At 33.6% G+C, this 144179-nt stretch overlaps 2 protein-coding genes across 3 annotated transcripts; both read right to left on the bottom strand.

Moving 5' to 3' along the window:
- Positions 1-46082: 46082 nt before the first annotated feature.
- Positions 46083-52534, bottom strand: LOC139853603 (glutathione S-transferase zeta class-like). The gene is made up of 10 exons (XM_071842984.1): positions 52499-52534; positions 52034-52130; positions 51844-51900; positions 51603-51688; positions 48162-48236; positions 48026-48079; positions 47846-47921; positions 47452-47513; positions 47271-47330; positions 46083-46344 (listed from the first exon to the last, which is right to left on the bottom strand). The coding sequence occupies exons 1-10, from the start codon at positions 52532-52534 to the stop codon at positions 46243-46245; spliced, it is 705 nt and encodes a 234-aa protein (XP_071699085.1). The 3' UTR covers positions 46083-46242.
- Positions 52535-53484: 950 nt separating this feature from the next.
- LOC139851632 (glutathione S-transferase 2-like) lies at positions 53485-107774 on the bottom strand. Of its 2 annotated transcripts, none has more exons than XM_071840724.1 (11): positions 107529-107774; positions 107346-107424; positions 107180-107236; positions 105276-105361; positions 105075-105146; positions 104845-104898; positions 104641-104743; positions 103757-103818; positions 103601-103657; positions 103209-103486; positions 53485-53578 (listed from the first exon to the last, which is right to left on the bottom strand). In XM_071840724.1, the coding sequence occupies exons 1-10, from the start codon at positions 107529-107531 to the stop codon at positions 103376-103378; spliced, it is 684 nt and encodes a 227-aa protein (XP_071696825.1). In that variant the 5' UTR covers positions 107532-107774; the 3' UTR covers positions 53485-53578; positions 103209-103375. The 2 variants fall into 2 exon arrangements, with proteins under 2 accessions (XP_071696825.1, XP_071696826.1); XM_071840725.1 differs by having other exon boundaries at positions 104668-104743.
- Positions 107775-144179: the final 36405 nt, after the last annotated feature.

Below are 144179 nucleotides of genomic sequence, written 5' to 3'. Positions count from 1 at the left end.
AAAACTCTAGATTTCTCTAAATTCGTGTTTTTGACTTGAAATGGTGTTAGTTAGTGTCTATGGCTCATTGTGATGTCGTGTGTGTAATTTATATGCTCGATCTCGTTGTTTTAGTGTAACTAGCATGAACTTGACTTTTGGTGTGTTGTTCTTGAATTTTGGATGATCATATGTTGTTAGATGTTAAAAGTTCATGTTCTAATTGTGTTCCTTGTATCACTAGCTTCAATTTGATGTGTAGGTTGCCTTAGAAAACTTCATGAACTTGATTATTGATTTTGGTGAATTTGGGTTAGGGTTTGATGAACTTGAAATGGACTTTTGATGCATTGAATGCCATGGATTATTATTGTTAAGTGTTTTGTTGCAATGTGTGTTTGATTACCTTCGAAACGGCATAACATACATGTAAATTGGTTGCCCGAATCATAAAATGCGTTTTTGGAACTTGAACTTTGATTATGAATGTTTAATTGTGGCTTTTTGGTTGTTATAAGTGGAAGTTTGATTGATGATATGTGTTTAGTTGCATTCCTCGTCAAAATACCTTTCCAACGATGTATGATAGGCGTTATAAGTGTTTGCGGGTCAAGAGTTGTGTTAGAATTGGTTTTGGCTCGTGCATAGTTTGAAAGACAGAAAAATAGCTGAACTACAGGTCGCGCGGCGCGCACCCTACCCCGCGCGGCGCGCCAAATGGCCTGGACAGATTCTGACCTCCATGTCCCTTTTAACGTGAAATGTTTGACTAGCTACCGACCTCCGATTCACATGAAACTTGTTTTAATATACTTGTATATGAATAATTAGCATGGAAAATTTGTCCGGGACCCGACCCGAACATGTTGACTTTTTCGTTGACTTTGACCCGACCAAGTTTGACTTTTTGTCAAACTTAACCAATTAATTACGCAATCTTCCTAACATGCTTTTATACTTGTATCTTGCATGAAACTTGACAATTTGCTTCACATGCTATATTAATCGAGTCGAATTGAGCCATAGGACTAATTGAACATCTTTGACCCTTCGTGACTATCGTTATTGATACAACCTAATTGTTTAGGTCGAGACTAGCATTGTTCTTTGCACGTTTACTTTTTGAAGTACTATTTCACTCTTGCAATCAAAGGTGAGATCATAGTCCCACTTTTACTCTTTTAAACTTACTTTTGGGATGAGAAAACATAAACGTTTCTTTTGAACTAAGTGAACACAAGAACGGGAAAACAAACATTCTACATACGAGTTTAGAACGAAAATCCTCAATCCGATTATCATTAGTTACATCAGATGGTGTAAGCGAGAACTTATGTTATATGGCCATATGGGTTGACAACCCTCATCTTTGACGGTTCGCTACCGTCTACGGATGAAATATATTTTCGGGAAACAGTGTTGTTCTAGCACTAATTTATGGGGTATTCAACGGACGGAATGTTAAGCTTTGATAATTGGGTGCTCGTGAATATTAACTTTTAGAATGTACTATGACTTTATCAATATTGCAACTCTTGTGGTTCAGCTTGCTTTTACTCATTTACTTATTTAAACCTATGATTTCACCAACGTTTTCGTTGACAGATTCTCTATGTTTTTCTCAGGTCCTTGAACTTAGGTGATACATGCTTCCGCACATACTTTTTGATACTTGCATTGGATGTCGAGTATACTTGCATACATGGAGCGTCTTTTTGGCTATTTTAAACTATGTCGCACGTGTTTCATATGAACAATAACTTTTGTTATGTACTTGTCTTGGGAATTACTTTTGTAAACATTGAAACATCCTTTATGAAATGTATGCGACATATTTTCGGTCAAACTTTGTTATAAATACTTATAACCATGTAATGGGACCGTACGTAGACGACGCCGTCACTTGACGATTTGTCGGGGTCGCTACATCAGTTTCGGTTTTCTTCATAATAGAACCACCAGCTGCTATATCGATGTCTTTCCTTGTAGTGATGTCGCATCCTTGGTAGAATATTTGTACTATTTGACAGGTGTCTAAACCATATTGCGGACATCCTCTTAATAACTTTCCAAATCTTGTCCAGGCCTCATATAGAGTTTCGTTTGGTTTCTGTGTGAACGTAACAATTTCTCCTTGAAGTCTTACGGCTTTAGATGCCGGAAAGAATTGTTTAAGAAATTTTTCAACTAAAACGTCCCATGTATCAATCGCCCCTTCAGGTAACGATTCCAACCAATCTTTGGCTTCTCCCTTTAAAGTCCAGGGAAATAACATGAGATATATCTGTTCGTCCTCCACTTCTCTTAGTTTAAATAGTGTGCAGATCCTATTAAAGGTACGAAGATGTTCATTTGGATCTTCCTTCGACGCACCACTAAATTGGCATTGATTAGTCACCATGTGTAGAATTTGTCCTTTGATTTCATAATCTGGCGCATTAATGTCTGGATGAGTAATTGCGTGACCTTGGCCAGTATGTTTAGCTCTCATTCGGTCTTCCATACTTAAAGGTTCTAGATTCTCTATAATTGAATTTGTTGAATCGGAATCACTAGAGGATTCTGATTTAATGGTTCGTTCCTCAACAATCTCTGTTTGAATGATTGGTGGTTCCGGAGGAAAATTTAATGGTTCAGGATCTATGAATCGTCCCTGAATATTCTCCGGATTCTCAATTGTGAGGTCGGGTTCAAAAAATGGATTATCGGAAATTTGAATTGGAGTACTTGGTCGACTGGATGACGATTCCAAAGAAAAATCAACGGCGGTAATATTTGCTAAATGTCTTGATCTAGTTACAGGTGGTGAACGTACAAAAGGTGGTGAACATCTTGCTCGGTGCATTCACTGAATATCCGATTAGTTTTTAAAAAGGAAAGAAAAATTATATAAGTTATCCAATTAATAGACTTTTCTGATTTTGCCCACGTTTCGAATAGCCAAAAGATGCATCAGAGGGGCAGGATTCGTTTGGTCTCAATATAATTGAGGACTGTTTGGCTCCAATAACCCGGTCCACGTACAAATCCAACTATTACTACGAACCAGAAAATTTTGATGTCTATCAATTTAACCACTTAAAATAAATTTTCGTAATTTTAAGAAATTTAGATAAGAAGTAGAAAAAAAAATCTATGTCCTAAAACTAGAATAGCGAGAAATAAGAAAGAAAAAGAGCGCGTCGAAAAAGGAAAGGAAAAGGGTTGAAAAATAAAAGGCGTCGGAAAATAAAAAATAAAAAGAAATGACTTATAGAACTTAAAAACACTCGACTAACCCAACCTTATTACTATCACTAACTTAAAATTATAATCACAAATTGAGATTACTAATTGGAATGATAATTGATACATAGGTAAAAGGTGTCTAAAAATATTAAAGCTTATAAGTAAAACTATATCCCAAATGGCAATAACCTAAAAAAAAAAAAGCACTAAAATTTAAAAAGGCGTCGCAAAATTCTAAAGCACCTAGATCTTAGTCTAAAGAAAAAGCACTCAAGGGATTTTACGACAAAGCCTAAAAATCTATAAATAAAAATAACTATGGCAAAAATTAAGTTTAAAACTAAAAACTAGCGAAAAACACAAAAATTACGCTAAAACAATTAAAAAGGGACAAAATATAAAAATATACTAAAAGTTGTAAAAAGTACAATTTTTATAAAAATATTATTTTTATATTATTTATTTTATAAAAGTGTTAATTTTATAATTTATTTAAATTAATTAAACTAAATATACAAATTAAATAAATAAACTAAACTTAATTAATTAAAAATTAAAACCTAATTAGGGTTTTTAATTAATAATAATAATAATAATAATAATAATTACGTAATGATGCAGATTAGGGTTTCTGGTCACGTGTCAGAGAGAACTCCACGAGTCGCGGTTCTCGAAGCTGGAAAACTCCGCAAGTCGCGGGGTTTCAAATTTCAGATCAGGTGCAGGACAAAAATCGTTCGTTTCAGTTTTTTTTTTTTTAAATTTCTGTTTTATATTTTCTGTTTAAATAAAAATATTTATATAATAAAAACTTATATTTAAAAACTAAAATAAAAATAGAAATACTTATAATTTTATAAATAAAAATCTTAAAACTAGATTTATATATATATATATTTTTTTCGGTTTTTTAATTTTATGTTTTAAATAAACACAAAATATTTAAATAAAACTTATATTTTTATAAAATAGAAATAAAGAAACTTTATAAAACTTAAATATTTAACAAACTCTTAAAAATATTTATATTTTTGTTTTTCTTTTTATATTTTTGAATATTTAAAACGTATTTTTACAAAAGCGTAATTTTTTATATTAGTAAAAAAAATAATTTTTTTTTTATATTAGCGTTGCGCTTCCGGCTTTTAAGCTAGATGTTCCCCGGCAGCGGCGCCAAAAATACTTGATGGTTAAAGCTAAGGGGTATAAAATACTATTAAATTTTACAAGGAAATACTATTAAATACGATACAATTTTACTCAAGATATTTATTTATTTATTGAATGGATATACCTAAACCTTGCTACAACACTATAGGCAGTGTACCTAATCGTAGAGTAGTGTAGTTTTTAGTAAGTCCGGTTCGTTCCACAGGGAAAATCTTTTTCACAAAGCTTAACGCTATATTAGCTTAAATTTATAAAAATACAAATATATATATAAGTAATATTATTATTATAAAGGGGGGTTTTTACCGTTTAATGACCGGTTTGTCGATTTTAAAACTTTAGTCGCAGTTAAAACAAAATGTAAAATATTAAATAAATAAAAGACTTAATTTAAAGCGTAAAGTAAATAACGATAATGAAATTGCGATAAATAAAAGTGCGATAAAATAAACTTGCGATAATTAAAAAGTACGATAATTAAAAGTGCAATTAAATACAATAACAATAAATAAAAGTGCGATAATTAGAAGTGCAATTAAATATAAAATAAAGGAAATTAAATATGAAATAAAAGAATTATGCTTATTTAAACTTCCGTAATCATGATGTTTGACGTGTTGATTTTAGTTTTATGCCCATGGGTTAATTGTCCTTTGTCCTGGATTATTTAATATGTCCGTCTGGTTTTTGTCCATAACAGTCCATCAGTCATAAATATAAAGTGCGAGTGTCCTCGTCAAATTATCCTTATACCCGAAGTTAAATATTCCAACTAATTGGGGATTTAAACTGTAACAAGATTTTAATACTTTGTTTAATAATTACACCAGGATGTCGACTGAGTGTAACCCAAGGTTTTAATACTTTGTTATCAATTATGCCAAGTGTCCTTGTACATGATTTCACCCCTGTTTTAATAATTCTGGTGGCTATTAATCCATTCCCATGTCCGGTTAAATGAACGATTATTCGTACATATAAATACCCCGCCCATCGTGTCCGATCGAGTGTATATGGTTATTTATAGGGACGCCCAATTGTAAATCTTTATATTAAAATTAACAAACTATCATTTAGTTAAACAAATATAAAGCCCATTAATAGCCCATAGTCTAATTTTCACAAGTGTCGTTCTTTTGTCCAAACCCCAATTATGGTACAAAGCCCAATTACCCAATTTTAGTAATTAGCCCAACATCATGATTACTTCGGATTAAATAAGCATAATAATAACTTAGCTACGAGACATTAATGTAAAAAGGTTGAACATAACTTACAATGATTAAAAATAGCGTAGCGTTACACGGACAGAATTTTGACTTACACCCTTACAACATTCGCTAACATACCCTTATTATTAGAATTAAAATTAAAATTAAAATTAAAATATAAATATAAATATATGCTACGTATATAGATAGAGAGATTGATATTATGTTATATTTTTACGTCGAACTGCGCTGGCTTTTATAGGGAATTGAGTCCAGGTAATCTCCGCGAGTCGCGGCCCATTTTCACTACAAACTCCGCAACTCGCGGAGTTTGTAAAACCAGCTCACACATTTTGGATTTTTTCTTGCCGACGATTTTTAATATATTATATAATATATAAATAATTATAAGAATTATTTAAATATTATATTATATTTATGTGCATAGTTGACTCGTAATTTTTAGTCCGTTGCGTCGAGCGTTGAGAGTTTACTCATGTCCTGGTTCCGGAATTTCGAACGTCCTTGCGTACAATTTAATATCTTGTACTTTGCGATTTGAATCTTGTACTCTTGTAATTTCGAGATGTTTCTTATCAATAATTGGAACCTCTTTGATTGTATTTTGTACTTTTGAGCTTTTTGGTCGTTTGGGTCTTCAATTCGTCGAATCTGTCTTTTGTCTTCACCTTTTATTATTTAAACGAATATCACTTGTAAATAGAACAATTGCAACTAAAAGCTTGTCTTTCTTGAGGAATAATGCTATGAAATATATGTTCATTTTTAACATTATCAATGGTACTGTTGGTGTTGCTGATGGTGGTACAGTTGCTGTCGGTGCTGCTGCTGGTGCTTGTAACCTTTGTACCATGTTCTCCAAAGCCACTACCCGGGCGCGAAGCTCGTTGACTTCTTTTATTACACTGGGATGATTGTCGGTTCGGAAGAGCGGGTGAATGAGATTCAGAATTTGTGATAGTATATTATCGTGACGAGATACTCTGGAGATGAGAGAGAAAATGGTGTCTCGAACAGGTTCGCCGGTAAGTGCTTCAGGTTCTTCGCCAAGAGGGCAATGTGGTGGATGGAAGGGATCGCCTTCTTCTTGTCTCCAATGACTAAGCAGGCTACGAAACCATCCCTAATTCATCCAGAATAGGTGATGGCTGATTGGTTGATTCATTCCGGTTACACTGTCTTTGGAGTTCGGGTGAATATCCATATCGGAATAGCTGTCGGAGTTAAAGGAATTTGAACTAGATACGGGATCCATCTTGTATAATTAGGGAGATGATTTTTGATATGAATTAGATTATAGAATTTTGTTTGGTATTCTTCAATACATAATTTACATATGTATAGATAATACCAAATTCCATAAATCACGGAGAAATTTTCGGAAGATGTCAGGAAAAGTTTACAGTAACAGATACGCTAAGATATGAATTTTTGTCTATACACTATTTATGCAATAAATGCAGAAAAACGTATCTAGACTTAAGAATGATAAGCATGTAATTTTCGACAAGAAATGATAAGCAAAACTTTTAACATGCAGACACGGTCGAAGTCCAGACTTACTAATGCATCTTAACAACTATCAGTTAGACACACTCATGCAAGACCTGGTTCGCTAGGACCAACGCTCTGATACCAACTAAAATACAGTTGGGGACAACCACCGTCCCACCCAGTGCCTTCCCAGCTAACCGCCTGGTGACCACTGAGTGTACCTCAGATACTGATTTTAGGGCCTGCCTCTCGGCTACTGCCAACCCTCGTAAGGGATCGCAAGGAGTAAGAGCCAATGCTTCGTCACAGGTAACACTGTGAGAACCTCCTTTAAGACTAACCCGCCACACATGGACAGCGTTATACCAGCTCTGATACCAACTGTAACGATCGCTCCAAATCCATATGGACAATACGTCATTCATTGATTTCATTGCGAGGTATTTGACTTCTATATGATACGTTTTGTAAACATTGCATTCTTTTGAAAAGGCACACCATAAATGAATATTTAAATCAAAGGTTTTAGACATCTGATGATTTCTACATATAGACAATCACCTTAAATAATAGTTTACATTAGTACTTCCGTTGACAATGCAGTCAAAATAAGATACATGGTGATGATTTGGTGAATGCAACGTTTCCTTGAAAAATATGCCATGTACGACTCCATGCACATAGCTTATCTAACATATAAGAAAACAGAGAAAAAGACTTCTAGGAAACCTGAGAATAAACATGCTAACAAGTGTCAACACAAAGGTTGGTGAGTTCATAGTTTTATTGTTTCGTATAATATGTATGTAAAGGTGGATGACAAGATTTCAGTTGTTTCATCCTGAAACGTTTGTCAAATTATTCTATAAGATTGAGCACAATGGTAACTAAGCTTTAACGTCTATATAATAAGTACCCATGTGTTTAACATGCAACCAACATATACTATACACTCAAATAGCATACGTCTGTTTTATAGTTCAGGATAGGGTTTCTATACCTGGAACAGACGGGGATGTCAAGCCCTATGGATCCATATACTACTACTCGCGCCCACCAGTTCTTTTAACTGGCAGTTACTAGTTACCAAAGCTAAGGGATTTTCGGTTCAAACTCAGTGTAGAATTTAGTATGTACTTGTATCCATTGCATTTAAAATAAAGTGCATGTATTCTCAGCCCAAAAATGTATTGCAAAAGCAATTAAAAAGGGATCAATGAAACTCACCTTAGCAGCATATAAAGTCATTCACCAAAATGTGACTGAAACTCGGATTACCAAATAACCGTAGATCTCAACCTAGAGAACATATATTGGTCAATAAATGTCTATCAAGCTAGGTCTGGTCATAGTGTATCACAATCCTAATGCTCGAGATCGACATACAAAAGTTATCCAAAGTCGTTTCAAAAAGTTAATTTTGACAATAGTTCAACAAAACGAGACTTACCTTATATAAGGAGTCATTTACTCGGTTGGTAATATTCAAAAATCTATTTTATCAATCTCGTAAACAAGTTGTTTAAATCTTAATTGCAGATTCAAAAGCAATTTCAATTAACGTCAATCAAAATTCAGTTGATCATATCTCTTAATCCGTTCATCGAAACTATTCGATATCTAAATGAAAAGTCATTGATTTTTCGCCAGCTTTCCAAAAACATGCATATCATATACCTTTTACCAGTAACATATGTATTTAATTCGTGATTCATCATAAACTGTTTAACGACAAAATTTAGCATACAAGCATGTATAAATATATATACTCGAGCACTAGACATGGATACACAATTAATATATAAAAGATAAAATATGATTGCTTACGTATCAATATTGAGATTCAATATTGTAGGAAAGTACGTAGACGCAACGGAGATGATAAACATTAGGTTTGATTCACAAATATACCCCCGAACATTACCCATAACCTCCTTGGCAATAACCCATAATTTTCTTAGCTCTATCCCGCTTAAAAACAATTTTGAAAGTGACACGCTCATAACCTCGTCGTAGTATTTTATGTATAATACTAATTAATAATATTAATAATAATATTAATCTTAATAATAATAATAATAATAATAATAATAATAATAATAATAATAATAATAATAATAATAATAATAATAATAATAATAATAATATAAATACGAAGTATGATATATGTGTGTGTGAAGACAGAGACCAGAATGCTCGAGCTTTATAGTGTGGCCAGATTTCAGACTCCATGCGATCGCATGGTTTCTGTGTGTTATGGCCATGCGATCGAATGGCCTAGGATTCCAGCTCACATCTGATTTGTAATCTAGTTCGTCGACATATTAATTTATTATATATATAATATATTTAATTTATATAATTAATTATATATTATATTAAATTCACGTGCATAGTTGACTTGTAATTTTGTTCCGATAAGTCGTACATTGTCACTCGACTTATGTCCCAGTTCTGGTTTTTCGAACGCCCTTTCGTACGCTGAGAAAACTAGTACTTTTCGTTTCGTGACTCATACCTTTGTTAAAATATAGTCTTAAATTATCAATAAACTATATCACTCAAAGTGTATCTTAAACTTTCGAGTGTTTTGGTCATTTACTTCTATAAATCATTGTCTCGTAGTATATACATATACATATATACATTTCCATTTTGAAATAGTGTTTACTGTAGCAAAGAGGGCAATGTGGTGGATGGAAGAGATCGCCTTCTTCTTGTCTCCAATGACTAAGCAGGCTACGAATCCATCCCCAATTCATCCAGAATAGGTGATGGCTGATTGGTTGATTCATTCCGGTTACACTGTCTTCGGAGTTCAGGTGAATATCCATATCGGAATAGCTGTCGGAGTTTAAGGAATTTGAACTAGATACGGGATCCATCTTGTATAATTAGGGAGATAATTTTTGATATGAATTAGATTATAGAATTTAGTTTGGTATTCTTCAATACATAATTTACATATGTATATATAATACCAAATTCCATAAATCACGGAGAAATTTTCGGAAGATGTCAGGAAAAGTTTACAGTAACAGATACGCTAAGATATGAATTTTTGTCTATACACTATTTATGCAATAAATGCAGGAAAACGTGTCTAGACTTAAGAATGATAAGCATGTAATTTCCGACAAGAAATGATAAGCAAAACTTTTAACATGCAGACACGGTCGAAGTCCAGACTTACTAATGCATCTTAACAACTATCAATTAGACACACTCATGCAAGACCTGGTTCGCTAGGACCAACGCTCTGATACCAACTGAAATACAGTTGGGGACAACCACCGTCCCACCCAGTGCCTTCCCAGCTAACCGCCTGGTGACCACTGAGTGTACCTCAGATACTGATTTTAGGGCCTGCCTCTCGGCTACTGCCAACCCTCGTAAGGGATCGCAAGGAGTAAGAGCCAATGCTTCGTCACAGGTAACACTGTGAGAACCTCCTTTATGACTAACCCGCCACACATGGACGGCGTTATACCAGCTCTGATACCAACTGTAACGATCGCTCCAAATCCATATGGACAATACGTCATTCTTTGATTTCATTGCGATGTATTTGGCTTCTATATGATACGTATTGTAAACATTGCATTCTTTTGAAAAGGCACACCATAAATGAATATTTAAATCAAAGGTTTTAGACATCTGATGATTTCTACATATAGACAATCACCGTAAATAATAGTTTACATTAGTACTTCCGTTGACAATGCAGTCAAAATAAGATACATGGTGATGATTTGGTAAATGCAACATTTCCTTGAAAAATATGCCATGTACGACTCCATGCACATAGCTTATCTAACATATAAGCAAACAGCGGAAGACTTCTAGGAAACCTGAGAATAAACATGCTAACAAGTGTCAACACAAAGGTTGGTGAGTTCATAGTTTTATTGAGCACCCTGGTAACTAAGCTTTAACGTCTATATAATAAGTACCCCTGTGTTTAACATGCAACCAACATGTACTATACACTCAAATAGCATACGTCTATTTTATAGTTCAGGATAGGGTTTCTATACCTGGAACAGACGGGGATGTCAAGCCCTATGGATCCATATACTACTACTCGCGCCCACCAGTTCTTATAACTGGCAGTTACTAGTTACCAAAGCTAAGGGATTTTCAGTTCAAACTCAGTGTAGAATTTAGTATGTACTTGTATCCATTGCGTTTAAAATAAAGTGCATGTATTCTCAGCCCAAAAATGTATTGCAAAAGCAATTAAAAAGGGATCAATGAAACTCACCTTAGCAGCATATAAAGTCGTTCACCAAAATGTGACTGAAACTCGGATTACCAAATAACCGTAGATCTCAACCTAGAGAACATATGTTGGTCAATAAATGTCTATCAAGCTAGGTCTGGTCATAGTGTATCACAATCCTAATGCTCGAAATCGACATACAAAAGTTATCCAAAGTCGTTTCAAAAAGTCAATTTTGACAATAGTTCAACAAAATGAGACATACCTTATATAAGGAGTCATTTACTCGGTTGGTAATATTCAAAAATCCATTTTATCAATCTCGTAAACAAGTTGTTTAAATCTTAATTGCAGATTCAAAAGCAATTTCAATTAAGGTCAATCATAATTCAGTTGATCATATCTCTTAATCCGTTCATCGAAACTATTCGATATCTAAATGAAAAGTCATTGATTTTTCGCCAGCTTTCCAAAAACATGCATATCATATACCTTTTACCATTAACATATGTATTTAATTCGTGATTCATCATAAACTGTTTAACGACGAAATTTAACATACAAGCATGTATAAATATATATACTCGAGCACTAGACATGGATACACAATTAATATATAAAAGATAAAATATGAGTGCTTACGTATCAATATTGAGATTCAATATTGTAGGAAAGTACGTAGACGCAACGGAGATGATAAACACTAGGTTTGATTCACAAATATACCCCCGAACATTACCCATAACCTCCTTGGCAATAACCCATAATTTCCTTAGCTCTATCCCGCTTAAAAACCATTTTGAAAGTGACACGCTCATAACCTCGTCGTAGTATTTTATGTATAATACTAATTAATAATATTAATAATAATAAGATTAATAATAATATTAATCTTAATAATAATATTAATAATAATAATAATACTAATAATAATAATAATAATAATAATAATAATAATAATAATAATAATAATAATAATATAAATACGAAGTATGATATATGTGTGTGTGAAGACAGAGACCAGAATGCTCGAGCTTTATAGTGTGGCCAGATTTCAGACTCCATGCGATCGCATGGTTTCTGTGTGTTATGGCCATGCGATCGCATGGCCTAGGATTCCAGCTCACATCTGATTTGTAATCTAGTTCGTCGACATATTAATTTATTATATATATAATATATTTAATTTATATAATTAATTATATATTATATTAAATTCACGTGCATAGTTGACTTGTAATTTTGTTCCGATAAGTCGTACGTTGTCACTCGACTTATGTCCCGGTTCCGGTTTTTCGAACGCCCTTTCGTACGCTGAGAAAACTAGTACTTTTCATTTCATGACTCGTACCTTTGTTAAAATATAGTCTTAAATTATCAATAAACTATATCACTCAAAGTGTATCTTAAACTTTCGAGTGTTTTGGTCATTTACTTCTATAAATCATTGTCTCGTAGTATATACATATACATATATACATTTCCATTTTGAAATAGTGTTTACTGTAGCAAAGAGGGGATTTTCGAAAATACTGTAGTTTTTCGGGTACTGTAGCAATTCAAAAATACTGTAGCAAATTAGTGTTTTACTGGTTCATCTTAAACGTTTTAGTTAACTTATCTAAATATCAATCGAATCAATAATCGTATGTTACTATCGTTTACTAAATAACTTGAAATCATATATATATATATATATATATATATATATATATATATATATATATATATATGCACATTAAGTTATATATATATATATTGTTCGTGAATCTTCGAGAACAGTCAAAGAATAATTGATTACATGAATATAGTTCCAAAACTTTCGTGACTCAACATTACAGACTTTGCTTATCGTGTCGAAAACATTAAATCATTTAAAGATAAAGTTTAAATATGGTCAAAAAATTTCGGGTTGCCACACTTAATGACATGTTTACTTATAATTTAACATGATTAAACATATTGTATCAATATCTTAATTTGATTCATATGTATTTAGTAAGACGTTGTTATAACGATAATCGTTATATATATCGTTTCGAGTTTCTTAATTCAATAAACTCAATTTTATGTATATAACTCATTGTTAAAATACCTAATGAGATACTTACTTATCATAATATCATGTTAACTATATATATAATCATATATATGTCATCATATAGTTTTTACACGTTTTAACGTTCGTGAATCACCGGTCAACTTGGGTGGTCAATTGTCTAAATGAAACCCATTTCAATTAATCAAGTCTTAACAAGTTTGATTGCTTAACATGTTGGAAACACTTAATCATATAAATATCAATTTCATTTAATATATATATATAAACATGGAAAAGTTCGGGTCACTACATCACTCGATAAGTCCCATCCGGGGTACGGATGCTTTAGTACTTCGAGATTATTATTATTATATAGACAAGAGGTTCTGTTTGTGGATATTCTATGCATTAAAGTTAAGTCGATTATCAAGCGTTCACCATATGAATGATTTTTAATTCGTGGGTTACGCGTGTTATTTTGTACTCGGGTTACGGGTACAATTAAATTATGAAATCTTGTGGTCTATTAAAATGATGGAAATGAATATTTATGATAAACTAATGAACTCACCAACCTTTTGGTTGACACTTGAAAGCATGTTTATTCTCAGGTTTGAAAGAAATCTTCCGCTGTGCATTTGCTCATTTAGAGATATTACTTGGAGTAATTCACGACATATTTCAAAAGACATTGCATTCGAGTCGTTGAGTTCAACAAGATTACTATTAAGTCATTTATAGTTTGGACATATTATGAAAGGGTATGCATGCATGTCAACTTTCGATGAAATGAAAGTTTGTCTTTTAAAACGAATGCAATGTTTGTAAAATGTATCATATAGAGGTCAAATACCTCGCAATGTAATCATACATTATTGTATTCGTCCTGATGGATTGGGACGGGTCATCACATACGGTATAAAAGCGGTGGTCTTAGCGAACCAGGTCTTGCATTAGTGTGTCTAATTGATAGTTGTTTAGATGCATTAGTGAGTCTGGACTTCGACCGTTTCTGCATGTCAAAAGTTTTGCTTATCATTTAGTGTCAAAAATTATTTGCTTATCATTCTTAAAGTCTAGACACGTCTTACTGCCTCTATTACATAGACAGTGTATAGATAAATTCATATCTTAGGGTATCTGTTATTGTTACCTTTGCCTGACAGCTTCCGTAGATTCCTCCGTAACTTATGGGATTTTAGTATTATATATGCATATGTAAATTATGTATTGCAGGGTACTAATCTACATCCTATAATCTATTTCTTATCGAAAATCCTTCATCTGATCGTACGAAATGAATCCCTCAACCAGTTCGAATTCCTTGGATTCCGACAGCTATTCCAATATGGAGTTTCACATAAGCTCCGAAAGCAGTGTCACCAGAATGAATCAACCAATCACCCGTCCCCAATTTATCTGATGGGTTTGTAGTCGACTTAATCAATGGAGGCGCGCAGAAGGCGATCCCTTCCACTAACCGAATTCACCTCTTGATGAAGAACCTGAAGCACTTACCGGCGAACCTATTCGTAACACCATTTTCACCCTCATTTCCTGAATATCTCGCCATGACTATATCATAACTCAGATTCTAAACCTTATTCATTCGCCCGTTCTTACCGACAATCATCCCGGAGTAATAAGTCAACGAACTACGTGCCCGAGTTGTAGCCTTGAAAAATATGGTGCAAAACGTACCAGCTTCAGCAACATCAACGGCACCAACAGTACCACCAACATCAATACCTGTACCATCAACAACACACGCTTCAACATCACAATCTGTACCACGAGCATAATCATCGTTCTACATGACGTTTTACATCATTTATCTTCGTTCGACATGGCGATTATGTAATCTCTAATGTTTTAGAGATTATATATTCTCGTTCTAATAGTAAATCAAATGAGTTTAATATCATATTGACTCATTAAATCCATGATTACATCTGAAGAAAATATATATGTAAGTATATTTTCATAAAGATTGTAATTAAAAATTCTTTTGTACAAACTGTTAATGGTGAAAATATTTTAACGGGTAGGTAATACCCGAGGAATATTTAGATTTCACATTAATAAGTTACACTGTACATTCTTCGAATCTGATTCAACAGTCATTTACTATCCTACTTACATCCACAGATATATGAATCCGTTCACCACAGAATAACCATTTTCATTCAATTTCATATTTGAATTTTGACTTACCAGAATCCAACAAGTGGCATAATGAAGAAAACATTGGACAAAAATAAAATTTGTTAGAAACAAACAAATTAATTATGAGAAAATTTTTGTTAAGAATCCACGCTAACAAAATCCTAGCTAACTATTCCTACCTAACTGTTACTTCCTTATTACATTTAGTTATCGCAATTTATCGCAATTTTATTTATCATCATTTAATTTCTGTTATTTATTTTACGCACTTTATTTATCGTCATTTAAATACTGTTATTTACGCGTTTAAATATCGGGACACGTATACAAGGTTTTGACATATCATATCGACGCATCTATATATATTATTTGGAATAACCATAAACACTCTATATGCAGTAATGTCGGAGTTAGCTATACAGGGTTGACGTTGATTTTACAATAATATATATACTTTGAGTTGTGATCGAGTCTAAGACATGTACACGGGTCACGACACATATTAATTCATTCGAATATTATATATTGCTAACTGTGGACTATCAACTGAGGACTACCAACATTGGACAATTAAAATGAATTAAAATATTGATTATAACATATGAAACTAAACAATTCTTCAAGTTTGCCACTTGATTTCATCTTAAACCTCATTTGTATCTTGACGATTACAATCTGCGTTCAAACCTTTCATGATTCTTGAAAACAACTCAATCGAGAGGATGAACCAACCGCACTTTATCTACGAAAGAAAAGATTGATGCATATAGTTATGCACCTGAAAACACTCGAAACCTGAGTAAACGTTTAACACATGTCTGTGTTAGCTCCTTTGGCGTTGTTATTACCGAAAATAACTTTACAATCCCTTTCCAAAGTAGCCAATTTTGTCACAGCTCCAGCAAGTCAACTTCAAGTTTTCATTTGGATTAGCCTTATTATAGCCTCGATATATAAGTTTGCCTTTCGTCATCGTTACCAGAGAACCGTTTATATTCCACCACATTAGCAGTAAACTTACCAGTAACTTCATTACTCATTGGTTTAAGTCTCTCCGAAAAACCATTCTATCTGTTCATTGAAACCCTATCATATACTCATCCGCATATTGTAACAAGAATTACCATACCAATTATCGGGAATCAGCAATCAGTATTTTCAATCTCGCAACGTTTCTACATCAACGGTTATATGTATACATATAACATTTTTTTTTTTTAGAATTATGATCTTCCATTCTAAAATTCTTAAAAGCGCCCAGTCTGCGAATCAATACTCTGAATATTTAAAAGTTGAATGAAACAGCAAAAACTGTAAATGACCTTAACAGCCAAAAGTTTGATGATAAAGAATAATGTGTTGGTAAAGCTCAGAAAAAGAGAAGGTTTGGAACCGGAAAATGGAGTGAGCAAACCATGAAGGAGACTCTGAACAAATCACAAGGACTAAACTTGCACATAAAGAATACTGATGATTCCGTTTCTGATGAAATTTTTAGCGAATACCTTACTCCTTAACTGCTCTAAATCATCGTGAATGAATTTCTTCGCCACAATTTGATTCTGAAATTCTAAGATATCATCGTATCTATCATTATAAATGTCCTCAATATTTCTGAAGATATCTTCATAAATATTCTCGACCGATATTAATTATCTCTCCGCGCTATCTGTGTTACATCATAAAAGAAACTATTTTAGTTTCTAAAATTCTGAAACCTTCGCGTTCAAAATATGAATGTTTTTGAAGTAGTGTTGGAAATTGATGCATGAGTTAGTATAATATAATGACACTTGATCAACGTGATTATATTACAGTAAGTCATGCTGAGTTTTTAAATGGAATGTGATGATTCACAGATCATAACATCATCATGTGCCATGTTACATAACTCTTTCATTCTGCTTAACTTCTGAACATATCAAGAAGGTATATTCTTGATAGTTCTATTCTCAGTGATTCTGGTAAATTGACAAATCAAATCGCGCTATTACGTTATTTCTTGTTAGAAACATTAAGTTCATTCAAAACTCCATACTTACGAATTCTGGACCATTACTCGCTTTACTAGAGGTCGAGAAGAGAATAAAAAGGCAAAGAGCTCCAAAATATAAGAGAAAATATAAAGTCCAATAACAACACAGATGTAGTGACCCGAACTTTTCCATGTTTATATATATTAATTGAGATTGATATTTACATGATTAAATGTTTCCAACATGTTAAGCAATCAAACTTGTTAAGACTTGATTAATTGAAATATGTTTCATATAGACAATTGACCACCCAAGTTGACCGGCGATTCACGAACGTTAAAACTTGTAAAAATGACATGACGATATATATATGGATATACATATGGTTAACATGAGATTATGATAAGTAAGTATCTCTATCAGTATATTAACAATGAGTTATATACATATAAACAAGACTACTAACTTAAGGATTTCGAAACGATACATATATGTAACGATTATCGTTGTAACGACATTTAAATGTATATATATCATATTAAGATATATTAATATATCATAATATCATGATAATATAATAATTTAAAATCTCATTAGATATAATAAACAATGGGTTAACAACATTAATTGAGATCGTTAACTTAAAGGTTTCAAAACAACACTTACATGTAACGACTAACGATGACTTAACGACTCAGTTAAAATGTATATACATGTAGTGTATTTAGATGTATTAAAATACTTTTGGAAGACTTCAAGACATATATCAAGACACTCATACTTAACGAAAATGGTTACAGTTACTTTTCCATTCTTTTCTTTCATCAAGAATTCTAGTCGTATTCTTACCCGTATTATACACAGCTTCAAAATGTACTTACTATGGGTATATACCAATAGGAACTAGCATGGGATTCCACTCTTGATTATGTCATGTATGACTAATCAATTTTAACTTCTACCATGAGCTAGTCAACTAACTAGAACTCCTTTTAACCCCACTCACCACTCACCAATTACCACTCATCATTCACTCCATTTCACTTCCAATTCTCTTTCTAATTCTCTCTCAACACACACACACTATTATGAACGTATTTTTCTAGTAGTTAATCATTATCTTCATCAAAAATCACTTCAAGAATCAAGCTATAATCATCATAGGAAGAACACTTCAAGAACACTTCAAAAATCCCTTCAAGTTTACTAATTTACTTCCAAGCTTTCTAATCCATTCCAAGTAATCATCTAAGATCAAGAAACCTTTGTTATATATAGTAGGTTATCTTTCTTATTCAAGGTAATATTCATATTCAAACTTTGATTCAATTTCTATAACTATAAACTATCTTAATTCGAGTAAAAATCTTACTTGAACTTGTTTTTGTGTCATGATCCTACTTCAAGAACTTTCAAGCCATCCAAGATCCTTTGAAGCTAGATCATTTCTTGTCACTTCCAGTAGGTTTACCTACTAAACTTGAGGTAGTAATGATATTCATAACATCATTCGATTCATATATATAAAACTATCTTATTCGAAGGTTTAAACTCATAATCACTAGAACATAGTTTAGTTAATTCTAAACTTGTTCGCAAACAAAAGTTAATCCTATGGGATGTGTATTGAAATATGAAATCTTGTGGTCTATTGTTACGATTTGATATATATAGGTTAAACCTATAACTCACCAACATTTTTGTTGACGTTTAAAGCATGTTTATTCTCAGGTGAATATTAAGAGCTTCCGCTGTTGCATACTAAAATAAGGACAAGATTTGGAGTCCATGTTTGTATAATATTGTGTAAAAACTGCATTCAAGAAACTGATTTCGATGTAACATATTTGTATTGTAAACCATTATGTAATGGTCGTGTGTAAACAGGATATTTTAGATTATCATTATTTGATAATCTACGTAAAGCTTTTTAAACCTTTATTTATGAAATAAAGGTTATGGTTTGTTTTAAAAATGAATGCAGTCTTTGAAAAACGTCTCATATAGAGGTCAAAACCTCGCAACGAAATCAATTAATATGGAACGTTTTTAATCAATAAGAACGGGACATTTCAGTTGGTATCCGAGCGTTGGTCTTAGAGAACCAGAATTTTGCATTAGTGTGTCTTATCGAGTTTGTTAGGATGCATTAGTGAGTCTGGACTTCGACCGTGTTTACTTGAAAAATGATTGCTTAACAAATTTTGTTGGAAACTATATACTTTTAACATGTGAATATTATGTGATATATTAATATCTTAACGCGTTTGATATTATGTGATAGATGTCTACCTCTAGAACAAGTCCCATTGACTCACCTAATAATAATGAAGAGTCAAATGTAAATTGGAATGATTCGTGGACTGATTCACAAGTTCCCGAAGAGGAACCGGAAGAAGAGTCGGAACCAGAAGAAGAATCGAAACCGGAAGAAGAATCGGAACCGGATGAAGAAATAGAACCGGTGGGGGAAATAATAAAACGGTTAAGTAAAAGAAAATCCTCAACCAACCGACCAAGGTTAATTATGGTCAATGGTGTTTCCGCTAAGGAAGCAAAATATTGGGAGGATTACCAATTCTCCGATGAATCGGATTCTGACGAGAATTTCGATGATGTTATAGAAATTACCCCAACTGAATTTAAAAAGGCAAAAGAAAATAATAAGTGAAAGGGCATAAAAATAGAGAAATCTAATTCCAACCCCGATGAACTTTATATGTATCGTCAACCCTCGAAGTCCTTAAGTTGTAACAATGACCAGGGAACCTCTAAACCACCAGGTTTTTCTAAACCAATGTGGAAAACGACGGCTCGTATTAGGGGAACATCATATATCCCTAGAAATTTGGCAAAACGAACCAAAACCGAAGAAGAAGAAACAAGCGAGTCGGAATAAGATAGTTGTATTCGTGTGGTGTAATATATGTAATATAGTGTGCTTATGCTTTATAATATATGTAAAAATTGCTTGTATTAATAAGTATTTTTTTTATGAATCTAACTCTTGTCTATTTTACAGTATAAAAACACAAAATGGATAGACAACCCAATATTTTAAGAGACCTATCCGGAGACATGATTGATGAAATCTTGTCTAGAGTCGGTCAAAATTCTTCGGCACAACTATTTAAGGCGAGATCAGTTTGTAAGACATTCGAAGAACGTTCCAAGAATGCCTTGGTTTATAAAAGGCCTTCGTTCGAAAGATGGGGGATATCACATTGGGAAATCCATAAGTTACGATGTGTTTACTTTGACGCATATATTGCGGGGAACCCAAATGCTATTTTATGCAATGGGTTAAGAAATTATTTTGACTCAATATATCCGAATATTGGACTTCGTGATTTAGAAAAAGCGGCTAACATGCAACATAAAGAAGCATGTTATGCTTACGGATTAGTAATGTTCGCTTCTCACCAAAGTGAGAACAAGAACATCGGCCTACAACTATTAAACAAAACGTTCCCACAAGTGACGGAGTCGGTAATTGGGGTAAGAAATGAGGTTTTTAGATTGTTACGGGACTGTTGGACATTACGTAACCCTCGTCCCTTTGACGACGTTACAACACGTTGTCTTATCAACGGCCATAACGGTTATGTTCCACAAGACCAAGGATGGAAAGCAGTCCTAGTAAAACCAGAATGCATGACTTGTTTCTGGACGTATGAATTACGTGTCTTTATTGCCTTTACTGAACGACTTGTGTACTAGCTAGAATTATCTTCACAACTATCTTGTATCAAAGTTATGTTGTGCTATATTTCATGCTTTATGTAAAATAAGCGGTATTGTAAGTTTGTAAAATATTGTATAAAAGTTTGAACGCGAAATATTATTATAATCAGTTTTTCATATAGAATTGTAGTAGTTGAATTGTATATTAGCTACTAAGTATGAACTTAACGGGTAGGTACTACCCGAATTTAAACTTATAAAACGCTAATATGAAGAAAAAGCTTTTATAAATGAGTTCATATTATGCTACGAAATACTATTAACTACTCTTAATATTCTGTATGATTAACTTGTTCCATTTGACTATTTTGAAGGAAATGGCACCGACTACTCGACACACCGTGAATATGAATGAAGAGGAATTCCGTACTTTTCTAGCTTCAAACATAGCCGCAGTACAGGCTGCGCTACATACCAACAATAACCTTGGATCTAGCAGTACAGGAAATCGTGTAGGATGCACCTACAAAGAATTCACTGCCTGCAAACCTTTGGAATTTGATGGAACCGAAGGACCGATCAGATTGAAACGGTGGACCGAGAAGGTCGAATCGGTGTTTGCCATAAGTAAGTGTACTGAAGAGGACAAAGTAAAGTACGCTACGCATACCTTCACAGGTTCTGCGTTAACATGGTGGAATACCTATCTAGAGCAAGTGGGACAAGACGATGCGTACGCACTACCGTGGTCAGCATTCAAGCACTTGATGAACGAGAAGTACCGTCCCAGAACCGAGGTCAATAAGCTCAAGACAGAACTTAGAGGGTTACGAACCCAAGGATTTGATATTACCACGTACGAAAGACGATTCACAAAATTGTGCCTATTGTGTCCGGGAGCATTCGAAGATGAGGAAGAGAAGATCGACGCGTTTGTGAAAGGATTACCGGAAAGAATCCAAGAAGATATAAGTTCACACGAGCCCGCCTCCATACAACAGGCATGTAGAATGGCTCACAAACTAGTGAACCAGATTGAAGAAAGAATTAAAGAACAGACTGCTGAAGAGGCCAATGTGAAGCAAGTCAAAAGAAAGTGGGAGGAAAACGGTGATAAGAATCAGAAATACAACAACAACAGTAATTACAACAATAATCGCAACAATTATCCCAACAATCGCAACATCAATCGCAACAACAACAAACGGCCCAACAACAACAACAACAACAACAACAACAACAACAACAACAACAACAACAACAACAACTACAACAATCATCCCAACAACAATAATAACCGCAACAACAACAACAATCAGAAGCAGCTATGCCAAAGGTGTGAAAAGTATCACTCGGGGTTCTGCACCAAATTTTGCAACAAGTATAAAAGAAATGGTCATAGCGCGGCGAAGTGTGAGGTCTACGGACCAGGGGTTAATAGAACGAAAGGAACAAATGGTGTCGGAACGAGTAATGGCGGAGCAAGTAGTGTCGGAGCAAGTTATGCCAATGTAGTTTGTTATAAATGTGGAAAACCGGGCCACATTATTAGAAATTGCCCGAACCAGGAGAACACGAATGGACAAGGCCGCGGAAGAGTTTTCAATATTAATGCGGCAGAGGCACAGGAAGACCCGGAGCTTGTTACGGGTACATTTCTTATTGACAATAAATCTGCTTACGTTTTATTTGATTCGGGTGCGGATAGAAGCTATATGAGTAGAGATTTTTGTGCTAAATTAAGTTGTCCATTGACGCCTTTGGATAGTAAATTTTTACTCGAATTAGCAAATGGTAAATTAATTTCAGCAGATAATATATGTCGGAATCGAGAAATTAAACTGGTTAGCGAAACATTTAAGATTGACTTGATACCAGTAGAGTTAGGGAGTTTTGATGTGATAATTGGTATGGACTGGTTGAAAGAAGTGAAAGCAGAGATCGTTTGTTACAAAAATGCAATTCGCATTATACGAGAAAAAGGAAAACCCTTAATGGTGTACGGAGAAAAGGGCAACACGAAGCTACATCTTATTAGTAATTTGAAGGCACAAAAACTAATAAGAAAAGGTTGCTATGATGTTCTAGCACACGTCGAGAAAGTACAAACTGAAGAAAAGAGCATAAGTACAAACTGAAGAAAAGAGCATCAATGATGTTCCCGTCGCAAAAGAATTTCCCGATGTATTTCCGAAAGAATTACCGGGATTACCCCTACATCGATCCGTTGAATTTCAAATAGATCTTGTACCAGGATCTGCACCAATAGCTCGTGCTCCTTACAGACTCGCACCCAGCGAGATGAAAGAACTGCAAAGCCAATTACAAGAACTTTTAGAGCATGGTTTCATTCGACCAAGCACATCACCGTGGGGAGCTCCTGTTTTGTTTGTTAAGAAGAAAGATGGTACATTCAGGTTGTGTATCAACTACCGAGAGTTGAACAAACTTACCATCAAGAACCGCTACCCACTACCGAGAATCGATGACTTATTTGATCAACTACAAGGCTCGTCTGTTTATTCAAAGATTGACTTACGTTCCGGGTATCATCAAATGCGGGTGAAAGAAGATGATATTCCAAAGACTGCTTTCAGAACACGTTACGGTCATTACGAGTTTATGGTCATGCCATTTGGTTTAACTAATGCACCAGCTGTGTTCATGGACCTTATGAACCGAGTGTGTGGACCATACCTTGACAAGTTTGTCATTGTTTTCATTGATGACATACTTATTTACTCAAAGAATGACCAAGAACACGGTGAACATTTGAGAAAGGTGTTAGAAGTATTGAGGAAGGAAGAATTGTACGCTAAATTTTCAAAGTGTGCATTTTGGTTGGAAGAAGTTCAATTCCTCGGTCACATAGTGAACAAAAAAGGTATTAAGGTGGATCCGGCAAAGATAGAAACTGTTGAAAAGTGGGAAACCCCGAAAACTCCGAAACACATACGCCAGTTTTTAGGACTAGCTGGTTACTACAGAAGGTTCATCCAAGACTTTTCCAGAATAGCAAAACCCTTGACTGCATTAACGCATAAAGGGAAGAAATTTGAATGGAAGGATGAACAAGAGAAAGCGTTTCAGTTATTGAAGAAAAAGCTAACTACGGCACCTATATTGTCATTGCCTGAAGGGAATGATGATTTTGTGATTTATTGTGACGCATCAAAGCAAGGTCTCGGTTGTGTATTAATGCAACGAATGAAGGTGATTGCTTATGCGTCTAGACAATTGAAGATTCACGAGCAAAATTATACGACGCATGATTTGGAATTATACGCGGTTGTTTTTGCATTAAAGACTTGGAGGCACTACTTATATGGGGTCAAAAGTATTATATATACCGACCACAAAAGTCTTCAACACATATTTAATCAGAAACAACTGAATATGAGGCAGCGTAGGTGGATTGAATTGTTAAATGATTACGACTTTGAGATTCGTTACCACCCGGGGAAGGCAAATGTGGTAGCCGATGCCTTGAGCAGGAAGGACAGAGAACCCATTCGAGTAAAATCTATGAATATAATGATTCATAATAACCTTACTACTCAAATAAAGGAGGCGCAACAAGGAGTTTTAAAAGAAGGAAATTTAAAGGATGAAATACCCAAAGGATCGAAGTAGCATCTTAATATTCGGGAAGACGGAAACCGGTATAGGGCTGAAAGGATTTGGGTACCAAAATTTGGAGATATGAGAGAAATGGTACTTAGAGAAGCTCATAAAACCAGATACTCAATACATCCTGGAACGGGGAAGATGTACAAGGATCTCAAGAAACATTTTTGGTGGCCGGGTATGAAAGCCGATGTTGCTAAATACGTAGGAGAATGTTTGACGTGTTCTAAGGTCAAAGCTGAGCATCAGAAACCATCAGTTCTACTTCAACAACCCGAAATCCTAGAATGGAAATGGGAAAACATTACCATGGATTTCATCACTAAATTGCCAAGGACTGCAAGTGGTTTTGATACTATTTGGGTAATAGTTGATCGTCTCACCAAATCAGCACACTTCCTGCCAATAAGAGAAGATGACAAGATGGAGAAGTTAGCACGACTGTATTTGAAGGAAGTCGTCTCCAGACATGGAATACCAATCTCTATTATCTCTGATAGGGATGAGAGATTTATTTCAAGATTCTGGCAGACATTACAGCAAGCATTAAGAACTCGTCTAGACATGAGTACTGCCTATCATCCACAAACTGATGGGCAGAGCGAAAGGACGATACAAACGCTTGAAGACATGCTACGAGCATGTGTTATTGATTTCGGAAACAGTTGGGATCGACATCTACCGTTAGCAGAATTTTCCTACAACAACAGCTACCATTCAAGCATTGAGATGGCGCCGTTTGAAGCACTTTATGGTAGAAAGTGCAGGTCTCCAATTTGTTGGAGTGAAGTGGGGGATAGACAGATTACGGGTCCGGAGATTATACAAGAAACTACCGAGAAGATCATCCAAATTCAACAACGGTTGAAATGTAGCGACCCGACCAAATCATCATTGACGGCGCCGTCTACTTAGGTCCCGTTACGTGGTCATAAGTCTTTAAAACAACGTTTGACCAAAAGATATGTCGCATTCATTTCAAATGTAAAGGTTGTTCAAGTTTACAAGAATAGTCCCACCACAAGTTACTATACAAAGTTTTAAGTACAAATGAAACTTATGCGACACAATTTAAAAGTATCCAAAAGACGCTCCATGTATGCATATATACTCGACATCCAATGCAAGTATCAAAATAATGAGCGGAAGCATGTATCATGTATCGTTCAAGGACCTGAGAAAAACATAGAAATCTGTCAACGAAAACGTTGGTGAAATCATAGGTTTAAGTAAGTAAGTACAAGTGAACCACAAGATTTGCATCAAAGAAATAATAGTAATACATTCCAAAAGTTTGTTTCACGAGCACCCAATTATCAAAGCTTAACATTCCATCCATTGTATACCCCATCCATAGTGCTAGAACAAACACTGATTCTCGAAAATATATTTCATCCGTAGACGGTAGCGAACCGTCAAAGATGAGGGTTGTCAACCCATATGGCCATATAACATAAGTTCTCGCTTACACCCGGCAAGTGTAACTAATGATAATCGAATTGAGGATTTTTGTTCTAAACTCGTATGTAGAATGTTTGTTTTCCTGTACTTGTGTTCACTTAGTAAAGAAATGTTTATGTTTTCTCATCCCAAATGTAAGTTCAAAAAAAAAAAAAAAAAAAGTAAAAGTGGGACAATGATCTCACCTTGAGTGCAAGAGCTAATAAAGTACTTCAACAAGTAGACGCGTGCAAAGACAAAGCTAGTCTTGACCTAATCATATAGGTTGTATCAATAACGGTAAACACAAACGGTCAAAGATGTTCAATTAGTCCTATGGCTCGTTACGACTCAATAATGTAGCATGTGAATCAAATTGTCATCTTTCATGCAAGATACAAGTATAAAAGCATGTTAGAACGATTGCACAACCATTTGGTTAAGTTTGATTAAAAGTCAAACTTGGTCAAAGTCAAAGTCAACGGGGTCGGGTTGGGTATCCGACAATTTTTCTAAGTTATATAATCATATATGAGCATGTTGGCCAAATTTCATGTTAATCGGAGGTCCGTAGCATAGTAAACATTTTTATGTCAAATGACCAAGGTAACAGCCAGTTTTAGGCAAACGGGACGGCGTCCTGAGAAGCTAGACGGCGTCCCGGTTTTAAGGTTGGGACGGCGTCCTGAGTTTCTGGACGGCGTCCTGGTTTTAAGGTTGGGACGGCGTCCTGAGTTTCTGGACGGCGTCCTGGTTGGTTTCCAGGCCCTGTTTGCTGCAACTCTAAGTGCACGAACCAACAATCAAACCAACCCAAATTACAAACCGCAAACAATTAGAACATGTATTTTATATCACCGGAAAGGTAATTTGACGAGGAAAACACCTAGACACATTTCATCAAGCAATTCAACACTTACACACCCCAAAACCGCATTTAAATGTCCATAATCAAAGTTCAAGTTCCAAATATGCATTTCATGATTCGGGCAACCAATTTACATGTATGATATGCCGTTTCGAAGGTAATCATACACACATTGCAACAAAATTCTCATCTACAATATTTCATAGCATTTGGTGCATCAAAAGTTCATCTAAAGCTTATCAAACCCTAATCCAAGTTCACAAAATCACTAATCATGTTCTTGGAGTTTCCTTAATCAACCTATACATCAAAACGAAGCTAATGATACTAGGAACACAATTAGAACATGCACTTTTAACATCTAACAACATATGATCATCCAAAATTCAAGAACAACACACCAAAATTCAAGTTCATGCTAGTTATACTAAAACAACGAGATCGAGCATACAAATTACATACACGACATCACAATGAGCCATAGACACTAACTAACACCATTTCAAGTCAAAAACACGAATTTATAGAAATCTAGAGTTTTAGAAATGTTACCCAAACGAGATGAAGTTGGTACCAAAATGAAGAGGATGAAGAGAGGATCACGAATATGTAATTTATTTTGTTGTAAGCCTCCTAGATCGGATTTAGATGATGATTGAATGAATTTTGTAAATGGGTGTGTGTTCTTGCTAGAGAGAAAGAGAGAGATGGAGATGATAATGAATGGGTGAAAGGGGTTTGACCCTTTGACCTAGTCAAGGGTTTGATCCCTTGTCAAGTTTAGTCCCTCAACTTTCGTTCGGGTGCGTGAATTACCTAAACGAGATAATTTAAAACGCTTATCAACGGGAGATGTTATAAACATATAACGGACTTTATATTAGTATAACGGAAAAGTAAATGGAAAAAGGTGGGATGTTACATTACCTACTCCTTAAAAGAAATTTCGTCCCGAAATTTAAGTAGGCGTAGTAGTCGTTGTTTCTTCCTCGAGATCTTGCGTTTCCGAATTCACGAATAGATGAGGATACTTCCTTTGCATTTGATCTTGTCTTTCCCAAGTAAACTCGGGTCCTCTTTTGGCATTCCAACGAACCTTGACAATCGGGATTCGGCTTTGTTTCAATGTCTTGACGGAGGTGTCCACAATTTCAACCGGTTCCTCCACAAAATGAAGTTTGTCATCAATAGTAAGTTCTTCGAGAGGGATGACGATATCGGGTTCGGCAAGACACTTTTTCAAGTTAGATACATGGAAGGTAGGATGAACGGAGTTCAATTGAGGCGGAAGATATAAACGATAAGCAACGGTTCCAATACGCTCCAAGATTTCGAAAGGACCAATATACCGCGGATTTAGCTTCCCGCGTTTCCCAAAACGGATTACACCCTTCCAAGGTGCGACTTTTAACATTACTCGGTCACCGACTTGAAATTCAAGATCGTTGCGTCGTTTGTCGGTATAGCTCTTTTGACGACTTCGGGCCGTCCTAAGCCTATCTCGGATTTGAACGATTTTCTCGGTGGTTTCGTGAATGAGTTCGGGTCCGGTGATTTGCACGTCGCCTACCTCGGCCCAACAAAGAGGTGAACGACATTTGCGGCCATATAGTGCTTCAAAAGGTGCGGCTTTAATACTCGCGTGATAACTATTGTTATAAGAGAACTCGGCGAGAGGTAAGTGCTTGTCCCAAGCTTTTCCGAAATCAACCACGCAAGCTCGTAACATGTCTTCTAAGGTTTGAATTGTACGTTCGCTTTGTCCATCGGTTTGAGGATGATATGCGGTGCTCATGTCTAAACGCGTTCCCAACGCTTCTTGCAATGTACGCCAAAATCTAGAAACGAAACGGCCATCTCGGTCGGAGATAATCGATAAAGGTACACCGTGTCGGGCTACGATCTCCTTAATGTAAAGTTGTGCAAGTTTCTCCATTTTGTCCGTTTCTTTCATGGCAAGGAAGTGTGCGGATTTGGTGAGACGGTCAACAATAACCCAAATGGTATCATAACCGCCCGTCGTTTTTGGTAGCTTGGTGATAAAATCCATCGTTATCCTTTCCCACTTCCATTGCGGGATCTCGGGTTGTTGAAGTAGTCCGGACGGTCTTTGGTGTTCGGCTTTGACTTTGGAACATGTCAAACACTTGGAAACATAAGTAGCTACGTCCCTTTTGATGTTCGGCCACCAATATAGTTGTTTAAGGTCGTGGTACATCTTATTGGCACCGGGGTGAATCGAGTATCGTGATTTATGGGCTTCATCTAAAATAAGGCTTCGTAGATCCCCATAACTAGGCACCCAAATTCTTCCGGCGAAATATCGGAGTCCGGTTTCTTTAACTTCGAATCGAGAGGTGAGGACGTTCAAGTGTTCGAGAGAGATGTTTTCATCCTTGAGAGCCTCATCTTGGGCTACCCGAATTTGGCTATTAAGGTTGGTGTGAATGGTGATGTTTAAAGCTCGGACACGGAGAGGCACCGCTCTTTCTTTTCGACTTAAGGCATCGGCTACTACATTTGCCTTCCCGGGATGGTAACGAAGCTCGCAATCGTAATCGTTTAAGGTTTCAATCCACCTTCGTTGTCTCATGTTTAGTTGCTTTTGATCGAAAATGTGTTGAAGGCTTTTGTGATCAGTGAAGATAGTACTCTTGGTTCCATAAAGATAGTGTCTCCACATTTTAAGTGCAAAGACAACGGCTCCGAGTTCGAGATCATGTGTCGTATAGTTTCGTTCATGAATTTTGAGTTGTCGAGAAGCATAAGCAATGACTTTCGTTCGTTGCATCAATACACACCCAAAACCATGTTTTGAGGCATCGCAATATACAACAAAGTCATCATTGCCTTCGGGAAGTGACAAGATAGGAGCGGTGGTTAGCTTCGTTTTCAAGATTTGGAATGCGGATTCATGTTCGGTCGCCCAAATGAATTTCTTTCCCTTGTGAGTCAATGCGGTTAGAGGACGTGCAACCAAAGAGAAGTTTTCGATGAATCTACGATAGTACCCGGCGAGACCCAAAAATTGACGAATGTGAGTAGGAGTAGTAGGAGTCTCCCATTTGCTAATGGCTTCGATTTTCGTTGGATCGACTTTAATACCTTGGTCACTTACAACATGACCAAGAAATTGAACTTCCTTTAACCAAAATTCACACTTGGAGAATTTGGCATAGAGTTGTTCTTGTCTTAAAAGTTCAAGCACAAGTCGGAGATGTTGTTCGTGCTCTTCTTCATTTTTAGAATAGATCAATATGTCATCGATGAACACAATAACGAATTTATCGAGATACGGTTTGCACACGCGGTTCATAAGATCCATGAACACCGCCGGTGCGTTAGTGAGACCAAATGGCATGACAAGGAATTCATAACTACCGTAACGAGTCCGGAAAGCGGTTTTGGAGACATCTTCCCCCTTAACCCTTAATTGATGATAACCCGAGCGGAGATCGATTTTCGAATATACACAAGACCCTTGTAGTTGATCAAAGAGGTCATCGATGCGAGGAAGAGGATATCGGTTCTTAACTGTCAATTTATTTAGTTCACGATAATCAATGCACATTCGTAGGGATCCGTCTTTCTTTTTAACAAACAAAATCGGAGCGCCCCAAGGTGAATGGCTAGGTTGGATAAAACCTCGATCAAGTAGTTCTTGGATTTGACTTTGCAATTCTTGCATTTCAGATGGAGCGAGTCTATATGGTGCACGTGCTACGGGTGCGGCTCCCGGAATAAGATCGATTTGGAATTCAACCGGTCGATGAGGCGGAAGACCCGGTAATTCGTCGGGAAATACATCGGAATAGTCACTAACAATTGGCACATCATCGATGTGCTTCTCATCGGACTCGACTTTCTTAACGTGAGCAAGGATCGCAAAACAACCCTTACGGAGTAGTTTTCTAACTTTAACACACGAAACGAGGTTGAGTCCGGTGCAACTCTTATCGCCATAGACGATCAAAGGTTCACCATTCTCGATAGGAATTCGGATTGCGTTAAGATCACAAAGAATGTGAGATTTCGTTTTGACTAACCAATTCATACCGATTATTACATCAAAGCTTCCTAGTTCCATGGGTATCAAATCAATTTCAAATTCCTTACCCAAAATGTTTATCGTACACCCCCGGTAATATGTGTTGGCACTTAATAGTTTCCCGTTAGCCACTTCAATGGTATAAGTGGTATCTAATGGAAGAGGTGGAGTGCTAAAAGAATGAGTCAAAGTCTTGGATACAAAGCATTTATCGGCACCCGAATCGAATAAGCAAGAGACATAAGAATTGTTGAGAAGAAACGTACCCGTGACTAGTTCAGTGTCATCCCGGGCTTCCTCGGTGTTGATGTTGAAAGCTCGGCCGCGCGTATTGGTGTTATCTTTCCTTTTCGGGCATGCATTTCTATAATGACCCGTTTGACCACATTCGTAACAAGTGCCCGTCTTTGGTGCATTGGGCCACTTTCGAGCAACGGGTGTGGCACTTTTACAATCGTTGGCCTTATGACCAACTCCTTGGCACCGGTGGCAAATTAACTTGCCACATTCACCAAAGTGATGTTTGTTGCATTTGTTGCAAAGAGGTAGATTCCCGGCATAACCCTTCTTGCCGTCGGAGGTGAAAGATTTCTTGGCAAAGTTGTTGTTGCTTGATTGGGGAGCTTCCCATTTTCTTTTGTTGCCACCAGACTTGTCCTCGGCCTTAGGAGCCGGCACTACGATTTCGTCAACCGTTTCAATTAGTTGGCGAGCCATGTTCATAGCGGCTTGATGAGTAGTGGGTTTGGATGACATCACCCCTTGTTTGATGCTTTTTGGAAGACCGAGCATGTAGAGCTCAATCTTTTGAGATTCGGGGTTAACAAGATTAGGACACATCAAGGATAGTTCGGCGAAGCGTTGATTATAAGCTTTAAGATCGTTTCCGACCGCTTTCAAAGCTCTTAGTTCTTCCTCAAGCTTTCGGGTTTCTTCGCGCGGAAAATATTCAACAATCATCTTTTCCTTTAGATCGGCCCAAGAGAGGGCATGAGCTTCATCGGTACCCACCGATTGAACATAGGTGTTCCACCATGTTAGAGCAATTCCGGAGAAAGTGTGAGTGGAGTATTTGACCTTGTCTTGATCCCGGCAACCGCTTATGCTAAAGACGGCCTCGGTTTGTTCAAACCAACGAGTAAGCACAACCGGTCCCCCGGTTCCATCATAAGTGTGGGGTTTGCACCCCATGAAAGCTTTGTAGGAGCACCCTTCGCTAGAGTTACCGGCTCCTTGGTTGTTGTTGTTGTTGTTGTTGTTGTTGTTGTGGTTGTTATTATTATTGTTGTTGGATGAGTGACCGGCCATGGCCGCATCTACGGCGGTGGCTATCATCCGTTCGAGAGCTTGTTCGGGAGTTTCATTGCGGCGTACACGACGAGGAGCCATTGTTCCTTCAAGACACAAGAATATCATTGATTAGTATTCTCAATAATACTAACCGTGATATAGAATAAAGATAAAGAGAAGTTTTTCCTCGACTCGCCTTAAATTCTTTATGTCATAATGTCGGAACGTTCATACGAGTCACCGTAATATAATCCCGGAAATTATATTACCCTGATTCATATGTGCATTCGACATCATTTCATATAGTCAAGGTGGCGTGTCAATCAAATTAAACAACGTGAGATTAAGATGAACTAAGAGTAGATATGAGTAGAAGCGTTCGAGTATAAATGCACAAGTAGTCAAGTAATTCCTACTTCGAGTCTATATGCTGGTTGTAGTCTAGACTCACCAATGTACCCTATGACTCGGGGTTGACACTAATGAACTCTAAATCCCTACAACCAACGCTCTGATACCATCTGTAGCGACCCGACCAAATCATCATTGACGGCGACGTCTACTTAGGTCCCGTTACGTGGTCATAAGTCTTTAAAACAACGTTTGACCAAAAGATATGTCGCATTCATTTCAAATGTAAAGGTTGTTCAAGTTTACAAGAATAGTCCCACCACAAGTTACGATACAAAGTTTTAAGTACAAATGAAACTTATGCGACACAATTTAAAAGTATCCAAAAGACGCTCCATGTATGCATATATACTCGACATCCAATGCAAGTATCAAAATAATGAGCGGAAGCATGTATCATGTATCGTTCAAGGACCTGAGAAAAACATAGAAATCTGTCAACGAAAACGTTGGTGAAATCATAGGTTTAAGTAAGTAAGTACAAGTGAACCACAAGATTTGCATCAAAGAAATAATAGTAATGCATTCCAAAAGTTTATTTCACGAGCACCCAATTATCAAAGCTTAACATTCCATCCATTTTATACCCCATCCATAGTGCTAGAACAAACACTGATTCTCGAAAATATATTTCATCCGTAGACGGTAGCGAACCGTCAAAGATGAGGGTTGTCAACCCATATGGCCATATAACATAAGTTCTCGCTTACACCCGGCAAGTGTAACTAATGATAATCGAATTGAGGATTTTTGTTCTAAACTCGTATGTAGAATGTTTGTTTTCCTGTACTTGTGTTCACTTAGTAAAGAAATGTTTATGTTTTCTCATCCCAAATGTAAGTTCAAAAAAAAAAAAAAAAAAAAAGTAAAAGTGGGACTATGATCTCACCTTGAGTGCAAGAGCTAATAAAGTACTTCAACAAGTAGACGCGTGCAAAGACAAAGCTAGTCTTGACCTAATCATATAGGTTGTATCAATAACGGTAAACACAAACGGTCAAAGATGTTTAATTAGTCCTATGGCTCGTTACGACTCAATAATGTAGCATGTGAATCAAATTGTCATCTTTCATGCAAGATACAAGTATAAAAGCATGTTAGAACGATTGCACAACCATTTGGTTAAGTTTGATTAAAAGTCAAACTTGGTCAAAGTCAAAGTCAACGGGGTCGGGTTGGGTATTCGACAATTTTTCTAAGTTATATAATCATATATGAGCATGTTGGCCAAATTTCATGTTAATCGGAGGTCCGTAGCATAGTAAACATTTTTATGTCAAATGACCAAGGTAACAGCCAGTTTTAGGCAAACGGGACGGCGTCCTGAGAAGCTAGACGGCGTCCCGGTTTTAAGGTTGGGACGGCGTCCTGAGTTTCTGGACGGCGTCCTGGTTTTAAGGTTGGGACGGCGTCCTGAGTTTCTGGACGGCGTCCTGGTTGGTTTCCAGGCCCTGTTTGCTGCAACTCTAAGTGCACGAACCAACAATCAAACCAACCCAAATTACAAACCGCAAACAATTAGAACATGTATTTTATATCACCGGAAAGGTAATTTGACGAGGAAAACACCTAGACACATTTCATCAAGCAATTCAACACTTACACACCCCAAAACCGCATTTAAACGTCCATAATCAAAGTTCAAGTTCCAAATATGCATTTCATGATTCGGGCAACCAATTTACATGTATGATATGCCGTTTCGAAGGTAATCATACACACATTGCAACAAAATTCTCATCTACAATATTTCATAGCATTTGGTGCATCAAAAGTTCATCTAAAGCTTATCAAACCCTAATCCAAGTTCACAAAATCACTAATCATGTTCTTGGAGTTTCCTTAATCAACCTATACATCAAAACGAAGCTAATGATACTAGGAACACAATTAGAACATGCACTTTTAACATCTAACAACATATGATCATCCAAAATTCAAGAACAACACACCAAAATTCAAGTTCATGCTAGTTATACTAAAACAACGAGATCGAGCATACAAATTACATACACGACATCACAATGAGCCATAGACACTAACTAACACCATTTCAAGTCAAAAACACGAATTTAGAGAAATCTAGAGTTTTAGAAATGTTACCCAAACGAGATGAAGTTGGTACCAAAATGAAGAGGATGAAGAGAGGATCACGAATATGTAATTTATTTTGTTGTAAGCCTCCTAGATCGGATTTAGATGATGATTGAATGAATTTTGTAAATGGGTGTGTGTTCTTGCTAGAGAGAAAGAGAGAGATGGAGATGATAATGAATGGGTGAAAGGGGTTTGACCCTTTGACCTAGTCAAGGGTTTGATCCCTTGTCAAGTTTAGTCCCTCAACTTTCGTTCGGGTGCGTGAATTACCTAAACGAGATAATTTAAAACGCTTATCAACGGGAGATGTTATAAACATATAACGGACTTTATATTAGTATAACGGAAAAGTAAATGGAAAAAGGTGGGATGTTACATGAAAACCGCCCAAAGTCGACAAAAGAGCTACGCTGACATTAAAAGAAAAGATATAGAATTTGAAATTGGAGAGATGGTCATGCTTAAAGTTGCACCTTGGAAAGGCGTTGTTCGATTTGGTAAATGAGGGAAATTAAATCCAAGGTATATTGGACCATTCAAGATTATTGATCGTGTCGGACCAGTAGCTTACCGACTTGAGTTACCTCAACAACTCGCGGCTGTACATAACACTTTCCACGTCTCAAATTTGAAGAAATGTTTTGCTAAAGAAGATCTCACTATTCCGTTAGATGAAATCCAAATCAACTAAAAACTCCAATTCATCGAAGAACCCGTCGAAATAATGGATCGTGAGGTTAAAAGACTTAAGCAAAACAAGATACCAATTGTTAAGGTTCGATGGAATGCTCGTAGAGGACCCGAGTTCACCTGGGAGCATGAAGATCAGATGAAGAAGAAATACCCGCATCTATTTCCAGAAGATTCGTCAACACCTTCAACAGCTTAAAATTTCGGGACGAAATTTATTTAACGGGTAGGTACTGTAGTGACCCGAACTTTTCCATGTTTATATATATTAATTGAGATTGATATTTACATGATTAAATGTTTCCAACATGTTAAGCAATCAAACTTGTTAAGACTTGATTAATTGAAATATGTTTCATATAGACAATTGACCACCCAAGTTGACCGGCGATTCACGAACGTTAAAACTTGTAAAAACGACATGACGATATATATATGGATATACATATGGTTAACATGAGATTATGATAAGTAATTATCTCCATAAGTATATTAACAATGAGTTATATACATATAAACAAGACTACTAATTTAAGGATTTCGAAACGAGACATATATGTAACGATTATCGTTGTAACGACATTTAAATGTATATATATCATATTAAGATATATTAATATATCATAATATCATGATAATATAATAATTTAACATCTCATTAGATATAATAAACAATGGGTTAACAACATTAATTGAGATCGTTAACTTAAAGGTTTCAAAACAACACTTACATGTAACGACTAACGATGACTTAACGACTCAGTTAAAATGTATATACATGTAGTGTATTTAGATGTATTAAAATACTTTTGGAAGACTTCAAGACATATATCAAGACACTCATACTTAACGAAAATGGTTACAGTTACTTTCCCATTCTTTTCTTTCATCAAGAATTCTAGTCGTATTCTTACCCGTATTATACACAGCTTCAAAACGTACTTACTATGGGTATATACCAATAGGAACTAGCATGGGATTCCACTCTTGATTATGTCATGTATGACTAATCAATTTTAACTTCTACCATGAGCTAGTCAATTAACTAGAACTCCTTTTTACCCCACTCACCACTCACCAATTACCACTCATCATTCACTCCATTTCACTTCCAATTCTCTTTCTAATTCTCTCTCAACACACACATACACACTATTATGAATGTATTTTTCCAGTAGTTAATCATCATCTTCATCAAAAATCACTTCAAGAATCAAGCTATAATCATCATAGGAAGAACACTTCAAGAACACTTCAAAAATCCCTTCAAGTTTACTAATTTACTTCCAAGCTTTCTAATCCATTCCAAGTAATCATCTAAGATCAAGAAACCTTTGTTATATACAGTAGGTTATCTTTTTTATTCAAGGTAATATTCATATTCAAACTTCGATTCAATTTCTATAACTATAAACTATCTTAATTCGAGTAAAAATCTTACTTGAACTTGTTTTTGTGTCATGATCCTACTTCAAGAACTTTCAAGCCATCCAAGATCCTTTGAAGCTAGATCATTTCTTGTCACTTCCAGTAGGTTTACCTACTAAACTTGAGGTAGTAATGATGTTCATAACATCATTCGATTCATATATATAAAACTATCTTATTCGAAGGTTTAAACTCATAATCACTAGAACATAGTTTAGTTAATTCTAAACTTGTTCGCAAACAAAAGTTAATCCTTCTAACTTGACTTTTAAAATTAACTAAACACATTTTCTATATCTATATGATATGCTAACTTAATGATTTAAAACCTGGAAACACGAAAAACACTGTAAAATCGGATTTACGCCGTCGTAGTAACACCGCGGGCTGTTTTGGGTTAGTTAATTAAAAACTATGATAAACTTTGATTTAAAAGTTGTTATTCTGAGAAAATGATTTTTATTATGAACATGAAACTATATCCAAAAATTATGGTTAAACTCAAAGTGGAAGTATGTTTTCTAAAATGGTCATCTAGACGTCGTTCTTTCGACTGAAATGACTACCTTTACAAAAACGACTTGTAACTTATTTTTCCGACTATAAACCTATACTTTTTATGTTTAGATTCATAAAATAGAGTTCAATATGAAACCATAGCAATTTGATTCACTCAAAACGGATTTAAAATGAAGAAGTTATGGGTAAAACAAGATTGGATAATTTTTCTCATTTTAGCTACGTGAAAATTGGTAACAAATCTATTCCAACCATAACTTAATCAACTTGTATTGTATATTATGTAATCTTGAGATACCATAGACACGCATACAATGTTTCGACCTATCATGTCGACACATCTATATATATTTCGGAACAACCATAGACACTCTATATGTGAATGTTGGAGTTAGCTATACAGGGTTGAGGTTGATTCCAAAATATATATAGTTTGAGTTGTGATCAATACTGAGATACGTATACACTGGGTCATGGATTGATTCAAGATAATATTTATCGATTTATTTCTGTACATCTAACTGTGGACAACTAGTTGTAGGTTACTAACGAGGACAGCTGACTTAATAAACTTAAAACATCAAAATATATTAAAAGTGTTGTAAATATATTTTGAACATACTTTAATATATGTATATATTGTTATAGGTTCGTGAATCAACAGTGGCCAAGTCTTACTTCTCGACGAAGTAAAAATCTGTGAAAGTGAGTTATAGTCCCACTTTTAAAATCTAATATTTTGGGATGAGAATACATGCAGGTTTTATAAATGATTTACAAAATAGACACAAGTACGTGAAACTACATTCTATGGTTGAATTATCGAAATCGAATATGCCCCTTTTAATTAAGTCTGGTAATCTAAGAATTAGGGAACAGACACCCTAATTGACGCGAATCCTAAAGATAGATCTATTGGGCCTAACAAACCCCATCCAAAGTACCGGATGCTTTAGTACTTCGAAATTTATATCATATCCGAAGGGTGTCCCGGAATGATGGGGATATTCTTATATATGCATCTTGTTAATGTCGGTTACCAGGTGTTCACCATATGAATGATTTTTATCTCTATGTATGGGATGTGTATTGAAATATGAAATCTTGTGGTCTATTGTTACGATTTGATATATATAGGTTAAACCTATAACTCACCAACATTTTTTTGACGTTTAAAGCATGTTTATTCTCAGGTGAATATTAAGAGCTTCCGCTGTTGCATACTAAAATAAGGACAAGATTTGGAGTCCATGTTTGTATAATATTGTGTAAAAACTGCATTCAAGAAACTGATTTCGATGTAACATATTTGTATTGTAAACCATTATGTAATGGTCGTGTGTAAACAAGATATTTTAGATTATCATTATTTGATAATCTACGTAAAGCTTTTTAAACCTTTATTTATGAAATAAAGGTTATGGTTTGTTTTAAAAATGAATGCAGTCTTTGAAAAACGTCTCATATAGAGGTCAAAACCTCGCAACGAAATCAATTAATATGGAACGTTTTTAATCAATAAGAACGGGACATTTCAACAGAGGTTACAGACCGTAGATATTAATACGAATAGCAATATAAAGACACGGTATAACTAAGAATAGTATCACCCCAAGGTAATAGTAGAAGTAAACAGGTTCTTCTGGTGGAAGATTGAAAAGAAGGATGACAGAAATGATAATTAGAAAAATATCAAGGATTAAAACTCGATTAAGCATTTTCACAATCTTTTGAATTTGAGAATTTAGTATAGGAGTGGTAAAAATAATGGAACGGAAGAAGTTAATTTATAGTGAAATAACCGATAAAGAAATCAAGGCAGATTTCTGCATTTAATTAAAGAGGATCCTAATTTCCTTAAATCCCGAAGAATCAGATCTTATAGATTTCCAAGATTTTCTTTTAAATCCCTTGAATTCCGGAATTCAACCCTGACTACGTCAAAAGTTAAATATCTATCTCAATCTTTTGTGACAGCTTCACTCGTACTCTTCGATTAAACAAATTGTTTTATCTATATTACTCAATGATGATAAAATTCTATTTGTTAACCAAAATTCGTCATAAAAACATTCTTATTGTTATCCATGACCATCCCAATCAAATTTCGGGACGAAATTTCTTTAACGGGTAGGTACTGTGACGACCCGGAAATTTCCGACCAAATTTTAACTTGATCTTTATATGTTTCCGACACAATAAGCAAAGTATGTAATGTTGAGTCTCAAAAATTTTAGAATTTTATTCATGTAATCAACTACCCTTTTACCGTGTTCGACGATTCACGAACCGTTATGTGTATATAGATATGTATATATATAATAAATAGTTATAGTAATTGAAAACGTCAACAAAGTGTTAGATGTATAATACTTTACATGAACGTATTTGTATTAATATATGTTTAACATATTTATCGAAGAAATTAAAAGATAATATCAAATAATTGAATTATCAGATATATTATGATACGATTACGGGTCTTTGTTGAAAGGTCCACTGTGATTTAAGAAATATATTCTTTTAACAACATTCGGAAAATGGTAAAGTGATTTTTAAGTAAGGACAAATGTGTCAATTAACGAAAGCTAGACAGAAGTTAGTGGAGAATTTGATTTCATAATATTCGATTGATCTATTTTCAAATGTGCAGAAACGTTTTTCGATTCAATAGAATTTGATTATTAAAGTGTTTTGTTTAAATAATATAATTTGAATATATACAATAGGTTGGAATGTTAATTATTAAATATATAAATAACTTGCAACGTGTATTTAAAAACATGTTTATGAATATTTAATATATATATATATATATATATATATATATATATATATATATATATATATATATACAAAATGAATCTAGGTAAACATTAGTATGTTAATATTAACTTGTTATATTGATATTATTATTATTATTATTATTATTATTATTATTATTATTATTATTATTATTATTATTATTAAAATTACTAACTATAACTTTAGTTTTAAATATATTTCGTATATAAAATATAACTATATTTTTATGATCTTAAACTAAAAAGATATATATTATAAATTAGATACAAACTTTAAATATATAGATGTATATATAATAAGTATACTACTTTTACTAATAAAATACTTTTTGTCCATTCATGTTTTAATATAATTCGAATCTATTAAAAATATTATCATATCAAAAATTATGAGTATTTAAAAATATTAATACTAAGTAGTTATTCAAAATATTTTAATAAAATATATAATATTATTTTGATAATTTAATAAAATATATATAAAATAATTATATTTAAGTAATTATTAATATTAAATTGAATATCACAAGTATATTACTAATATCAAAATATATATTTATTTGAATATTATTATATGTGTTAATATACATACTTGATATAGTTCGTGAATTCGAGGTCAACCCTGCACTTGTTCAATGTCGTCATATGTATTTTTACTACAAAATACAGTATTGTGAGTTTCATTACTCCCTTTTTATATATATTTTTGGGACTGAGAATACATGCGCTGATTTTATTAATGTTTTATGAAATAGACACAAGTGATCAAAAACTACATTCTATGGCTGGATTATGAATATCGAATATCACCCTTTTTAGCTTGGTAACCTAATTATTAGGAAACGGGTATGGCCCCTGTAGTGACCCGAACTTTTCCATGTTTATATATATTAATTAAGATTGATATTTACATGATTAAATGTTTCCAACATGTTAAGCAATCAAACTTGTTAAGACTTGATTAATTGAAATATGTTTCATATAGACAATTGACCACCCAAGTTGACCGGTGATTCACGAACGTTAAAACTTGTAAAAACTATATGATGACATATATATGGATATATATATAGTTAACATGATACTATGATAAGTAAACATATCATTAAGTATGTTAACAATGAACTACATATGTAAAAAACAAGACTACTAACTTAATGATTTTTAAACGAGACATATATGTAACGATTATCGTTGTAAAGACATTTAATGTATATATATCATATTAAGAGATATTCATACATGATAATATCATGATAATATAATAATTTAAAATCTCATTTGATATTATAAACATTGGGTTAACAACATTTAACAAGATCGTTAACCTAAATGTTTCAAAACAACACTTACATGTAACGACTAACGATGACTTAACGACTCAGTTAAAATGTATATACATGTAGTGTTTTAATATGTATTTATACACTTTTGAAAGACTTCAATACACTTATCAAAATACTTCTACTTACCAAAAATGCTTACAATTACATCCTCGTTCAGTTTCATCAACAATTCTACTCGTATGCACCCGTATTCGTACTCGTACAATACACAGCTTTTAGATGTATGTACTATTGGTATATACACTCCAATGATCAGCTCTTAGCAGCCCATGTGAGTCACCTAACACATGTGGGAACCATCATTTGGCAACTAGCATGAAATATCTCATAAAATTACAAAAATATGAGTAATCATTCATGACTTATTTACATGAAAACAAAATTACATATCCTTTATATCTAATCCATACACCAACGACCAAAAACACCTACAAACACTTTCATTCTTCAATTTTCTTCATCTAATTGATCTCTCTCAAGTTCTATCTTCAAGTTCTAAGTGTTCTTCATAAATTCCAAAAGTTCTAGTTTCATAAAATCAAGAATACTTTCAAGTTTGCTAGCTCACTTCCAATCTTGTAAGGTGATCATCCAACTTCAAGAAATCTTTGTTTCTTACAGTAGGTTATCATTCTAATACAAGGTAATAATCATATTCAAACTTTGGTTCAATTTCTATAACTATAACAATCTTATTTCAAGTGATGATCTTACTTGAACTTGTTTTCGTGTCATGATTCTGCTTCAAGAACTTCGAGCCATCCAAGGATCCATTGAAGCTAGATCCACTTTTCTCTTTTCCGGTAGGTTTATCCAAGGAACTTAAGGTAGTAACGATGTTCATAACATCATTCGATTCATACATATAAAGCTATCTTATTCGAAGGTTTAAACTTGTAATCACTAGAACATAGTTTAGTTAATTCTAAACTTGTTCGCAAATAAAAGTTAATCCTTCTAACTTGACTTTTAAAATCAACTAAACACATGTTCTATATCTATATGATATGCTAACTTAATGATTTAAAACCTGGAAACACGAAAAACACCGTAAAACCGGATTTACGCCGTCGTAGTAACACCGCGGGCTGTTTTGGGTTAGTTAATTAAAAACTATGATAAACTTTGATTTAAAAGTTGTTATTCTGAGAAAATGATTTTTATTATGAACATGAAACTATATCCAAAAATTATGGTTAAACTCAAAGTGGAAGTATGTTTTCTAAAATGGTCATCTAGATGTCGTTCTTTCGACTGAAATGACTACCTTTACAAAAACGAATTGTAACTTATTTTTCCGACTATAAACCTATACTTTTTCTGTTTAGATTCATAAAATAGAGTTCAATATGAAACCATAGCAATTTGATTCACTCAAAACGGATTTAAAATGAAGAAGTTATGGGTAAAACAAGATTGGATAATTTTTCTCATTTTAGCTACGTGAAAATTGGCAACAAATCTATTCCAACCATAACTTAATCAACTTGTATTGTATATTATGTAATCTTGAGATACCATAGACACGTATACAATGTTTCGACCTATCATGTCGACACATCTATATATATTTCGGAACAACCATAGACACTCTATATGTGAATGTTGGAGTTAGCTATACAGGGTTGAGGTTGATTCCAAAATATATATAGTTTGAGTTGTGATCAATACTGAGATACGTATACACTGGGTCGTGGATTGATTCAAGATAATATTTATCGATTTATTTCTGTACATCTAACTGTGGACAACTAGTTGTAGGTTACTAACGAGGACAGCTGACTTAATAAACTTAAAACATCAAAATATATTAAAAGTGTTGTAAATATATTTTGAACATACTTTGATATATATGTATATATTGTTATAGGTTTGTGAATCAACCAGTGGCCAAGTCTTACTTCCCGACGAAGTAAAAATCTGTGAAAGTGAGTTATAGTCCCACTTTTAAAATCTAATATTTTTGGGATGAGAATACATGCATGTTTTATAAATGATTTACAAAATAGACACAAGTACGTGAAACTACATTCTATGGTTGAATTATCGAAATCGAATATGCCCCTTTTTATTAAGTCTGGTAATCTAAGAATTAGGGAACAGACACCCTAATTGACGCGAATCCTAAAGATAGATCTATTGGGCCTAACAAACCCCATCCAAAGTACCGGATGCTTTAGTACTTCGAAATTTATATCATATCCGAAGGGTGTCCCGGAATGATGGGGATATTCTTATATATGCATCTTGTTAATGTCGGTTACCAGGTGTTCACCATATGAATGATTTTTATCTCTATGTATGGGATGTGTATTGAAATATGAAATCTTGTGGTCTATTATTATGATTTGATATATATAGGTTAAACCTATAACTCACCAACATTTTTTGTTGACGTTTTAAGCATGTTTATTCTCAGGTGATTATTAAGAGCTTCCGCTGTCGCATACTTAAATAAGGACGAGATTTGGAGTCCATGCTTGTATGATATTGTGTAAAAACTGCATTCAAGAAACTTATTTTGTTGTAACATATTTGTATTGTAAACCATTATGTAATGGTCGTGTGTAAACAGGATATTTTAGATTATCATTATTTGATAATCTACGTAAAGCTTTTTAAACCTTTATTTATGAAATAAAGGTTATGGTTTGTTTTAAAAATGAATGCAGTCTTTGAAAAACGTCTCATATAGAGGTCAAAACCTCGCAACGAAATCAATTAATATGGAACGTTTTTAATCAATAAGAACGGGACATTTCAGCCCCTAATTGACGCGAATCCTAAAGATAGATCTATGGACCTCGACAAGTCCCATCCGGGGTACGGATGTTTTAGTACTTCGAGATTATTATTATTATACAGACGAGAGGTTCTGTTTGGGGATATTCTATGCATTAAAGTTAAGTCGGTTATCAAGCGTTCACCATATGAATGATTTTTAATTCGCGGGTTACGCGTATTATTTTGTACTTGGGTTACGGGTACAATTAAATTATGAAATCTTGTGGTCTATTAAAATGATGGAAATGAATATTTATGATAAACTAATGAACTCACCAATCTTTTGGTTGACACTTGAAAGCATGTTTATTCTCAGGTTTGAAAGAAATCTTCCGCTGTGCATAATTTAATTTACGACATATTTCAAAAGACATTGCATTCGAGTCGTTGAGTTCAACAAGATTACTATTAAGTCATTTATAGTTTGGACATATTATGAAAGGGTATGCATGCCTGTCAACTTTCGATGAAATGAAAGTTTGTCTTTTAAAACGAATGCATTGTTTGTAAAATGTATCATATAGAGGTCATATACCTCGCAATGTAATCATATGTTATTGTATTCGTCCTGATGGATTGGGACGGGTCATCACAACTTTAAGCTTATAAGGGACCAATATGTTCTTACTCTATTCGATGTGGGATGGGGTATTACAGAAATAGCTCGCGGATCGCGAACCTAGTCTCACAGAACGCGAGGGTAGTCTTCAGCAGGAAGTTTCGCGATTTAATTTTCTTTTACATTTACTCGTATATAGTGCAACTCTAGCCTCTTGTTTATGTTGTGCACGAAATTTATAGTGAAAATCTCCGGTTTGTGCCCGTGGATTAAGCCTTCTCTTTATTTGGAGTTGGGATATAACCACGTTAGATCCTTGTGTCTTTATCTTTAATTATCATTTTGCTTATTTGCTTGTTGTTTATGGGTGTAATCCGGTTACAAGAGTCTTGTGAGAATTGGATTTTACTAACGAGGGTATCGTTAGTTAGGTCCTTCCTCTACCAATTCCTAACACTTCAAGCTTGATCAACAAAAAGCCTCAAGATATGTCGAAACTGAACAATGACTTGATCACTTAAGGTAATAAGTGTAATCGTTTTTCTGATATGATTTTTCAAACCGACGTCCCTTTTCTTATCCATAACCACATCAAGCGTCAATTTATTGGTGACTTGATTGTCGCTTAGAACCTAAATTGAACTTTGGGCAGTTTTAAAACCCATGAAAATTTGTAACTACCATTTTCATGACGACTCACACTTTCTTTTTTCCTTTTTTTAACCTACTTATTGGCCGAAGGTCCTGTATCCATAGAACATAAACATTGACACGGAAGACTCTTTTTTTACTTTTGGGGTGTTTCACTTGAGTGGAAAAATGACTTATCTTTATTCTAAAATAGTGGAATGATTGTCTACATCTTACCTACTCATACTCCGCATACTTTTGTGGAATTGAGTTTTGTTGTTGTTGTTATACTTTTTTGAGTATATAAATTTGTTTCTTCAAGGCTCGAGCAATAAAAATCAATCCGTAATACATTACATTTACATGATGTAATCAAATGAATGTTCGAATTATGATATAAACACATACATACATTGAAATATTTAACGTCCTTCAATTTTCAATGGTCGTTGAAAAGGAAATTAATTGTGTAGGACAGTTGATGGGGCAACATACTTCTCAGCTTCGCGTCACATTTTTGAAAAATCAGGCTGCTTCTCCGGTATCGCATCTTGGATGGCTTCTATTTTCAGGTATTCTTCACCCAACTTCGATAGAAGAGGAAATCCAGTCTACACCAACAAATTATATATATATATATATATATATATATATATATATATATATATATATATATATATATATATATATATATATATATATATATATATATATATATATATATATATATATATATATATATATATGGAGTAGGAGTATAATAACAATAACAACTGTAATAATAAGCTTACAACAAGTGTAAATAAAGAGTAGATGTATATACATAAAAAAGTTGGAGGATCAAATATGTAAATATCTTTTTATAAAAGTTAGGAAGAGGTGTTCATCGGTTCGTTTTTTAATTTTTCGGTTTATTTGGTTCGGTTTTTACGGTTTTGAAACTTATAAAATCAAAACCGAAAACCAAACCGAAACTAAATTTAAATATCAAAATCATAACCAAAACCGAACCGAAAACCGAATTTGATTTCGGTTTGGTTTCGATTAAAACCGAAAATCACTAAAAATAAAAATCATAACCGACATAAACTTATATATAAATTAGGATTAACGGTTGTGAAATTAATTTAAGTATACAGAGTATATAACATGTTTATTGTTTAATAAAATATAATAATACATCAAATATAATATAAATGTATAAACATAAATATGTTATTAATCTGAATTCGATTTTTAATTCGGTTTTCGGTTAACCGAATTTAAAATTTTTAAAACCGAAAACCAAACCAAAAACCGAATTACGAATTCGGTTTGGTTTTTTTGGTTTAGATTCGATTCGATATTCGGTTTATTCGGTTTGAAACTAAATGGTGTACACCGATGGGTTTGATTTGAAAGAATAGTTCAAGATCTAAATTATATTAATTTTTAAAGTTTATAGGTTGGTTGAAGTGTAAATTTTTTATTTTTAAAAATCTGTATTATATGATGATGTATGTATAAGAACAAAAAGGCTCTATGCGACTATGCTTACCATGTCAAAGTTGTATCTCTCTGGGTAACCAATGACATATGGAGCTAGAAACACGTCAGCCTGCATATTTTAACACCATTTCAAACGATATATATATTTCAGTTTTAATCTTTTACTATCCTAGCATTTAACACACTTAAACGCAAAAGTATGTATATGTGCAGGAGGCAAGAAGCAGTACCAAAAACAACTCATCTCCTGTTGCGTATTTACCAGCGTGATCTTTTAGTAGATCTTCCAGAGCTACATGTACGAGTTTACAGAAATAAAAGCAAGCAACTTTAATAATAAAAATCAACATACCAATCAAACAAACAGTTTTGCTTAATAAAAATCAACATACGACAGTGATATATTGCATGACTTTAGGCTATTTTATATTTAAAAAAAAAAAAAAGTTACTACCTCTGTCATGGTTAAAGTGTGCACTCATTACAAAATCCCACTAATCATATTTTACACTAATGGAGTTTCATGCCTAACAACTTAAATCTTTTCTGATTGGGACAATCAAAATAGTAACCTAAACATTTAAAATGAGACTTTGGGAGTAATCCAGAAGGTAAATCGAGTACCTGTAAAGCATTTTTCAAGATGCTTATGAATCCATGAATTCTTTTGATCAACACCAACATGTTTTTCGATGTACATCTACATGGTTGTTTAAGGATAAATAAGAATCCAATTGCAATTGTAGTATAGAGAGGATTACTAATTATACAAATCAGGTAAAAACTACTGTATTTCTTACTCACCAAAATAGGCATCCTTAATATAGGTTGTAAGCTTGAAGAAACAACATGAGCAGCCTATATACATATTCAAAGGAAGATTACTTAAAGTGTAAAAATAAAGAAGTACATAATAATCATATTATTATCACATTCTTACCTGATAATTTATTGCTTTCTTCTTAAACTCTGTAGGTAACAAAGGATGTTGATCAGGATACTTCTCGTCAAGGTACTGAATCGAATATACAAATATAATTTTAAAAATAAGATAAGGTTTTTCCTGTTCGACTTATCCTGAAATGAGAGTAATTTTTTACTCAAATGTACACGGCATATCCAGGTTATCCTGAGACCATTTTCGACTCTAATATTTCCCTGGCCACTCAAGATATATAGGTATAAAAAGCATTTATAAAGGTAACAATTTTCCAATTAAACTTTAAAGATTATACCTTTCTTGTAGAACCGGATTGAAGGAAGAGAAACTAACAATCAAAAGTATGATTGCCGCTAGTGTAGTCCACACTACACTTCGAACAACGTCAAACGGATGTGCTAGTCCCGTCAAGTAATAATATATAATCACAAGGATAATATATTTAATCGTAAAGACCAAGTTTATATGATTATTTTGTTGATGCGTAATAGAACCGAACAAAAACAAACGTTTTCCGTCGAAAGCAAAAAGACTTCTGGGTTTTTCTATTATTTTCGTGAGTCAAAAACTAAAGCTTTTGGGGTTTTTGTTTTTGTGCGTACAAGAACCAAAGGAATATAATTTATATCTATCCAATGACGGTCAACCAATGTATATGTACTATTGTCGGTTTAGAAGTTTTAGCATGAAAATAAATCTTTTCCTTGAATAAACAAATCTTAGTTTGTTTTGACAACCAAATTCAAATCGTATTTTACTTGTCACATACGATACTTAATTTTAAATCTATTAGTTAATCAACTATGTTAATTAATTAATTTATCTATTACTTGAATATTATATATCGCATATATATTATTAATTGACGTCTAGGTGTATATGTGTGTGACCCCGAAGGCTCACATAAATTCAGCTATATAGTTATGTGTTGTACCCTGCGCATAAATCCTACAATGTACACGGCATATCTGTTGGTTTATTTTGGCTAGTAGAAGATATGTTTATCCCACATTGGTGGGAGGAAGATGTGAGGGGTGAGTGACTTGGTTATATAAGAGGGGCTAAGTCTTCATTTCAAATCGCACCAATCAATACACTTTAAGTATTTGATTATTTCTTTCTTTCTTACCCTTGTTTGAGAGTTGTATTAGTTAAATATTTTGGAGAGTGTAGTTGGCTTAAGAGAGTCGTCTATATCATTGTAACAATTTGTGATATAGTGTATTTCTCTCTTTGGGGGCCGGTAGTTTTTCTCCTGTTTTGGAGTTTCCAAGTTAAATCTTGTGTTGTGTATTGTTCTTATTTCTTTACTATTATTGTTGGGCTGGGTGGTGGGAATTAGTGAGACCGTAATTTCCCAACAACTGGTATCAGAGCGTCAGGTTTGACGGGGGTCTCGGTTATAGGAGTCGGAGTATGCTCTGTGGTTGCCACGTGAGTGGATCGTCCACATCAGAAACGAGTTCTATTGATCGTATAGGGTATCTGGTTAGACAATATTTTTTCTGATTCGTAGTAATAGTTGGATTTGTTAGTGGCCTAATTGTGGATTTCCGATTTAAAGGGTCTTGGCTACCTGCTACATCTTTTGGCTATTCGAAACGTGAGCAAAATCAGAGAAAGTTGTTGTCTATAGGATACGGATACGATGTCGAAGTTCAGTCCAATGAGGTTTGATGTAGAGAAATTTGATGGGATGATCAATTTTGGCTTATGGCAGGTTCAAGTCAAGGATGTGTTGATTCAGTCCGGTTTACACAAGGCTTTGAAGGGTAAACCCACCCTTGTTCCTGGCAGTGATTCTAGCAGTAAGTTCGATGAAGAAGAATGGGATGATATGGATTTGAGGGCAGCAAGTGCGATTCGTTTGTGTCTTGCAAAGAACGTGCTTGCAAATGTGCACGGGTTATCAACGGCAAAGGAGCTTTGGGTTAAACTAGAGCAGTTGTACCAGGGCAAGGGCATCTCAAATCGGTTGTGTCTTAAAGAACAATTTCATACTCTGCGTATGGATGGGGGTTCAAAGATTTCAGATCATCTAAGTATTCTTAACGGTATTGTTTCAGAACTGGAGGCTATTGGAGTTAAAACGGATGATGAAGATAAAGCTTTGAGGTTGATATTATCTTTATCATCGTCTTATGAACACATGAAACCTATTTTGATGTATGGGAAGAAAACTCTGAAGTTTGAAGACGTTACTAGCAAGCTCCTATCCGAGGAGAAAAGACTGGAAGGTAACGGGGTCTCGTCATCAGGAGATACGATAGTGTTGTGTTCGGATAGGCAGAAGAGAAACTCTAGAAAGAATCTGACATGCTGGAAGTGCGGGAAAACTGGACATGTAAGGGTTAATTGTCCCGGTGGAGCTAATCTGGCAAATGGCTCCAAAGACGCTAACATTGTCTCCGTTGTTACGGAGAGTGACGAATTCCTCTGAAGTCACGTCATCCTCATGGTGTGTCCGCGCCACCGTGGAAAGGGATGTTCGTTAGCGGTTCCACAATTACACATGGGCATTGGTTTGGCGTTGATGCAGGCTGTGTGGTGGAAACTGATGTTGTAGCTGATGGGACTTTCGGGAAAGCCAAACAAGGAAGTTGCACCATAAAGTTTCAGCTGGTTGTTCAACAACATGTGCCGAGGTGAAATGCTTGGAATGTGATATTCTAAGTGCTATACTCTTAATGGTGGAGTATGATAATTCTTGTTAAGAGTTATGATTGTCTGTGATGACAATGATTGTCGGTTTAGAAAATGTTCGATGAAGATGCAAGTTTTGTCTCTTGGGAGATAATGTCAACGGCATAAAGATGAGGATCTTGAAGTTGTCGTCGAGGAAGCGTCTACATCGGTTATCCTTGCAATGTGGAAGCATGATTAACTTCTTCTATCCAAAAGGTAGAGATTTGTTGGTTTATTTTGGCTAGCAGAAGATATGTTTATCCCACATTGGTGGGAGGAAGATGTGAGGGGTGAGTGACTTGGTTATATAAGAGGGACTAAGTCTTCATTCCAAATCGCACCAATCAATACACTTTAAGTAATTGATTATTTCTTTCTTTCTTACCCTTGTTTGAGAGTTGTATTAGTTAAATATTTTGGAGAGTGTAGTTGGCTTAAGAGAGTCGTCTATATCATTGTAACAATTTGTGATATAGTGTATTTCTCTCTTTGGGGGCCGGTGGTTTTTCTCCTGTTTTGGAGTTTCCACGTTAAATCTTGTGTTGTGTATTGTTCTTATTTCTTTACTATTATTGTTGGGCTGGGTGGTGGGAATTAGTGAGACCGTAATTTCCCAACAACCATATCCAGGTTATCCTGAGACCATTTTCGACTCTAATATTTCCCTGGCCACTCAAGATATATAGGTATAAAGCATTTATAAAGGTAACAATTAACGAAAAAGATTTTGAAGAGGTAAGGACAGAAGATACTAACCCACATGATTCCGGAAGAATCGGCAAGTACTATATCACCATCAACGATTGCGGGCACATACCCCATAGGATTGATCTTTAAGAATTCTGCAGTTACAAAAGTAAAGTTTTAATTTTTATTATTATTATTTTTTTAACACCATACACACACACTCTTTTTGTCACGACGGGTAAGGTAATTTTTTTTTTTTTAGTAAAATAAGTTTATTTGTACATTAAAATCAGTGAAAATTTAATATCACCGGGAAGGAACTGCTCTCCTTTAAACAGATAAACTGGTTTGCAGTCATACTCAATTCCTGTTGAAAATCAATCAACAAGAAACAAAATATCCAAATCGATCAATTATCGTTCTGTATTAATTACTTCAAATGATATGTATATTCAACTTAACAAAAAATATATTGATAATAAGAAACTAAGAGAATTAACCTTTCAAGTTGAGAGCAATACGAACACTGAAGGAGGGAGGGCTTATGAATGACGAATAGAGTTGCAACTTGTTTAGCGATTCATGAGCATTGATCGCCTATAAAATCAAAAACAAACATATTTTTTCGTGAATGTATGTAAATTTGTAATTCTGCATTCTCATCTATATATTTGGTTGAGAGTAGAGAAACGAACCATATTAATTGATGCCAAATATATGCCAATATAACGGAAATTGAGCGTCACTTATATAGGAACATGTCATCAACAAGTGATCATAAAAAATAAACAAGTAGCTGGCCAGTAGGTGGGCATTTGAACATGGATTCGAGTCGTGATATCATATAAAATTATTCTTAGATCTATTATGTACTGTAATAATGAATACAGTAATAGAGAAAACTAATAATACATAAAATCATGTTGACTTTAGCGGATGACGTTCAAATACGTTGATCTGGTCACCATGATTCCGTGAACGCTGCATTTTCGTTTTTCCATTTTTTTTTCTAAAACATAACCGTTTTATTTAAACTAGAGAGTGCTGGTTATAAATCGTGTAATCACTTTTGTGATAAAGTATTTCGACCCTATACATATATTGCCTTACGGTTACACGAAATCTTTATTCGGGATAAGATCCGGACACAACTCCAATATAGGCAATTAAAATTGGAAGTCAAGAACATAGATAATTTGTATATTGTGAATGTTCATGTTTTCATTATCGTGAAATGTGAGACAGATACTCTATATTTATAGAGTATGAAAAATTACCATAAAAAGATGCATCTTTTGGTATAAAAGTTTTCATGAAACGTTATACCTTTTGATTAAAAGGTAAGACATCATTTCATTACAAGTTACACCATTTCACTAGCTCTTGTTTTTGGGTTTCAAAACGATGTTTTCGTTTCATCTGCTCTTATTGATATGTACTCAAAATGTGGGTACTTGGATGATGCACACAACTTGTTCGATGAAACGCCTGTACGAAATGTAGTTTCTTGGACCTCGATGATCACTGGGTACGTTCAAAATGGACGCCCCCATGATGCCTTGTACCTTTTTAAGGATTTCCTGAATGAAGAGAGCTTGACTAAGAACGAAAACGAAAAAGAAGTGTGTGTAGATGCAGTTGCTATGGTGTCGGTTCTTGCAGCTTGTTCTAGTACTTCGAATAAGAATGTTACGCAAGGTGTCCATCAGTGGTTGTTAAGAAGGGGTTTGAAGGAAATACGAGAGTTGGGAATACTTTGGTGGATGCTTATGCTAAATGCCGTCTGGTGGGTTTATCTAGGAAGGCATTTGAAGAGATAACCGATAAGGATGTAATGACATGGAATTCGATGATTGCAGTTTGTGCTCAACATGGAATGTCTACACAAGCATTAGACCTGTTTTCTGCGATGGTGCGAAATGGTGATGTTTAGTATAATGCCGTTACATTGTCTGCTGTTCTGCTGGCTTGTGCTCATTCGGGTGCTCTACAGATTGGAAAGTGTGTACATGATCAGGTACTTTGAAACTTGTTTTACTAACAACCTGCAAGAAAATGCAATATTCCTATGAATACTAAAAAGTGAAAATGTTGAATTAAGGGTATACGTTACGTGTCATGCGATTCGTATCAAACTTTACCCATGATAATCTTTTATTATCCAATTCTAAGAGTTTATATTGTTTGTATCAAGTTATCAATTATTGATTTTGTATGTATTCTGTAACTTCTTGATCATGTAACCAATTATTCCATAAACCCAAAACACCAAACCCTAAACCCTAAACTCTAAATCGGGCTAAATTTTGCTTCACAAAACATGAAGAAAAAAACGTTAACATTCTTCACGAACAATATTATCTTGAATGTTATTTTTTTCGATCGTTTTCCCGCCTAAATAATAACATTCATCACGAAGTGTCTTTTCTAAATGTTCATATTTTCGTGTGATCTTGATGCCTGAAAAAAAAAATCCAAACAAAAACGAAAAAAAAAAAAATTTGCTTCCCCCCGATTGGTTACTTTTCCGCCAAAATAAAAACATTTATCACAAAGTGTCTCTACTAAATGTTCATATTTTCATCCCATCTATAATGTTCGTGAAAAAAGTTTTTTCAAAAAATGAAAAAAAAAAAGTTTTTGCTTCCCCCCGCTTCCCCCGATTGGTTACTTCCCTCTTGATCCTACCACTATATATATATATATATATATATATATATATATATATATATATTTATATATTGTGGTAGGATCAAGAGGGAAGTAACCAATCGGGGGAAGCAAAAACTTTTTTTTTTTTTTTCGTTTTTTGAAAAAACTTTGTTCACGAACATTATAGATGAGATGAAAATAAGAACATTTAGTAGAGACACTTTGTGATAAATGTTTTTATTTTGGCGGGAAAACGCTCGAAGAAGTAATATATAACAATTATCGTGTTTTTCGAGCGTATGTTTAGGTTTTAGCTATTGAGGTTTAGATTATAGATGCACAAACCGGATAAAAAACCGGATTCGGACAAAAAAAAACCGGATTTTTTTGTCCGAATTTTTCGGAACCGGTTCCGGATCCGGTTCCGGTTCTCGGCGTCGGATTTTTTTCGGATTTTTTCCGGAACCGGTTCTTTTTCGGATCTCGATCGGATTTTTTCGGATTTTTCTTGGACTAGGATTCGATTTTGCGAATTATATTTTTACCGGTTCTATTTTTTTAACGTTTGACAAGAATAATATAATCGGTATAAAGAAAAGTTATAATGCTCAACTGCTTAACACAATAGATAATATAAATAACAATATTCGAACAATACAATTATATAAATAACACTTTTATTCGAACGATACAATAATAAAAATAAAAACACTTTTATTTGAACAATACAATTATAATTAATACATTTCGAGCTTCGGCATGGCCATCACCCAATAATGTATTAAGACTAAAGTATATTGAGCTTCGGCATGGCCATCACCCGTTATACTTTAGTCGTCAAATGACCCAAATGTGTTATCTTGTTGAGCGCGTTGAGGATGGTGCCTTCGATCGTAGTCTTCAAAAGCAGGGTCATCAACTAGAGAAAGGTAAGCTTGTTGGTAACCCGATACATTCATTTCGGTTTGGTCCATATCAAACGGTTCATAGTCACCTTCATCCACTTCGTTTAGTTCATTGTCGGAATTCTCTTCGGTTGTTGTAGGTGATAATCCCGCTAAATTTTCTTCAAACTCTATACATTCTTCAATGTCGTTATATAACGGACCTTCTAATGAAGTTTGATCTTGTATCCTATCTACCCCATCCAAATAATCTTTCAAACATACACATACTTTCACAGCTTGGGGGGTAAGTCTTGACCTTCTTTCCGATATAATTCGACCACTCAAAGAAAAGGCCGATTCGGAAGCTACGGTTGAAGCTTGAACGGTAAATAAGTCACGAGCCATAATGCTTAATATTGGATATGTGTCTTGTTTTGTTTCCCACCATTTTAAAATGTCAAGGTTGTTAAATTGTTCTTCACTCATGTTTAGTGCAAAGTTTGCCATCTTATAATTTCCCAACTCGCTTGTGGGTGCCGATGTTCGTGCGCGTTTGGAGCGTCTTCACGTACCAAGTTAAAAAGACTTATTTTGAGGTCTCGGCTCCTTCGAGAAGATGATCCGGGTTGGTCTACAATTGGGTTTGATTGTCGACCATATTTTGTTGCATAAATACCAAACATATTCTCAAAAACATCATTAAAAGCGTGTACTTGGTTCAAAAGGTAGTTGGGTTCGGCATCAAAAACACCATGCACACAATCAAAGTTGGTATATATTGTTGTCATCAATCGTTCAACCCCATTAAAATTTAATCGTGGGTCAAGTGCGGCCGCACATAAAAATACCTTCGGTATCTCTCCAAAATATTTTTTTAGTTTTTTTTCTTATATGAAAAATCGCTTGTCTAAAAATAACATTATTTGAGTTCGCAAATTCGCATATTTTTTCCGTCATTATATAAAATTGTTCTAAAACTAGTACGCTAGTTGGGTAATAAACACCCGATAACATTGTTGATGCCTCTTTAAAAACTTGTAAAAAACTTGTTAATGATTCCAAGTCATCCCATTCGTCGTCACTAATTGGTTCGGAAAATCCCTTTCTAAGTAGTTTTCTATTAAAAGCGATTAACGTTTCTTTTTGACGTAAAATATTTTCGAACATTAAACAAGTAGAATTCCATGTTATATTATTATCAAAATAAGGACCTAACCAAGTGCCATGACAATCTTTAACAAAAGCCTTATAGTTATGATGTCGTGCGTTGCTCGTACGATAAATCGTTACTAATAATCTTCTAAATTTTTCTTTTAATGAAGAACAAAAAGTTAAACAATCTTGAACTCCCAAGTTTATAATATGAGCAACACAACGTGTATGAATAAATGCACCATTTAAAATCGGTCTAAGTGCAATTTTTAACTCACTCATGGCCGCATCATTATTAGATGCATTATCTAGCGAAATTGTAAAAACTTTATCGATTAAATTATATTCTTCTAAAGTGTCTTGTAACGCTTTTTTTATATTATTACCGTTATGTGGATAACCAACTGAAAGGACCCGTTCATATACATTATAAACGATTCACAATAGTTGATTACATCGCGAGGTATTTGACCTCTATATGATACATTTTACAAACATTGCATTCGTTTTTAAAAGACAAACTTTCTTTACAACAAAAATTGACGGTATGCACACCATTTCATAATACATCCAACTATAATTGACTTAATAATAATCTTGATGAACTCAATGACTTGAATGCAACGTCTTTCAAAATATGCCATGAATGACTCCAAGTAATATCCTTAAAATGAGTTAATGCACAGCGGAAGATTTCTTTCATACCTGAGAATAAACATGCTTTAAAGTGTCAACCAAAAGGTTGGTGAGTTCATAGGTTTATCATAACAATCATTTCAATATATTAATAGACCACAAGATTTCCGTTTATAAATATATGTACACTCGCAAGTGTATAAAATTATTCTATAAGTTGTAGGCACCCGGTAACAAGCCTTAACGTTCATGTTTTACCCTCTGAAGTACACCAAATCAAGTGTGTTTAAAATAACCTCGAAGTACTAAAGCATCCCATAGTCAGGATGGGGTTTTTCAGGCCCAATAGATCTATCTTTAGGATTCGCGCCTACCGTACATAGACAAGTAGTTTAATGTTACCAAGCTAAGGGTATATTTCTGGTTTAAACCCACATAGATTTAGTTTTAGTACTTGTGCCTACTTCGTAAAACATTTATAAAACAGCACATGTATTCTCAGCCCAAAAATATATATTGCAAAAGCAATTAAAAAGGGAGCAAATGAAACTCACCATACTGTATTTCGTAGTAAAAATACATATAACGTCATTTAACAAGTGCAAGGTTGGCCCCGGATTCACGAACCTATATTAATTATATATATTTATATGTTGGTCAATATTTGTCTAACAATTTTTGGTCAAGTCATAGTGTACCACAATCCTAATGCTCGAGACTAATATGCAAAAGTCAACAAAAGTCAACTTGACCCAAAATGACTTCTAAAATTTATACGTGTTTTTTATATAACTTAACTATAGTCGTTTTATATATTTAAATATATTTATTAGATTTTATAATAATAAAAGTCATTTATTAATAAAAATTTATATTAACGTTTATATATGATAAAATATACTTTTATATATCTTAAGTAGTAAAATTTATAAAGTTCACTTAATATCTTAAAACTATAGTGGTAAGTATTATTAATGTAATTATATTACGCGTGGTGAAAAATATCTTTGTATCCCCTATTTATTTGATAAAATAATATTGATCATAATAATAATAAGTAAAAGTTGTATTATTTTGTAATAATAATTATTATTATTCTATAAAAAAATAACAATTTTTATATTTACTAAAAATGTTATTATGACAAAATGATAATACTAACATAATAGTAATAATGATATTTTATAATAACAATGATATTTCTATTAAAATAATAACGACGATAGTAATAATAATCATTTTAACAATAATACTAAAATTCAGTTGACTATAACTTCAAATCCGTTCATCGAAACCATTCGATATCTAAATGAAAAGTTCTTAATTTTTCGCTAGCTTTCCAATGATATGCATATCATATACCCTATCTCAGTAGCATATGTATCTAATTCAGGATTCAACAAACCTATCTAAGGACAATATCGAATGTACAAGCATGCATAATCCTATATACTCGAGCACTAGTCAGGGATACACTATTGATATATAAAAGTTAAGTTATGAGTGCTCACGTATCAATATTGAGATTCAATATTGCAGAAAAGTACGTAGACGCAACGGAGATGATAAACACTAGATTGACCTCACGAGCATACCCATGAACCATACCCATCACTTCCATAGCTATAACCCATAATTTTCTTAGCTTCCACTCATTCAAAAACTATTTTGAAATCACTCGGACATCACTCCGTCGTAATATTTTATGTATACTAATAATATCTTGAAATAATACAGAGCAAATATATATATATATATATATATGTAAATCGATTGAGAGAGTTTAGAGAAATATATTTTCAAGTTTCTATGAAATAATGAAACCTATTGAATTCGATTTATAATAGATTTTTGAATTATTAAAGTATGAATTATTAAAGTGAATTATTAAAGTATGAATTATTAAAGTGAATTATTAAAGTATGAATTATTAAAGTGAATTATTAAAGTATGAATTATTAAAGTGAATTATTAAAGTATGAATTATTAAAGTGAATTATTAAAGTATGAATTATTAAAGTGAATTATTAAAGTTAAAGTAAAGTAAAAGTAAAGTAAAGGTAAAGTTAAAGTATAGTAAAAGTATAAAAATTATGTATGTATAATACGCATATAAATATATATAATATTAATTTAAATTGTTATATATATTTAATGAAATAAAATATAAATATCGTTATATTTATTATACTGGTTAAGTAATGAGTTGTCAAAAGTGATTCTAGATATTTATAAAAGTTATATACGTTTTAATAATAAAGTTCTTTTTAAACTGAAAACGTTTTTGTACGTTTGAAAATAGATTAATAGAATATTATGGAAACCAATTCTCCACTAGCTTTTGTCTAACTTTCGTAAATGACACTTTTTATTTTTATTTATAAATAGCTTTACAAATTATTCCGAATATCGTTAAGAGGAATATATTTCTCAAATCATAGTGGACCTCTCAACAGAGACTTGTAATCATAATTCAATGTTTCTGATAATTCAATCATTTAATATATTTTTTTTAATTTCGTCGATAATCATATTGAAACAATTACGTTCATATAAAGCATTATACTTTTAAATACTTTGTTGACATTTTCAATTTATAACATATACACATATACATACATATTCATATATGTTCATTTAATGGTTCGTGAATCATTGGAATTTGGTCGAGGTTTAAATGAATGTATAAACATAGTTTAAAATCCTTGAGATTTAACTTATAATATAATATACTACTTCAAAACATTCATATTTTAAACTCGAAGGTTTCAGAATTTAGAAACTAACACAGTTTCTTTTATGTTGCAGAAATTACGGAGAGATAAATGATCTCAGATAAGAATAGTTGTGAAAATATCGCCAGAAATATGGAGGATATTTATAATAGAACATACGAGAATATCTTAGAATTTCTAATATCAATGGATGATGAAGAAGATTTGTCTGTGAAGGTTTAGAATGAGAAATAAGATGTTTGCTAACGATTTCAGCAGGCACAGAATCATTTGGATTCTTTGAAGGCAAACTTATTCTTTTTGATTTGTCCACGGCTTTCTTCATAGTTTCGCATAATTCGCTTTTCGGTACTAAATTTTCTATCAAGCGTTCCTAACACTCCTTTCTTTATCATCAAACTTTTAGCCATTAAGATTATCTACAACATGCTGCTTCATCAGCATTTTCAAAGTTAACTGATCTGGGTCATCGGTTATCAAACCGAGGTAGTTTCAGGAGAATTGTGTTTTTAGAATGATTAATCGCTAATGGTAATATTGTGGAATATAAAAGGTTCCCCAGTAACAATAAAGAGTACGCATATATATCGCGATTATAATAAAATTTCCTTTATATACAATCGTAATAGTTTCTCCATTCTATCCGTTTCCTTTATAGGCAAGAAATGTGCAGACTTGGTGAGACGATCAACAATCACCCAAATGGTGTCGTATCCCCAGGCAGTCTTTGGTAACTTCGTGATGAAATCCATGGTAATACCATCCCATTTCCATTCTGGGATTTCTGGTTGTTGAAGTAACCCTGACGGCTTCTGGTGTTCTGCTTTGACCTTGGAACAAGTTAAACATTCCCCAACATATGTTGCAACGTCTGTCTTTAAATTAGGCCACCAATAACGTGTCTTAAGATCTTGGTACATCTTTCCAACTCCAGGATGTATCGAGTATCTTGTCTTATGTGCCTCGTTCAATATCAACTTCCTTAATCCACCCAACTTCGGTACCCAAATACGATTTGCAAAATATCGAATTCCATCTTCCCGTATAACGAGTTGCTTCTCATACTTCTTCATTATTTCATTTCCTATATTTTCTTTAGTAAGTGCTTCTTGTTGAACTTCTTTGATTTGTGAGTTGAGATTCATGCGAATTTTTATGTTCATCGCTCGTACTCGAATTGGTTCTCGTTCCTTTCTGCTTAGTGCGTCAGCCACCACATTCGCTTTCCCGGGATGATAACGAATTTCACAATCATAGTCATTTATTAACTCGACCCACCTACGTTGCCTCATGTTCAGCTGTTTCTGATCAAAAATATGTTGAAGGCTTTTATGATCAGTAAACACAGTGCATTTAACCCCATACAAGTAGTGTCTCCACATCTTCAATGCAAACACGACTGCTCCCAATTCTAGATCATGCGTCGTATAATTTCGCTCGTGAATCTTCAATTGTCGGGATGCGTATGCAATAACTTTCTTCCGTTGCATAAGAACGCAACCAAAACCTTGTCGCGAAGCGTCACAATATATTTCAAAATCATCGTTCCCTTCTGGTAACGATAAAATAGGCGCCGTAGTTAACTTCTTTTTCAGTAATTGAAATGCACTCTCCTGCTCAGAAGTCCATTCATATTTCTTCCCTTTTTGCGTTAACGCTGTCAACGGCTTAGCTATTCGGGAAAAATCTTGAATAAACCTTCTATAATAACCGGCTAAACCCAAAAATTGGCGTATCTGCGTTGGTGTCTTAGGAGTCTCCCATTTTTCAATGGCTTCAATTTTTGCTGGATCAACCTGAATTCCTTTGCTACTAACAACGTGGCCAAGAAATTGCACTTCTTTCAACCAGAAAGCACATTTAGAAAATTTAGCATATAGCTGTTCTTTTCTCAACAACTCTAATATCAACCTTAAATGCTGTTCATGCTCTTGCTCACTCTTGGAATAGATAAGAATATCATCAATGAAAACGATAACAAACTTATCTAAATATGGACTACAAACTCGATTCATGAGGTCCATGAATACAGCTGGCGCATTCGTCAATCCAAACGGCATGACCAAAAATTCGTAATGACCGTAACGTGTCCGAAAAGCAGTTTTCGGAATGTCCTCTTCTTTGACACTTAATTGATGATAACCCGATCTTAGGTCGATTTTCGAATAAACACATGATCCTTGGAGTTGATCAAATAAGTCGTCAATTCTCGGTAGTGGATACCGATTCTTGATAGTTAACTTATTTAATTCACGATAATCTATACACATTCGGAAAGATCCGTCTTTCTTCTTGACGAATAAAATTGGAGCTCCCCACGGTGAAGTACTTGGTCGTATGAATCCACGATCCAGTAATTCTTTTAACTGACTCTGAAGTTCTTTTAACTCGGACGGTGCAAGTCTATATGGAGCACGGGCAACCGGTGCAGCTCCTGGTACAAGATCTATTTGAAATTCTACAGATCTAAATGGAGGTAATCCTGGCAACTCTTCCGGAAAAACTTCAGGATAATCTCTTGCCACAGGCACGTCGTTGATGCACTTCTCTTTGTCTTTCTTTTCGACTTTATTAACATGTGCTAGAATAGCATAACATCCATTTTCTAAACACTTCTTGGCTTTCAAACCGCTAATGAGTTTTAACTTTGAGTTACCCTTCTCTCCATAAATCATCACCGGCATTTTATCCTTACAAGGAATGCGAATTGCCTTCTTGGCACACACAACTTCAGCTCCTACTTTGGACATCCAGTCCATGCCGACTATTACATCAAAACTTCCTAATTCTACGGGTATCAAGTCAATTTTAAACGTTTCTCCGGCTAAATTTATTTTACAATCACGACAAATTTTATCGACTTTAATTAGTTTACCATTAGCTAACTCAATCATGTACTTAGCATCTAGAGGTAATGATGAACAATTCAATTTAGCGTGAAAGTCTCTACACACGTAACTTCTATCAGCACCAGTATCAAATATAATAGATGCGGATAAGTTATTAATGGTAAACGTACCCGTAACAAGCTCCGGGTCTTCACACGCCTCTCTAGCATTAATAACAAATGCTCTCCCTCGTGCAGGTCCGATATTCTTCTCTGGATTCGGGCACTGGCTCTTATAATGACCCTGTTTCCCACATCCATAACAAGTAACAGTAGCCAAAGCAGTTCTATTTGCATTAGTGGCAGGAGTCTTGGTACCATTTGTATTTGTAACGAGAGCCCTACAATCTTCAGCAAGATGACCCTTTCGATTACATTTGTTGCATACCACATTACAGTAACCAGAGTGATGTTTGTGGCATCGGTTGCATAAGGGATTTTGTCCTTTATAACCAAAGCTTAAACCACTACCCGCAACTTGCGTGATTTCTTGTTTCTTAAAAGATTGTTGTTGGTTACCTCGATCATAATTTCCATTCCACTTTCTTTTGTTACCTGATACCTTCACATCAGTATTGGATACTTTCTTATCCATGATGACCTGATCCATTAGCTCGTTTGCCATGGTTATAGCTTCATGAATTGTCTTAGGTTTCGATGCTGTAACATTTGCCTTGACCTTTTTGGGCAAACCATCTTTGTACATTTCAATTTTCCGTTCTTCGGTTGGAACCAATTCAGGACATAGCAAAACTAATTCCATGAATCGCTGATTGTAGTTGGTGATTTCAGTACCAATAACCTTCAGACTTCGTAATTCATCTTCCAACTTCCTAACCTCGTTCCTTGGACAATACTCGTTGATTAACATTGTTTTGAATTCTTCCCAAGGAGTATCATAAGCTACATCTCCTCCTACAGCCTTCACATAATTTTTCCACCACGTGAGTGCACTATCTTGTAAAGTGCACGATGCATACTTGGTCATGTCCTTTTCAACACAACCACTTATTTTAAACACAGTCTCCATCTTTTCTATCCACCGGGTTAAACCGATCGGTCCTTCTGTTCCACTGAATAATGAGGGCTTGCAAGCTTGAAAAGTTTTGTAAGTGCACCCCACACGAGGATTTGGGTTAACTGCAGCACCTCTTGCAGCCTCGACCCATAACATTCTGTCGTTCACTCGCTGATTGATGAGTTCCTGGATTTCTTGTTCCGTCATTCGGTTCAATCGCGCCATATTCTTCTATAAGAATGAAAAGAAAATAATTATTCACATGGAATATTATAGATGTAGTATATATTTACAGTACATTATAGCTTATTAATAATATGAACCAGGTATTATTATAAAAGCCTTTTCTTCTTATTAGCGTTTTATAATTATATCTAGGGTAGTACCTACCCGTTAATGTCCATACTTAATAGCTTAGTACAGAATCAATTACTACCATCTAAATAATACTTAACCATGGAAAATTATTGCATTTCACACTTCACTATTTTACATATGCTTATCTTACATCGAACATTAAGCAAACCACACTAATAATATTATACAAAACATTATATGATCCCATGGTTTAATACGGCAGCGCATCGTTTGGTCTATTTTCTAGGACGTTTAGGTTCAAAGAATCGTTTAACGCTTATCCTGGCCGTCTGCCTATATTTTGGCTGTGGGACTGAAGAACTGGATGCCGGGATAGAACGAATAGGAATAGCGGGAATAGGGGTGGTAGTGTCTAGTGGAGTTGGTGCCACATCATCCTTATTAAACTCAATATTTGAATTTTCTAATTCATTAGCCTTTCGTTTCTTTCCTAATTCGAACTTGTCTTTTGTAATTTCCTGTATTTCTTCCTCGGGTTCACTTTCCTCCTCGGGTTCACTTTCCTCCTCGGGTTCACTTTCCGGGTTCTCTATAGTCGGTTCATCCAGAATTTGTGAGTCTTCCCCAAAGATATTATTTTCGTCATCGGATAGGTTAATGACTGGAACACCATCTGAAGATTTTGGTTCGGAGTCGCTGAATGTGATGACAAGTTTTGAGCCCGACATCTATCACACAACAACTAACCCATTAGTACTACATAATATTTACATATAAATTTTAACCAACAATGATAAGCAATGGTTTTTAAATCAGACCCGGTCAAAGTCCAGACTTACTAATGTATCCTAACGACTTATCAGTTAGACACACTAATGCAAACCTGGTTCGCTAAGACCACCGCTCTGATACCACATGTCATAACCCGTCCTTAACCATAAGAACGTGTTAGATAACGTATGATTTCATTGCGAGGTATTGACCTCTATATGCGACATTTTTAAAAGAACAACTGCATATATTTTACATTACAAACCATAATTCTTATTTTGATACAAGCTTTAGACAAAATAAAGATGATTATCGTTTAGCGATAATCTTAGACTTACAAACTTTACATGTGATGATAACAATACGATTTCTAGCATATTTTACATTACAAATCCTCCGATATGCAGTTTTATTTTTGACACAAATATGCATACTCAAGATCTTGTTTAAATTCAACATGTTGCAGCGGAAGCTTTTAGTTATCACCTGAGAATAGACATGTTTAAAACGTCAACATAAAGTTGGTGAGATATAGGTTTAATGCCGGCAGCAATATATATATATAGACCACAAGATTTCATATATAAACATTTTCATAAAAATATTCTAAGTGGTTGAGCACTTGGTAACCATACTTAACATTTAATCACGTCGCATATTCCCTTTAATATGAAATCTTACTACACTGTACCAAGTGTAGTCACAAAACGAAGTACTGTGCAACCGTTGAATACTGGTCGTCCAGTCCGGTTGGGGTTGTCAGGCCCGATAGATCTATCAACAGGATTCGCGTTTACAATACCGCTGTAAATAATAGTTACCAAGCTACAGGGAAGTATGCCAGTGGTACAACTCAACGTAGAATATATTTTTCAGTTACTTGTGTCCATATCGTAAAACATAAAATACATGTATTCTCATCCCGAAATATTTAGAGTTTAAAAGTGGGACTATATACTCACTTTTGCCTTGAAGATATATATATTTTGACTTGGTCTCCGATTGATATCATGAACCTATCCATATATAATATATCAATACCTTTTCTTTTTAAAACAATCGTCACATATATATACTTATTATACTTTTAATAATTTCTTAGTCCGTAGTTAGCAGTCCGATGTTAGTAATTCAATTTTAATGGTTCATTTTTAGGTGTTTAATAAACCCCCAATGAAATAAATAAAAACCCCCATCGTATATGTATTGGTCGAGATTAATCTTGACCCACGGTACCGGTGTTGTCAAATGACGTGTTGCGTACATAAAGTACCGGTGTTGTCAAATGACGTGTTGCGTACAATCATGGGATCTTATGATTAATCTTCTCGTATTGTTTACGGGTGATCCTGAACCATATAAAATTAAATTATGAGTACATATATATAAAATATCATGTTATTTTAAAAAGATGTGATTTATTTAATTTTCTCCAATTATTTTCGTAGCTAAACTAGTCTTAGATATCCGATCTCGTTTTGGTCATAGTTTCTTCGTTACAACTCCGTTTTCGTTGATTCAACTTGCCACTTCCTTGGATCGAGTCCCTCTTTAAGACTATGAACTGTAAATACCTTAGTTTGTATTCGAAATCACAGGTCATAGGTCAAACTTTAGTGAAACTTATGAAGTTAATCATTTTCCATCATGTAAACAACCTTAAATGATTATTTTTCTAAAAATACTTATACTTTGAGTTAAATCATGAAATTTTTATGTGTTATCATATTCATAGTAAAAATCATTTTTCCAGAAAATAAACCTCCAATTCAAAGTTTAAGATGGTTTTTAATTATCCAACCCAAAACAGCCCCCGGTTGCACTCCGACGTCGTAAATTCAGTTTTTAAGGTGTTCTTTGAAAAACCAAGTTATACCTTGTTAAATTAGCATATATTTATGATATATTACAGGTCTTGAAGTATTTTAAAAGTTAAGTGAGAAGGATCTATTTAGTTTGCAAACAAGTTTGAAAACATTCAAACTATGTTCTTGTTGTTAAAATTTTATACCACAAAATAAGATAGCTATATATATATGAATCGAATAAGGTTATGAACAAAGTTACTACCTCAAGTTACTTGGACAAGATTGCTGTAAAAGAGAAGTAAAAATCTAGAACCAAAAGAGTGATGGAGTTGGATGAAAGATTGGAAGTAAACTTGTGTTCTTGAAAGGATTCTTGAAGTGTTTTTGTAAGGTTTTTCTTATGGTGTTTAAGTGATGTTTTTATGGCTAGATCTTCATGGATACTAGCTGAATGGTTATGGAGTTTCTTAAGAGTGTGTTTTAGTTAAAGGAAATGTGTAGTAAAATGAAAATGGAATGGAGTATAAATGGTGGTGTAAAAGGTGTATAAGTTTGTAATTTTGTGAAAAAAATCTTTTAATCATGTGAAATTGTCATACTAGATAACAAAAGTAGTTACCTTATACATAAGGCATTGAACAAGGGCTGGTTGGTGGTGATTTGATGTGTATAAAACTCCATTATCACCTTATATTTGTCATGAAAACCTTCTTATTGTTATCCATAACAACCTCTATCAAATTTCGGAGACGAAATTTCTTTAACGGGTAGGTACTGTAATGACCCGGAATTTTCCGACCAAATTATACTTATGAGATTAATATTTACATAAATTAAACCATACCAACTTGATAAGCAATCCAAATTGTTGAGACTTGTGTTTTTGAAAAGAGTTTTACACAACGTTTGACCGTCCAATATGACTGATGATATCACGAACTATATAACATACGATAATTATACGTTTGTGTATATATATGTATTTATATATATTTAACATGATCTAAGGATGGTTTAACATCTCATTGTGTACTAATGACAATAAGTTATAAGTATATTTTGAAACTACTAACATAAGTTTTCAAAACGATAACTATACGTAACATTCTTTGATATATATACTTATAATATATAATGCTTATACACGTATCGTATATATAAAGTATTTAATCACTTTTTAAGGACTTAAATACATAAAACAATATAAGTATATTCACAAAAGATAGCTATATTTGAATTCTCGTTCCGTTTCCTCAAGATTTCTATACGTATATCTAGGGTATATATACCCGTATCATACCCAGCTTCTATACGTATTTACTATTGGTATATACACATCAAATCAACATCCTAATCAACATTATTACTGCCCTAGATATGAGGTAACTAGGATTCATCAAGTAGTATGAATTATTAGTAAGAAAACAAAATTAGGAATCCTTTTCTTTCTTTATAAACTAAAAACGTTTTTATAAATGAACACCATTTCTTCACTCCATTTTCTCATACCTACACCCTCATTTCTCTCTCAAAATACTCCTAACTTCATACTTGATCATCTCCAAGCATTTTCCCCATCATTTAGCTTTAATTACAAGCCTTAAACACCATAAGAAAACTCTTTCAAGAACATATCAAAATAACCACCCATTTGAAGAAGTTTACTTCCAACCTTTTGATCTAACTCCACCACTCTTTGATTCCAAAATTATTTCTTATCTTTTGCAGTAACTTTGTCCAAGTAACTTGAGGTAGTAACCTTGTTCATAATCTTATTCAATTCATATTCATATAGCTATCTTATTTTGTGGTATAAAATTTTAACAACAAGAACATAGTTTGAATGATTTCAAACTTGTTCGCAAACTAAATAGATCCTTCTAACTTGACTTTTAAAATACTTCAAGACCTGTAATATATCATAATGATATGCTAACCTAACAAGATATAACTTGGTTTTACAAAGAACATCTTAAAAACTGAATCTACGTCGTCGGAGTGCAACCGGGGGCTGTTTTGGGTTGGATAATTAAAAACCATCTTAAACTTTGAATTGGAAGTTCATGTTCTGGAAAAATGATATTTCTTATGAATATGTTAACACATAAAAATTTCATGGTTTAACTCAAAGTGTAAGTATTTTTAGAAAAATGATCATTAAATGTTGTTTTTATGATGGAAAATGATCACTTTCATAAGTTTCACCAAAGTTTGGCCTATAACCTATGATTTCGAATACAAACTAAGTATTTTCAGTTCATATTCTTAAAATTTGACTCGATCCAAGGAAGTGGCAAGTTGAACCAACAAAAACGGAGTTGTAATGAAGAAACTACGACTAAAACAAGATTGGGTATCCGAAGCTAGTTTAGCTACGAAAATATTTGGAGAAAAAGTAAATTAATCATATCTTTTCTAATTAATATGATATTTTATATATAATTACTTATGATTTGATTTTATATATTTCAGGACCACCCGTAAACAACACGAGAAGATTAATCATAAGACCTCGTGATTGTACGCAACACGTCATTTGACAACACGGTACTTTATGTACGCAATCAGGTGTGTTTAAAATAACCTCGAAGTACTAAAGCATCCCATAGTCAGGATGGGGTTTGTCAGGCCCAATAGATCTATCTTTAGGATTCGCGCCTACCGTACATAGATAAGTAGTTTAATGTTACCAAGCTAAGGGTATATTTCTGGTTTAAACCCACGTAGAATTAGTTTTAGTACTTGTGCCTATTTCGTAAAACATTTATAAAAACAGCGCATGTATTCTCAGTCCCAAAAATATATATAAAAGGGAGCAAATGAAACTCACAATACTGTATTTCGTAGTAAAAATACATATAACGTCATTTAACAAGTGCAAGGTTGGCCTTGGATTCACGAACATATCAATATTGAAATTCAATATTGCAGGAAAGTACGTAGACGCAACGGAGATGATAAACACTAGATTGACCTCACGAGCATACCCATGAACCATACCCATCACCTCCATAGCTATAACCCATAATTTTCTTAGCTTCGACTCATTCAAAAAAACTATTTTGAAATCACTCGGACAGCACTCCGTCGTAATATTTTATATATACTAATAATATCTTGAAATAATACAGAGCAAATATATATATATATATATATATATATATATATATATATATATATATATATATATATATATATATATATATATATATATATATATATATCGATTGAGAGAGTTTAGAGAAATATATTTTCAAGTTTCTATGAAATATTGAAACCTATTGAATTCTATTTATAATAGATTTTTGAATTATTAAAGTGAATTATTAAAGTATGAATTATTAAAGTGAATTATTAAAGTATGAATTATTAAAGTGAATTATTAAAGTATGAATTATTAAAGTAAATTATTAAAGTATGAATTATTAAAATATGAATTATTAAAGTAAATTATTAAAATATAAATTATTAAAGTATGAATTATTAAAGTGAATTATTAAAGTATGAATTATTAAAGTGAATTATTAAAGTATGAATTATTAAAGTGAATTATTAAAGTATAAATTATTAAAGTGAATTATTAAAGTTAAAGTAAAGTAAAAGTAAAGTAAAGATAAAGTTAAAGTATAGTAAAAGTATAAAAACTATGTATGTATAATACGCGTATAAATATATATAATATTAATTTAAATCGTTATATATATTTAATGAAATAAAATATAAATATCGTTATATTTATTATATTGGTTAAGTAATGAGTTGTCAAAAGTGATTCTAGATATTTATAAAAGTTATATACGTTTTAATAATAAAGTTCTTTTTTAAACTGAAAACGTCTTTGTACGTTTGAAAATAGATTAATAGAATATTATGGAAACCAATTCTCCACTAACTTTTGTCTAACTTTTGTAAATGACACTTTTTGTTTTTATTTATAAATAGCTTTACAAATTATTCTGAATATCGCTAAGAGGAATAGATTTTCTCAAATCATAGTGGACCTCTCAACAGAGACTTGTAATCATAATTTAATGTTTCTGATAATTCAATCATTTATTATATTTTTTTTAATTTCGTCAAAAATAGTTTATATTCTTCATTATTTTTCGGAGCTTCATGCTTTCGTTTTCTCTTCCCGACTTCGAGTCAAGCGAGTAATGGTCCGGAATTCGTAGATATGAAATTCAGAATGAACATAGCTAATGCTCTAAGAAGAAAATGGTAATAGAACGATTTTGATTTGTTAAATTACCAGAATACCCTGGAGAAGACCGAGTCATCCAGAAAAATATTCTCTTGATATGTTTAGAGATTAGATAGAATGTAAGAGTCGTGTAAATGGCACATGATGACGGTACTGTGAATCATCTTGCTTCATTAGAAACTCAGCATGACTTACTATAATATAATGACGTTGATCAAGTGTCATTATATTATACTAATCCATGCTTCAGTTCCCAACACTACTTCAAAACATTCATATTTTAAACTCGAAGGTTTCAGAATTTAGAAACTAACACAGTTTCTTTTATGTTGCAGAAATTACGGAGAGATAAATGATCTGTAACATCCCGCATTTTTCCGTTAAATTATTTTAACGCCCGTCTTTTTTTTCTTTTTAAATAATACCCTTCATATCTAGATTCGTATCCTTTGTTAAGTAACATTTTAAATATTCTCGTTATCGGAATTTAATATCTCCCGTACTCCCGTGAAATTTAAAATAATTCGTTCGGGTAATTCCCGCACCCGATTCATAGTTGAGGGACCAAACTTGCCAAGGGTTCAAACCTTTGACTAGGTCAAAGGGTCAAACCCTTTCCACCCTTTCATTTTCACCTCCTCCATTTTTATTACTTCCTCCATTTTCTCTCTAACTCCAAACACAAAGATTCATCATCCATTTATGATCTAGCGGGTATTTTGCAAAACAAATTACATATTTGAGCTCCTTACAACTTCCTCTTCGTTTTGGTACCAACTTCATCTCATTTGGGTAACATTTCTAAAACACTAGATTTCTTTAAATTCGTGTTCTTGACTTATAAAGTTGTTAATTAGCGTCTATGGCTCATTGTGATGTCGTGTATGTAATTTGTATGCTCGATTCGTTGTTTTTGGTGTAACTAGTTCAATATGAAAATTACTTACTTAATCCTTGATTTTGGATGATCAAATGTTGTTAGATTGTTAAAGTGCATGTTTTAAAAGTGTTACTAGTATCTTTAGCTTCGTTTTGATGTATAGGTTGATTAAGGAAACTCCAAGAACACGATTAATGATTTTGTGAACTTGGATTAGGGTTTGATGAGCTTTACATGAACTTTTGATGCGTCAAATGCTATGAGATATTGTTGTTAAGTGTTTTGTTGCAATGTGTGTTTGATTACCTTCGAAACGGCATAACATACATGTAAATTGGTTGCCCGAATCATGAAATGCGTTTTTAGAACTTGAAACTTTGATTATGAACGTTTAATGCGGTTTTGGGTTGTTGTAAGTGTTGAATTGCTTGATGAAATGTGTCTAGGTGTTTTCCTCGTCAAATTACCTTTCCGATGATATAAGATACATGTTCTAATTGTTTATGGATCATAAAATGTGGTTATTTGGTTTTTAGCTCGTGCATACTTGTGAAAAACAGAAACAGACCTGCACAGATGGTGGCGCGGCGCGCCCCATCCCCGCGCGGCGCGCAGATGTGCCTGGTCAGATTCTGACCTCCTCGTCCCATTTCACGTGAAATGTTTGATGACCTACGGACCTCCGATTCACATGAAACTTGTTCTAATATACTTGTATATGAATATTTAGCATAGAAAAATAGTTCGGGACCCGACCCGAACGCGTTGACTTTTTCGTTGACTTTGACCAAGTTTGACTTTTAGTCAAACTTAACCAAACTTTTACACAATCATTCTAACATGCTTTTATACTTGTTTCTTGTATGAAACTTGACAACGTGATTCACATGCTATACTTAATCGAGTCGTAACGAGCCATAGGACTAATTGAACACATTTCACCCGACCTTGTGTCGTAACCGGTTAATTGATATAACTTACTTGTTTAGGTCAAGGCTAAGCAACTTTCATGCACACGTTTACTTGTTGAAGTACCTTTATACTCGTGCACTCGAGGTGAGATCATAGTCCCACCTTTTCAACAACTTTTATACTTTTAAATCGTGGGCTGAGAAAACATATACTTTGTTACATCTTGTACTACTTACTTTTATGTTTTGAACACAAGTGTGAAAACAAACATTCCACGTGAGAGTTAGAACAAAAATGCCTCAATTCGATTATCATTAGTTACACTTGCAGGGTGTAAGCGAGAACTTATATTGTGTGGCCATACGGGTTTAACAAACCCTCATTCGGACGGTTCGCTACCGTTATGCGGATGAAATATATTTTTGTGTTTTAGTGCGGGTTCTAGCACTGTGTGATGGGGTAACGTTGGTTAAGTTTTGATAATTGAGTGCTCGCGTATAACAACACTTTTGGAATGCAAATGATTTGGATAATCTACGTTATGGAAATACAAAATCTTGTGGTTCAAAAACAACGTTTAATACTTACTAAACCTATGATTTCACCAACGTTTTCGTTGACAGATTTCTCTATGTTTTTCTCAGGTCTTGCACGATATGTGATACATGCTTCCGCTCACTATTTGATACTTGCATTGGATGTCGAGTATACATGCATTACTTGGAGCGTCTTTTGACTTTACTTTAAACCGTGTCGCCTAGATTTCAAATGTACTTATAACCTTGTAACTTAACTTTTGGTTGAACAATTCTTGTAAACTTTGAAAACAATCTTTATTTTGAAATGAGGGTGACATATTTTGGTCAAACATTGTCATAAAGACTTATGACCAGGCAATGGGACCCACGTAGTCGACGCCGTCACTTGACGATTTGTCGGGGTCGCTACATGATCTCAGATAAGAATAGTTGTGAAAATATCGCCAGAAATATGGAGGATATTTATAATAGAACATACGAGAATATCTTAGAATTTCTAATATCAATGGATGATGAAGAAGATTTGTCTGTGAAGGTTTAGAATGAGAAATAAGATGTTTGCTAACGATTTCAGCAGGCACAGAATCATTTGGATTCTTTGAAGGCAAACTTATTCTTTTTGATTTGTCCACGGCTTTCTTCATAGTTTCGCATAATTCGCTTTTCGGTACTAAATTTTCTATCAAGCGTTCCTAACACTCCTTTCTTTATCATCAAACTTTTAGCCATTAAGATTATCTACAACATGCTGCTTCATCAGCATTTTCAAAGTTAACTGATCTGGGTCATCGGTTATCAAACCGAGGTAGTTTCAGGAGAATTGTGTTTTTAGAATGATTAATCGCTAATGGTAATATTGTGGAATATAAAAGGTTCCCCAGTAACAATAAAGAGTACGCATATATATCGCGATTATAATAAAGTTGTTTCGGATGAAAAGTCGGAGTTGACTTGCTAGAGCTGTGACAAAATTAGCTACTTTGGAAAGGGATTGCAAAACGATCTTCGGTAATAACAATGTCAAAGGAACTAGAACAGATACGTGTCAAACGTTTACTCAGTTTCCGAGGATTTTTCAGGTGCATAACTATATGCATCAATCTTTTCTTCCGTAGATGAAGTGCGGTTAGTTTATCCTCTCGATTGAGGTGTTTTTAAGAATCATGATAGATTTGAACGCTGATTGTAATCGTCGAGATACAATGAGGTTTAAGATAAAATCAAGTGGCAATCTTGAAGAAATATTTAGTTTCATATGTTATAATCAATATTTTAATTCATTTTAATTGTCCAATGTCATTAGTCCACAGTCGATAGTCCACAGTAACAGTCCAATAATTCATATATAGTTTAATATATAATATACGAATTAATTAATACGTGTCGTGACCCGTATACGTCTCAGACTCGATCACAACTCAAACTATATATATTATTGTAGAATCAACCTCAACCCTGTATAGAGAACTCGATCATTACTGCATATAGAGTGTCTATGGTGATTCCAAATAATATATATAGATGCGTCGATATGATATGTCAAAACATTGTATACGTGTCCCGATATTTAAAGTGCGTAAAATAATTACATAAATTAAATGACGATAAATAAAAGTGCGATAATTAAATTGCGATAAATAAAATGTAATCAGTTAGCTAGGAACAGTTAGCTGGAACAGTTAGCGTGGATTCCTAACAAAATTTTTCATAGTTAATTTGTTTGTTTCTAACAGATTTTATTTTGTCATATGTTTTCTTCATATGCCACTTGTTGGATTCTGGGAAGTCAAAATCCAAATATGAAATTGAATGAAAATGGTTATTCTGCGGTGAACGGATATGTATATCGGTGGTTGTAAGTAGGATAGTAAATGACTGTTGAATCAGCTTCGACGAATGTACAATGTAACTTATTAAGATGAAATCTAATTATTCCTCGGGTATTATCTACCCGTTAAAAAAAAATTCACCATTAATATTTTGTGCAAAAAAACTTTTAATTACAATCTTTATGAAAACATATATACATATATATTTTCTTCAGATGAAATCATGAATTTAATGAGTTAATATGATATTAATCTCATTTGCTTTTCGGTTTGAGCTAGAATAAGAAATCTCTAAAACTTTTTGAAACCACATATTCTTCGCAGAACATCAATGAAGTTATGGATCAATACTTCATCGTTCATTATTGTTGGTACTCCTTGGTATCTATGGTGCGTATGATGTTGATGTTTGTGGGACAGATTATGATGTCGAGACGTGTGATGCGGATGTTGTTTGTTAGTGGTGATGATGGTATTGTTGATGTTATTGATGGTGGTGCTGATTATGCTGCTGGTGCTGCTGCTGGTGTTTGCAACCTTCGCACCATGTTCTCTAAAGCCGTCACGCGAGCGCGAAGTTCGTTAACTTCTGCTAGTACACCGGGATGATTGGCGGTTGGAGCGAGCGAATGAATAAGATTTGTAATGTGGGATAGTATATAATCGTGACGAGATACTCTAGAAATGAGAGAGAAAATAGTGTTTCGAATAGGTTCGCCGGTAAGTGCTTCAGGTTCATCGCCAAGAGGGCAATTTGGTGGATGGAATGGATCACCTTCTTCTTGTCTCCAGTGATTTAGTATATTACGAACCCATCCCCAATTCATCCAGAATAGATGATGAGAAATTGGTTGATCCATTCCGGTGATGCTGCTTTCGGAGCCCGAATGGAAATCCATATCGGCATAACTGTCGGAATCTGAAGAATTCGAACTAGATGCGGAATCCATCTTGTATAATGGGAAAAATGAATTTTTGGTGTGGAATAGATTATAGGAGTTAGATTTGGTACTCTTCAATACATAATTTACATATGTATATATAATAACAAAATCCAGTAAATTACGGAGAATCTTTGAAAAGATATCAGTCAAAGTTCGCAATAACAGATATGCTAAGATAAGAATTCGTCTATACACTATCAATGCAGTAAATGCAATAAAACATGTCTAGACTTATGAATGATAAGCAGGTAATTTCCTAAGGATGATAAGCAGATGATTTCCGACTAGAAATGATAAGCAAAACTTTTGACATGTAGACACGGTCGAAGTCCAGACTCATTAATGCATCCTAACAACTACTAGTTAGACACACTAATGCAAGACCTGGTTCGCTACGACCACCGCTCTGATACCAACTGAAAGGACCCGTCCTAATCCACCTGGACGAAGTCATCAACATTTGGTCCCATTGTGATGATCGGCTCCAAGTAATGTCCTTATATTGAGCAAATGCACAGCGGAAGACTTAATTCGTACCTGAGAATAAACATGTTTTAAAGTGTCAACCAAAAGGTTGGTGAGTTCATAGGTTTATCATAACAATCATTTCAATATGTTAATAGACCACAAGATTTCATAATCATAAACATAATACACTCGCAAGTGTATGTAAAGCATTCTAAGTGGTTGAGCACTTGGTAACCATACTTAACATTTAATCAACGTCGCATATTCCCTTTATTATGAAATCTCACTACACCGTACCAAGTGTAGTCACCAAAACGAAGTACTGTGCAACCGTTGAATACTGGTCGTCCAGTCCGGTTGGGGTTGTCAGGCCCGATAGATCTATCAACAGGATTCGCGTTTACAATACCCATGTAAATAGTAGTTACCAAGCTACAGGGAAATATGCCAGTGGTACAACTCAACGTAGAATATATTTTTAAGTACTTGTGTCTATTTTGTAAACATTTATAAAAGCAGCGCATGTATTCTCAGCCCAAAAATATATATTGCAAAAGCAATTAAAAAGGGAGCAAATGAAACTCACTTTTACCTTGAAGGTATTTAATTCGACTTGGTCTCTGATAGATATCACGAACCTAACCATATATATAATATATCAACATATTTTCTTTTTAAGTAATCGTTACATATATATATACTTTTAATACTTTTAATATTTTCTTAGTCCGTAGTTAGCAGTCCGATGTTAGTGGTCCACAATTAGGTTCTTAAATAAAATAAATAAAGACCCCATCGTATTCGTATTGATCAGAATTAATCTCGACCCATGGTACCATGTTGTCAAATGACGTGTTGCGTACATAAAGTACCGTGTTGTCAAATGACGTGTTGCGTACAATCATGAGGTCTTATGATTAATCTTCTCGTGTTGTTTACGGGTGGTCCTGAAATATATAAAATCAAATCATAAGTAATTATATATAAAATATCATATTAATTAGAAAAGATATGATTAATTTACTTTTTCTCCAAATATTTTCAAAGCTAAACTAGCTTCGGATACCCAATCTTGTTTTAGTCGTAGTTTCTTCATTACAACTCCGTTTTTGTTGGTTCAACTTGCCACTTCCTTGGATCGAGTCAAATTTTAAGAATATGAACTGAAAATACCTTAATTTATATTCGAAATCATAGGTTATAGGTCAAACTTTGGTGAAACTTATGAAAGTGATCATTTTCCATCATAAAAACAACATTTAATGATCATTTTTCTAAAAATACTTACACTTTGAGTTAAACCATGAAATTTTTATGTGTTAACATATTCATAAGAAATATCATTTTTCCAGAACATGAACTTCCAATTCAGAGTTCAAGATGGTTTTTAATTATCCAACCCAAAACAGCCCCCGGTTGCACTCCGACGACGTAGATTCAGTTTTTAAGATGTTCTTTGTAAAATCAAGTTATATCTTGTTAGGTTAGCATATCATTATGATATATTACAGGTATTGAAGTGTTTTAAAAGTCAAGTTAGAAGGATCTATTTAGTTTGCGAACAAGTTTGAAATCATTCAAACTATGTTCTTGTTGTTAAAATTTTATACCACAAAATAAGATAGCTATATGAATATGAATTGAATAAGATTATGAACAAGGTTACTACCTCAAGTTACTTGGACAAAGTTACTGCAAAATATAAGAAATAATCTTGGAATCAAAGAGTGGTGGAGTTAGATCAAAAGGTTGGAAGTAAACTTCTTCAAATGGGTGGTTATGAAGCTAAATGATGGAGTTTTCTTATGGTGTTTAAGGCTTGTAATTGAAGCTAAATGATGTGGAAAATGCTTGAAGATGATCAAGTATGAAGTTAGGAGTATTTTGAGAGAGAAATGAGGGTGTATTTATGAGAAAATGGAGTGAAGAAATGGTGTTTATTTATAAAAACGTTTTTAGTTTATAAAGAAAGAAAAGGATTCCTAATTTTGTTTTCTTACTAATAATTCATACTACTTGACAAATTCTAGTTACCTCATATCTAGGGCAGTAATAATGTTGATTAGGATGTTGATTTAATGTGTATATTAATAACAATGAACGATGAAGTATTGATTCATAACTTCATTAAAGAAATATTCCTCGACGATTATGTAATCTCTAAAGTTTTGGAGATTATTTATTCTCGTTTCAACCGTAAATCAAATGAGTTTAATATTATATTAACTTATTAAATCCATAATTACATATGAAGAAAATATATATGTATGTATATTTTCATAAAGATTGTATTTAAAAATTCTTTTGTACAAACTGTTGATTGTGAAAATATTTTAACGGGTAGGTAATACCCAAGAAATATCTAACATTCACATTAATATATTACATTGTACATTCTTCAAAATCCTTGAAAACATATCGGATTGATAATCAATGATTCAGATCAGTTAACCTTGAGAATGCTGATGAAGCAGCAAAAGCTGTAGATGACCTTAATGACCAGAAGCTTGATAATAAAGAATTGTGTATTGGAAAAGCTCAAAAGAATATCTGGTATTGAAAGACGGATTGAGCAAAACATGAAGGAGACCAAGGACAAATCCCAAGGACTAAATGTAACATCCCGCGTTTTTCCGTTAAATTTAATTTTAACACCGTCTTTTTTTTTTTTAAAACATAATCTTTCGTATTTAAAGTAATAGTTTCCGTGAGTAACGTTCATTATATTACCGCTATTTAATTATAACATCACTCGGTTACTCGAGCGTTTTTAAAATATTTCGTTGGTTAATTCCCGCACCCGCTTTGAAACTTGAGGGACCGAAGTTGTCAAGTGGGCAAACTAGTTGACTAGGTCAACTAGTCAACCCACCATTCTCATCCATTCAATCCCTCCATCTCTCTCCCTTTTCTCTCTAGCTCAAGAACCCCATTTCTCCCAACTTCACTAAATCGTCATCTAAATTCGATCTAGGAGGCTTACAACAAAACAAATTACATTTTCGTGATCCTCTCTTCATCCTCTACGATTTGATACTAACTACACCGATTTTGGGTAACATTTCTAAAACTCTAGATTTCTTTAAATTCGTGTTTTTGACTTGAAATGTTGTTAGTTAATGTCTATGGCTCGTGTCTAGCATGATTATATGATTTGTATGCTCGATCTTGATGTTTTGGTGTAACTAGCTTGGAAATGAAAAGTGGATGCTTAATCCTCGATTTTGGATGAGTTAATGTTGTTAGATTGTTAAAGTGCATGTTTTAATTGTGTTACTAGTATCATTAGCCACATTTGGATGTGTAGGTTGATTAAGGAAACTTCAAAAACCCGATTAATGATTTTGTGATGTTTGACTAGGGTTTGATAGTTCTTGACATGAACTTTTGGATGCTTAAATGTCATGGAATGTTAATTGTTAGTGTCTAGTAGTAATGTATGCTTCATTACCTTCAAAACGGCATATCGTATGTGTAAATTGGATTCCCGAATCATAAAATACGTTTTACGAACTTGAATCTTGAAAATAAACCTTTCTCGATCAATTGACGAGTTTTCGTTTATTGTAAATGATGTTTTTGATTGATGATATGTGGTTAGTTGTATTCCTTGTCGAAATAGCTTTCCGATGATATAAAATACATGTTCTAATTGTTTGCGGATCATAAAATGTGATTGTTTGTGTTTTGGTTCGTGCACATTTAAAAAGCAGAAAAATAGCTGAAGCAGCAGGGTGGCGCGGCGCGCCATACCCCCCGCGCGGCGCGCCGATTGGGTCTGTCCAATTTGGTCAATTTTCGAATAATGTTTGGCATGCTACGCACCTCCGATTAACATGTAACTTGGCCAACATGCTCATATATGATTTCTAAGATTAGAAAAATAGTTCGGAACCCGTCCCGAACGTGTTGACTTTCGTTGACTTTGACCGACCAAAGTTTGACTTTTTGTCAAACTTAACCAAATGATTATGCAACCTTCCTAACTTATTTATATACTTGTATCTTGCATGAAACTTGACAATTTGCTTCACATGCTACATAATCGAGTCGTAACGAGCCATAGGACTAATTGAACACATTTCACCCGACCTTGTGTCGTAACCGGTTAATTGATATAACTTACTTGTTTAGGTCAAGGCTAAGCAACTTTCATGCACACGTTCACTTGTTGAAGTACTTTTATACTCGTGCACTCGAGGTGAGATCATAGTCCCACCTTTTCAACAACTTTTATACTTTTAAATCGTGGGCTGAGAAAACATATACTTTGTTACATCTTGTACTACTTACTTTTATGTTTTGAACACAAGTGTGAAAACAAACATTCCACGTGCGAGTTTAGAACAAAATCCTCAATTCGATTATCATTAGTTACACTTGCAGGGTGTAAGCGAGAACTTATATTGTGTGGCCATACGGGTTTAACAAACCCTCATTCGGACGGTTCGCTACCGTTATGCGGATGAAATATATTTTTGTGTTTTAGTGTGGGTTCTAGCACTGTGTGATGGGGTAACGTTGGTTAAGTTTTGATAATTGAGTGCTCGCGTATAACAACACTTTTGGAATGCAAATGATTTGGATAATCTACGTTATGGATATACAAAAATCTTGTGGTTCAAAGACAACGTTTAATACTTACTAAACCTATGATTTCACCAACGTTTTCGTTGACAGATTCTTCTATGTTTTTCTCAGGTCTTGCACGATATGTGATACATGCTTCCGCTCACTATTTGATACTTGCATCCGATGTCGAGTATACATGCATTTCATGGAGCGTCTTTTGACTTTACTTTAAACCGTGTCGCCTAGATTTCAATCGTACTTATAACATTGTAACTTAACTTTTGGTTGAACGATTCTTGTAAACTTTGAAACAAATCCTTATTTTGAAATGGAGGCGACATATTTTGGTCAAACGTTATCTTAAAGACTTATAATCAGGTAATGGGACCCACGTAGCCGACGCCGTCACTTGACGATTTGTCGGGGTCGCTACAGTTGGTATCAGAGCCTTGGTTGTAGGGATTTAGAGTTCATTTGTGTCAACCCCGAGTCATAGGGTACATAGGTGAATCTAGACTACAACCGGCATATAGACTGAAGTAGGGATTACTTGACTAATTGTGCATTTATACTCGAACTCTTATATCATATCTAACTCGTATTCGATCTTAATTTTAAGTTGATAAATTTTGTTGATGCGCCACTTTGACTTTATGAAGTAATGTTAAATGCACATGAGAATCAGGGTAATATAATTTCCGGGATTATATTACGGTGATTCACATGGACGTTCCGACATTATGACATAAAGAATTTAAGGCGAGTCAAGGAAAATTTTCTCTACATCATCCTTCCCTATCATGATTAGTATTATTGAGAATACTAATCAACGATATTCTTGTGTCTTGAAGGAACAATGCTTCCCCGTCGCGGACCACGTAATGAAACTTCCGAACAAGCTTTTCAACGCATGATAGCCACCGCCATAGGTGCGGCTATGGCTAGTATCTCCTCCGACATCAATAACAACCACAACCACAACAACCATGGAGCCGGTAATTCAAACGAGGGTTGCTCCTACAAAACTTTCATGGGGTGCAAACCTCACACCTTCGATGGGACCGGAGGACCGGTTGTGCTCACCCGATGGTTTGAGCAAACAGAAGCCGTTTTTAGCATAAGCGGTTGTCGGGACCAAGACAAAGTCAAATATTCCACCCACACTTTCGCCGGTATCGCCCTCACATGGTGGAATACGTATGTGCTGTCGGTGGGTATCGATGAAGCTCACACTCTCTCATGGGCCGACTTAAAGAAAAAGATGATCACCGAATACTTCCCGCGCGAAGAGACCCGTAAGCTCGAACACGAACTAAGAACTTTAAAAGCGGTCGGGAATGACCTAAAGGCATATAATCAACGATTTTCTGAGCTATCCTTGATGTGCCCAAACCTCGTGACCCCCGAACCTCTAAGGGTTGAACTTTACATGGATGGTCTTCCCAAGAGCATCAAACAAGGAGTAATGTCATCCAAACCCAGTAATCACCAAGAGGCCCTGAATATGGCCCGTCAATTGATCGAAACGGTAGACGAGATTGAAGTGCCGGCACCTAAAGCCGAGGATGAGTCGGGTGACAACAAAAGAAAATGGGAAGCCCCCCAATCGAGTAACTACAACAACAACTTTTCCAAGGAACCTCTCACCCCCGTCGGCAAGAAAAGTTATGCCGGGACACGACCTTTTTGCAACAAATGCCACAAGCATCATTTTGGTGAATGTGGCAAGCTAATTTGCCATCGGTGCCAAGGTAGTGGTCATATTGCCAAGTATTGTGGAAGTACCGCCCCCGTCACTCAAAAGGGGCCCGGCGCACCAAAGCCGAGTATTTGCTACAAATGTGGCCAATCGGGTCATTTTAGGAATGAATGCCCAAAGAATAAAGCAAAAACCAACGCGCGCCGTTGAACTTACAACATCGACACCTAGGGTGCCCGAGACGATAATGGACTAGTCACGGGTACGTTTCTTCACAACAAACCGTATATTTCATACTCGTTCGATTCGATTACCGCTAGACGTTTTACAACCAATACTTTGACTTGTACTCATTACCTTCCATCTTTTTCCCTAGATACTATTTAGGCAATTTAAGCGACCAACGGAAAAATATTGTGTGCCTATAAACTTTATTGGAGGAAATACGTTAAGACTTTTTACTTGACACCTATAGAACTAGGGAGCTCGGAATCTATTCGTAAAAAAAAAAAAAAAAAAAAAAAAAAAAAAAAAATATGTTTCCCCATCATCTTGTATAGATTATTGTGAACTGAGTAATTTTCGGTTGGAAACCGATACCCTCTCCCTCGCACCCATGACCTCATGATTATTTGCACGAATCCCGTATGTTCCAAATCGACCTCCGTTCCGGTTATCATCAATTGGGGGTTAAGTGAGACGATGTCTCCTAAGCCACTTTCCGAACTTGCAACGTTAGTTGTAAATCTTTCTTAGTACCATTCGATTTATTTAGGACTCTGTCCGTATTCATGAACCTCCTAAACCACGTATGCGAACTTATCTAGACAAATCGGTTATCGTATTTATAGATGACATCTTGAGCTATTCAAGTAAAGAAGGAAAACGAACAACATCACCATCCTACGCTCGAACTTTTGAGAAAAGAGCAACTCTATACCAAATTCTCCGAGTGAGAATTTCTGTTGAACGAAGTACAATTTTCTAAACCATGATGTGAATGGTCTAGGCATTTCAATCAATCTCGAAATCAAGCCACATGTAATCAGGAAACTCCCCCGACTCAGACTTGTATTCGTAAAATCTTAGATCTCGCCGGTTATTACCGAAGATTCATTTCTGCCTTTTCTCGTGTTACACGACTTTTAACCTCGTTAACTCACTGAGGGAAAAATTTAAACCCCCCCCATGTCCGAACCTTGAGCGTGATACTTCACACCAACATTTCTAGTTAAAAATCGTATAGCACCAGCTGGAACCCAATTATGAAAATATTTCTACATGAACGCCGGAAGGCATGCTCTCTCGACTCAAAATCAGTGTAACTGAAATTCGTTATGTTGCGCGAAGAATTCTAATACTAAATTGTGGATCCGATCAATTTTCTCGTCATCACATACCACGCTACATATCTCTGTTATTTCACCGTTACCGTCTGATATTACTGGAGCTTAAGATAACACACGATCCAATGATACTTCACTCTTCTTTGACTTAATGTCATTGTGGTTCTAATAATCGGCCAACTATTATTCAACCCCGAACTAAACAACTACGTGTACGATCTCGTTTCTCTTTCAGACTTCAACTTTTGACAACTAGAGGCACGTTATGGCAACCTCGAGATGTAAACTCATCCTATTCTAAGTCCTCATTTCACTACTATCTTTACCGTTCGCATTTCCGTTTAAAGAAACTCCTTGTAACATTTCTCCATGGATAGAGAAACTCCTCATATTACATAAGTATTCGCCACGAGGGTGAATAGTCCTAACGAACATTTTTTTTCGAACCCTAACTGACTCGTTCAAACATATCTTAAGAGATTCTATTCCAACACGGTGTATCTTTGTTAATTATCCCGTATCGAAATACTCGTTTCACTTCTAGTTTTACAAGAAGCCTCGGGACCGCGTTTAGACATGAGTACCGCGTACCATCCACAACCCGACGGACCGAACAAACGTGCGATTTAAACCTTGGAAACCATAATACGAATTTGTATTACCAACTTCAAATTTACTTGAGAAAAATATTTTCCTTTAACCGAATCCTCGTACTACAATGATTTTCATTCGAGTTTTAACGTCACTCCTTTTGAAACCACGTGTGACCGGAAACGTCACTCTCCTTTGACGAACCAAGTAAACGATGATCAATTCACCGGGGCCGAGGTTATTCATGAGCAACCGAGAAAATTTATTCGTATTCAGGCAAAACCCTACGCGACTCGTAATTACCAAGAGCTGCGCCGATGTTAGACGTAAACATTTCAAATTCCACGTGGGAAACCGCGTCACGTTAAGAGTCGCACCTTGGAAGGGTGCAATCCGTTTCGGGAAAACGTAGGAAGCTAAATCCGCGATATTTTGATCCTTTAAATTCTTGGGGTGTTTTGGACCCGTAGCTAGCCGTTTAGACTTTTCCGACTCATTTTGGGTCTCCGTTTATCCTACATTCAATGTATCAACTCAAAGACGTGTTTTGCGAAACGAGAACTTGTTACCTCCTTTGATGAACTCACTATCGACGATAACCCTCACTTCCTAGGAGGACCGGTTGAAACCATGAATCATGGAAGCCAAACCTTAAAACAACATATGATCCCGACCGTCAAAATTCGTGGAAATACTCAAGGACGTACCTTCACTTATTCGTAGAATTTACAACGCAAGGTCTCGAGTAAGATTCAACAACTACTACTTCCAACTAAATTTCGGGACGAAATTTCTTTTGAGGTGTGGATAATGTAACATCCCGCGTTTTTCCGTTAAATTTAATTTTAACACCGTCTTTTTTTTTTTTAAAACATAATCTTTCGTATTTAAAGTAATAGTTTCCGTGAGTAACGTTCATTATATTACCGCTATTTAATTATAACATCACTCGGTTACTCGAGCGTTTTTAAAATATTTCGTTGGTTAATTCCCGCACCCGCTTTGAAACTTGAGGGACCGAAGTTGTCAAGTGGGCAAACTAGTTGACTAGGTCAACTAGTCAACCCACCATTCTCATCCATTCAATCCCTCCATCTCTCTCCCTTTTCTCTCTAGCTCAAGAACCCCATTTCTCCCAACTTCACTAAATCGTCATCTAAATTCGATCTAGGAGGCTTACAACAAAACAAATTACATTTTCGTGATCCTCTCTTCATCCTCTACGATTTGATACTAACTACACCGATTTTGGGTAACATTTCTAAAACTCTAGATTTCTTTAAATTCGTGTTTTTGACTTGAAATGTTGTTAGTTAATGTCTATGGCTCGTGTCTAGCATGATTATATGATTTGTATGCTCGATCTTGATGTTTTGGTGTAACTAGCTTGGAAATGAAAAGTGGATGCTTAATCCTCGATTTTGGATGAGTTAATGTTGTTAGATTGTTAAAGTGCATGTTTTAATTGTGTTACTAGTATCATTAGCCACATTTGGATGTGTAGGTTGATTAAGGAAACTTCAAAAACCCGATTAATGATTTTGTGATGTTTGACTAGGGTTTGATAGTTCTTGACATGAACTTTTGGATGCTTAAATGTCATGGAATGTTAATTGTTAGTGTCTAGTAGTAATGTATGCTTCATTACCTTCAAAACGGCATATCGTATGTGTAAATTGGATTCCCGAATCATAAAATACGTTTTACGAACTTGAATCTTGAAAATAAACCTTTCTCGATCAATTGACGAGTTTTCGTTTATTGTAAATGATGTTTTTGATTGATGATATGTGGTTAGTTGTATTCCTTGTCGAAATAGCTTTCCGATGATATAAAATACATGTTCTAATTGTTTGCGGATCATAAAATGTGATTGTTTGTGTTTTGGTTCGTGCACATTTAAAAAGCAGAAAAATAGCTGAAGCAGCAGGGTGGCGCGGCGCGCCATACCCCCCGCGCGGCGCGCCGATTGGGTCTGTCCAATTTGGTCAATTTTCGAATAATGTTTGGCATGCTACGCACCTCCGATTAACATGTAACTTGGCCAACATGCTCATATATGATTTCTAAGATTAGAAAAATAGTTCGGAACCCGTCCCGAACGTGTTGACTTTCGTTGACTTTGACCGACCAAAGTTTGACTTTTTGTCAAACTTAACCAAATGATTATGCAACCTTCCTAACTTATTTATATACTTGTATCTTGCATGAAACTTGACAATTTGCTTCACATGCTACATAATCGAGTCGTAACGAGCCATAGGACTAATTGAACACATTTCACCCGACCTTGTGTCGTAACCGGTTAATTGATATAACTTACTTGTTTAGGTCAAGGCTAAGCAACTTTCATGCACACGTTCACTTGTTGAAGTACTTTTATACTCGTGCACTCGAGGTGAGATCATAGTCCCACCTTTTCAACAACTTTTATACTTTTAAATCGTGGGCTGAGAAAACATATACTTTGTTACATCTTGTACTACTTACTTTTATGTTTTGAACACAAGTGTGAAAACAAACATTCCACGTGCGAGTTTAGAACAAAATCCTCAATTCGATTATCATTAGTTACACTTGCAGGGTGTAAGCGAGAACTTATATTGTGTGGCCATACGGGTTTAACAAACCCTCATTCGGACGGTTCGCTACCGTTATGCGGATGAAATATATTTTTGTGTTTTAGTGTGGGTTCTAGCACTGTGTGATGGGGTAACGTTGGTTAAGTTTTGATAATTGAGTGCTCGCGTATAACAACACTTTTGGAATGCAAATGATTTGGATAATCTACGTTATGGATATACAAAAATCTTGTGGTTCAAAGACAACGTTTAATACTTACTAAACCTATGATTTCACCAACGTTTTCGTTGACAGATTCTTCTATGTTTTTCTCAGGTCTTGCACGATATGTGATACATGCTTCCGCTCACTATTTGATACTTGCATCCGATGTCGAGTATACATGCATTTCATGGAGCGTCTTTTGACTTTACTTTAAACCGTGTCGCCTAGATTTCAATCGTACTTATAACATTGTAACTTAACTTTTGGTTGAACGATTCTTGTAAACTTTGAAACAAATCCTTATTTTGAAATGGAGGCGACATATTTTGGTCAAACGTTATCTTAAAGACTTATAATCAGGTAATGGGACCCACGTAGCCGACGCCGTCACTTGACGATTTGTCGGGGTCGCTACACTAAACCTATAACCAAAGAATCTAGATGATTCGATTTCTGAAGGAAATCACAGAAGATCTTTTTACGCATTCTAAATCCTTACAGAAGAATTTCTTCATTATCCATCGATTTTAGAAATTCTAAAATATCATCATATCTTTCGTTATAAATATCCTCGATATTTCTAAAGATATCTTCATAATGATTCTTGTCCGCAATTAATTATCTCTTTGCAATATCTTTATTACATCATAAAGGAAAACTGTTTAAGTTTCTATATTCCGTAAAATTTAAATTCAAATTTTGAATGATTTGAAGTAGTGTTGAGAATTGAAGCATGAGTTAGTATAATATAATGACGTCAGGCCAACATGATTATATTACAGTAAGTCATGCTAAATTTTTAATGAAAGATGATGATTCATAGACTTTATAATCATCATTTGCCATGTTACACGACTCTTACATTCTACTTAATCTCTGAACATATCAAGAAAATATATTCTTGATAGTTCTATCCTCAGTAATTCTGGTAATTTACCAAATCAAATCGTGATATTACGCTTAGAACAGTAGGTCCATTCGAAACTTCATACCTACAAATTCTGGACCATTACTCGCTTTACTTAGAGTCGAGAGGAGAATAAAAAGGCAAAGAGCTCCGACATATAAGGGAAAATATGTAGCCCGATAACAATACCGAAATTACAAACCGTGTATATCAATACGTATTGCAACGTAAAGACATGGGAGAATTAAAAACACTATAACCCCAAGGTAATAGTAGAAGAAAACAAATTCCTCTAGTGGTAAATGAAAAAGAAGAATGACTGAAATGATAGTCAGAAAAATATCCAGGATAAGAACTGGATGGAGCATTCTCACAATCTTTGGAAGTATGAATTGAGGAAGAAAGTATAGAAGTGGTGAAGATAATGAAAAGGAAGAAGCTAATTTATAGCAAAATTCCAAACACAGCAATTGAAGCAATTCACCTCATTTAATCAAAGAAAATTTCAAATTCCTTAATTACCGGAGAATCAAATCTTATGGATTACGAAGATTTCCTTTAATCCCTTGAATTCCGAAAATCAATCGTGACTACGTCAAAAGTTAAGGCGAACATTTAATTTCTCATTCACTCTTTTACAATAGCTTCGTTTATACGCTTCCTATAATCAAATCGTTTTATCCATATTATTCAGTAGTGATAAAACTTTATTTTTTTCAACTTATATTCATCATTACAATATTCTTGTTGTAAACAATGATGATCTCTATCAAACTTCATGACTATAATTTTCATGAACTACTCTATGTTTTGTCTACCCTAATATTGTGACATAAACACTCAAAGTTTTAAATAAGCTCAATACTATTCATAACACATTTCATGTGTTCAGTTTACTAAAATGCTCGTATAACACCATCATCCCTTTTGAGGATAACCTAGTCAAATGACACTCTTATTAATCCTTTAGATAACCTCCGCATTAATGATAAAATGCACTTTATAGAAGAACCTGTATTATTTAAATGCATGAAATAGAACAATATTCTATCCGTTGGAATTCACGAAAGGCCCCGAACCTACCTGGGAACGTGAAGACCAGATAAAACGTAAATATCCTCGTTTAGGTACGAACAACGCCGATTGATGGCAAAAACTAAATTTCGGGACGAAATTTCTTTTAACGGGTAGGTACTTTAACAACCCTCACTTTTTGACTTCCGATTTTACTAAAATACCTAGAGTTGTTATATACGAATAAATTTAACGTTGACCGAATAAACGTACGCTTAAAATAAATAATATAATTATAAATATTATAAATAAGATTATGATATATAATATAACATAATTACATCAATGAATATATATATATATATATATAATATTTATATTACTTTTGTTATTTAGTTAATAGAATATATAATTAACTAAATAATACATAATATTATAACATTTATAAAACTAATAAAAACTATAAATTAATAATCATAAATTTTAATTTTTATAAAAACTAAATATAATAATAATTTTTATATAAAATTCGTATTTAATAATTAAACAAATATAGAAATAAAATGTTAAATGTTCTTAGAAATATATTAAACAAATTTTTTTTTAGAATTTTATACAAAAAAAAAAAATCAAAACTATATCTACTTTTAATAAATAAATACAAAAATACAAACTACTTTTTCTTTTAAGATTTACTTTTAATAAATATACAAACTACTTTTCTTTTAAGATTTACTTTTAATAAAAATACAAACTACTTTTTCTTATTTTAACTTTTAAGATTTACTTTTAATAAAAATACAAACTACTTTTTCTTATTTTAACTTTTAAGATTTACTTTTAATAAAAATACAAACTACTTTTTCTTATTTTAACTTTTAAGATTTACTTTTAATAAAAATACAAACTACTTTTTCTTATTTTAACTTTTAAGATTTACTTTTAATAAAAATACAAACTACTTTTTCTTATTTTAACTTTTAAGATTTTACTTTTAATAAAAATACAAACTACTTTTTCTTATTTTAACTTTTATGATTTTACTTTTAATAAAAATACAAACTACTTTTTCTTATTTTAACTTTTAAGATTTACTTTTAATAAAAATACAAAATACTTTTTCTTATTTTAACTTTTAAGATTTTACTTTTAATAAAAATACAAACTACTTTTTCTTATTTTAACTTTTAAGATTTTACTTTTAATAAAAATACAAACTACTTTTTCTTATTTTAACTTTTAAAATTTACTTTTAATAAAAATACAAAATACTTTTTCTTATTTTAACTTTTAAGATTTTACTTTTAATAAAAATACAAACTACTTTTTCTTATTTTAACTTTTAAGATTTACTTTTAATAAAAATACAAAATAATTTTTCTTATTTTAACTTTTAAGATTTACTTATTTTATTTTAATTTTTTTTTACCTAACATTTTCAACTATAAATATCACATACATTTCTCATTTCAAACTTACACCTTAATCTCTCATTTCTCTCTTAAAGAACTACTTCTAGTTGATATCTCGGTCATTTACTTGCTTTACTTTCCTTTCTTGCGTGGAATACTTCAACTGCTATTTAAGGTGAGTTTCATTTGCTCCCTTTTATATATATTTTTGGGACTGAGAATACATGCGCTGTTTTTATAAATGTTTTATGAAATATGCACAAGTACTAAAACTAATTCTACGTGGGTTTAAACCAGAAATATACCCTTAGCTTGGTAACATTAAACTACTTGTCTATGTACGGTAGGCGTGAATCCTAAAGATAGATCTATTGGGCCTGACAAACCCCATCCTGACTATGGGATGCTTTAGTACTTCGAGGTTATTTTAAACACACCTGATCTGGTGTACTTCAGAGGGTAAAACATGAACGTTAAGGCTTGTTACCGGGTGCCTACAACTTATAGAATGCTTTTATACACTTGCTAGTGTACGGATATTTATGAAACTGAAATCTTGTGGCCTATTATTATAACGGAAATGATTGATTTTGATAAACTAATGAACTCACCAACCTTTTTGGTTGACACTTTAAGCATGTTTTGTCTCAGGTGACGAATAAGATGATTGCCATGATTGCTACCTGATGAATTAAATGCTGCTACATGGAGTCTTCATTTCATTACATTTACTTTGCATTAAGACTATTATTATTATTTCAGTTTAAATTTGATGTAAAACTTTTAATACTTCCGCTGTTTTATTAATAAATGTTTTATTCAAAACGTCTCATATAGAGTCGTTCTCGTTTATACAACTGTGATTTGATATAATTAGTCACAAATACCCTAGGCCCTAATTTGGGGGTGTGACAGATTGGTACCACATGTCATAACCCGTCCTTAACCATAAGAACGTGTTAGATAACGTATGATTTCATTGCGAGGTATTGACCTCTATATGCGACATTTTTAAAAGAACAACTGCATATATTTTACATTACAAACCATAATTCTTATTTTGATACAAGCTTTAGACAAAATAAAGATGATTATCGTTTAGCGATAATCTTAGACTTACAAACTTTACATGTGATGATAACAATACGATTTCTAGCATATTTTACATTACAAATCCTCCGATATGCAGTTTTATTTTTGACACAAATATGCATACTCAAGATCTTGTTTAAATTCAACATGTTGCAGCGGAAGCTTTTAGTTATCACCTGAGAATAGACATGTTTAAAACGTCAACATAAAGTTGGTGAGATATAGGTTTAATGCCGGCAGCAATATATATATATATAGACCACAAGATTTCATATATAAACATTTTCATAAAAATATTCTAAGTGGTTGAGCACTTGGTAACCATACTTAACATTTAATCACGTCGCATATTCCCTTTAATATGAAATCTTACTACACTGTACCAAGTGTAGTCACAAAACGAAGTACTGTGCAACCGTTGAATACTGGTCGTCCAGTCCGGTTGGGGTTGTCAGGCCCGATAGATCTATCAACAGGATTCGCGTTTACAATACCGCTGTAAATAATAGTTACCAAGCTACAGGGAAGTATGCCAGTGGTACAACTCAACGTAGAATATATTTTTCAGTTACTTGTGTCCATATCGTAAAACATAAAATACATGTATTCTCATCCCGAAATATTTAGAGTTTAAAAGTGGGACTATATACTCACTTTTGCCTTGAAGATATATATATTTTGACTTGGTCTCCGATTGATATCACGAACCTATCCATATATAATATATCAATACCTTTTCTTTTTAAAACAATCGTCACATATATATACTTATTATACTTTTAATACTTTTAATAATTTCTTAGTCCGTAGTTAGCAGTCCGATGTTAGTAATTCAATTTTAATGGTTCATTTTTAGGTGTTTTTTGAAAAACCAAGTTATACCTTGTTAAATTAGCATATATTTATGATATATTACAGGTCTTGAAGTATTTTAAAAGTTAAGTGAGAAGGATCTATTTAGTTTGCAAACAAGTTTGAAAACATTCAAACTATGTTCTTGTTGTTAAAATTTTATACCACAAAATAAGATAGCTATATATATATGAATCGAATAAGGTTATGAACAAAGTTACTACCTCAAGTTACTTGGACAAGATTGCTGTAAAAGAGAAGTAAAAATCTAGAACCAAAAGAGTGATGGAGTTGGATGAAAGATTGGAAGTAAACTTGTGTTCTTGAAAGGATTCTTGAAGTGTTTTTGTAAGGTTTTTCTTATGGTGTTTAAGTGATGTTTTTATGGCTAGATCTTCATGGATACTAGCTGAATGGTTATGGAGTTTCTTAAGAGTGTGTTTTAGTTAAAGGAAATGTGTAGTAAAATGAAAATGGAATGGAGTATAAATGGTGGTGTAAAAGGTGTATAAGTTTGTAATTTTGTGAAAAAATCTTTTAATCATGTGAAATTGTCATACTAGATAACAAAAGTAGTTACCTTATACATAAGGCATTGAACAAGGGCTGGTTGGTGGTGATTTGATGTGTATATACCAATAGTAAATACGTATAGAGGTTAGGTATGATACGAGTACATGTACTCTAGATATACGTATAGAAATCTTGTGAAAAATGGAATGAGAATTCAAATATAGCTATCTTTTGTGAATATACTTATATTGTTTTATGTATTTAAGTCCTTAAAAGTGATTAAATACATTACTTATACGATATATGTATAAACATTATAGGTCATAAGTATTTATGTCAAATAACGTTACGTATGGTTATCGTTTTGAAAACTTAGGTTAGTAGTTTCAAAATATACTTATAACTTATTGTTATTAATACAAAATGAGATATTAAAACATCCTTAGATCATGTTAAATATGTATATATACATATATATACACAAACGTATAATTATCATATGTTATATAGTTCGTGATATCATCGGTCAAACTAGACGGTCAAACGTTGTGTAAAACTCATTTCAAAAATATAAGTCTCAACAATTTGGATTGCTTATCATGTTGGTAAGGTTTAATTTATGTAAATATTAATATTATAAGTATAGAACGATCGAAAAAGTGCGGGTCATTACAGTACCTACCCGTTAAATAAATTTCGTCCCGAAATTTTAAAATTGTACCTATTTTGCGTCATCGAGAAACAAGTGTGGATACTTTTGTTTCATCTGATCCTCTCGTTCCCAAGTAAACTCGGGACCCCTTCGAGCATTCCAACGAACCTTAACGATCGGTATGTTGCTCTGCTTGAGCTGTTTAACTTCACGGTCCATGATTTCGATTGGTTCTTCGACGAATTGTAGTTTCTCGTCGACATGGATTTCTTCAAGAGGAATGGTGAGATCTTCCTTTGCAAGACACTTTTTAAGGTTCGAGACGTGAAAGGTATTATGTACTCCGGCGAGTTGTTGCGGTAACTCGAGTCGATAAGCTACCGGTCCAATGCGTTCGATGATCTTGAACGGGCCTACATATCTTGGGTTCAGTTTACCCCTTTTTCTAAAACGTATTACACCTTTCCATGGTGACACCTTTAACATAACCATGTCACCGATCTGAAACTCTAATGGTTTCCTTCGAACATCGGCGTAGCTCTTTTGGCGACTACGGGCTGTTTTCAATCTCTCCTTGATTTGTACTATCTTTTCAGTAGTTTCATGTATGATCTCGGGACCAGTTAATTGTCGATCTCCTACTTCATTCCAATAGATAGGAGATCTACACTTCCTTCCGTACAATGCTTCGAATGGTGCAGCTTTAATGCTCGCATGATAACTATTATTATACGAGAATTCTGCTAATGGTAGATACTTATCCCATCCGTTTCCAAAATCGATCACACATGCCCTGAGCATGTCTTCAAGAGTCTGAATTGTTCTTTCACTCTGCCCGTCCGTTTGCGGATGATATGCGGTACTCATATCCAAACGAGTTCCTAGTGCCTCCTGTAGTGATTGCCAGAACTTTGAGGTAAATCTACTATCACGATCAGATATAATGGAAATAGGTATTCCATGCCTTGAAACAATTTCCTTTATATACGATCGTAATAGTTTCTCCATTCTATCCGTTTCCTTTATAGGCAAGAAATGTGCAGACTTGGTGAGACGATCAACAATCACCCAAATGGTGTCGTATCCCCAGGCAGTCTTTGGTAACTTCGTGATGAAATCCATGGTAATACCATCCCATTTCCATTCTGGGATTTCTGGTTGTTGAAGTAACCCTGACGGCTTCTGGTGTTCTGCTTTGACCTTGGAACAAGTTAAACATTCCCCAACATATGTTGCAACGTCTGTCTTTAAATTAGGCCACCAATAACGTGTCTTAAGATCTTGGTACATCTTTCCAACTCCAGGATGTATCGAGTATCTTGTCTTATGTGCCTCGTTCAATATCAACTTCCTTAATCCACCCAACTTCGGTACCCAAATACGATTTGCAAAATATCGAATTCCATCTTCCCGTATAACGAGTTGCTTCTCATACTTCTTCATTATTTCATTTCTTATATTTTCTTTAGTAAGTGCTTCTTGTTGAACTTCTTTGATTTGTGAGTTGAGATTCATGCGAATTTTTATGTTTATCGCTCGTACTCGAATTGGTTCTCGTTCTTTTCTGCTTAGTGCGTCAGCCACCACATTCGCTTTCCCGGGATGATAACGAATTTCACAATCATAGTCATTTATTAACTCGACCCACCTACGTTGCCTCATGTTCAGCTGTTTCTGATCAAAAATATGTTGAAGGCTTTTATGATCAGTAAACACAGTGCATTTAACCCCATACAAGTAGTGTCTCCACATCTTCAATGCAAACACGACTGCTCCCAATTCTAGATCATGCGTCGTATAATTTCGCTCGTGAATCTTCAATTGTCGGGATGCGTATGCAATAACTTTCTTCTGTTGCATAAGAACGCAACCAAAACCTTGTCGCGAAGCGTCACAATATATTTCAAAATCATCGTTCCCTTTTGGTAACGATAAAATAGGCGCCGTAGTCAACTTCTTTTTCAGTAATTGAAATGCACTCTCCTGCTCAGAAGTCCATTCATATTTCTTCCCTTTTTGCGTTAACGCTGTCAATGGCTTAGCTATTCGGGAAAAATCTTGAATAAACCTTCTATAATAACCGGCTAAACCCAAAAATTGACGTATCTGCGTTGGTGTCTTAGGAGTCTCCCATTTTTCAATGGCTTCAATTTTTGCTGGATCAACCTGAATTCCTTTGCTACTAACAACGTGGCCAAGAAATTGCACTTCTTTCAACCAGAAAGCACATTTAGAAAATTTAGCATATAGCTGTTCTTTTCTCAACAACTCTAATATCAACCTTAAATGCTGTTCATGCTCTTGCTCACTCTTGGAATAGATAAGAATATCATCAATGAAAACGATAACAAACTTATCTAAATATGGACTACAAACTCGATTCATGAGGTCCATGAATACAGCTGGCGCATTCGTTAATCCAAACGGCATGACCAAAAATTCGTAATGACCGTAACGTGTCCGAAAAGCATAATATATATTTTCTTATGGGTGTTAAAGATTTCATATGTAAACATTTTAATAAAAATATTCTAAGTTGTTGAGCACTTGATAACCATACTTAACATTTAATCAACGTCGCATATTCCCTTTATTATGAAATCTTACTACACCGTACCAAGTGTAGTTACCGAAACGAAGTACTATGCAACCGTTGAATACTGGTCGTCCAGTCCGATTGGGGTTGTCAGGCCCGATAGATCTATCAACAGGATTCGCGTTTACAATACCGCTGTAAATAGTAGTTACCAAGCTACAGGGAAGTATGCCAGTGGTACAACTCAACGTAGAATATATTTTTCAGTTACTTGTGTCCATATCGTAAAACATAAAATACATGTATTCTCATCCCGAAATATTTAGAGTTTAAAAGGGACTATATACTCACCATACTGTATTTTGTAGTAAAAATACATATAACATCATTGATCAAGTACAAGGTTGGCCTCGAATTCACGAACCTATATCATTTATATCTTTATTAATATTCATATTTGTAATTGAACACATATTAGTTATAGCATTTTTATGTTAATATATATATATATATATATATATATATATATATATATATATATATATATATATATATATATATATATATATATATATATATATATTTATGTATGCACTTTATTTGTTTATCCAAAACAGTAGTTCTATTATACTAAGTTAATATTAGTAAAATATAATGATAATAACATTAACAATATTTTTATGTTCATAGTAAATCTATTAATGATAATAACAATAATATTAATAATAATACTTTGTAAAAATATTAATTTTGCTATTAATGATATTTATGATTTTGGTTTTAGTAATTACATAATAATAATAATAGTAATACTTTTGTTAAAAAACCCTATTATTTGTAAAAAGGTACTAATACTAATATTTACAAAAAAAAATGATAATATTGGTTATAATATCTATATTTACATAATAATAAGGATAATAATAATAATAGTTATAATACAAATAATATTCTTAATTATAACTATAATCATAATTATAATGTTAACTAATACTTTTAGGTGACAAAATCTTTAATAATACTTACGTTAATGATGTTAATAATAATAATAATAATGATATTTATAATACATAATAATATTAATAATAATAACAATAACAAAATAATAGAAGTGTTACCTTAATGAAACAAGCTTAAAAAAAATTAAACATCCTTGCCCGGGCTCGAACCCGCGACCTCTCACTCCCTCACAAACACCTTTAACCATTAGTCCAAGACTGTTTTCTGAATTAAAGCGTAATCCATTTAAATATAACACGTTTTCTTTGTGTTTCTTTTCTTCTCTTAAATTTAAACGTACCATAGTACCAAAAGAATTTGGGTTTCGGCCCAACTAGGAATTTGGCAAGTCCAAACCAAGGGAATCGATCCACAAGCCCATTTGATATGTCTGCTATTTCGAATTTAACCTAAACGACTTGTTATTTTATATTTTTTTTTTCTTGTCGATGGGAAAGCAACGAATCAACAGGTGTTCATCTCCTTTACAGCTCATCCCCTTTAATCATTATTATCATATAACTCCTCATCATCATTTAAATTATTGTATCATCTAATCATCAATATTTAATTATGAGTTCGTAACAGAAAAACAATAGAGTGACTTGATTTCATTTAACAGCTCATCAAGAATTCTTGTGGTAATAGCAATCGAACAAGAGGAATACAGAAGATGGTTGTGTGGGCCTGATCGAATAAGAAATCATGGACTTTAGTTATCAATTTTGATGCAGTCGACAGTGACTCATAGGCAGAAGGAGAGAACGTTTTGCATTATAAAAAGGGAAAGTAAAGAATTTGATCTGTAGTTAGAAACAAAAGGGTTTCAGTTTCTTTGATATTGGGTTTGGGTGTCGGTTCATACGAGCAGCAGCAGTAGCCTTAGTAATCATGTTGGTGTTGATGATGGTTGTTAGAAACAAAACATAAAATGATAGATGGTGATGTTGTTTAAATGGTGAAGGTGGTTTCGAGGGAGTGTAGTGTGTAATGGTGGTTTTTCATTTAAGAGGGAGGTGTGGTTTATGATGGTGTTGATGTGCTGTAACAGAAAAACAGGAACAAAGGTAGCGGGTATATATGATAATCGATGGTTGGGTCTTGTGAAGTGATGATTGTTTGAGTAGAAGACAGCCGTAATAGTAACAACATAATAGGTTGTTTTGTGGTTATGAATGGTTGTTGCAATAAAAGAAGTGGGTTTATATATTTGTGTAAGAGATGAACAGAATTGAAATACTGGATCATCATGCGAGAAAAAGAAAAACCCAGATAGATAGATGATTTACCTACGATACTAGACTGAACTTGAAAGAATAATTACAGCAGTTACTCGATCAGTATATAGTAGCGGGTTGCAAGAGGTGATGAGGATGGTGATAGGTTTTCTTGGTGTTAACCGGTGAGGGTTGTAAGGTTTCAAGGTTTCAATTGATGATGATGGTAGGGATGACGGGTGCTTAGTGGTGGATTGAGGTGGTCCGATGAAGTGGCGATGGAAGTTCGAATATAATCTCGGTGGTGGGTGTGATAAGAAGAAGGTAGAATTTAGATTGTGGAATATGTAATCTGTAGTATGTATGTGTATATAAATAAAGATGATAGATATTTTGTGTGATTCCAATCAATTCCAACTAATCTTTGTTTGTTATAGAAACATAAGGAATCAATTTGTACTGGAGGTTTGACAAAAAAAAAAAAATCGATTTATAAATGAGTTGGAAAACGATGGAAATCAAGAATACATATGCATTTTTTTAAATCCATATATTTATATAATTCAGTATTTTATTAAATTAAAATTAATAATAATGATAATAATAGCAATAACTCTAATAATTAATAATTAATAATTTGATAATAATACTAATAATATTAATGATGATTTTATCAATAAAAAAAATAATAATAAATGAATAAATAAATTTAATATTTAATCTTATATATTTACAATTAGTATTCATGTACATATATGTATATATACATACTTAATTATATATGAATCTATTTACAAATAGTTGTTCGTGAATCATCAGGCATGGTCAAAGGGTATCTAATCATCCAAATATAGATTTCAGACTTTCTAGACTCATTACTTAACCAGTATAATAAATATAACGATATTTATATTTTATTTCATTAAATATGTATAACGATTTAAATTAATATTATATATATTTATACGCGTATTATACATACATAGTTTTTATACTTTTACTACACTTTAACTTTACATTTACTTTACTTTTACTTTACTTTAACTTTAATAATTCACTTTAATAATTCATACTTTAATAATTCACTTTAATAATTCATACTTTAATAATTCATACTTTAATAATTCACTTTAATAATTCATACTTTAATAATTCACCTTAATAATTCATACTTTAATAATTCACTTTAATAATTCATACTTTAATAATTCACTTTAATAATTCAAAAATCTATTATAAATAGAATTCAATAGGTTTCATTATTTCATAGAAACTCGAAAATATATTTCTCTAAACTCTCTCAATCGATTTATATATATCTATATATATATATATATATATTTGCTCTGTATTATTTCAAGATATTATTAGTATACATAAAATATTACGACGGAGTGATGTCCGAGTGATTTCAAAATAGTTTTTTGAATGAGTCGAAGCTAAGGAAATTATGGGTTATAACTATGGAGGTGATGGGTATGGTTCATGGGTATGCTCGTGAGGTCAATCTAGTGTTTATCATCTCCGTTGCGTCTACGTACTTTCCTGCAATATTGAATCTCAATATTGATACGTGAGCACTCATAACTTAACTTTTATATATCAATAGTGTATCCCTGACTAGTGCTCGGGTATATAGGATTATGCATGCTTGTACATTCGATATTGTCCTTAGATAGGTTTGTTGAATCCTGAATTAGATACATATGCTACTGAGATAGGGTATATGATATGCATGTCATTGGAAAGCTAGCAAAAAATTAAGAACTTTTCATTTAGATATTGAATGGTTTCGATGAACGGCTTAGAAGTTATAGTCAACTGAATTTTAGTATTATTGTTAAAATGATTATTATTACTATCGTCGTTATTATTTTAATAGAAATATCATTGTTATTATAAAATATCATTATTACTATTATGTTAGTATTATCATTTTATTATCATTTTATCATAATAACATTTTTAGTAAATATAAATATTGTTTTTTTTATAGAATAATAATTATTATTATTACAAAATAATACAACTTTTACTATGATCAATATTATTTTATCAAATAAATAGGGGATACAAAGATATTTTTCACCACGCGTAATATAATTACATTAATAATACTTACCACTATAGTTTTACGATATTAAGTGAAGTTTATAAATTTTACTACTTAAGATATATAAAAGTATATTTTATCATATATAAACGTTAATATAAATTTTTATTAATAAATGACTTTTATTATTATAAAATCTAATAAATATATTTAAATATATAAAACGACTATAGTTAAGTTATATAATAAACACGTATAAATTTTAGAAGTCATTTTGGGTCAAGTTGACTTTTGTTGACGTTTGCATATTAGTCTCGAGCATTAGGATTGTGGTACACTATGACTTGACCAAAAATTATTAGATAAATATTGACCAACATATAAATATATATAATTAATATAGGTTCGTGAATCCGAGGCCAACCTTGCACTTGTTAAATGACGTTATATGTATTTTTACTACGAAATACAGTATGGTGAGTTTCATTTGCTCCCTTTTATATATATTTTTGGGACTGAGAATACATGCGCTGTTTTTATAAATGTTTTACAAAATAGGCACAAGTACTAAAACTAATTCTATGTGGGTTAAAACCAGAAATATACCCTTAGCTTGGTAACATTAAACTACTTGTCTATGTACGGTAGGCGCGAATCCTAAAGATAGATCTATTGGGCCTGACAAACCCCATCCTGACTATGGGATGCTTTAGTACTTCGAGGTTATTTTAAACACACCTGATCTGGTGTACTTCAGAGGGTAAAACATGAACGTTAAGGCTTGTTACCGGGTGCCTACAACTTATAGAATACTTTTATACACTTGCGAGTGTACATATATTTATAAACGGAAATCTTGTGGTCTATTAATATATTGAAATGATTGTTATGATAAACCTATGAACTCACCAACCTTTTGGTTGACACTTTAAAGCATGTTTATTCTCAGGTATTAAAGAAATCTTTCGCTGTGCATTAGCTCATTTTAAGGATATTACTTGGAGTCATTCATGGCATATTTTGAAAGACGTTGCATTTGAGTCATTGAGTTCATCAAGATTATTATTATGTCAATTATAGTTGGATGTATTATGAAATGGTGTGCATGCCGTCAACTTTCGTTGTAAAGAAAGTTTGTCTTTTAAAAATGAATGCAATGTTTGTAAAATGTATCATATAGAGGTCAAATACCTCGCGATGTAATCAACTATTGTGAATCGTTTATAATGTATATGAACGGGTCCTTTCACCAAATATTTTAAAATCGATAACACGTTTCATTAAAAGCCACGAATCGGGATTAAACCAATGAGCGGTAACGGCTAAATAAGAATTTGCCGTTCCATGTGGTGCGCTCCAAACATCACAAGTTATAGAAACCCTATGTTTATATGTTCGAAAACCTTCAATTATTTCAGTTTTAGCCTTTTTCCATAATTTAAAGGCGTCACGTCTTAAGGTAGAACGACTTACATTGCTATATCGCGGTTGTAGTCGATTCCGAATTAGCTCCGTAAGCCTTGGATTGTCGAAGTGGTTGAAAGGAAGCGCTTGTTGAATGACAAACCTTGACAAATCTTGCCGAAGAGCTTCGGCATCGTATTCAAAAATCGAACCATCGGCCCGCATTGTTTGTTGTCTCGGGTCTTGCCTTGCACTACAACTTTTGTCAAGATGTTTTCTTAACGTTGTATTACCCGAAACACCCATGAACTTCATACATTGTGTACAACGAGCTTTTTCCGCACCATCCTTCATTACACACAACTCGAATTTGGACCAAACGTCCCCTTTTCGCTTTGTTTCTTTTTTGTAATCAATATCGGCCGTAGTGTAGCCTTGTGAAGATGTTCCAACGGAAGCGAAACCGGAAACGGAAGCTTGTGAATTATCCATTATGGGATAATTAGACTAGAGATTAGAGAATATTTAGGGATTTAGAAATAAATATGAGAATGTTTGTTGGTGCATTTTCAACCAAGGCATTACCATGTATTTATAATGGACTATGTGGGGTTAAAATGGTAAAAAAAAAACTCAAAAAACTGCAAAAAAGGCTGAAACTGCAAAAAAAAAAAAAAAAAAAAAAAAAACGGCTAGTTTTTTGAAAAACCGGATCGGATCCGGATCCGGATCCAAACCGGATCGGATAAAATCCGGTTTATATCCGGAAAAAATCCGGTTTTCTTGAAAAACTGGATCCGGGTGGAACCGGATCGTATCTCGGATCCGGATCCGGTTTTTGCTGTGTCCGGTTTTGCTTGGATCCGGTTCCGGATCGGGTCACCGGATCGGATCTGGATCCCGTTTTTTTGCCCATCTATAGTTTAGATATTAGAGTTTAGATATTAGGGTTTAGATATAAGGGTTTAGAAATTTAGCCCGTTCGTGTTAAAAACTCAATCTAAATCCTAAATCTAAACCCTAAATCTAATCGGGATAAATTTTACTTCACAAAACATGAAGAAAAAAAAAACGTTCATATTCTTCACGAACAATATTATCTTGAATGTTATTTTTGTCGATCGTTTTCCCGCCTAAATAACAACATTCATCACAAAGTGTCTCTTCTAAATGTTCATATTTTCGTGTGATCTTGATGCCGGAAAAAAAAAAATCCAAAAAAAACGAATTTTTTTTTTTTTGCTTCCCCCGCTTCCCCTCGATTGGTTACTTCCCCATTGATCCTGCCCCTATATATATATATATATATATATATATATATATATATATATATATATATGAAATAAATGTAAATCTTATATTTATATTTAATAAAATTTTATGGCTTACATTTGCATAATGAAACCTCAAACAAAATCTAAAGTCAACAACAATCTCTTTCAAACATATGAAAGGTTACAATTTAAAAGAGAATATCCAGATTCCCAAATAACAAACTTATTGACCCCTGATCGTCAATTTTCAACGTCTAGTTGATAATTGAAGTGACGGTTCCTTTAAGATGTTCCATCACAAAAATAGTCTGGCTGATTTTCAGGCATGGCATCTACGAAAGCAGATACATTTTCGTATTCGTTGCTCAATCTGGATAAAAGCGGGTACTTATTCTGCTCCAAAATATATAAAATTGGAAGTAAATTACAAGGTCCAAACATTTAATATATGAAATTAAGTGTATGGTTTACAGAAATAGCTAAAAGGAAACAGAAAGCATTATATACCATGTCAACTTTGTATCTTTGTGATAATGTTATGATAGGATCTAAAAAAATATCAGCCTGCATAAGTTTAACGTGAACAAGACGTCAATTCAAGAGAATTAATGCTCAGTTATGATGCCGAAGTATAGGCGTATATCAAAAAGAAATAAACACTACCATAGAAATTTCATCTCCAGTTGCATACTTGCCAGCATGATCTTTTAGTAATATCTCCAGAGCTGCACCAGTTTACAAATTTTAGGCAACTCTTTTATGCCTAAAAACTGAGTCTACTATCAGCTTTTCCAAAGTTACAAACATCAACTACGGGGTGGTAGTTGAGTGGATAGGGGCTTGGCCTATCATAAGATTAAAGCTCCGGGAGGTCTCAAGTTCGAACAAGCAACATTAAACCCCTCGTGGCCACGGAGGTTAACCCGATATCACTCCGGCTGCTCGCAAAAGCGAGTAGTCGCATTAGTCGACTCGCAAAGCAACTCGGGTAAGTCCAAAAAAAAAATTACAAACATTAGGCAACTCTATACCTGACAAACGAGTCGAGATGGGTCAGGATAGATCAAAGATCAAATGGGTTTGGGTCGAAACGGGTCAGAATTAAAATGGGTAGAACAGGTTGGGCCGAGACCAGGGGTCGGGTGGGGTCAATACCAGGGTCGGTTGGGTCGTGCTAGTAAAATTGTTCTTATTTGTATTTTTTGTTGTATCTCTTCCGGAAACGCGCAATGAAAACGCGGGTCGAAAAACGGGCCTCGAAAACGCGCCTCGAAACGCGGGTCAACATTGCGTCCTGAAAATCGCGCCTCAAAAATCGCGCTTCGAGAACGCGTGGCCGAAAACGAGTGTTGAGATCGCACTTCGAGAAAACACGCGTCGAGAACCGCGCATCGGAAACGCGCCTCGAAAACGCAACTCTTATAAATCTAAAAATATTAGGCACGTGTTTCATCCTCCTAACTTTCTTCCTAAAAATTCTCCTAAGGAGCTCCTTAGCTAAAAAACATCAAATCATTCTTGACAAGAGTCCAATTATAAGGACATACGTTTATCAGCCTTTTCCATATGTTTACCTTCAAAGCCTTTTCCATAATGTTTATGAGCCCATGAAATCATTTCGTCATGACCAAGATTTCGTTCGATGAAACCCTTTAAGTCGAGGAATATGGATAACATATAAGAATTCACATTGAAGCAATATACATTAGTGGTTTTTAAATCAACAAAAATAAAATAATAATCTTACTCACCGTAATAGGCAACCTTACAAGAGGTTGTGTGCTTGAAGTAATAACATTTACCACCTGCACACCCGTGAGCCGTTCGGAAAAAAAACATTAAGTTTCAGTGTATCACAATTCACATCAATACTTGTCTTCATGTAAACACATAAGAATCATACTTTATAAAACTGGATCAAGCATTATAATCAGGTCTACCAATATAAGAAGCTAAAGCAAGATAAAGCAAATGATATTACCTGATAATTTAGTGCCTTTTTCTTAAGGTCTTGTGGTAACAAAGGACACTGAGGGTACTTCTCCTCAAGGTACTGTTTTTAGAACAAGAAAAAACACAGAATAAAGATATAGAAGGGAAAAGGGTCAATAAAACAACACCAGTATATAACTTGAACAAGTTAAAAATTAAACCTGTTCTTCATTGCATTGAAGTTACTAACCATTGCGATTGCAAAAGAATCAGCAAGTACTAAATCACCATCCTTAAGAGCAGGCACATAACCAATAGGATTGATCTTTAAATACTCTATACTTCAAAACACGAGAACATGTCACAAATACAGATATAGTTACCGACTGGGAAAAATGCATTTGGGGTAACGTACCAGGTGTGAATCCTCATTTTGAAAACCCCTCTTTTGATTTCTTCATTATAGATATATATTATTAATTATGGCTCTATCGAGTCAACAACAAGTGTTGATTTATTGGCGACTTCATTGTTGCTTAGAGCCTAAATTTAACTTCAGGCAGGTTTAAAACCTATGGAAATTTGATCCTACCATTTTCATGGCGTCTCACACTTTTTGTTTTATGTTTTTTAACCTACTTATTGGCCGGAGGTCCATTCGGAAGCAATCTCTCTATCCATAGAACATTGAGAGAGAGGACTTTCTCTACTCTTGGGGTGTTTCACTCTGGGTGGAGAAATGACTTCTCTTTATTCTAGGATAGGGAAAAAATTGTCTACATCTTACCTCCCCATACTCCACTTTTGTGAGATTGAGTTTTGTTGTTGTTGTATTAATTCATAAACAAATTAAGATGATATGGACATATTATATACATAATATAAATAAATAATCAAATGGACTAATGGTATTGGAAAGGTAAGGTGTATAACTCGCTAATTTCAATTTTTTTTTTCTTTTTTTTTTTTTTTTTGTGAATTGGCAGTACCATTTACCGATTAACCCTCAATAATGAAATCTTAATGAAAATCATCACAAAATATGCTAGTAATTGATGTCATGATATCCTCACTAGAGGTCTTAACCTAACTAGGACTACATTATGGGGTGCTAGCGTGATAACCCAATCAGACCACAAACATCCCGTGAGTAGCCTAAAGTGGAAAACCGTCCAAAATATAAAAGCCATCAGATAATGATCAAGTGGTTGTCATCTTGGTATCCTCACCAAGAGGTTTCACGTTCAAACCCATGGATGTAAAAGTTAGCCAACTAGTCCCCAGTTACTTACTATTTTAAGTTAAGTCCAACTAGGCCAAGTTAAGTCCAAAAAGGTGTATGTTTGGCAGGGACACCCTGACCATGTGTTTCCATTAGAAACCAACCAGACCCACCGCGAAAGAGTCGGATCCCGCTGCCACAAGACTACAATAGATGTAAATTCTTGCCGCGAGTGAGGATTGAACTTACGCCTATTTTAATTCCAAGCTTCCACATGGCGGGTCCCAGCTTCAAAGATACCGAGTACCACTGAGCTATTGCTACATTAGTCAATTAGGCTTAATTGACCCAAAGACGCCAGTCAATGTAAGTCAACAGGTCAAAATCAGTCGAAAGTCCAAATTTAGTCGGTCAAAGTCGTTCAAAATGGGGAGTTTACGACCGACAAGTCCTCCAATTGACCAGACTAGCCCCTACAAGGTCACGACCGACTAATCCCACATGAGCAACTTTTAGATCCTTGTTCAAACCTCACACATCTTAGCGTGGCTACGGAAACGGTCTAAAATGGTCACGAGATAACCCGGTTAGGCTAATAAATATACTCTCCCTCTCGAGTAAACTGAATACCAAAAACCTCCTCCATTGACCCGTTAAGAAATCTTAATAATAATATAATATCTGAGGTGAGGAAAGTTAAAGAGAGTTTCCCAAATTGAAGATTCATGCATAGTATCTTACTCCAAAATGCATTTTAGATACCACAATGATTTTATTAGGTCACTCATCTATCAGGCATATATAGATTATGCACTGCAATTTTAGGATTGTTACTCAAATGGGGAAACAATGTGTGCTGATAGATACCTACATTGGTACAAGTATATTTTGTGCACCGGTCTATAAACTACCAAGTACGGAGTACTATTTACCAGGACGGTACTGCTCGCTTCTGTAGAGATTAATGGATTTGTATTCATAATCAAGTCCTGTTCACATCCAACAAAATAAATGCTAAAATTATTATTAATTACAATTGCAAACCATTCGCAGTATTAATTATTAATAAAAAAATGGAAGAAAGGGAAGGTAGCGTGCCTTTTAAATTGAGAGCAATACGAACAGTATGAGCGGAGCTACTCATGAAAAAAGAATACAATTGCAAACCATTCGCAGTCTACACAAATATTAATCTAATCAAATTCAAATTCAAATTCAAATTTAGGAATTAAGTGTTAATAGTAGTAGTAGATTTAAATAAATTTAAAGAAAAAAACGCACCATATTAGTTTTAGTATAAGTAAATCAGTATATGGATCGAAGAGGAGCGTTAATGTCGAGTAACGGAATATGAATCTCACGATCTATCTACACAATCGCCCTCCTCTTCAATCTCTTTATTGTATTTATATTTGAATTTGAACATGAGAGGTCTGGTTGGTAGATCAACGACCTGTTTCTTATTCATTTCTACAAACTTTAGTATTTATTTATTCATTCACGATGTGAACCAACTGTCGTGTTCAGGTGTTCATATTCGGTGATATTCTCTCAGGGAAAAAAATATTCAAAATGTATAACCTTTTTCAACCTAAAGTCGTTTGGGTCTCTTATTTTTTATTTTAATTTTCAAAAAACAACCGAATTATTTAACGTTGAATGATTCAGCATTCAAACATTTTGAGCGTTTACTTCTGACTTCTTAATTATATCGAGAATATTTATTAAACTATTATATAATTTTTATTCATGTCAAAAGTAAATAAAGTAACTTTACATTATTCATATTATTTGTTCAAAATAATTATTATACAGCTTATTGTCATTCAGAAGTAACTTCATTCAGAACCTTTTAATCATTCACATTATTAACAATTCAACTCTAAATCATTCAGTTTAATCAAACATACACGCTTTCATCCAAACTTTCAAAACAACATAACCTTCTCGGCTAACATGGCAACTAAAATGCATACATAAACTGAAACTAGACTGGCCTATAAAAGTTATACAGACAAGAGACGTACATCACCTATGAAGAAAACGCAAGGAACATACAACAACTACAAATAATGCACAACTACCAAACAAACAAACCAACAACACTCCACAAAAGCACTAAACCAAAGCACAAGATCAACCAACAAGAGAAACAATAACAAACAAAACCAATCTAGAAACAATCAAGGGATAATAAGCTTGTCCACGACTAGAGACAGTTTTCTCTTTCTCATACCCGGTTTAAGAAGATTTAAATTGACTTTGTAACGACCTCGAATCGGGCCTAGCGATAGATGACCTTTTTACCCTCAGTTAATATTAATTTATTAATATTAGAGATTTTAATAATTATGTGTTTATAATTATTTGGTTGTTCAGTTATGTGCGTTTTGTGACAAGGGTCACATAACATATTTCGTTTTGTAATTTGGACCTCGTTAGGGCCGCCTAATGAGGTACATCGTGTTTTAAATAACTGGCAAATACTCGTGTGTTAGACGAAAGAGGTTTTCTCATAATGAAGAAACCCTTAATTGAATATATATGCTTAGCTCGTTCTTCCCTTACCACTTTTAGTAACTTAAAAACCTAAAACACCTACTGCTCCTAAAATTCTTGAAATCAAAAGAGCAAGATCAAAGCTTGTGATTCCGTTTATCAGATTCAAGTGTTTTCAAGGATCAAAATAAGGTAAACATCACTGAATTTGGTGAATTTAAAAGTGGGTTTGGGTTAAAATGGGTTTTGAAGAATTTTAGGTTTAATTCTTGATCCTAAGTGTTTGTTTTGATAAATTAGTAGTTGTAATAGATTATATATGTGTTATATGATATTATTGAGCCTTTGGATCGACCAAAACAAGCAGAAATCGAGTTTTGGGTGTTAAAAACTCAAAAACAGCGACATGATGGTGTTCTTCAGCTCCCGTACGAGTGACAGCTGAACCACGCTGTTGAGCACACGTTTGAAGGCTCAACCATGCGGTTGAGGGCTCAACCACACGGTTGAGCAGTTGCCAGCTTTTGGTAAAATTGAAAAGGTCGTAACTTGATAATGCTAAAAACGAACATATATTTCATAGCATTAACCCTCAAGAAAGACAAGCTTTTAGTTGCAATTGTTCTATTTACAAGTGATATTCGTTTAAATAATAAAAGGTGAAGACAAAAGACAGATTCGACGAATTGAAGACGCAAAAGACCAAAAAGCTCAAAAGTACAAAATACAATCAAAGTGGTTCCAATTATTGATGAGAAACGTCTCAAAATTACAAGAGTACAAGATACGAAACGCAAAGTACAAGATATTAAATTGTACGCAAGGACGTTCGAAAATCCGGAACCGGGACCAGAGTCAACTCTCAACGCTCGACGCAACGGACTAAAAATTACAAGTCAACTATGCACATGAATATAATATAATATTTAATTAATTCTTAAAATTAATATATATATTATATTATATATTATAAACGTCGGCAAACAAGAAAACAAACTCATGTGAGCTGATACCTACCTCCATGCGATCGCATGGCCTGTAGGCTTATTTTCCATGCGATCGCATGGCCCTGAAAAGTTGGCCACATGCCTATAAATTTCGCAGTTTTGGTTGATCATATACCATCTATCTATCTCTCACTCGCGCACACACACACACACACACACATACATACATACATACATATATATATATATATATATATATATATATATATATATATATATATATATATATATATATATATATATATATATATATTATATTTTAATTTTAATTTTAATTTTAATTTTAAATTCTAATAATAAGGGTATGTTAGCGAATGTTGTAAGGGTGTAAGTCGAAATTCCGTCCGTGTAACGCTACGCTATTTTTAATCACTGTAAGTTATGGTTAATGTTATTTTTAAATTAATGTCTCGTAGCTAAGTTATTATTATGCTTATTTAATGCCGAAGTAATCGTGATGTTGGGCTAAATATTAAAATTGGGTAATTGGGCTTTGGACCATAATTGGAGTTTGGACAAAAGAACGACACTTGTAGAAATTAGACTATGGGCTATTAATGGTTTTTATATTAACTAAATGATACGTCGTTGATTAAATATATAGACTTATAATTTGACGTATTTATATATAACCACATACGCTTGACTGGGTACGGTGGGCGGGATATCTATAAATACCAATAATTATTCATTTTACCGGACACGAAACTGGATTAATAGTTAATAGACTTGTTGAAACAGGGGTGGATTACATTCAAGGGTAATTGGTGTAATTGTTAACAAAGTAGTAAAACCTTGGTCTACACGCAGTCGATAACCTGGTGTATTCATTAAACAAAGTATTAAGACCTTGTTACAATTCTAATCCCCAATTAGTTGGAATATTTGACTTCGGGAATAAGAATAATTTGACGAAGACTTTCGCACTTTATGATTATGACTGATGGACTATTATGGACAAATCCGTATGGACATATCGAATAATCCAGGACAAAGGACAATTAACCCATGGTAATAAAACTAAAATCAACACGTCAAACATCATGATTACGGAAGTTTAAATAAGCATAATTTATATATTTCATATTTAATTGCACTTTTAATTATCGCACTTTTATTTATTGTCATTATATTTAATTGCACTTTTAATTATCGTACTCTTTAATTGTCGTACTTTTTATTTATCACATTTTTATTTATCGCAATTTCATTATCGTTATTTACTTTACACTTTAAATTAAGTTATATTTATTTTTAATATTTTACATTAGGTTTTAACTGCGACTAAAGTTTTAAAATCGACAAACCGGTCATTAAACGGTAAAAACCCCCTTTTATAATAATAATACTACTTATATATATTTTTGTATTTTTACAATTATAAGTAAAAAAAATATAGCGTTAAACTTGGCTAAGTCTCCCTGTGGAACGAACCGGACTTACTAAAAACTACACTACTGTACGATTAGGTACACTGTCTATAAGTGTTGTAGCAAGGTTTAAGTATATCCACTCTATAAATAAATAAATCACTTGTGTAAAATTGTATCGTATTTAATAGTATTTCCTTGTAAAAAATTAATAACTATTTCATATACCCCTCGCATAACATCAAGTATTTTTGGCGCCGCTGCCGGGGAAAAGCTTAAACTCCGGAAGCGAAACGCTATCTAAAAAAAAATTTTTTTTATTAAGTTCTTTGTATAAAATATATATGTTTTAAATATTAAAAATACAAAAATATAAAAAGAAAAACAAAATATATATATATTTTTAAGAGTTTGTTAAATTTAAATATAAAATTATAAAATATTTCTATTTCTAATTTTAGTTTGTAAAAATATAAGTTTTATTTAATTTATAAATACTTTTTATAAATATTAAAACAGAATTAAAACAAAAAATAAAAAATAAAAAAACACACTCGAGGCCCGGTACTGTAGCAGCCCATAACCTGGCCCGAAACCCTATCTCATGCGACCGCATGAGCCTGAAGGCAAAAATTCATGCGATCGCATGAACGTACCTGACACGCCAGGTTTGACCTAATTCAGCATTAATTACGGAGTATATTTTAATTATTATTATTATTATAACCCTAATTAGGTTTTGTTTATTTAATTAATTAAGTTTAGTTTTAGTATTTAATTTATATATTTAGTTTAATTAGTTTTAATAAATATATAAAATTAATACTTTTATAAAATAAATAATATAAAAATAATATTTTTATAAAAATTGTACTTTTTACAACTTTAAGATTATTTTTATATTTTGTAACTTTTAATTTGTTTTAGCGTAATATTTGTATTTTTCTCTCGTATTTAGTTTTAAGTCATAGTTTTTACCATAGTTATTTTTATTTCTAGATTTTTAGGCTTTGAAATCCCTTAAGTGCTTTTTCTTTAGACTAAGATTTAGGTGCTTTAGAATTTTGCGACGCCGTTTTATAAATTTTAGTACCTTTTTAAGTTATTGCCATTTGAGATATAGTATTTCTTTTAAGCTTTAATATTTTTAGACGCAACTTTTAATTCTTAGTTTTTAGTTTCTTTTTAAGTATCGACGCGCTACTTTCTTATTTTTATTTTTCGACGCCTATTATTTTTCTACTATTTATTTTTCGACGTTTTTCAACGCCCTCTTTTTCTTTCTTATTTTTCGCCGCTCTAGTTTTTAGGACTTAGATTTTTTTCTATTACTTCTCTAAAATTTCTTTAAATTTCAACGAAAAATTATTTTTAAGTGGTTAAATTGATAGACATCCAAATTTTCTGCTTCGTAGTAATAGTTGGATTTGTTAGTGGCTGAGTTGTGAGCTTCTGATATAAAGGGTTCTGGCTCCCTGCTGCATCTATTGGCTATTCGAAACGTGGGCAAAAGCAGAAAAGTCTATTATTTTGATAACTTAAATAATTTTTATCTTTTATAACTAATAGGATATTTAGTGAATGCACCGAGCTAAACATTCACCACCTTTTGTACGTTCACCACCTGTGACCAGATCAAGACATCTAGCAAATATTGTCGCCGTTGATTTTTCTTTAGAATCGTCATCCAGTCGACCAAGTACTCCAATTCAAATTTCTGATAATCCATTTTTTGAACCCGACCTCACAATTGAGAACCCGGAGGATATTCAGGGACAATTCAGAGATCCTGAACCACTAATCTTTCCTCCGCAACCACCAATCATTCAAACGGAGATTGTCGAGGAACCAACCATTAAATCAGAATCCTATAGTGATTCAGATTCAACAAATTCAATCATGGAGAATCTGGAACCTCTAAGTATGGAAGACCGAATGAGAGCTAAACGCACTGGCCAAGGTCACGCAATTACTCAACCTGACATTAATGCGCCAGATTATGAAATCAAAGGACAAATCCTACACATGGTAACTAATCAATGCCAATTTAGTGGTGCGCCGAAGGAAGATCCAAATGAACATATTCGTACATTTAATAGGATCTGTACACTATTTAAAATCCGAGAAGTGGAGGATGAACATATATATCTCATGTTATTTCCCTGGACTTTAAAGGGAGAAGCCAAAGATTGGTTGGAATCATTACCTGAAGGGGCGATTGATACATGAGATGTTTTAGTTAAAAATTTTCTTAAACAATTCTTTCTGGCATCTAAAGCCGTGAGACTTCAAGGAGAAATTGTTACGTTCACGCAAAAGCCAAATGAAACTCTATATGAGGCGTGGACAAGATTTGGAAAGTTATTAAGAGGATGTCCGCAACATGGTTTAGACACTTTTCAAATAGTACAAATATTCTACCAAGGATGCGACATCACTACACGAAAAGACATCGATATAGCAGCTGGTGGTTTCATTATGAAGAAAACCGCAACTGATGCTTACAAAATTATTGATAACACTGCTTCCCACTCACATGAGTGGCATCAAGAAAAAGATATCGTTAGATCATCTAAAGCAGCGAGAGCCGATTCTAGCCATGACTTAGATTCCATTTCCGCAAAGATAGATGCTGTTGAGAGACGAATGGAAAAGATGACTAAAGATATTCACTCAATACGAATTAGTTGTGAGCAGTGTGGAGGACCACATTTGACAAAAGATTGTCTCAGTATTGAACTAACAATGGAACAAAGAGAGAATGTTTCATACATAAACCAAAGGCCTGGAAATAATTATTAGAATAATTATCAACCGCCAAGACCAATCTACAATCAAAATCAGAATTATAACCGAAATGTTCCATACAACAACCAACAAGGTCCAAGCAATCAACAAGTATCCAATAATACTTACAATCAGCAAAGACCTATTTTTCGAAACAAACCACCACAAACCGATGATAAAAAGCCAAATTTAAAAGATATGATGTCGAAGCTAGTTGAATCTCAAACACAGTTTTTCACATCTCAGAAACAAACCAATGAACAAAATGCTCAAGCATTTAGAAATCAACAAGCTTCTATTCAAAATCTTGAACAAGAAGTAAGCAACCTAGCAAGGTTAATAGGTGAAAGAAAATCGGAAAGTCAACCTAGTGATGCAAATGCTAACCACCGGAATGAAACAGCTAAAGCCATTATCACAAGAAGTGGTATTACACTTAAACCACCTGAAATGCCTGTAATTTCTGATGAAGCTATTCCTACTCCACAAGAACCACAATCTGAACAAGATAAGGAAAAAGAACCGGTAGTTGAAAAGGTTAATGAAGATAACACAGTTAAGGCTAAACCTTATGTTAAACCATACCAACCACCATTTCCTTTCCCGAGTAAAATGAGAAAAGAGAAACTTGAAGCCGAGCAATCCAAATTCTTGGATATGTTTAAACAAATAAATGTCAATCTTCCTTTCATTGATGTGATTTCAGGAATGCCTAGATATGCTAAATTCTTGAAAGATCTAATCACTAATAGAAAGAAAATGGAAGAACTCTCGGCTGTTACTATGAATGCTAATTGTTCTACAGTGCTATTGAATAAGATACCAGAAAAATTATCTGATCCAGGAAGTTTCACAATTCCCTGTTTTCTGGGTAGTCTTAGTTCAATAGAAGCATTGGCAGACTTAGGTGCTAGTATAAATATAATGCCGTATTCACTATACGCTAAACTAGACCTTGGAGAATTGAAATCAACACGAATAAGCATACAACTAGCCGATCGATTAGTAAAATATCCTAGAGGGATAATGGAGAACATGCTAGTTAAAGTTGGTACTTTAGTATTTCCAGTAGATTTTGTTATTCTGGACATGGAAGAAGATTCTCGAGTTCCTCTCATATTAGGAAGACCATTCGTAAACACGGCCAAAGCAATAATAGACGTGTTCGATAAGAAACTGACCCTAAGTATAGAGGACGAGAGTGTCACCTTTTTAGTTGATAGAGCCATGCAACAACCTCAATCTGCAGATGATACATGTTATTATATTCAAACTATAGATTCACATGCAGAATTGTTAGAAGAATTTCCAGAATTACAAGGAACAGGAGAATGTTCTTTAGGAGAAGGAACTGAACCAATTGATGAAACTGAAATGTTAGCTACACTTATGGCTAATGGATATGAACCAATAACAGAAGAAATTCAAATGCTAAAAGAAGAAGACAGATATCGATACAAATCATCGATAGAAGAACCACCGACATTAGAGTTAAAGCCACTTCCAAACCATTTGGAATATGCTTATTTACATGGTGAAACTGAATTACCTGTAATAATATCGTCTTCTCTTACTGAAACTGAAAAATCTCAACTCATTTCTGTGCTAAAAGCTCATAAACCAGCTATTGCATGGAAAACTCATGATATTAAAGGAATAAGTCCTTCGTATTGCACACATAAAATCCTTATAAAAGAAGGTCATAAAATGTATGTGCAACGCCAACGAAGACTAAATCCTAATATGCAAGATGTTGTTAAGAAAGAAATTATTAAACTGCTAGATGCAGGTTTAATTTATCCAATTTCTGATAGTCCATGGGTAAGCCCAGTTCAATGCGTATCTAAGAAGGGTGGCATGACTGTCATCACAAATGAGAAAAATGAGCTTATTCCTACTAGGACTGTAACAGGATGGCGTGTTTGTATTGATTATAGAAAATTAAATGATGCCACCAGAAAAGATCACTTTCCCTTACCTTTTATTGATCAAATGTTGGAAAGATTAGCTGGAAATAGTTACTATTGTTTTCTTGACAGTTTCTCCGGATACTTTCAAATTCCAATAGCACCCGAGGACCAAGAGAAAACCACATTCACGTGCCCTTATGGTACTTTTGCTTATAAACTCATGCCATTTGGACTTTGCAACGCCCCTGCAATCTTTTAAAGGTGTATGATGGCGATTTTTCACGACATGATAGAAGAATGCATGAAAGTTTTCATGGATGACTTTTCAGTCTTCGGTGATACATTTGAATCATGTCTAGTTAATCTTGAACGAATGCTTATTAGATGCGAACAATCAAATCTAGTACTTAATTGGGAGAAATGCCATTTCATGGTTAAAGAAGGCATCGTTCTTGGTCATAAAATTTCAAAGGACGGAATTGAAGTGGATAGAGGTAAAGTAGATGTAATTGCTAAACTTTCACATCCCACCAATGTTAGAGGAGTTAGGAGTTTTATAGGGCATGCCGGTTTTTACCGACGTTTCATAAAAGATTTTTCTAAAATTGCCACTCCTATGAATAAACTCCTAGAAAAGGATGCTCCATTTATCTTTTCAGATGAATGCATCAAATCTTTTAATATTCTTAAAGAAAAACTCACTAATGCGCCGATCATGATAACTCCAAATTGGAATCTACCGTTTGAACTAATGTGCGATGCAAGTGATTTTGCAATGGGAGCCGTTTTAGGACAAAGGATTGAAAAACGATTTCAACCTATTTATTATGCTAGTAAGACGTTACAAGGAGCACAAACAAATTACACAACTACTGAAAAAGAACTCCTTGCTATTGTCTTTGCTTTTGACAAATTTCGATCATATCTCGTTCTAGCTAAAACGGTGGTCTATACCTATCATTCTGCTCTTAGATACCTATTTTCGAAACAAGATGCTAAACCAAGATTAATCCGTTGGATCTTACTCTTACAAGAGTTCGATATTGAAATCCGAGACAAAAAGGGAGCAGAAAATCTCGCCGCTGATCATCTTTCTCGTCTTGAAAATCCTGAATTAGAAGTTCTGAATGAATCGGCCATACAAGACAACTTTCCTGATGAATATCTATTGAAGATAGATTATAATGAAATTCCATGGTTTGCAGACTATGCAAACTACTTAGTATGTGGATTCCTTGAAAAAGGATTATCGTACCAAAAACGAAAGAAATTCTTCAGTGATATAAAACACTATTTCTGGGAAGATTCACATTTGTTTAAAAGTTGTCCTGATGGAATAATACGCCGATGTGTATTCGGAGATGAAGCTAGTCAAATCTTAAACCATTGTTACACAGGACCAACAGGAGGGCTTTATGGGCCTCAACTTACAGCAAGAAAAGTTTACGATGCTGGATTCTATTGGCCTACAATTTTCAAAGACGCACACCTTCTTTGCGAATCCTGTGATGCTTGTCAAAGGGCCAGAAAAATAAGTCAACGTGATGAAATGCCACAAAATGTCATTCAAGTATGTGAAGTATTTGACGTTTGGGGTTTTGACTTTATGGGTCCATTTCTAAAATCTCATAATAATCTATACATTCTCGTTGCCATTGATTATGTATCTAAATGGGCGGAAGCACAAGCTCTCCCAAATAACGATGCATGAGTTGTAGTCAACTTTTTAAAATGTCTTTTTGCAAGGTTCGAAACATCGAAAGCTTTAATAAGTGATCGGGGTTGATGTTATGCGAGGTGTATACGAAATAGCTTTATTTTTACTAGGAAAAACTATTAAATACGATACAATTTTACACAAGATATTTATTTATTTATAGAATGGATATACTTAAACCTTGCTACAACACTTATAGGCAGTGTACCTAATCGTACAGTAGTGTAGTTTTTAGTAAGTCCGGTTCGTTCCACAGGGAATCTTTTTTAAACAAAGTTCAACGCTATATTAATTAACTTTTATAAAAATACAAACATATATATAAGTAATATTATTATTATAAAGGGGGGTTTTTACCGTTTAATGACCGGTTTGTCGATTTTAAAACTTTAGTCGCAGTTAAAACCAAATGTAAAATATTAAATAAATAAAAGACTTAATTTAAAGCGTAAAATAAATAACGATAATGAAATTTCGAATAATAAAAGTGCGATAAAATAAACTTGCGATAATTAAAAAGGACGATAATTAAAAGTGCGATTAAATACAATAACAATAAAAATGCGATAATTAGAAGTGCAATTAAATATAAAATAAAGGAAATTAAATATGAAATAAAAGAATTATGCTTATTTAAACTTCCGTAATCATGATGTTTGACGTGTTGATTTTTGTTTTATGCCCATGGGTTAATTGTCCTTTGTCCTGGATTATTTAATATGTCCGTCTGGTTTTTGTCCATAACAGTCCATCAGTCATAAATATAAAGTGCGAGTGTCCTCGTCAAATTATTCTTATACCCGAAGTTAAATATTCCAACTAATTGGGGATTCGAATTGTAACAAGGTTTTAATACTTTGTTTAATGAATACACCAGGTTATCGACTGCGTATAAACCAAGGTTTTACTACTTTGTTAACAATTACACCAATTACCCTTGAATGTAATTTCACCCCTGTTTTAATAATTCCATAGACTATTAATCCATTCCCGTGTCCGGTTAAATGAACGATTATTCGTACATATAAATACCCCGCCCATCGTGTCCGATCGAGTGTATATGGTAATTTATAGGGACGCCCAATTGTAAATCTTTATATTAACATTAACAAACTTTCATTTAGTTAAACAAATATAAAGCCCATTAATAGCCCATAGTCTAATTTCCACAAGTGTCGTTCTTTTATCCAAACCCCAATTATGGTACAAAGCCCAATTACCCAATTTTAGTAATTAGCCCAACATCATGATTACTTCGTTTTAAATAGAACCACCAGCTGCTATATCTATGTCTTTCCTTGTAGTGATGTCGCATCCTTGGTAGAATATTTGTACTATTTGACAGGTGTCTAAACCATGTTGCGGACATCCTCTTAATAACTTTCCATATCTTGTCCATGCCTCATATAGAGTTTCATTTGGTTTCTGTGTGAACGTAACAATTTCTGCTTGAAGTCTTACGGCTTTAGATGCAGGAAAGAATTGTTTAAGAAATTTGTCAACTAAAACATCCCATGTATCAATCGCCCCTTCAGGTAACGATTCCAACCAATCTTTGGCTTCTCCCTTTAAAGTCCAGGGAAATAACATGAGATATATCTGTTCATCCTCCACTTCTCGTATTTTAAATAGTGTGCAGATCCTATTAAAGGTACGTAGATGTTCATTTGGATCTTCCTTCGGCGCACCACTAAATTGGCATTGATTAGTCACCATGTGTAGAATTTGTCCTTTGATTTCATAATCTGGCGCATTAATGTCTGGATGAGTAATTGCGTGACCTTGGCCAGTGCGTTTAGCTCTCATTCGGTCTTCCATACTTAAAGGTTCCAGATTCTCCATAATTGAATTTGTTGAATCGGTATCACTAGATGATTCTGATTTAATGGTTCGTTCCTCAACAATCTCTGTTTGAATAATTGGTGGTTCCGGAGGAAAGTTTAGTGGTTCAGGATCTACGAACCGTTCCTGAATATTCTCCGGATTCTCAATTGTGAGGTTGGGTTCAAAAAATGGATTATCGGAAATTTGAACTGAAGTACTTGGTCGACTGGATGACGATTCTAAAGAAAAATCAACGGCGGTTATATTTGCTAAATGTCTTGATCGAGTTACAGGTGGTGAACGTACAAAAGGTGATGAACGTCTTGCTCGGTGCATTCACTGAATATCCTATTAGTTTTAAAAAGGAAAGAAAAATTATAATAAGTTATCCAATTAATAGACTTTTCTGATTTTGCCCACGTTTCGAATAGCCAAAAGATGCGGCAGAGGGGCAGGATTCGTTTGGTCTCAATATAATTGAGGACTGTTTGGCTCCAATAACCCGGTCCACGTACAAATCCAACTATTACTACGAACCAGAAAATTTTGATGTCTATTAATTTAACCACTTAAAATAAATTTTCGTAATTTTAAGAAATTTAGATAAGAAGTAGAATAAAAATCTATGTCCTAAAACTAGAATAGCGAGAAATAAGAAAGAAAAAGAGTTCGTCGAAAAAGAAAAATCGAAAAAGAAAAATGGTTGAAAAATAAAAGGTGACGGAAAAATAAAAGAAACTTATAAAACTTAAAAATACTTGACTAACCTAACCTTATTACTACAACTAACTTAAAATTATAATCGCAAATTGAAATTACTAATTGGAATGATAATTGATACATAGTAAAAGGTGTCTAAAAATATTAAAGCTTACAGGAAAAACTAAATCCCAAATGGAAATAACTTAAAAAGAAACTAAAACTTAAAAAGGTGTCGCAAAATTCTACAGCACCTAAATCTTAGTCTAAAGAAAAAGCACTTAAGGAATTCTACGGCAAAGCCTAAAAATCTAGGAGTAAAAATAACTATAGCAAAAACTAAGTTTAAAATTAAATATGAGCTAAAAATACAAATATTACGCTAAAACGATTAAAAAGGGACAAAATATAAAAATATACAAAAAGTTGTAAAAAGTACAATTTTTATAAAAATATTATTTTTATATTATTTATTTAATAAAACTAATAATTTTACAATTTAATAAAACTAATTTAAACAAAATATAAATTAAATAAAACTTAAATTAAAAATAAACTTAATTATAATAATAATAATAATTAGGGTTAATAATAATAATAATTAATAATAATCCGTAATAAATGCAGGATTAGGGTTTTGTCGCCTGTCAGAAAGTCTCCGCGAGTCGCGGTATTTATTGCATCAAACCCCGCGAGTCGCGGGGTTCAGAATTTCAGATCTGGAGCAGTTTGAAATTTTACGCGTTTTTCTTTATTTTTTTTTATTTTCTGTTTTTTGTTTTTAAATAAATAAAAGATTTTTTAAATAAAACTTATATTTTTATAAACTAAAATAAAAATAAAGAAACTTATAAAACTTAAATATTTAACAAAATCTTAAAAATACTTATATTTTTGTTTTTCTTTTTATATTTTTGAATAATTAAAACGTATTTTTACAAAAACGAATTTTAATAAAAGTTAACTAAAAATCTTTTTTTTCTTCTTAATATTAGCATTGCGCTTCCGGCGTTTAAGAGTGTTCCCCGGCAGCGGCGCCAAAAATACTTGATGTCGTAGGGGGTTGTATACGAAATAGCTTTATTTTTACTAGGAAAAACTATTAAATACGATACAATTTTACACAAGATATTTATTTATTTATAGAATGGATATACTTAAACCTTGCTACAATACTTATAGGCAGTGTACCTAATCGTACAGTAGTGTAGTTTTTAGTAAGTCCGGTTCGTTCTACAGGGAATCTTTTTTAAACAAAGCTCAACGCTATATTAATTTACTTTTATAAAAATACAAACATATATATAAGTAATATTATTATTATAAAGGGGGGTTTTTACCGTTTAATGACCGGTTTGTCGATTTTAAAACTTTAGTCGCAGTTAAAACCAAATGTAAAATATTAAATAAATAAAAGACTTAATTTAAAGCGTAAAATAAATAACGATAATGAAATTTCGAATAATAAAAGTGCGATAAAATAAACTTGCGATAATTAAAAAGGACGATAATTAAAAGTGCGATTAAATACAATAACAATAAAAATGCGATAATTAGAAGTGCAATTAAATATAAAATAAAGGAAATTAAATATGAAATAAAAGAATTATGCTTATTTAAACTTCCGTAATCATGATGTTTGACGTGTTGATTTTTGTTTTATATCCATGGGTTAATTGTCCTTTGTCCTGGATTATTTAATATGTCCGTCTGGTTTTTGTCCATAACAGTCCATCAGTCATAAATATAAAGTGCGAGTGTCCTCGTCAAATTATTCTTATACCCGAAGTTAAATATTCCAACTAATTGGGGATTCGAATTGTAACAAGGTTTTAATACTTTGTTTAATGAATACACCAGGTTATCGACTGCGTATAAACCAAGATTTTACTACTTTGTTAACAATTACACCAATTACCCTTGAATGTAATTTCATCCCTGTTTTAATAATTCCATAGACTATTAATCCATTCCCGTGTCCGGTTAAATGAACGATTATTCGTACATATAAATACCCCGCCCATCGTGTCCGATCGAGTGTATATGGTAATTTATAGGGACGCCCAATTGTAAATCTTTATATTAACATTAACAAACTTTCATTTAGTTAAACAAATATAAAGCCCATTAATAGCCCATAGTCTAATTTCCACAAGTGTCGTTCTTTTGTCCAAACCCCAATTATGGTACAAAGCCCAATTACCCAATTTTAGTAATTAGCCCAACATCATGATTACTTCGTTTTAAATAAGCATAATAATAACTTAGCTACGAGACATTAATGTAAAAAGGTTGAACATAACTTACAATGATTAAAAATAGCGTAGCGTTACACGGACAGAATTTCGACTTACACCCTTACAACATTTGCTAACATACCCTTATTATTAGAATTATAATTAAAATTAAAATTAAAATATAAATTATAAATATAAATATAAATTTTACGTATGAATGAGGAAGAAAAAGATTGATATTTGCGATCAGAATTCGGTTGGCTTTATAGGGATTTTTTCATTTTGGGGCTCCGCGACTCGCGGTGAAATCCTCTTCAAACTCCGCGAGTCGCGGAGAATGAATTTACAGCTCAGTCCCTTGGAGTCTTTCTCTGCCGACGGTTTTTATTTATAAATATAATATATATATAATTAATATAATTAATTATATATTATATTATATTTATATACATAGTTAACTTGTAATTTTTAGTCCATTGCGTCGAGCGTTAAGAGTTGACTCTGGTCCCGGTTCCGGATTTTCGAACGTCCTTGCGTACAATTTAATATCTTGTACTTTGCGTTTTGAATCTTGTACTCTTGTAATTTCGAGACGTTTCTTATCAATAATTGGAACCTTTTTGATTGTCTTTTGTACTTTTGAGCTTTTTGGTCGTTTGCGTCTTCAATTCGTCGAATCTGTCTTTTGTCTTCACCTTTTATTATTTAAACGAATATTACTTGTAAATAGAACAATTGCAACTAAAAGCTTGTCTTTCTTGAGAAATAATGCTATGAAATATATGTTCGTTTTTAGCATTATCAAATATTCCCACACTTGAGCGTTGCTTGTCCTCAAGCAATATCGTCTTGAAATACTAGAATCACTTCTTTATTCTTCACACTTTGTACATCAGTGATTTCTATACGACGGTATAAACAATGGTAGTAACGATATGGTTTACAGTCCCACACGACTATAAAAATTTAGATCCATTAAGGAAATTGGATCTTTATGAAAACATTTGATCTTTTGAAAATTAAATCTAGTTTTTACCCTAGATAAGTTTTCCGGAATAACCCTTTACCGGTGTTTGCAAAATATTTTTGTGGGTTTGGTTGGTTTCAGATTTGAAAATTTTAGCTCAAAACTTGCGGTTTTGTGTCACCCACTTGCTAACCTTGTATTTGGAAAGCAACACGTCCAGTTCACTTGTCCCGTATATTACCTTTCGGTAAACTACCGTCCGGTTGTAAAGGAAAGCGTTGAACAAGCAACTGTTAAGGCAATGTCCCCTGACATGCTTTTAATTATGGTCTATAACGTGTCGGACGCAATTACTATCCTTTGTAGGAGCAATAGTAAAGCTCACCCTTATGATTTTTCGGTATGGCACAAGGTCCTGTCTTTGACCACTATGCAACCACCGTTCTTACGGTTGACACCCGATTTGGTTCAGGTGACCTAATGAATTCCAGGTAAATTCCTAGGATTTTACGTTCAATGGTAATGAACGCATTGAAAATAGGGTTTTCAGAAAACAAATCGGTTTGTAATTTTGATCAAAATATTTTCTCGTTCAAGCTCGAGTTTAGATATCATCGAATTCCATGAGTTTGTAATTCTCAATCTTTAAAGTCAATCTCAAGGATTGAGTAATATCAGTCTTAAAAGATGATTTTTAATCTTTAAAAGGAGATTATCCTTTCTGGGGATCTGATTCATTAGTCTTGTCCAGCTAATTTGCATGGTGCCCCCCCATTGTACGAGATAAATCCTTCTCATGGTTAGGATAAATCTGACCACTTGGCGACCCTGTTTTATGCTGAGGTCCGTGGATTTTCAGCCGATTTTAGTGATGACTTTTCTAGATTTTTCGTCAACCTACAGTTGGTCTGGACGACAACTTCTTGACCTAAATCAAGAAGCGCGTGTCTTTTTCGGAAGACTTTACTTCCTTTTAATGATGGAATTGATTCATCGTGTAGATCCATCTCTTCTTTTCTTTCATCGGGTAAAACAGTTTAGTTTAGTCCAAAGCAAAAGTATTTTCAGTTATTTGTTACAGATATATGTGACATATGTTTAAGATAACTTGGTAAATTTTCCCACACTTGGCTTTTATTTTTCTTTTTATCGTCCTCTATTCCATTTTAAATGAATTTTAACATTTTGGTTTGTTTCTCAATTTATGTCCTTTCCGAGGTAACAATAATTTCGGTGTTAAAACCTAGTTTTATCGTTCATAAATATATATAAACATGAATTTGAGTTCATTTAATTGAAAATTTTTAAAAATTTTACTAGAATTGGGTAGTTAGTATATAAGACTAGGGCTGTTCTTTTTTATCAGAGAGCACTAGATTCTAATACAACTACTGCTTTACTAGTATTTTTAATGGTAACCAAGTGTATAAAGTAAAAAATTTTAAAATCCGAAAGAATTTAACCCCTTCCCACACTTAAGATCTTGCAATGCCCTCATTTGCAAGAAATCAGTAACAATTTAAATTATTGAGGGTGATTTGTGTGAAAATGATTAAATTTTTACCAAAGTTTCCAAATATATTGGCGTTTGTTTGCTGAATGATAAATGGTGCACATCATTTGTTCATTCCGTCTTGTTGTTATTTCACATATATTTTGCATCTTGTTGTCAAAATTAGTTGCTTTTGCTGAACTTAATGCCAGTCTTTGAAAATGCGTTGTTTTACCCTGTTGTGTACATAAGATAAACTGCAAACATATATACATATTTTTGAAGTTTGGTATATTACCCCACATTCAAAAATTATTAAAATCTAAGAATAAAAGTTAGATAATTATAAAAATGATTACAATATTAACAAAAGTATTAAACGTATCAATAATTACAAATTACAAAATAAAAAAAATATACTAGGGATGATACTGGTACCAATAGGGGTTCCAGGCATAACCATAGGTGCTATAGAATGCTTCGGCAGGGTCATACGTAGGATATGGTGGCTGCATCTCTATAGACCAAGGAGGGAAGATGGGTTTCGGTGTAGGAATATAGTTTCTACCTATATGTTGGCAATGAGCTATGATTTAGTTCTGATGAACTTGCCAATCTTCAAATGCTCTCTGTCTAGTATTTTCGTATTCCTGAGAAGCTATAAACCTTTGCATTTCTTGCATCTCATTCCCCCCTCCTACATTACCTTGCTGTTGGTTTCTCTCCACCTGTGGATGTCTACCATGGTATCGTACTGCGGCGTTATTTCACCTCTTCAAAACTTTCGCACCATGGTATACATTTAAACCTATAGTATCGCGGGGTTCTGGTTCTTCTACTAATAATCCCCCCCGACTTATATCCACACCGAGATATTCACCAATCAAAGTAATAAAAATACCACCTCCTATTATGCTATGCGGTCGCATCCCCCGAACCATAGCTGATAAATAATAACCCACACAATACGGTATACTTACAGCGCTTTGTGGGTCTCGAATACACATATGGTAAAACAAATCCTGTTCATTTACTTTTTCTTTGTTCTTACCCCTTTGTGTAATCGAATTAGCTAAAAACCTATGTATCACTCTTAATTCGGCTCTATCTATATCCAAATAAGAGTAATTTCCCCCTTTGAAACGGTGATGGCTTGTCATTTGACTCCACACACCTTGTGTATCAAAATTTTCATCTATCTTTCTACCGTTTAGTATCAATCCTCTACAATCGGCAGACGCTAACTCCTCAGGCGTATATATACGTAAAGCCTGAGCCATGTCCAGTAGAGACATGTGGCGCATCGAACTGCCTAACAAAAATCTAATAAAAGAACGATCGGTTAAACTAGCTACCCGATCATTCAACTCTATACTACATAATAATTCTTCACACCATACTTTATATACAGGTCTACGTATGGTGAATAAACGTACCCAGTCATTAAAAGAAGAATTACCATACCTCTGTACAAGTAATTCCCTAATTGGCCCGGCCAATTCTACAGCTTCTAAGGGTCCCCATTCTATGACCCTCGGTACCTCAACAACCTTAGAATGAAGAGTATGCAAACCCCTTTGATATTTTGGATAATCTATCCAAAGTCTGTCAAATCTCAGGTTCGGGTGCAATTCTTCCAAGTGCATATCAGAAAAGGTCATGACTGGATGAGGTATATCCTGCTTGTAGTAGTTATCCACCTCCTGTTGTTCCAAATTCTCAGCAGGAGTATTGCGGGCTTGGGATGAAGATTCACCCCTTTCAGTCTGCAAAACACATCAAACACAAATTTTGTGCATCCAAATATGCATTAGCGTCAGCAAAATCATCAATCAAAATAATTACAATGATATTATCAATTTATATCAAACTTAAGCTCATTTTCATATTTTCATCAAATCTACACTTTTTCAAATAAGCATATACGAAAATGTTCGCCTAGTTCATAATCATTCAACTCAAATAACATGTCAAAATAATCATTACTAGCAATTAAACAAGTCTCAAATGGCATTATCTTTCAAAAATCAAGTTCATGAATTTTAGACTTGAAAAAGTCAACTTTAATTCTCAAAATCATGTTTAGGCTCAAAGTTTGGATCATTTAACTACCTAGACATGTTACACTACTCAATTTAGCAACAATTCATGACAAAAATCGGCCATAACCTGTTTATATCAAAAAGCCCCAAATTGCTCAAGAACACAAACCCTAGATTATTCAAAATTTGAAGTTTAAGGCTTCTAATCATGTTAAACAACATCAATCTAGGTTATACAAGCATAATACATAAACAATTTAAGCCTAATTACACTAAAAAGCATCAAAATCAAATTGGAAAAAAAAAATTGCTCAAGAACATCAAATTTCGAATTAAATGGTGTTTAGGTGTAGAAATTTACCGTTTTTCTTGAGTAATTCTTAGATAGCATCCTTCTCAACATGATTTTAGCAAAAGATTTGGTGATTAACGGTTAAAAATTGTGATTTTGGGGGTGTTTTTGGGTGTATTTTCGGCAGTATGTTCGCTGTGTTTTTGAGTTTTGGGGAGTGAAACTGAAACTGATCGTTCAGCTCTTTTTATTTTTTTTTCTGATTTTCGGTCCCTCCGCGAGTCGCGGGGATTAACCCTCCAAACTCCGCGAGTCGCGGAGTTTTTTTTTTTTTTTTTTTTTTTTTTTTTTATAATCATTAACTTTTGAAACAATTAAGTACTTAATTTTAAAATTTTGTTTCCCTTGTTATTTAGGACGAGGTCGTTTCGGATCGATGTCCTAGTCCGTCCCTCGACAAAATTTTAAAATTTGTCTTTTTGTAGCGATTGTTTTAAAAGCTAAGATTTTTGGGTTTTTTCAATGTTTTTGGCATACTTTAATTCAATAAGATTAAAAATAATGATAATAAAAGTTCTCGTCCCTCCCCCGGGTAAAGCAATTTCGGTTCAAAGACCTAGTCTTCAACTTACGACGAATTTTAAAATTTCATATTCTTAACTTAATGAGATAAAGTAAATTTTTGTTTTTCTAAATTCACATAACTTAAATATAAAATTCAAAATTAATATTAAAAATTCACACCAAACTTAAAATTTAAAATGCATAAAATTAAAAATTTATATTTTAAAAATTAAAAGTTCACACCAATCTTAATTTAAAAATTCATATTATAAATTCACACCAAACTTATATTAATTTTTCAAATATTTACATTTTTAAAAATATTGTTTTTACAAAGTTTACAATATTAATTTAAGATTTAAATATTAATTTTAAAAACATGGTAAAAATAAATTTAAAAATCTTTTTGTCTTTTTATCCCACTTTAATCAATCAAATATTATCAAAAATATGCGCCCCTCTTTTCGGTAAAGTAATTTCGGTTCCAAGACCTAATTTAACTCATGGCGAATTTTTGAAATATTTTGGGTTGATTGTTTAAAGATATTTATACCTTAAGAATAAACGTTAAATTTCGCAGTGATGTAATAAATTTTTGAATGATATCAATAATTTCGGTCGCCAAACCTAATTTTATTCAATACCAATTTAATACTTTTTAGCGAACAAATTAGCGTTTATTATCAAAAGGTTAAAAATAAAAATAAAATAAAAACTGTACAGACATACCTATGAAATAGATTTCTTAGTTATATGATCTATCCCATTCATAAGATAGTCGGTTTAATTGATTTTCCATGGCTACATAGGCGTAACCTCGAGCATTCAGTGTCTTTTCTTCTAAACATATGAACGGTCCGTCTCTGCATAAAGTAACAAATTCGGTATTTGAATAGGTTTGATTATTTGAACATTTACCTCCATGTGACCATTTTCCGCATTTGTGACATCTTTCTAGGTGTCGTGCTCTTCTTTTCGCTGCGGATTTTGATTTTCCTTTACCAAATTGTAACTTATTATCTTCGCATCTGGATTCTTTTCTAACTCCGTCCATTCTTTCTCTGATTACTGATACTAATTCACTCGGTAGTATGTCATTATTACGTTTAGTGATCAAAGCGTGTAGCATTAGACCATGGTTTAGTTCACAGGCAGTCTTCATTTTGTAAAAACCTAAAAAAAATAAAAATTCAGAATGGGGGGAGAAGACTAGTTCTTTAGGGTCTGCTAGGGAAAGACCATTCGGGTTCCATTTTCGAGAACTACACGAAAACAGACAATCTAACTCTAACAGAAATACATATTATCCTTTAAAGACTTGATTCTCCCCACACTTAATTAGCTGTGTTGTCGAAATTGTGATTAACTTCGTTGTCGACTTCCATCGGACCATGTATGTAATGTTTAACTCTGTGACCATTAACTTTAAATTCAATCCCATTTGAATTTATCAATTCTATCGTTCCGTATGGGAAAACTCTTTTGACTATGAATGGTCCAGACCATCTTGATTTCAATTTTCCAGGAAATAGCTTGAATCGTGAATTGAAAAGAAGAACTCTGTCTCCTTCTTTAAATTCTTTTGAACTTCTGATTCTTTTATCATGCCATTTCTTCGTTCTTTCTTTATAGATTAATGAATTTTCGTATGCTTCATATCTTAATTCTTCTAATTCGTTTAGTTGACTTAATCGTAGACGTCCAGCTTCATGTAAATCAAGATTACATGTCTTCAAAGCCCAAAATGCTTTGTGTTCAATTTCTACTGGAAGATGACATGCTTTTCCATAAACAAGTCTAAAAGGTGTGGTTCCAATTGGAGTTTTGTAGGCTGTTCTAAAAGCCCAGAGTGCATCCTCCAATTTAATGGACCATTCCTTCGGATTTGATCCTACGATTTTCTCTAGAATACGTTTTAAAGCTCGGTTGGTATTTTCAACTTGTCCACTTGTTTGTGGATGATATGCGGTGGAGATTTTATGAGTTACTCCATATCTTTTAAGAACTTTCTCAAGTTGATTATTACAGAAATGAGTACCCCGATCACTTATTAAAGCTTTCGGTGTTCCAAACCTTGTAAAAAGACGTTTTAAAAAGTTGACTACAACTCGTGCATCGTTAGTTGGGAGAGCTTGTGCTTCCGCCCATTTAGATACATAATCAATGGCTACGAGTATATATAGATTATTATTAGATTTTGGAAATGGACCCATAAAGTCAATACCCCAAATGTCAAATACTTCACATACTTGGATGATATTTTGTGGCATTTCATCACGTTGACTTATTTTTCCGGCCCTTTGACATGCATCACAGGATTTGCAAAGAAGGTGTGCGTCTTTGTAAATTGTAGGCCAATAGAATCCAGCTTCATAAACTTTTCTTGCTGTTAGTTGAGGCCCATAATGCCCTCCTGTTGGTCCTGTGTGACAATGGTTTAAAATTTTACTAGCTTCATCTCCAAATACACATCGGCGTATTATTCCATCGGGACAACTTTTAAACAGATGTGGATCTTCCCAAAAATAGTGTTTTATATCACTGAAGAATTTCTTTCGTCTTTGGTACGATAATCCTTTTTCAAGGAATCCACAAACTAAGTAGTTTGCATAGTCTGCAAACCATGGGATTTCATTATAATCTATCTTCAATAGATATTCATCAGGAAAGTTGTCTTGTATGGCTGATTTATTTAGAACTTCTAATTCGGGATTTTCAAGACGAGAAAGATGATCAGCGGCGAGATTTTCTGCTCCTCTTTTATCTCGGATTTCAATATCAAACTCTTGTAAGAGTAAGATCCAACGGATTAATCTTGGTTTAGCATCTTGTTTTGAAAATAGGTATCTAAGAGCAGAATGGTCGGTATAGACCACCGTTTTTGCTAGAACGAGATATGATCGAAATTTGTCAAAAGCAAAGACAATAGCAAGGAGTTCTTTTTCAGTAGTTGTATAGTTCGTTTGTGCTCCTTGTAATGTCTTACTAGCATAATATATAGGTTGAAATCGTTTTTCAATCCTTTGTCCTAAAACGGGTCCCATTGCAAAATCACTTGCATCGCACATTAGTTCAAATGGTAGATTCCAATTTGGTGTTATCATGATCGGCGCATTAGTGAGTTTCTCTTTAAGAATATTAAAAGATTTGATACACTCATCTGAAAAGATGAATGGCGCATCCTTTTCTAGGAGTTTATTCATAGGAGTGGCAATTTTAGAAAAATCTTTTATGAAACGTCGGTAAAAACCGGCATGCCCTAGAAAACTCCTAACTCCTCTAACATTGGTAGGATGTGGAAGTTTAGCAATTATATCTACTTTAGCTCTATCTACTTCAATTCCTTCTTTTGAAATTTTATGTCCAAGAACGATGCCTTCCTTAACCATGAAATGGCATTTCTCCCAATTAAGTACTAGATTTGATTTTTCGCATCTAATTAGCATTCGTTCCAGATTAACTAGACATGATTTAAATGTATCACCGAAGACTGAAAAGTCATCCATGAAAACTTCCATGCATTCTTCTATCATGTCGTGAAAAATCGCCATCATACACCTTTGAAAGGTTGCAGGGGCGTTACAAAGTCCAAATGGTATGCGTTTGTAAGCAAAAGTACCATAAGGGCACGTGAATGTGGTTTTCTCTTGATCTTCGGGTGCTATTGGAATTTGAAAATATCCGGAAAATCCATCTAGAAAACAATAGTAACTATTTCCGGCTAATCTTTCCAACATTTGATCTATGAAAGGTAAGGGAAAGTGATCTTTTCTGGTGGCGTCATTTAATTTTCTATAATCAATACATACACGCCATCCTGTTACAGTCCTAGTAGGAATAAGCTCATTTTTCTCATTTGTGATGACAGTCATGCCACCCTTCTTAGGCACGCATTGAACTGGGCTTACCCATGGACTATCAGAGATTGGATAAATTAAACCTGCATCTAGCAGTTTAATAATCTCTTTCTTAACTACATCTTGCATATTAGGATTTAGTCTTCGTTGGCGTTGCACATACGTTTTATGACCTTCTTCCATAAGGATTTTATGTGTGCAATACGAAGGACTTATTTCTTTAATATCATGAATCTTCCATGCAATGGCTGGTTTATGAGCTTTCAACACAGAAATGAGTTGTGATTTCTCATTTTCAGTAAGAGAAGATGATATTATTACAGGTAATTCAGATTCACCATGTAAATAAGCGTATTCCAAATGGTTTGGAAGTGGCTTTAACTCTAATTTCGGAGGTTCTTCTATCGATGATTTATATCGATATCTGTCTTCTTCTTTTAGCATTTGAATTTCTTCTGTTGTTGGTTCATATCCATTAGCTATAAGTGTAGCTAACATTTCAGCTTCATCAATTGGTTCATTACCTTCTCCTAAAGAACATTCTCCTGTTCCTTGTAATTCTGGAAATTCTTCTAATAATTCTGCATGTGCATCTATAGTTTGAATATAATAACATGTATCATCTGCAGATTGTGGTTGTTGCATTGCTCTATCAACTGAAAAGGTAACACTCTCATCCTCTATACTTAGGGTCAGTTTCTTACCGAACACGTCTATCATTGCTTTAGCCGTGTTTAAGAATGGTCTTCCTAATATGAGAGGAACTTGAGAATCTTCTTCCATGTCCAGAACAACAAAATCTACTGGAAATACTAAAGTACCAACTTTAACTAGCATGTTCTCCATTATCCCTCTAGGATATTTTATTGATCTATCGGCTAGTTGTATGCTTATTCTGGTTGGTTTCAATTCTCCAAGGTCTAGTTTAGCGTATAGTGAATACGGCATTAGATTTATACTAGCACCTAAGTCTGCCAATGCTTCTATTGAACTAAGACTACCCAGAAAACATGGAATTGTGAAACTTCCTGGATCAGATAGTTTTTCTGGTATCTTATTCAACAGCACTGCTGAACAATTAGCATTCATAGTAACAGCCGAGAGTTCTTCCATTTTCTTTCTATTTGAGATTAGATCTTTCAAGAATTTAGCATATCTTGGCATTCCTGAAATCACATCAATGAAAGGAAGATTTACATTTATCTGTTTAAACATATCCAAGAATTTGGATTGCTCGGCTTCAAGTTTCTCTTTCTTCATTTTACTCGGGTAAGGAAGTGGTGGTTGGTATGGTTTAACATAAGGTTTATCCTTAGCTGTGTTATCTTCATTAACCTTTTCAACTACCGGTTCTTTTTCCTTATCTTGATCAGGTTGTGGTTCTTGTGGAGTAGGAATGGCTTCATCAGAAGTTACAGGTATTTCAGGTGGTTTAAGTGTTGTACCACTTCTTGTGGTAATGGCTTTAGCTGTTTCATTTCGGGGGTTAGCATTTGTATCGCTCGGTAAACTTCCCGGTTTTCTTTCACCTATTAACCTTGCTAGGTTACTTACTTCTTGTTCTAGATTTTGAATAGAAGCTTGTTGATTTCTAAATGCTTGAGCATTTTGTTCATTGGTTTGTTTCTGAGATGTGAAAAACTGCGTTTGAGTTTCAACTAGCTTCGTCATCATATCTTCTAAATTTGGCTTTTTATCATCGGTTTGTTGTGGTGGTTTGTTTTGAAAATTAGGTCTTTGCTGATTATAAGTATTATTGGATACTTGTTGATTGCTAGGACCTTGTTGGTTGTTGTATGGAATATTTCGGTTATAATTCTGGTTTTGATTGTAAATCGGTCTTGGCGGTTGATAATTATTCTGATAATTATTTCCAGGCCTTTGGTTTATGTATGAAATATTCTCTCTTTGTTCCATTGTTAATTCAATACTGAGACAATCTTTTGTCAAATGTGGTCCTCCACACTGCTCACAACTAATTCGTATTGAGTGAATATCCTTAGTCATCTTTTCCATTCGTCTTTCCACAGCATCTATCTTTGCGGAAATGGAATCTAAGTCATGGCTAGAATCAGCTCTAGCTGCTTTAGATGATCTAATGATATCTTTTTCTTGGTGCCACTCATGTGAGTGGGAAGCAGTATTATCAATAATTTTGTAAGCATCAGTTTCGGTTTTCTTCATAATAGAACCACCAGCTGCTATATCTATGTCTTTCCTTGTAGTGATGTCGCATCCTTGGTAGAATATTTGTACTATTTGACAGGTGTCTAAACCATGTTGCGGACATCCTCTTAATAACTTTCCATATCTTGTCCATGCCTCATATAGAGTTTCATTTGGTTTCTGTGTGAACGTAACAATTTCTGCTTGAAGTCTTACGGCTTTAGATGCAGGAAAGAATTGTTTAAGAAATTTGTCAACTAAAACATCCCATGTATCAATCGCCCCTTCAGGTAACGATTCCAACCAATCTTTGGCTTCTCCCTTTAAAGTCCAGGGAAATAACATGAGATATATCTGTTCATCCTCCACTTCTCGTATTTTAAATAGTGTGCAGATCCTATTAAAGGTACGTAGATGTTCATTTGGATCTTCCTTCGGCGCACCACTAAATTGGCATTGATTAGTCACCATGTGTAGAATTTGTCCTTTGATTTCATAATCTGGCGCATTAATGTCTGGATGAGTAATTGCGTGACCTTGGCCAGTGCGTTTAGCTCTCATTCGGTCTTCCATACTTAAAGGTTCCAGATTCTCCATAATTGAATTTGTTGAATCGGTATCACTAGATGATTCTGATTTAATGGTTCGTTCCTCAACAATCTCTGTTTGAATAATTGGTGGTTCCGGAGGAAAGTTTAGTGGTTCAGGATCTACGAACCGTTCCTGAATATTCTCCGGATTCTCAATTGTGAGGTTGGGTTCAAAAAATGGATTATCGGAAATTTGAACTGAAGTACTTGGTCGACTGGATGACGATTCTAAAGAAAAATCAACGGCGGTTATATTTGCTAAATGTCTTGATCGAGTTACAGGTGGTGAACGTACAAAAGGTGATGAACGTCTTGCTCGGTGCATTCACTGAATATCCTATTAGTTTTAAAAAGGAAAGAAAAATTATAATAAGTTATCCAATTAATAGACTTTTCTGATTTTGCCCACGTTTCGAATAGCCAAAAGATGCAGCAGAGGGGCAGGATTCGTTTGGTCTCAATATAATTGAGGACTGTTTGGCTCCAATAACCCGGTCCACGTACAAATCCAACTATTACTACGAACCAGAAAATTTTGATGTCTATTAATTTAACCACTTAAAATAAATTTTCGTAATTTTAAGAAATTTAGATAAGAAGTAGAATAAAAATCTATGTCCTAAAACTAGAATAGCGAGAAATAAGAAAGAAAAAGAGTTCGTCGAAAAAGAAAAATCGAAAAAGAAAAATGGTTGAAAAATAAAAGGTGACGGAAAAATAAAAGAAACTTATAAAACTTAAAAATACTTGACTAACCTAACCTTATTACTACAACTAACTTAAAATTATAATCGCAAATTGAAATTACTAATTGGAATGATAATTGATACATAGTAAAAGGTGTCTAAAAATATTAAAGCTTACAGGAAAAACTAAATCCCAAATGGAAATAACTTAAAAAGAAACTAAAACTTAAAAAGGTGTCGCAAAATTCTACAGCACCTAAATCTTAGTCTAAAGAAAAAGCACTTAAGGAATTCTACGGCAAAGCCTAAAAATCTAGGAGTAAAAATAACTATAGCAAAAACTAAGTTTAAAATTAAATATGAGCTAAAAATACAAATATTACGCTAAAACGATTAAAAAGGGACAAAATATAAAAATATACAAAAAGTTGTAAAAAGTACAATTTTTATAAAAATATTATTTTTATATTATTTATTTAATAAAACTACTAATTTTACAATTTAATAAAACTAATTTAAACAAAATATAAATTAAATAAAACTTAAATTAAAAATAAACTTAATTATAATAATAATAATAATTAGGGTTAATAATAATAATAATTAATAATAATCCGTAATAAATGCAGGATTAGGGTTTTGTCGCCTGTCAGAAAGTCTCCGCGAGTCGCGGTATTTATTGCATCAAACCCCGCGAGTCGCGGGGTTCAGAATTTCAGATCTGGAGCAGTTTGAAATTTTACGCGTTTTTCTTTATTTTTTTTTATTTTCTGTTTTTTGTTTTTAAATAAATAAAAGATTTTTTAAATAAAACTTATATTTTTATAAACTAAAATAAAAATAAAGAAACTTATAAAACTAAAATATTTAACAAAATCTTAAAAATACTTATATTTTTGTTTTTCTTTTTATATTTTTGAATAATTAAAACGTATTTTTACAAAAACGAATTTTAATAAAAGTTAACTAAAAATCTTTTTTTTTCTTCTTAATATTAGCGTTGCGCTTCCGGCGTTTAAGAGTGTTCCCCGGCAGCGGCGCCAAAAATACTTGATGTCGTAGGGGGTTGTATACGAAATAGCTTTATTTTTACTAGGAAAAACTATTAAATACGATACAATTTTACACAAGATATTTATTTATTTATAGAATGGATATACTTAAACCTTGCTACAATACTTATAGGCAGTGTACCTAATCGTACAGTAGTGTAGTTTTTAGTAAGTCCGGTTCGTTCTACAGGGAATCTTTTTTAAACAAAGCTCAACGCTATATTAATTTACTTTTATAAAAATACAAACATATATATAAGTAATATTATTATTATAAAGGGGGGTTTTTACCGTTTAATGACCGGTTTGTCGATTTTAAAACTTTAGTCGCAGTTAAAACCAAATGTAAAATATTAAATAAATAAAAGACTTAATTTAAAGCGTAAAATAAATAACGATAATGAAATTTCGAATAATAAAAGTGCGATAAAATAAACTTGCGATAATTAAAAAGGACGATAATTAAAAGTGCGATTAAATACAATAACAATAAAAATGCGATAATTAGAAGTGCAATTAAATATAAAATAAAGGAAATTAAATATGAAATAAAAGAATTATGCTTATTTAAACTTCCGTAATCATGATGTTTGACGTGTTGATTTTTGTTTTATGTCCATGGGTTAATTGTCCTTTGTCCTGGATTATTTAATATGTCCGTCTGGTTTTTGTCCATAACAGTCCATCAGTCATAAATATAAAGTGCGAGTGTCCTCGTCAAATTATTCTTATACCCGAAGTTAAATATTCCAACTAATTGGGGATTCGAATTGTAACAAGGTTTTAATACTTTGTTTAATGAATACACCAGGTTATCGACTGCGTATAAACCAAGATTTTACTACTTTGTTAACAATTACACCAATTACCCTTGAATGTAATTTCATCCCTGTTTTAATAATTCCATAGACTATTAATCCATTCCCGTGTCCGGTTAAATGAACGATTATTCGTACATATAAATACCCCGCCCATCGTGTCCGATCGAGTGTATATGGTAATTTATAGGGACGCCCAATTGTAAATCTTTATATTAACATTAACAAACTTTCATTTAGTTAAACAAATATAAAGCCCATTAATAGCCCATAGTCTAATTTCCACAAGTGTCGTTCTTTTGTCCAAACCCCAATTATGGTACAAAGCCCAATTACCCAATTTTAGTAATTAGCCCAACATCATGATTACTTCGTTTTAAATAAGCATAATAATAACTTAGCTACGAGACATTAATGTAAAAAGGTTGAACATAACTTACAATGATTAAAAATAGCGTAGCGTTACACGGACAGAATTTCGACTTACACCCTTACAACATTTGCTAACATACCCTTATTATTAGAATTATAATTAAAATTAAAATATAAATTATAAATATAAATATAAATTTTACGTATGAATGAGGAAGAAAAAGATTGATATTTGCGATCAGAATTCGGTTGGCTTTATAGGGATTTTTTCATTTTGGGGCTCCGCGAATCGCGGTGAAATTCTCTTCAAACTCCGCGAGTCGCGGAGAATGAATTTACAGCTCAGTCCCTTGGAGTCTTTCTCTGCCGACGGTTTTTATTTATAAATATAATATATATATAATTAATATAATTAATTATATATTATATTATATTTATATACATAGTTAACTTGTAATTTTTAGTCCGTTGCGTCGAGCGTTAAGAGTTGACTCTGGTCCCGGTTCCGGATTTTCGAACGTCCTTGCGTACAATTTAATATCTTGTACTTTGCGTTTTGAATCTTGTACTCTTGTAATTTCGAGACGTTTCTTATCAATAATTGGAACCTTTTTGATTGTCTTTTGTACTTTTGAGCTTTTTGGTCGTTTGCGTCTTCAATTCGTCGAATCTGTCTTTTGTCTTCACCTTTTATTATTTAAACGAATATTACTTGTAAATAGAACAATTGCAACTAAAAGCTTGTCTTTCTTGAGAAATAATGCTATGAAATATATGTTCGTTTTTAGCATTATCAGGGGTACTCATTTTTGTAACAATCAACTTGAGAAAGTTCTCAAAAGATATGGAGTAACTCATAAAATCTCCACCACTTATCATCCACAAACAAGTGGACAAGTTGAAAATACCAACCGAGCTTTAAAACGTATTCTAGAGAAAACCGTAGGATCAAATCCGAAGAAATGGTCCATGAAATTGGAGGATGCACTCTGGGCTTTTAGAACAGCCTACAAAACTCCAATTGGAACCACACCTTTTAAACTCGTTTACGGAAAAGCATGTCATCTTCCAGTAGAAATTGAACACAAAGCATTTTGGGCTTTGAAGACATGTAATCTTGATTTACATGAAGACGGACGTCTACGATTAAGTCAACTAAACGAATTAGAAGAATTAAGACATGAAGCATACGAAAATTCGCTAATCTATAAAGAAAGAACGAAGAAATGACATGATAAAAGAATCAGAAGTTCAAAAGAATTTAAAGAAGGAGATAGAGTTCTTCTTTTCAATTCATGATTCAAGCTATTTCCTGAAAAATTGAAATCAAGATGGTCTGGACCATTTATAGTCAAAAGAGTTTTCCCGTACGGAACAGTAGAATTAATAAATTCAAATGGAATTGAATTTAAAGTTAATGGTCACAGAGTTAAACATTACATACATGATCCGATGGAAGTTGACAACGAAGTTAATCACAATTTCAACACCACAGCTAACTAAGTGTGGGGAGAATCAAGTCTTTTAAGGATAATATGTATTTCTGTTAGAGTTAGATATTTTGTTTTCGTGTAGTTCTCGAGAATGGAATCCGAATGGTCTTTCCCTAGCAGACCCTAAAGAACTAGTTTTCTCCCCCCATTCTGAATTTTTATTTTTTTTTAGGTTTTACGAGATGAAGACTTCCTGTGAACTAAACCATGGTCTAATGCTACACGCTTTAATAACTAAACGGAATAATGACACCCTTCCAAGTGAATTGGTATCATTAATCAGAGGCAAATTGGACGGAGTAAGAAAAGAATCCAGGAACAAAAATAATAAGTTACATTTTGGTAAAGGAAAATCAAAATCCGCAGCGAAAAGAAGAGCACGACACCTTGAAAGATGTCACAAATGCGGAAAATGGTCACACGAAGGTAAATGTTCAAATAATCAAACATATTCAAATACCGAATTTGTTACTTTATGCAGAGAAGGACCGTTCATATGTTTCGAAGAAAAAACATTGAATGTTCGAGGTTACGCCTATGTAGCTATGGAAAACCAATTAGTCCGACTATCTTATGAGTGGGCTAAAGCAGGTCACTGAGAATTCTATCTTACAGGTAAGTATGTACAGTTTTTATTTTTATTTTATTGCTTTTAACCTTTTGATAATAAACACTAAATCGTTTGCTATAAAGTATTAAATTGGTATTCAATAAAATTAGGTTTTGCGACCGAAATTATTGATATCATACAAAAATTTACTACATCACTGCGAAATTTACCATTTATTCTTAAGGTATAAATATCTTTAATCAATCAACCCAAAATATTTTAGAAATTCGTCAGGAGTAAAACTAGGTAATATAGCCGAAATTACTTTATCGAAAAGAGGGGCGTATATTTTTGATAATATTTGATTGATTAAAGTGGGATAAAAGACCAAAAAGCTTTTTAATTTTTAATTTTACTATGTTTTTAAATTTAATATATAAATATTAAATTAATATTGTAAAACTTTTAAAATCAATAGATTTAAGTTTGTAAATATTTAAAAAAAATTATATTTTTAATATAAGTTTGTATGTATAAAAACAAAATTATAATATAAATTTGGTGTGAATTTTTAAAATTTTAATAATATGAATTTTTAATTTTATGCATTTAAGTTTGGTGTGAATTTAAAAACAAAAAATTTACTTTATTTCGTTAAGTTAAAAATATGATTTTTAAAATTCGTCATAAATTGAAGACTAGGTCATTGAACCGAAATTGCTTTACCCAAGGGAGGGACGAGAACTTTTATTATCATTATTTTTAGCCTTATTGAATTAAAGTATGCCAAAAAAATTTTAAAAAAAAAACAAAAATCTTTGCTTTTAAAACTGAGCTTAAAAATGACATATTTTAAAGTTTTGTCGAGGGACGAACTAGGACAACGATCCGAAATGCCCTCACTCCTAAAAAGAAACAAATTTTTAATATTTTATTAATTTATGTTTTAGAAGTTATAAGGTTTTAAAAAAAAAGGCTGAAATCACTGTACCCGAACCCCATGCGATCGCATGGGATTTGGCCTTCCAATCCATGCGATCGCATGGAGCTGGAAATCAGGCCAGAAATAAAAGGCAGTCGAGTTCTGCTTCTGTCTCCCACAAAACACACACATACATACGAGCACTCTCCAAAAACCTCTCAAATTTCATCATTTTTCCACCAAAATTCACCAAATTTCTTGCTACAATCCGCTCTAAACATGAATTTGATAAGGAGTTTATCAAAAAGGGTAACAATTTCACTCCTAAATCTCTTTAAATTTAATTTTTAGTGTTCTTGAGCTATATTTTACCTAATTTGATTTTGTTAATTTCTAGTGTAATTAGAGTTAAATTGTTAGTATTTTATGCATGTATAACCTAGATTGATGCTATTTAACATGATTTGAAGCCAAAAACTTCAAAATTTTTAGGAATCTAGGGTTTGTGTTCTTGAGCAATTTGGGGCTTTTTGATATAAACAGGTTATGGCCGATTTTTGTCATGAATTATTGCTAAATTAAGTAGTGTAACATGTTTAGGTAGCTAAATGATCCAAACTTTGATCCTAAACATGATTTTTGAAGATTAAAGTGGACTTTTTAAGTCTAAAATTCATGAACTTGATTAATTTGATATAATTGCCATTTGAGACTTGTTTAATTGCTAGTAATGACTATTTTGACATGTTATTTGAGTTAAATGCTTATGAACTTTGTATACATTTTCATATATGCTTATTTGAAAAAGTGTAGAATTGTTAAAATTATGAAAATGTGTATAAGTTTAATTTTGATTTAACATGTTATTGTAATTGTTTTAAGTTGTTATTTTGCTAACACTAATGTATATTTGGATACACAAATTTTGTGTTTAATGTGTTTTGCAGAGATTTACTAATACTGAAACTGGAGGTTCATCATTATCATCTAGACGACCCGCTCCAGAACCTGAACCAGAAATGCAATACGAGCCCGAACAAGAACAACAACAGGAACCACAACAACAACCTGATCAACACGTACCTTATTATGATCCGCTACAATTTGTTGATGCCTTCATAGTATTTCCGATACATCCACCAGTAGAATACCCAACGATTCCTGAACACACGTTGCATCCTAATCTGATATTCGATAGAAGCTGGAGGGATTACGCGGCATATCAAAGTAACAAATTCAAACTGATACCGAAAAATGTAGAAGTGCCAAGGATAATCGATTGGGATCCTTTGGAAAGGGTCCAACTAGCTAACTCAGTTAGGGAGCATCTGATCCAAAGGTATGGCAGTTCTTCTTTTACCGATTGGGAACGTCTATTCACCATTCGTAGACCTGTATATAAAGAATGGTGTGTTGAGCTGATGAGTACTATAGCTTTAAATGTAGATGTAGATAGATTAGATGATAGAAGTTTTCTTAGGTTTATACTTGGCCGTAGGATGTACAGGATGTCCATGCTGGACATGGCCAGGGCCTTACAGATATATACTCCCGGTGAATTACTACTACCCGATTGTATGAATTTGATTTATCGTGGTGAAAGGGTAGATAGGAATTTTGACGCGAACGCCGTCTGGAGGCGTATGTCAAACTATAATGTTTTTACGCTGGGAGGAAAACACTCCTACTTACATATTAACAAAGCCGAGCTTCGTATAATTCATAGATTTCTGGCTAACTCGATTACACAGAGAGGTCACAACAAAGAGAAAATGACCTTACATGATTTATTTTACCTAAAGTGTATTCGAGACCCAAGAAGCTTTGTTAATATCCCTTACTGTCTTGGTTTTTATTTGTCTAAGACGGTGGAAGGAATATAGGAAGGGGGGATTATAGGAGGAGGTATTTTTGTTACTCTTACTGGAGAGTATTTAGGTATAGATAGGAACCAAGGGGGTCCACTTATGGTATGTAGGGAACAGGTTGAGCCTTTAGGATTAAAGGTCTATCAGGGTGCTAAGGTATTAAAGAGCAGACGCAACCAGCTAGTACCCTATGAAGGTAGTCATCCTCAGGTAGAGAGAGTTTCAGATGAGGAAATGGAGGAAGCGGATGACATTAGGGATGTCATTAGGGAGGCTATGACTGACGTCTACCAGCATGTAGACGAGGTAGATATGACAAACGGGGAGAGATTTAGTCAGATGGAGCAGTGGCAAGCCTGGAATGATTACGAGCATTCCAGGCAATGACAGCATGATAGATGGGACTATCATCAGCGTCAGATTATGAGCCAGCTATCACCTCAGGATCACTACATTCCGACCCGACCCGCTTACTATCCTCCACACCAGCCCGAGATGAGACCACCATATACTCTCTACGACCCTAACCAGGCCTACCAGTACACCTATCACCAACCATGGAACCCGGACGACGACATGAACTAAAACTCCTATCCAGATTGATATAGTTCTGTTGGTGATTTCTATGATTTTTATCTTTTTATTATTTTTATTTATTTATGTTTAAACATATGATATTGTGATACATTAATGTATTGTTTAATATTTTTATTATTTGGTACTAATATTTCATATTTGATTTGAAAGTGGGATTTAAAGTCCCATTTCAAATTACCATGCATGTTTATATTTGTATGTATGTATATTGTCAATTGTACACAACAGGGTAAAACAGCGCATTTTCAAAGACTGGCATTAAGTTCAGCAAAAGCTACTAATTTTGACGACAAAACGAAAAACAAATGTGATGTAACAACAAGACGGAATGAACAAATGATGTGCACCATTTATCATTCAGCAAACAAACGCGAATATGTTTGGAAACTTTGGTAAAATTTAATCATTTTTCTACGCTAATCACCCTCAATAATTTAAATTATTACTGATTTCTTGCAAATGAGGGCATTGCAAGATCTTAAGTGTGGGAAGAGGTTAAATTCTTTCGGATTTTAAAAATTTTTTAATTTAAACACTTGGTTACCATTAGAAATACTAGTAACGCAGTAGTTGTATTAGAATCTAGTGCTCTCTGATAATAAAGAACAGCCCTAGTCTTATATACTGACTACCCAATTCTAGTAAAAGTTTTCAAAATTTTCAATTAAATGAATTCAAAATCATGTTTATACATATTTATGAACGATAAAACTAGGTGTTAACACCGAAATTATTGTTACCTCGGAAAGGACATAAATTGAGAAACAACCCAAAATGTTAGAATTCATTTAAAATGGAATAGAGGACAATAAAAAGGCAAAGAAAGGAAAATAAAAGCCAAGTGTGAGAAAAATTTATCAAGTTATTTTGAACATATATCACATATTTTTGTACAAATAACTGAGGATACTTTTGTTTTGGACAAAATTAACCGTTTTACCCAATTTCTTATAATATATTTGAAAGAAAGATGGATCTACACGATGAATCAATTCCATCATTAAAAGGAAGTAAAGTCTTCCAAAAAAGAAACGCACTTCTTGATTTAGGTCAGGAAGTTGTCGTCCAGACCAGTTGTAGAGTATACGAAAAACCTTGAAAAGTTTTCTCGAAAATCAGCTGGAAATCCACGGACCTCAGCATCAAACAGTGTCGCCAAGTGGTCAGACTTATTCTAACCATGAGAGGATCTGTCTCGTAAAATGGGGAGGACGCCGTGCAAATTAGCTTGATAAGACTAATGAATCAGACCCCCAGAAAGGATAATCTCCTTAAAAGATCAAAAATCAGCTTTTAAGACTGATATTACTCAATCCTAGAGATTGACCTTAAAGATTGAGAATTACAAACTCATGGAATTCGATGATATCTAAACTCGAGCTTGAACGAGAAAATATTTTGATCAATATTACAAACCGATTTGTTTTCTGAAAACCCATTTTCAATGCGTTCATTACCATTGAGCGTAAAATCCTAGGAATTCACCTGGAATTCATTAGGTCACCTGAACCAAATCGGGTGTCAATCTTAAGAACGGTGGTTGCATAGCATGGT

Source organism: Rutidosis leptorrhynchoides, chromosome 6 (genome assembly GCF_046630445.1).
Source record: "Rutidosis leptorrhynchoides isolate AG116_Rl617_1_P2 chromosome 6, CSIRO_AGI_Rlap_v1, whole genome shotgun sequence".
Classification (NCBI taxonomy): Eukaryota; Viridiplantae; Streptophyta; class Magnoliopsida; order Asterales; family Asteraceae; genus Rutidosis; species Rutidosis leptorrhynchoides.
Note: the sequence above shows the minus strand (reverse complement) of the source record. Positions and strands in the feature narration are given on the sequence as shown.

Bases quoted from the DNA above. Each gene is read 5' to 3' on its own strand.
- LOC139851632 (XM_071840724.1), bottom strand. The intron at 107,237-107,345 runs GCACGCTACCTT...GGATGTGAACAG, and splicing joins TATTGCTCTCAATTTAAAAG to GACTTGATTATGAATACAAA. The intron at 105,362-107,179 runs GTAAATAGTACT...TTTGAAGTATAG, and splicing joins AAGCGAGCAGTACCGTCCTG to AGTATTTAAAGATCAATCCT.
- LOC139853603 (XM_071842984.1), bottom strand. From the start codon at position 52,534: ATGGAAAAACGAAAATGCAGCGTTCACGGAATCATG. The intron at 47,514-47,845 runs GTACTCGATTTA...TCGTACATGTAG, and splicing joins TCTTGAAAAATGCTTTACAG to CTCTGGAAGATCTACTAAAA. The intron at 46,345-47,270 runs GTAAGCATAGTC...TTGTTGGTGTAG, and splicing joins AGAGATACAACTTTGACATG to ACTGGATTTCCTCTTCTATC.